At 38.0% G+C, this 138,678-nt stretch overlaps 2 protein-coding genes across 2 annotated transcripts; one reads left to right on the forward strand and one right to left on the reverse strand.

Moving 5' to 3' along the window:
• Window positions 1-1,276: 1,276 nt before the first annotated feature.
• On the forward strand, window positions 1,277-63,281 carry MYBPC3 (myosin binding protein C3; the record flags this gene model as incomplete). Its single annotated transcript, XM_082485070.1, has 31 exons — window positions 1,277-1,301; window positions 10,939-11,205; window positions 13,783-13,878; window positions 14,131-14,217; window positions 14,368-14,516; window positions 15,508-15,625; window positions 16,977-17,025; window positions 18,280-18,324; window positions 20,682-20,738; window positions 25,596-25,619; window positions 26,365-26,531; window positions 27,379-27,511; window positions 28,191-28,315; window positions 28,931-29,036; window positions 33,353-33,519; window positions 33,908-34,073; window positions 35,009-35,115; window positions 35,456-35,485; window positions 35,655-35,791; window positions 37,340-37,417; window positions 38,679-38,838; window positions 39,927-40,031; window positions 43,503-43,691; window positions 45,719-45,853; window positions 46,684-46,851; window positions 48,206-48,294; window positions 53,324-53,519; window positions 58,753-58,892; window positions 59,641-59,800; window positions 60,358-60,494; window positions 63,039-63,281. The coding sequence occupies 31 exons, from the start codon at window positions 1,277-1,279 to the stop codon at window positions 63,279-63,281; spliced, it is 3,855 nt and encodes a 1,284-aa protein (XP_082341196.1).
• A 12,045-nt stretch (window positions 63,282-75,326) lies between these two features.
• On the reverse strand, window positions 75,327-136,846 carry MADD (MAP kinase activating death domain; the record flags this gene model as incomplete). The annotated part of the gene is made up of 35 exons (XM_082485071.1): window positions 75,327-76,911; window positions 78,623-78,669; window positions 83,531-83,600; window positions 89,105-89,211; window positions 91,109-91,181; window positions 92,434-92,598; window positions 92,686-92,793; window positions 93,716-93,826; window positions 96,024-96,129; window positions 97,286-97,406; window positions 97,788-97,850; window positions 98,392-98,500; window positions 99,298-99,456; window positions 102,416-102,499; window positions 102,848-102,945; window positions 106,030-106,083; window positions 111,008-111,214; window positions 114,382-114,532; window positions 114,707-114,893; window positions 115,926-116,028; window positions 116,488-116,547; window positions 118,469-118,570; window positions 119,803-119,942; window positions 120,586-120,917; window positions 121,526-121,719; window positions 122,584-122,687; window positions 123,669-123,825; window positions 124,195-124,430; window positions 125,027-125,205; window positions 127,803-127,883; window positions 128,570-128,683; window positions 129,926-130,057; window positions 130,394-130,697; window positions 133,366-133,980; window positions 136,785-136,846. 35 exons carry the CDS (start codon window positions 136,844-136,846, stop codon window positions 76,804-76,806), a joined length of 5,043 nt encoding a protein of 1,680 aa, XP_082341197.1. The 3' UTR covers window positions 75,327-76,803.
• Window positions 136,847-138,678: the final 1,832 nt, after the last annotated feature.

Consider the following 138,678-nt stretch of genomic DNA (forward strand, 5'->3'; position numbering starts at 1 on the left):
GCATTTGTCCTATCAGTCTACCCAGGGAGTTAGATGTGAAAGACAGACACAAAGTACAGTGACTGATGGGTTTCATGCGCACTCGTCTGTTCTAAGCTCCCTGCCAAAAGCAGAAATCCTTTAGACTGAGGTTTTTACGGGCTATTAGAACTGAAAAACAGAAAACCACTTTTTTTCTTTTTTTTTTTTTTTTCCCAGTATTAGTGCTAGCTCAAACATGTTAAATGCTTGGCCTATAGAGTTTCTCTGATAAAGCTGAAAACTCAAAATGAGAGATAAAAGTGACAGGAAATGGACACACCACCAAGTTAATATAGGGATGATTGTCCATCGTTACTATTTTGACATATGCTAAATGTATGAATAAATAAGCAGCAATGACTAGAGCATGAAATGGCAATACCAGAGTAATTTTCCAGTGAGGTCTCCCCCAAATCTTTTCTATATAATTATGCAAAATTAAAACTTCTGGAGGTATCAAATACAACCTTGGAACTATTTTTTTTAATGGCAATTAAAAGAAAAAAAAAAAGACTTCCCACTTTTCAAGAAATGTGAGCTGCGGATCAAATGGGTGGATGGGGAGGGAGGACTGAAACTATTTAAGTAGTGTCATTCTTTCTAGTTGTGACAGCGGATGTCAGTAATGTATAAGCATCTCTGTATAAGAAAGTTTTTTCCTGAAGGTTCACATTTAGTTGTACAAGCACAGTCTTTCGTAGAAGAGAAAAAAAATGAAACAAGAAAAAAGCTCTCTGAAGGGCTGTTCAGTTCTGACCCAATTACAACAGTAACAAAGACTGAAATAGGTAGCAAGAATGCAAGAAGAGACATACTTAGAGTAAGTACAGAACCAGCATACAGGAGATGTAACTATCAGATCTCATTTGCTGAACATGCTATAAACATGGCAGTGTTGGAATTCTTAATGCAATACATACATGAAGCTAGAAAATGTACTGTACACATGTGCCACATCAGACTGTGCTATGGTTTGTACCAACAGATCAGTGGTAGCCAGTCTTGGGTGGTTTGAGCTCTCTGGCTCCTGGAACTTGGCTATATTTATCCCAGCTGATGTAGCCTGTCAAGTGTGTTCTGCTGTTGATAAGGTGCCGTAGATGACAACAGTGGGGGATCAAGGGGGAGGAGCAGGATGGGGGCTTCCACCAAGTGTTTCTTTAGGGGGTCTCAAAAGCCCTGAAGTCTCATTCCTGTTTAGCTCGGACCCTGCTTTCTAGATACAACTGGGAGCTTCATCAGAAACAAAGTGAAGATGCCAGAGCCTGTAAAGAAAACAGGTAAGGATCATAACTGACAGACAAAACCTAAGAACAGCTTGATAGAGAAAAATGCGAGTAGCTTTTGTATGCTAGAGAAATGAGATGCCTTAGTGGAAAAAAAAATAGAGGGGGGAAAGAGAGACCATATTTTATGAAGTTATAAGAGATGTTGAGTGATCTTGCAGAGAAATCAGTAACCAGTTTGGCAACCCGCAGCCACAGAATTTTCTCAAGAGCCTTTGCATGAGAAAAGAATAGAGGTGAAACACATTTAATTCTCAGATGCTTTTCGTTTCTAATTTCCTTTCCCAGTCACCTCTAGGACTCTGAAAAAACCCTTGTAGTGTCTCTCTTGGGCAGTTAGGCACTATAAACCTCTCCTGGTTTGGTTTTGGTTTTATGTAAGCAGCAAACTTTGATAGTATTTCTTGTTAGTGAAATCTTTGTGAAAATGAAGCAAATGGCAGCTGGTTCAGAGCTTACTCATTCTAGTTCTTCCAGCCAGTGACAGTAGAGCTCTAGGAAAAAAAGAAAACATTGTACTGTAAAGAATGTATGTGTAGTTCTTTTCACTCACCCCCATCCATCCTTTCCCCTTTAGCCAGAAGATTACTAGCCGTTTCCAGAAAGCCGAGGTCACAAAGCCCCATGGCAAGTCCTGCCCCACTAGAAGAACATCAGGAAAATATTTCAAATTTATGAAAGTTCTAATTTAAAATTGAGAAATAAGGAATCACTCAGAGGCTGCCCAAATAGGAAAGAAGGGGAGGCCATGGATGGGGTGTAAGGTGCAATGAATCTGTCTGAGAAGGAGGAAGGGAACCTGGGACGCAGAGGTAGGGAGAGTTTAGCTTCAGAACCCCTGTGCGTAGGTAGAGGAAGATATCTCAGGAGCACTATGCATCCACAATTAAGTTTGGAAAAAAAGTTGTCAAAGTTGAAGTTATGATTATTTTAAAAGTGTGCACATATACAATAAACAGGGCTGGAGAAAATTGTACTAAACCTGGGATTCTTCACTTCTAGAGCTCTCACTTCACTGATGCCAGTGTATACCCAGAATGACTACTACCTGATTGTACAGTACCGGGTGCATGCTTTTTTTAAACACATGCAGTTTCCAGAGTTAGTCAATAATAGCTGTTGATACTTATTAATGTAGGTCTGTGTGCTTTGCAAAGGACTGAACAGGCATCAGTCTCCTGTTAGGCTGGTCAATGGGAAAGTCTCCTGTGGTCACCACAACAACAGAAGAACTTGGCAAGAAGAACTTTCCTTTTGGCCAAAATATTTTTAATCAGACACTACTAGAGGCAGAGCAAAACACAGCCCATGTCTCCCATTAAGAACTGCAAAGCACTAAAGCATGACTAACTCCAACAAGATTCAGGTTCCCCCTGTATTATAACTCTAAAGCAACAGTGGTGTCACCAATCCTTCAATTTTCTCACAACTATAATATCATTTGATGTTCTTAAAGCTGAAGTTTCTGAAATAAGATGGAAGTAGAATCATATATAAAAAAGAAGTATATATCAGACTTCGTAATTGTTGAGAAACCCTTGAAAATATAAGTTGTAAAGGTTCACCAATCACCCCCAAAATAGGACATTCATAATCATATTCTGTTTTTAAAGTCACATGATTTTTTAGATTTATTGAAATGCCTAATGCTTGTGGTTGACACTGGTGGCAAAAAGAAATAGGACAAAGTAGGCAAAATTTGACAGTGTGATCACCTAGGCATTATGACTTTTGATTTCTAATGGTTTTGCTGCCTTTAAATTAACATTTTCAGTCTCTGTAGATGAGAGGCAACTTCTCTGTTTGTGAACATGCCCACCTTTGCTAGCTAATGGTGAAGAGAAATTCTATTCTGTCTTACTTCTCCAGAGAAATCTAACAGGTGTCTAACATCACTAATCCTACACAATTCTTATGGACAAACCAGCCCAAACACTCTGATTATCACAGCAGGGGGAGGAAAAGCTCTTGTTACCTACTCTGACTGAGACAGAACTAGTCACATGCCCCATGACTTCTAGAGGGGATCTTCTCATTCTCCCAAGAGACATTAATCCCTTTGGCTTTCTATTTAATGTTGTTTATGTAGTTCAATCCATTTCAAGATGGGATAATGTTGTGCATAATCTCAGAAAGGTTGAATAATCATCTAGCAATTCACACAAAGGAAAATGCTTCATGTCAGAGAATGGTCAGAGATATTCTGCCTATATCTGCTGTTGTAACAAACCTTTTAACATGTCATAAAACAAACACAACAAATAAAAAAAAAACAACAGAAAACCTAAAACAGTGAAGTAGATTTTCCAACAGACATTCTTTTACTTTAAACTGTCCAACTAAAATACTTCAGGATAGGGCACTGCCCTATTTATTAGCAGAATACCAATAGAACTGTCATAGCTTTCCATAAAAATCTATACACTCCCTGAGAGCTACAGGATTTAGAAGACCTGTAGCAATTTAGTGTCAGAACAAACAATTAAACAAGCAATTAAAGCATCACTTTTTGCAGGGTTCTGTTGCAGAAACTTTATGTTCTTCTCCCTTTGATTTAAACATTTCATAGTTAATCTGTGTTCAAAGGCTCACTTTTTGGAAAGTTTTGATCACTTTTTTTGTTGTGAAAATTCAGAAAGGTTAAAAAAACTCCAACCATTTCCCTAACAATATGTTGTGACATTAAGAGGAAACAGCTGACCTTTTAAACACCAAATTTAGTAGATAAATGGGACTCAATGGGAAACGTGTGCATTACTATATCTGGAAAAGGAGAAGTCTGGTATTAACTTCTCTGAAAATCAGTCAATTTTTATTCATGTATTTTATAGATTGAGGAGTCTATATTTTGCAGTTCAGATTAGGAAATTTTATCAAGGGTTTATAAATAACCTGGCTTGTAAGTACACAGAGGCTTTTGGCATTAATAGTAATAATCTATGTTGCATAATGAAGAGTGGATTGCAGAATTTTAGTTTGAATATAAACTCATTGTTCTACATTTGCAGGTACCTAGCACAGTAAAGTACTCCTCCACAGTAATGAACTTCTGTGCACTACAGTAATAAAAAAAAAAATAATTCATATAGATATATTTTCTGCTTTTGTAAGTTAAGATTTAAAGCAAGCTAAACATTATTACCCCCATTTTATAGAAAGTATGATGAACGCATAGAGAGAGAAGTGACTCTGCTTAGTGAAACTATTCCTCGCCTCTTGCTCATGTTACAGGAATTTACAATCTCAGCTGCTGAAGTAGGCAAGGAATGATAAGATTGAGTAGTTCAATAGCTTTTGGATCACGGAACGATTAAGCTTGTAATTGCAAGAAGCCACTTAGGTCCTGACTGAGGAATGCGTAGCATCTTTATATAGTTCCTCAGCAAGGAATTTACAAGCTCTGCTGCTGAAGTCTGCTTATCCACAGTTTGGCTTTTAACTCAATGGAAGAGCAAATGGTATAAAAGGAAAGCCAGATGCCAAGTGGCTAAAGCAAAGATAAATTTTCAACATGCAGCCTTAACAAATTAAGGAATTCAAAAGCTAATTCTGCTTTTCTAATATTAATTCAATACATTGGCCAGATACATATTTTAATACCAACTACACAGAATGTGCAGCAAGATAACTCAGCTTTGTGGGAAAAAAACTGTGACTATTTTTTTTATTTACACTCATCACAGATTTCTGCTGAAGTTTGTAGCATGTGCATTCAACCAGATACATTAGATTCTCCTAAAACATTTATGCCTCTAACAGTTTTTATTTCAGAAATGCAGAAATATAATTTGAAAGCATTATCTAACACACATTCTCCTTAAGAGCTTATCTCCCTCTCCTCCATGTACATATCAAGAATAATGAATGAAGAAGAGCTGAGATCAAAGCCACCACTCTGAAAAGCAGGATGAAAAATAAAATCCAACCAAAACTCCAAAACCAAAACAACAAGAGAATGGCTCTCCTCTATCACTCTATCTAGTTAAAATCAGTCTTGTGGAATCCACACTTCTTCATCACTTTCATTTCTCATAATCTACACATACTTTGAAATTCAGTGATTTTAGGAAAAGGTTTTCACCTAATACTTGTGATTCTTAACAAGCCAAATTATTTACAGAATGTGGCTAGGAACTGAAATTATTCCAGTTATTTAAACATTATTTTAATACACATCTCATCTCCATTTTTTCTGACAATAATCAATTTTCCTGGCAGAAAAGGACCTGGGGGTGTTGGTGGAGAGCCGGCTGAGTATGAGCCAGCAGTGTGCCCAGGCAGCCAAGAAGGCCAACACCATCCTGGCCTGCATCAGGAATAGTGTGGTGAGCCGGACTAGGGAAGTAATCATCCCCCTGTACTCGGCACTGGTGAGGCCTCACCTCGAGTACTGTGTTCAGTTTTGGGCCCCTCACTACAAGAAGGACATTGAGGTGTTGGAGCGTGTCCAGAGAAGGGCTACAAAGCTGGTGAAGGGTCTGGAGGACAAACCTTATGAGGAACGACTGAGGGATCTGAGGTTGTTTAGCCTGGAGAAGAGGAGGCTGAGGGGAGACCTTATCACCCTCTACAACTACCTGAAAGGAGGTTTTAGAGACATGGGAGCTGACCTCTTCTCCCTGGTGACAAGTGATAGGACAAGAGGAAACAGGTTCAAGTTATGTCAGGGCAGGTTTAGATTGGATATTAGGAAGCATTTTTTCACTGAAAGGGTTATTAAATATTGGAATAGGCTGCCCAGAGAGGTGGTGGATTCACCATCCCTGGAGGTGTTTAAGAAAAGGGTAGATGAGGTGCTTAGGGACATGGTTTAGAAGTGGTGGTGTTTTTATCAGGGTAGGTTAACGGTTGGACTTGATGATCTTAAAGGTCCCTTCCAACCTCACTAATTCTATGATTCTATGATTCTAAATAGGAATGTCTCATCCAGCTTCTAATACTAACTTTTATTCTTATTAGGGATACAACAGTATTTAGTAGCTAATTACTAACAATTTGAAGCTGTACAAAGACAACAGAAAAACAGTCTGCCTTAAAACACTTAAAAATAAAAGCCCGGTAAATAGATAGATAGTTCAACAAGAGCACAAAAGAAACAATGATTAATAAAATAGTGACCTGGGTAGCAGCTTAGCTGTTTTTTAGGTTTTTCAATAGGAGAGTATGAAAAAGTTTTGAAGCATAATAGTAAATTAAGTTGATGGTGGATGTTAGAAGGAGATTGGTTCAAAGCAGGTCAGAAAGTAAGGGAGAAAGCTTGAAGGTGCTAGTATGAAGACTTAATAAATGGCAGCAGTAGGAAGGCAGAACACTAGTTTTACTATTTTACTTAGGTGGGTGAAAAGTGAAGGAAATTAGGTTTGAAACTTAAATTATTTCATTCCAGTTTAATTTGTCCAAAATCAAATGTATTTTATATTTCTTCAGCCTCTGATTGAAAGACTTATTAATAAATTATTATCAACATGCAATCTGATCATGGACCTCCAAATAGAGCTTTTCATTACTAATTAATGAAGCTGTAACTCATGTAACATATGTTACTGTATGGCTGATGTGTACGTATTCAGGTGTTACGAGACTTTTAAAGGATGGGTGCTGCATGCAAGTTCCGGTAGCAGCATTAGTCACCGAAAAATTTTCTGCAACACTATTGCAGACCACACGCAACCTGCTTCCTCTTCTGACTGGGGTAGAAATCGGCTGTTTTACGTTACTCAGAAGTTACATTAAGTTCTTTGCATTATGGAAGTTAGAAGTGATTAGGAAGGTCTGGGATATGAGAAGTGAAGTGCTAAAAAATGGGTTAGTGCAAAGTGGCTCTAGCCTCATTTTCTTCATTCTCCACTTCCCTCTTCTCTCCCCATCTAAACTCTCCACAGAAATTCCAGTTCCATCCCCACAAAACACACACACACACACACACACACACACAGAGCACCTATCACTCTCCTACTATTGAGGACTGGTAACTCACATGTGTCTGCCCAGAATTGCTATAGTATGTTAGTACTAATGTCGCCTTTCTCTCCCTTTGTGCAGGGTGGGTTAGAATTTACTGGGAAGCAGAGAGTTAACAAAGTGGGCAGCAGAGGACATGGGCTACTTGGTCATCAGCTGCCCCAGCCCAATGGCTCCTGAGTCCATGTTTTTGACTGGAGTCTGGATAAACATGCAATAATGCCAGAGATCTGTCAGTGCCTGACAGGCACAAGACCTTTAAGACATTCCACAACATCACGAGAGGTGTCACAGTTGTTGGGATTTCCACAGCCTGATGGTGGTGGTTGTATCCAAGATTGTTTTGAGTATGGGATGCATATATGGAACTCAGAGGGGCCTACCTGAGTAGAAGCCGAATGTTGAAGTGAGAGAGATTGCCAAATGGGGAATGTGTTTCTGATGAAAGCAGGCAAAAGTCAAGTTCTCAGGACAGACAAGAAGTTTTGAATGTGGTGTTTAGGAACGCTTCTAATGAGGAAATAGTTGGATTAGATTGGTATAACTGTATGAGAAGAAAAACCTGCTGGTGAATTTGGATCTACATGTTACCTAAAGTAGCAGCCACAATGAAGGATACTGGGAATACCTGATCTCTCACATCTCTTCCTTCTGTTAAGAGGCCCATTTTTCCCCCCAGAAGAAAAAATGATGGCATTCTTTTTACATGCTGGTTCAGCAATCTCTCTTCTGCAACAAAGTAATTTCATGTAAAATCTCCAGCTGTACATTGCTACTTTTCCTTTGCAAATATGAACAGTGAAAGATGAAAGGGAATACAGATGGATACAGAGAGACACTACTTTGGACACAGTCACCCACTGACTCTGAATCTCAAGTGCAGGAAAATGACTCTTAGAGTCTCCTTTACCTGTGAAAAAGTGTGTTCTCAAAAACTGTGCTTGCAGGCCTTTATTCACATGGGAAATTTTGGGCTTTTCCAATTTTATGCTTTAGTGGAAGTATTCACAATCATTTTAAGTCAGAACTGAAATGAGCCTTTTGGCAGGAAAGGGAGAGAGAGGGGGAAAAAAAGACAAGAACACTTACTTGTAAACTTCTACATATGTATTTAGATTTCCCAAAAGTCAGAAATATTATGTGGTGGTGGAGATTTCTCACTGTGCATGTAGTTCTGGCCAACAATCTGTTTTTGTTGAGTCATCTAAAGTAAATGTAAGAAACTTAATCACTTTGCAGGGCGTGCAGCAGATCAGAGAGTTAGTTCCAAGTATGCGTGTCTTGAAACCCTGCCATTTGTAGGCTGGAACCTTTACGGGCCACATTGCTGTTAAGTAATTAGTATATTTATAGATTCTTTTGTGCTTAAATAGAAGAGCAATGATGATAGCATTCAGAGACAAAAAACATGCCCCTTTGCTGCTTTATCTCTAGCGTCATAGGGAAAGGAGACAGCTAGTAGGTATTTCAGGAGTGGGTTCCAGAACTGACGTGGCTCCCCACTGTGCAGTAACCTGGCCACCTTTACATTTCTTTTGAATTCTGTACATCAAACCTGATGTCTACAATAACTCTTTACAATTACTTGTGATACACTGCATCAAAGTATACCCCGCTATGTTATTTACTGAAGTACAATACTATATCAAAAGATGCGCAGCTGATAATAGGCATTTGAGTATTACACTGTAGTATAGAGCCCTATATTTTATACAGTACTATATTCTGTTTAAGAACAGTTACACCACTTGCAGTCCTGAGGCTAGAAAAACTCAAATAAAAGCATGCCGGGACATTCCACTCCCAGAGGAAATTTCATGCACTCATATCTTAACATGGATAAAAAGCATAAGGTGCGGAAGAATACAATAGGAGCTCAGTCAAGGCTACTATAGGCTCAGTGCAAACCAAAATTGTTTTTTTATTAGATATATAAAATGTGGGGGAAAAAAGAAAGAGAAAAAATGTAATTCAGTTTTTTTTTATATAACAAAGAGAGATAAAATACAATACATACTAAATTCTAAAAGTATTTGTAATTGATACTTTAATTGATGTTTAAGCAGCTTTGAATCCTTTTCAAAATGTGAATTGTATTATGACTAAAGTCCAAAGACCATCAGATGAAATCTTTGCAGATGTAACTCCACTGAGGTCAATTAATTTACTCAGTGTGAGGACATGCTACAGGAATAGGGATTTTGTGCAATGAACAGATGGTATTCCTAATAATATACCATTTATACTACTAAACTAAACTAAAGCACCTGCTTGAACATGAGTTTAAACTATTTCTTTTAAAATATTTCCATGCCATGTTCCCTTCATCTTTATAAAGCAGAATCAAAAGTTTAAAGCTAATTATAACCAGTGTTGTGGTGTTTGGAAGAGTTATTGTTGCTGCACAAGTAGAAAAGCCATAGACAATTTGCCACAGAGGTGACAGATATAATTAAATGTGATGAAATTACTAATATTTTATAAAAGTGTCGTTATGAAGGGGTAAGTCAATGAAAAAATTATATAATGATGTACAAAAAACATTCACTGTATGAATCAGAATGTAAGTTACTGGTATTTTTATACATGAACATAGCTCATGGCAATTAGCAAAAAGATAACAGATATCATTAAGACTAAAGCATGAGCATCAAATGAAAAACTTGATTCAAAATAAAGTTGAAGAAATCTAAATAAGTAAATCAGGGTAAAGAAATTAGTAAAATAAATTACCATATTAAAATCTAATCTTGAGAGATATTAGGATACTTATGGACCAAAATCACAATACATTGCTTGCTTTCCAAATTCCTATCTGTTGTGCTACTTTGATTACATATGAACTAAAATATCATTTGGTTTATGCTTGTTCACCCCATATATTAATAATTTCATTAGATCTCATTATAAGCATGATAAGTGCTTCTTGACACACTGATGAAATATTTTTGAGCCACCTTGTAAATAATTAGAAAACTAGTTGTTGTAGAGTGCTACGTAGGCAAGTACTTTAACTTTTAATGCTGAACTAAACATTTGAATGCAAACAACAATTGATATTATTTTAGCTGGGATAAAATTACAAAGGCCATCATAAGAACGTCCATCCCTTTCCGCTAAAGCCTTGATCAGTCAAAACAGAAGCACTAAAGTAGAAGCATTAATTTATTGTGGTATATTAGGACATAGGTTACTGCACAAACTGCAGTTTTGTTGGAGGAACAGATCCTGATCCTGTTTAACTACTGTATTGAGCGACTGTGGGGACAGAATTAATATTTCTAAATAAAAATGCATGGCAAATTAATGTAGTGAGCTTGATATGTAAGAATATGTATCAGGCCATCTCGTCATTGATCAAAACATTCACGTATGAAAAATCAGAGGTCATTATGGGGGAAGAAAGAGGAAGATGGACACTGAGATGAGTTTGCTATCCATTCCATTTTGTTGCATGACAATATAGAGAAGATATGACATCTCAGTCAGAGACAGAACTCGATAAACACATGGACAATTCCACAACTTCTCTGTGGAAAGTGTTGTAATTTATATCTTGCATGGGCAGAGAGGAGAGAAAGGAGACAGCTGTTGCAGCCACAACAGCTGACTACACCAGATATGCCACAACTGCAAAACAGATTTTAGTGAGCCCTCTCTCTTTTTTTAGTTTCTGCATTTACCAAGAAGCCGAAGACAACAGAGGTGACAGCCGGAAGCACAGCTGTGTTTGAAGCAGAGACAGAAAAAGCCGGCATCAAGGTGAAGTGGCAGCGAGCTGGCACAGAAATTACTGAAAGTGAGAAATATGTCATCAAGGCAGAAGGAAACAAACATTCACTGACAATCAATAATGTAGGAAAAGAAGATGATGTGACATATGCTGTAATAGCTGGAAGTTCCAAGGTCAAATTTGAACTCAAGGTCAAGCAACCAGGTACAGAATTCCCTATGCAATTCTAATTTCATCAGTATTTCCAGTCCCACATGCAAACTTTATGAATGAGGTCCATGGAAATTAACCTAATTTAATACTGTAAAATTTCTCTACTAGCAATACATCTGTTTTGCTGAGTTATTTGAAGCTACTCGTTAATATTAAGCTGAGGAATACACTTCCTGTGGTTAAGACACCCATTTCCAGATGTCAGAAGTCCACACAATGGAGGCCACAGAGGGAATCTCAATGTAAACCTTTAGAATTGTCTGTCAAGCTTTTCAGTTAACTATTAAAAAGCAAATTAAATCAAAGCTAGTCTAGCCTAACCTGACCTAAACGAAAATGCCTGCATCTTAGGCCTGATATGTTTGGGTTTTTTTATTGTTTAAATACAAAATTTTAACAACTGACAAAAAATTTACAAGTTATACTCTAACATTTTTAGGAGCTCATACATTCCCAAAATCTGTCTCAAAATCACCTGCTAATAAAAATACATATTTCAAGAGGGACTTGAATACAAAGAGTAAACTTTATATTATTTGCATATCACCTATCATTACTACCTCTGTATGCATTAAAGAATCAGTTAGACGGAAAACTGAAAAACTTCCCTGGACTTTTCCTGGAAAAAAATATAAAGAGGCAAATTCTCTGGAATTTTCTCACGCAAAATGTCTGAAGATGCTGAGGGTAGAGGAAATAAGTCATTTTTTGAAACATTTTGACTTTCCGAATGCCTTTTTCCCCCTCCAAAATGGTCCCCATTTACCATTTGTGGTATTTTAATTTTCCCTTTTTATTTTGGTGAAAAGTTTTAAACTCAGATTGTTTATATCACCTCCTCTTCTTTGCTATCATTGTTTACTCTAGCAACATGATGGTAGTGAGATCTTCTGTTCAGCTGAAAAGATACTACTAAATATTTAACAGGAGACAGGACATCCTGTTCCAGATGAAAAGACGTTGCATGACAGGTTATGAGGAAGAGGAAATTCTAGTATGGATTAGGACAATTTAACAACTACCAGAGCATATAAAAGTATGATCCTTCTGACTACCTCATCTTGAAAGTAAACAGGTACATATTATACTAGCTATATCTTCCTCATTGTCTTTCAGGTTAGTTGCAGGTAGAGCCTGCTACAGGCAGAGAGCATACAAGTAACAGAGTTACTGAATTTGGAGGTGTAATCATTACCTAAAAGCAACACATCTCTGACAAGCACACATTGGTGATGGAGATATCAGGATGCCAAAGGATACCTGTATACATTATATGTTGATGTCTGAAAATACGCCTTTTCTAAACAGCTACACAAACTATGGGACCATATACACTTCATTAGTTGAATAACGTTTAGTTCTTTCCAGTAAAAATTGAGTTGAAATTTAGTTGGACAAGATCCAATGGGATACCTTCTAACAATAAAAGTGGTAGAATTTGATATTTAAGTATTAAAATAATACCAATTGAAAATCACACTGCTTTCTTCCAAGACACAAATACGGTTTAGGATAAAAGGCATAAATTTTCTGACAGCAGGGCTGACTCATGTTCATATGTTCACAAATACCATGTTGTTTTTCAGACCTTACTCATATTAGACTGTTAAAGAGTAACTGGATTACCCATTATTATTTTCACAAACAATAATAATTTCAGCTCTTCATTATAAAAAAAAAAATGGAAACTGCCCCCTAACCTGCTCAGACACTCCCACCTCCCTTTGTGACAGAGGAGCCACTCAAATTTGTCATCACGTGGCACAACAGGGCCAGAAATGCCTGGTGGACAAAACGTTGCAAATAGCTGGGAAATTGCATGTGAGACTTGTGTGAAAGGTAAGTGAGGCCCTTTGGAAGTGGCTCCTCTACCTATGGGGAAAAAAAACACAAGCAACTTGCTGCAACTGATCTGTTTCAAGAAATTCTACCTGCCTTCATCTGCCCCAGTTGCTCACTCCTACTCCCTTTTCATACATTTCTATCTTCTCCATTGTGCCAAATGCATTTGCCTGAATTTGTCTGTGAGGTCATGGTTTAATTGAGAGGCTATAAACTTCCATAAGCCAGGGGAAGAAATGATAGACATTCTTAAAATACTTTCTCCATATTGATTACTAGCAGTGTCTAAAGCTTTTCTCAAGCCCCACACAGCTATAGCATTTGGAACATTGCATTCCAACAGCAGGGTTAAACAAAGTCTCATGAAGAAGCAAATGGTTTACAAAAATAATAATTGCATCATTTTTCATTACCTCTTCTATTTAGACCACTGAAATTAACATCAAATAATAGTGTTATTCATCAGCTGACAAGTTGCTACACATCAAGACTATAGAATTTAAAAATCCAGGCATCAGTTCTTTTCAAGCTCAGCAAACGAGCAAGCCTCATCATCCAGCTTCAGTAGGCCCCTTCTCCTTCCAGCGCATCCTCTAAGTTCTACAAAAACACAGCTAATTTCTCTGCATTTCCTAGCATATATTAAAAGCTGTTCTTTTGCAAAATTTCTTCAGAAAGGAAGTAGAAACATGACTTTTTCTAATCTTGGCTTACATTCATTTCCAGAAAAGAGTGAGACAGTCACTCCTGCTGAAGCTGCTCCAGCCCCAGCTGCCCCAGAGTCGTCTGCTCCACCAGTTGAAAGCTGCCAAAACACAGAAGGTAATAGAGAACTAACACTGCTATCAAGTCTGGTTCATTAACGGAAGTGAAGAACAGGAACAGGGAATCCTTTGAGTCAGTGAGGTAGAGATAGTAGCTGAAAGCAGACCACTAGTGATGAATGACAGACAATAAAGAATAAGGAATCTCAGAGACAGAAGTATCTTTAAATCGCTTAACAAATTCACTACATAGGCTGTAACGGAAGCTGATGCAGAAAGTTCTAACTACTAATTCTGATGTTTATTTCAGCTGCATCTTCCAGCACTCAACCAGAAGAGCCTGTGGACCCTATTGGGCTCTTTCTGACACGACCCCAGGATGGAGAAGTTACTGTTGGTGAGTAAAAAATGTGAATCAAGTGATGTTTGTAAATTGTACCTGTTGTTTGACTATTTAGCTCTTCAGGATGTACAGGATGACAGCAGTGATATAACAGATAAATTATACACTATTCATAATCTTATTTTAACCTACTTCACTTACAAGGTGGAAACATCACATTCACTGCCAAAGTGGCAGGTGAGAGCCTGCTGAAGAAACCATCAGTGAAATGGTTCAAAGGGAAGTGGATGGACCTGGGAAGCAAAGTGGGGCAACATCTCCAGCTACATGAAAATTATGATCGAAATAACAAGGTATGATTGGCAGTCAGGTTCTCAGACTTCTATGTACTACTAATCTTTAATCTGGGGAAAATATAAGATAATATAAGATAAAAATTTTGATATTAAGGTACCCAAAGCTACTCACAATGCTAAACTTATGCACAGAAGTCTATGTTTTGACCACGCAGACAAGAGACAAGCACTACATACAGACTCTTGCATACCTTATCTATAATGAAAAGAGAAAATGTCTGGAGGACTTGGGGAGCAGTTTTGCACTATCTACTGCAGGATTTCCTCCATCTTCCTCTAAAGTAATAGATACTTGTTATATTCAAGAGAAAACAATAAAACAAACAGATATTTAAGTATAGTCTACCTTGGTTTTAATAGATCAAGCATTCAGCTATTAGTGTTGGAATTTGTTCTCTTGTATTGTCTAAACTACTTTAAACTGCTGAGTAGGATCAGTTTTTACCACAAATGCATTCAAAGATACACAAACAAGAATACAAGAGAGTTTGCACCCTGACTTCTCATCCTGTGTGCTATACGAAACGCTACCACCCTCTCCTGGATGGAACAGAACAGACTCACTCACATTACCCACTCCTTTTGCTGAATTTTTAAATGTACTGTACACATTCTGGGTAGAGGCTGTACTTGTTTAATGAAAGCTCTATTCCTGTTTCCGATGTACATGCAATTAATGTCTGTGATGACTGCACACACCAGTACACCAGCATAGGTTGCTTATATAACATTGTATCCTCTGGAAGACCTGTACTGATAATACTCTTTAGCTGTTCCTACTGAATTGGGAGAGGTATATGTAATTTTTATGACAGTAATGAGTTACACACTCAGCAGGTTCTTAATTCTAAAAGCACACAGAGGCATATTTCATCCCTTGTCGACTTCTCTCCATGCCTTAATATGCTGTATTCTCTCTCTCCACCTTCCTCCCCCTTCACCATTTAATTTTCTAACTTATGAATTGTATCATTGGTGTCTTTTCTAGGTGTACACCTTTGAAATGGAAATCATAGAAGCAAACATGACTTTTGCAGGAGGGTACAGATGTGAGGTGTCTACCAAGGACAAGTTTGATAGTTCTAATTTCAACCTGACAGTCAATGGTAAGATGAATTCCCGCCACCTTGTTTCTTCCTTTTATTATTTTTTTTTCTTCCTGTATGCCCACGAACGATTCTTTCTGGTACATAGTGGCAACTAGACAAGCATAGGTACAGCTACAATTACAGAGGTCCACAGGTGAGGATTGGAATGGGTTGGCAGAGATATAGAGCATTAGAAGTAACACTTGGATGTCACTCAAGTCAGAACTGTGGTGCTCTTAAAGAAACCCCACAGAAAGATGCAAATCAGCCCAACTTTTCTCTGGCTTTATTCTGATTTTAAATACATTCTTTCAAGATACTTAATTCCACTAGAATAAAAGAGAGGTCTTTGACAAAAGTTCAGTACTAAAAATGGATACTTGAAAAGAAATAAAAAAGGAAGAAATGGAAAGATTTACACAAGTGACACTATTATCAATTCCTTTCTTCCTGATAAATTCAAGCCATACAGAAACACCTTGTGATATAAAATTGCTTAGATTAGATGAATCATTTTACATAATATAGGGTGCCATTCTCACAACTGCTATACATTAATCAGCAATTGAAAAAAAAGTACATTTTAATATCAATTTTCCCTAGTGTGGAAGAGTTTAGGTAAAACAGTATAAGCATGGACCACCTGAAAGAGTTCAACGTTTGGACCATTTCCTGTTTCAGTGGTGCTGTTGAAGGGATTGCAACATTAATTTGTGTCCAGCAACCAATGAGCCTAATATGCAAAGACAAAAATTTATTGAAGGTACTCAGTCAGCAGTGTTCATTTTTGAAGTTTCACTAGTTCACTGCAGGACTCATAAGACTTAGGAGCTGTGACTGAGAACAGTTTTTCTGTCAGTAGCAGCAGTACACCTATTCATACCAACAGAAGCTTAGAACAGAGTGATAAAATTCTCTCTATGCAACATCCTCAATGGAGTTTCTGTACATCTCTACATATTTCCAGGAATTTACCTTTGCCTTCAGAAGATGGATTACAATTTATTATTAGTAATAATATTCAGTTGATATCCAGTGGTTTTCTCATTACCTGTGAAGCCAGTATCGAAACTAAAATTTACGAGAATTGACAAACAAGTCATAAGATGGTTTGTCATGCTGCAGCTTATTATGAAGCATGAGACAGAATTAAGTTACACAAGAAACACTGGATGTTGAAAGCTAATTAGTGAAGGCCCCATGTTTAAAGATGATGCTTCAATCTTTTGATGTCTAATTGATCACAATTTACAATATAAGAACTTCAGAAAAAAATGTCTGCAAAGGAAAAGCTTTAGAACTAGCACTGTATTTTTGCATTATTTTGACCTGCTTTCCCATTCTTGTTTGTCACCTTTTGTCACATCAGAAGCACCCATAACTGGAGACTTGGACATTCGTGCTGCCTTCCGACGCACGTGAGTATGTACAGTAGAAACTGACGTAGATCAGATTATACTTTCATGCAGAATTCATTACTTTCCAAGACAAAACTAACTAAAAGCAAAGCTGTTGTACAAACAAGCACAAAGATAAGGATGTCTACTAAGAAAATATTTCTATAAAGAAATTATTTTTAATGTTAAAATGCTATACAACTCCTAGAAAACACCTGAGTTTAGACTTTGTACTAGCATAACAATCATGCTTATCTTCAATTATGCAATTGATAATATGTATAAATCTACCAAGAACTGCGGCACTTTTTTTCCAGACCTGTAAAAAGCACTCCAGATGCAGAATAATAGAAAAGATTCTGTGTAGTGCCTACTCTGGATTTGGTCTGGCTTAAGGAGCTACACGTACCTTTGCTAAACAAAGAAGTGGAGTTTGATGTGAGCTCTGTAAGCGCATATGACTGATAACATTAATACAAGCATTTTGATTGTATTTGTTTTCATGTTCTATAATTATATTAATTGAATGAAGACCATGATACTGTGTCTGTGTAAAATCTCAGATCTCTGTAGGTCATATATTAAAGATTGCAAAGTATTGCACTGGTCTTAAAAAGGCTATTCTCCCCACATCTGTAATACTGTCTGAAGCGATATATGACTTAGTGGAATAATGTTCCCTTCTATTAGTAAAATTTGCAAAATTGGATATTTTTTTTTTTATTTAGACATTAACAACATGTTTTTTCACTGTTGAGTATTTCATCTCCCTTTGTGTAATTCTGGTTTTGTTTTAGTTTTTTATATATTTTTGTAAAGTTAGTAGACCAAGAATATTCCAACAGACATCTATTTCTCTAACACAGAACACAAACCATCTGTGGCAACTCCTTGAGTTTTTCCCTAAAAGTGTTATTTTTATATAGGGGGGGAGGTGTCTGTGTTAACATTCTGTCAGAAAGAACTAAAAAAGGCTTGCAGAATTTATCTACAGTCAAATCCATCTATAGGTAGCTGACCAGCCTGGCTGTGATGCCTATTAAATAGAGGACACTCAGTACATAGCTGCATTGTGTTATTTCACTGCAGTGAAATTAAGCTTAAAAAGGTTCTTTTTTTGCTAGCATAATTTAAAAAGTTTAGAATCAGTTCACAGTGAGTGCAGTGTGAACAGCTTCAGGCTGTTCAGATTTTCAGTTTCTTCTGTAAAAATGGAGCCAAATTTTGAACTGAACTGTTTAAATCTGAAGCTTTGTCTTTGATACCCTCACTCAGGAGCCTGGCAGGAGGGGGGAGACGGATGACTTCAGCCTTTCTCAGGTAGCCACTGTCTGTGTCAGCAGACAAATTCAAGTCTAACAATGAATTGTCTCTCTCTGCTTAGGAAAAGGAAAAAAAAAAGAAAAAAATCCCACAGAACTAGCTGCAGCTTAAATTCCAAATATGTCACCGTTTATAGTATGTAGTGCTTATACGAGACGAACACATACATGTAAGTAGCAAAGTAAGATGAGTACGAATAATGAAAAGAGTAGTTTGATAGTTCAGCGAGAGGCAGATTCATCTACGTGAAAGGCACATGTTTGGCAAGTGGCATCTTCTCACCATTGTTAGATGAAAAACGTAACTTCAAATTATATGCATGTCTGCCCCCCCTGTTTTACATGTTTTCCTCTCTACTGAGCACATGCTGACTAAAATTGCCACTGCTCACAGAAATGTACCAACACACACATATAAGAAAATATGTTGTTTCCTGGCACACTCTTTATCCGAGTATCATTAAATTTCCCTCCCTATCCCTTTTGGTCCCAATATCTTCTACCATAACAAAAATAGGAACTCTGAAATTAGACTTAACTCTATGCATGTTAAAGCAATTATTAGGGTCTAATTCTTCAGAAAAGCTAAACACCGATTGCTGGACTTTCCTGAAAAGCTGATTTAAGTACCACCTCAGAAGCAATAAGGTGACTAGTTATTCTCCCAGCTGTAGATTCTGATCTCCTGAGTATTTGATCACAAGAAGCCCTTTTCAAATTTGGGATTACACTAGTGATTTTTATGTACATTTTATGCCTGCAAACATTGAAAATCTTCTGAAAGTTGGGAACAAAGTGGCCAAAAATGCACTTTTTTGTTTGAGCATTATACCCAGAAAATTCTTTTCCACTACTGTACTACCTTGAAAGTAATCACAGACGTAAAAATGGTACTTTCTTAAAAAAAAAAATCTCACAATATATTCAAAATTACAGGGATTCAAAATTGTTACTTATTCTCACTAACCTTGCTTTGTCATGCAGCACAACAAGTTTGGCTCTCATTTCTTTTCCATTTTATTAACGGTATCATTAAAATGCACATCATTTTTCTGCTGAGGCTGTTTTCTTACTTTTTAAAATATTTGTTCCCACAATATTGAGTTTTCCTGACATTCTGGTTTATGCTTCTACAGACAGACTGATCTTGTCTGAAGCAACTAGTACTGTGTATTGACAGAGACAGCATTATGGGCTACCACTACCACCCGTACAGGTGAAGAGAATAATTTCTGGTTATAAAACAGTAACTAAATAGAAGGAGTTGCTGCTGGAAAAATCTGAATGCTGTGAGGAGGCATCACCAGACGCTTATACTCAAGACAAAAGAGATATCAAGGAGCAGCTGAACATTGATGATGGGAGACTGACTGAGATGAAGAAAATCCATTTTGACTTGCCAAACACTGTCTGAATGCAAAAAATACTTTTATTTTGCTAAGTTGAATAACCAGTAGTCATGAAATCCAGTGTAACTCCCAATACTTTAATATCAAATCTCTGAAGTGATTTTTTAAACCCAAAGAAGTGATTTCAGTGACTTTACACTAAGTTTTCAGAGTAGATTTGTACTTCAAATGTTCAGAAGCACAGCTAAACCACATTTGACTCAGAGCACCAAAAATAACATTATGCATTCCATCTGAGTTCACCATATGTAACAGACAGAATTACGCATTAAATAACTCCTGCTTGTTGCTTCTTGTTCTCACGAATCAATTCATCACCACATTACTTGCCATGACATTCGTTGAACAACTGCATATTGAACCTCATCTCAGAATCAAAGTCAGATCACAGAATTCCTCCTTAAACTCTCCCAAGCACCAATGATGTGACACTTTTTTCAGTATAATGAATTCTGGAATCACAAAGAGCCTTAAGAAACAATTACAGCGGGGATAATACTAGAAAAAAATAAAGTTATTTTAGATTGTAAAAAGTCCCACAAAAAGGTTGGTTAAATACTGCCCCACACGGTAAACAATATCCATGTTCCTGAAATTACAGCTTTCCAAAAGCACTAATGATTCTAAACAAAAGCTTCTGCAGTATCTTTATGGTAATTAATACATTCCAGACCAATATGACCACCAAGTTAATAACCCTGTACAACTTTATCCATAATCAGTACAGAAAAAATACAAGTTCATTAAATGTATTTCTTAAACCTATATGAAGGCAAATATAGACAAAGAGCCTAATTAAGTCACCTTCCATGTCAGTGCACATTCTAAGTCATTCTAAAACCATCTACTACTCCCCTACAAAATATATCATCTACATAATGATATAGTCTCACAAGCTATTCCCATTTCCTTCTGAAACTAATTATGGTTTTCTGTCACTATACAGTACCGAGGGACATGAAGAAGGTGGAGAGTTTAATTTTAGTGCCCTACTGAAAAAGAGGTGAGTAAAAATCCATAGACTTAGAGAAATAAAGTAACCAGCTTCTGTTGAACAACTCTGAAAACACTAAAGTGAGAATAAGTGAAAGTTTCATAAATTCAGAATCCTTGTAGTTTCCCAAAAGCAGCTCTAATTGGAAAAAGGATGACAGGTAATTATGGCAACTTCCTCAAAAACTCAGCATTTGCTGCATTTTTGCAAGGTTTATATTGGAGACAAAAGAAAAAAAAAGAAAAAAGAAAAAAAAAAAGGACTGATCTTTCCCAAGATAGAAAAGGCTGGGACTAGGTTAATTACATGCTTCCACCAGCACTTTTAATTAAAAAAAAAAGCAAACAAAACACACAGCAACAATTTACAGTACCTGTGTATAACGCTGCCTTATTAAGAATTTTCTGCCCTGAGTTTTCACAACACTTCGCATCAGAGAGCTGGGAGGACAAGTCTTTTTATTAGATATCTAAATGTTACTATTACACTATACAACTATATATTATATAGCTGTTTATCATTTATATAAAAAGATATTCTATGTTGTATATATATTATGTAATTTTTTTTTACTTCTCTGATTTTAATTCTTATTTCTTGCTTTTACTTTCACTTTTTGTGGTGGAATTTCATCTCCCATTCTCATCCTTCCTTGCCACATCTATTTTCATAACCTGTCTACTTAATGTTTTTCTCTCTTTACCACCGTCTTAATCTGGATGTTTTGGATTCCACTGTTGCCAACAGAGAGTAAGATTTCTATTAAATTTTATTATAAATGCATGGGTCATACTGGATATAAGAACCACTTGGTTTGAAATAATGCATGCATTTTTATCTTTCTTACATGTAGAGAATGACAAAAAATACATAGTATGAAAGAAAATTATCAGCCGCCAATTTCTGAGACAGAAATGCTTTTAAACAATTAGTAGAAGTTCTGGATGGACCATTCAATAGAAATCAATCTATTTCTCTGAATGTCCTTTGGTTTCCACCAAAACTTTCTCTTATAAGCAGTTTTAAATTGTCCTTGAATTTCCAGACTTTCTCAATAACCCACTGCGTATGGTCACAGAAATTAAAATCAGAAAAATAATTTGCATAATGTGCCTGCTGGTGCCTATCAACTATGTGCTGAGGTTTTGTTACATCCATCCTTAAACATGTTAAGTAAATATATTATGGGAAGTCACTTATTCCATAAATGTACAGGCTTCTCTGTTACAAAATGTTTCTTTGTATTCCAAGTAAAGTTTCCATTGCTCATTATCATCCCATTATTCCAAGCATGCTTCTTTCTGTTTACTGCCCCTGGCCGCTCACTCTGTCCTTCCAGATCCTGAAGTTAGTACAAAAGCTTTTCATTAGGCTCATGTTTTGCAAATCTAAACTTAATCAGTTGAAGTTTCCATGATCAACTACTTGGGTGAATGCTGTTGTGAATCTGTGTTCAGCCTCTGCCCAGGTACTGGTATTACTATTTATAAAAGTGTTTTATCTTCACAAAGAGTACAGTATCATGTAGACATCTGAAGTAGCTTGGTTGAGGAAGGTAATAAAGCCAAAATAGCCTCATGTTTCACTCAGGTTAACTCACCCAAATTTCAGTGGGGCAAACAAGGTCACATAGGTATACTAAGCCCTGTATTATGCAATATGCAACGTATCTAACTAGAAGTGAATTCTGGCTTTGCAGTAACACTACAACCAGATTTTTTTTTTTGTAATTTTAAATTAGGGAAAATATGCTTTTTGAATAATGGCATTAATCAAAACTGCACAGGTTTGAGAGCTCAAATAGAGCTGTTGTACACACATTCTAATTTCTATAGAAAACGTAAGGCAAAAAAGAATTGTTGATCTCTTTTTAAAAATTTCAAATAAATGGAGGCCAACATGAAAATATTTGCATAATTTCATACAGTGACCCCAGCTTGATTTAAGTGCTAAGTACTGTGAGCCCCCTCCTGGTGCCTTTCCCTTCTGCTTTCATAATTAGTTTCAAGCAGTGATAGAACTCTAAAAAGTAGGAAAAAACTCCAGTGTTTCCAGAAACGTTCTATTTGTGGATTTAACTATTCATTATTTGTTACACTAGAAATATAATTCATTAAAAGAATTTTATAGATTTCACTGCATTTTATCAGTGGTTTTGACCTTTCTTGACTTACAAATTTCTGTTTCGTGAATTTAAGCATACTGATGTATTCACTGCTCCTAGTTGTTTTTCAAAGTCACTTTAGAAGCAATTTGTAGATCTTTCAGGCTTCGCACACCACAGGTTGAAGACCACTCCTACATTATTGAGAACAGAGAGGCATAAAAACTCATCATGGAATGAAAATATTCTTCATTAAAATAGAATATAAAAAGGGACCTCATGCTGAGGAACTCTCAAGAGCTATGCAGATTCAAACAGAATTGAAGATTATCTTTTTGCTACTTCTGCTTTGTCCCACCTAATTTACAAGTGCCTCTCAATCCAGAGGTAATAAACATTCCCACTATAATAAAGAGAGCTTCATTTAATACTGTATCTCCTATCACTGTAATTTAATTAAATAGTGTTGACATACAGATGTCATGGGCCAAGGAGAGGTCATTGGGAAGAGGAAGAGAACAGTTGTCATAGAACTATTAAATGGGATAGTGAGCAGAGACCTTCAAGGAGGTGACAGCTGACAGGGTCCAATCAGTTGACAGTAATGGGATAGGAAGAAACCATCTCTGGGATGTACAAAACTATTTTTAACCCCTCCACATATGTTTAAAACATATCAGCTGCATATTCCATTTACAGCAGATCCACTAAGCTGCATCTTAATGCCCCCAAGTGCATAGTTAACCTATGAGGTGATCACGCTGCATAAGGATCCCCAACATCAGGGAGAGTAACGTAAAGGTGGGAGAAACTTCAGGAGTCCAAGTGCTCTATTACTTTTTGTACACTGCTTAGTTCCTGTTGGTAGTGGATGAGTACAGCCTAATTGTGGAAACTCTGTGTCTTCATGGGATCAAAGAGAAAGTTTTAACAAATACAAAATGGTGAAAAGGAGTACTGGGATGGGGAAACCTTTGCTCAGAGGCAAAGACATTTTTTTCTTTTCTTTGTTAAAAACTATTTTTAAACTCAATTAAACACTATAGAGATTACAACCTTTAGCTTTTAGTTCCATTTTACATGCAACTTACAAGCCTTTCCCTGTAATTAGAAAATATTAGTATTTCCAAGGAAGAGACTATACTCTTGCTTATGATCAAACTTCTTGTATTTCAGTTTGCATATACCAAAACAGTATTGCCAGATATAACAATGGGATGACACTGAGTAATGGAAAAGCTAAAGCAAAAATTAAGGAAGTAGTCTCAATAGTAACACATACTAGACTGTAGAATTGCTTCCAAATTGGAAGATTTTTCTAATTATGTATTTAAAAATAACTCACACAAAATATTTTTGAAAACTCCATGAATAATCCTACCTGCAAATTTTCAGATAAAAGGCATACACAGATGAGCATATAAGTAGGCAGACAGACAGAGAGATCACCAATATTTATATAATGCCTGAGGGAAAATAATGATATTTGAATCTGTTAAGTCTTTCTTATGATTTGATATTTCCTTTTGACATACACAAAACATTAATTGTACTAATACAAAAAATTCAGCACATATTAGAAATATGTATTCCTAGTTCTAAGTACTTACGTATCTATTCCAATTTACATGCATTCAGAAATATTTTAGAGTTGCTCGTCTTGGTCTATTTGGCAAATCAATTCAATTCTCCTGCCTTCTGATAGGCAAAACTACAAACTATTTGTAGCTGCCCCAAATTAAATGATAGATATATAGAGACAGGAATCCTGATTAAATTTGTGGGTGATGTTGATGCAGTGTTATGACAAAGCAAATACCCAGTACGCTGCAGTTATTGCAAAAAGTCCTTAGTGGGTGCTAAACCACTCCAAAGATATAAGATATTGCATGCCATATTTCAGTTCAAACTCACTGAGCTGAAAACCTCTTCTCTTGCTTCTTTTCTGCTCAAGACCTACAAGAGTGCTGGAAATCCTGAGCCTGGACTGCAGTACTTTAGTAAATGTAGCACACTCATTACAAGCAAGCCCTTTTTGGGCAATAAAAGGAAGACCAGAAATGTTTGGTTATACCTGCTATCTGGACTGACTACAATCATGCTTTTTCAAGTAGCAATATTTCTCACAGTCTAATGGGGGACTGTTCTTTTCCTGAAAAAAAAATGAAAATATGCCCAATAATCCTCCCCTTTTCCTGCATTACCTGCTACATAATTTGTGTGCATGTTGGGGTTTAGCACTGAACATGACTTTATTATATGGGTGTGTTCTGCTGCACTGGAATCTGCTTGGTCCTGGTGATATCAGAAACAGCCATAGGAAGTCTCTTTTCCTAAAGAAATTTTTAAGAAAACGTTACTTCTTTCATCCTTTCTCTGTTTACCAAAATGCAAACTATGACAGGCAACTCCATGATGACAGGGCAAAGTAGAGCTATTTGTTTCCCTGTAAGGTGATCATCCATAATTAGGAATAAGCAGAGGTGCTCACACTTATCATATAAATTGCAGAGTGGAACTGTACAAAGCGTGGGCGTGAGCTTGGTTTCAATAGGGAACAGCATTTTTCTTAAGAAGCCTATTTCAGAGCTTTTGCATGAGCTCCTTCATCTCCCTGCTACTGAAGCACAGGCTTGTTCTGCTAAAGGTGAAGATGACATTCATGGCTCTTTTGTATTAACTAACACATGATGCTCTCTTTCTTGCCCATCGGGATGCTACATGTTTTTCCAAATGGTTCTCTACATCATTCTGGAGTACAGCAGCTTCTTGCGTTCAGTAAATCGGTAAGGTTACGCCAATTTCTTTTTCTATTTATGATCTTTTAAATAAAAAATATGATGACAGAAAAAGAATGCCTTTCCCAAAGCCAGACAACCAAATTTTCACTTGGTTTTGCTAAACCAAACATTAATTATTCTATATCACTTGTTCTTTGGTTAAACTATAAAATAAGTAGTCCATTGTAAATATTGTATTATTTGCCACTACTCACCAATCTATGTGTCTTTGTGTTTTATAGATTACTATAGCCAACAATTGTCTTTACAATAGGGATAAATATTTCAATAATCTGTGATTCATTTTAGTGAAGAGAAAAAATGTCCTGAGTAGAAAAGGACTTGTTTCTTGTTAACATAAACCAACTACCTTATTTCTAAAGCATTCTCAGAATATCATTTCAGTTCCTTGCTTTGCCACGCGTTTTGTGTATGACCATGACAGGAAAATAAGTCTCCTTGTGTTTCCATTACCCATCGTTAAAGCGAAGTTAATATTTATTTGCTTTGGCTATTAGAATGTAAACCCTTTAGGACAGTGATTGGGTTTTAATCATTGTATTTATAAACATAAGTAAAAATAGTCACCGGTTTTATTTCATTATTTTAGGCAATAACATAGCAAAAATTAGACTGCTAAATTTTTTATTAAGAAATGGCTTAATCTAGCCAATATGTAGCTCTCCAAGCCTATGGCTATTCTTAAATCCTCTCAATAGTGGCATTCAGATACTCTAATCCCTTTCTGCAGAGGTGAAGCAAAATGTGAATCACAATCAGATGTTGATGTCTGGGAAATCCTGAGGAAAGCTCCTCCTTCCGAATATGAGAAAATTGCTTTTCAATATGGTATCACAGATCTGCGTGGGATGTTGAAACGCCTCAAACGCATAAAGAAGGAAGAGAAAAAAAGCACAGGTTGGTGAGCTAGATTTATTCTAAGTATATGTATTCATGTCTTCTTTGGGAGTTCTTCAAATATTAACATCAGCTGGACAGCAGCCAGATACAAGAGCATGAGAAATAGGAGTTTCCTATTCCAATTGTTACACAGTCTTTACATGTGAAATGCTGATTACCAAAGAATAAAGCTAGGCCCAAAACTCTGAGCTACCTTGCTCAGAAACTCTGGATATTCTGAACCTGTATTTTACTAGTTTCTTCTATTGTGCCCCTTATCATTCCCTGAATATAAAACAGCAACTGTCCCCCACCCCCAGAACTGGTCAGTATGTCAGCCATCAGTGATACAATTAAAGAATTCCATTTCCATTGGGATGATACATTTGGAATTCTTGAGGCTTTTCCAGTTTTGTGAAGCATTAATTACCTAATTTTAACTAATTTGTTTTAAAAGTCTGAAACAGAGAAGGCAAGCTGCCATTCATTAGTACTGAGATCAGTATCATTTTCCTACATCGGCAGATGTTGCTGTAACTTTATTTAGGATATGCTGAAGTACATATTCACAACTGATTTAGAATATACTACTTTGCTTATTTTAGTTTACATCACATGCTTTTCATCCTATGTTAAGGAAAACCAGAAAACAGAACAGGATGAAGAAAATGGTAAAGGAGGACAGAAATGGGAAATGGTAAAAATGCAAACAGGAATGCAGAAAGTAGGGAGGGTTTAAGATGATGGTAAACAACAGGAAAGGAAATAAAGATTTACTTTCTTGTCAGAGAACATTAAAAAAAAAGTTAAGTATAAAAATGATTAAGATATTTATGTTTTTTAAAAAAATCATTCTTCATCATAGCATTCCTCAAGAAACTGGATCCAGCTTACCAAGTGGACAAAGGCCAAAAGATTAAATTAATGGTCGAAGTTGCCAATCCAGATGCTGATGTGAAATGGCTGAAGAATGGACAGGAGATCCAAGTGAGCGGCAGGTAAACTAGAAATATGGGAAATCCAAAAATGAATGAGCTAGAGCTTGGACAAAGTGGAAAAACTAGCTCTTCTTAGAAAGAAAGCAATAAAATAGGGAGAAACAGGAACTGAGAAAGAATCTACATAGTGCTTTGGCTCAGGGTCAGTTTGCTGTTTTCATGACTTTTTCTTTTTCTTCCCTCTGCTCTATATATCTACACGTGGAACTGGATGCTTACATCTACCTACTTAGCAAGTAAGTCCTCAGATTATATTCTGATCTTTATGTGTATATCCAGGGCTTAAAATTACTTTCTTGTGATATGGGATATACTTTAGCGTAGGTTGTTTGTAAAGCCGATTTCCAGTGATTTTGTGCAGAAGACATGACAAATCATTTTTAATGGCAGCCAGGTTTATTGTATGGCTAGATGTTAGAAAAGCATCCAGCACCATTCACAGGATTTTGTATGTCTCACATGTGTATGAAGATTTCTCCATAATTTGCTGTGCTAGTTTTTCAAACACTACTGCTGTCCACTGCACCAGGACAGGAATATAGAGCTTGAGTCTTAACAAATCTTGGCACTGATGTCAGGAAAAAAAAGTAGGAACCTTTTTCTCCGCTAGACAGGGGGAGACAGTGGCTGGGTCCAAAAGCGTTGCTCTCTGATAATTACAATTAGATTCTCTTTTCAGATACATTTTTGAGGCTGTTGGGAATAAGAGAATACTGACCATAAACCACTGCTCTCTGGCCGACGATGCAGCATATGAATGTGTGGTAGGGGAGGAGAAGAGCTTCACAGAATTATTTGTAAAAGGTGAGCAACGGTAGCAAAAGGAAAGAGATCTTCCCTAACATTTAGAATTACTGTCACTACCTCTATTCTCAGGTTAGTTAAATTTATGGGAAAGGAAATTCTCAAACGCATGAACAAATTCTGATATCTATTGTACATATTTTTCTTATGGTTAAATGAAGGAAAATTTTCCCTATAGCTGCAACTAAGAAAGCACAGGAAAACAGTACGGTAATAGTTACCATTAATTCTCATTTGGAAAGTGATTTACATCTTCCAACAATAGGGCTAGAAAATTACTTTAAAAATTTGATTTTGCTCAAAATAAACATGTGCCTCAAGCTCTACAAGCAGATCAAGTAGTCCAGAAAACTAATGCCTCTAGTTTAGAATTTCAGAATATATATTAAAACTGATTAATCCTGTGTTTGTATCCTGTCTCATGAAGCAAAAACCAAAAGGTCATTTGATAATATTGATAACGTGATCCAGCACAGTAAATTTTAAGTTCCAACACAGAGACCATCACCATGTATTTAGCCAGGGGTTCTTCCTGTCGAGTGCAGAGTGGTGAAATCTACTTCTGGTCTTCAGTCTTTCAGAATACTCTTTTAATAAAAGTCTCTTTGTTTCCAGAACCTCCAATCCTGATCACTCACCCACTGGAGGACCAGATGGTGATGGTTGGAGAGAGAGTGGAGTTTGAGTGTGAAGTGTCTGAGGAAGGAGCTACTGTGAAATGGTAAAGCAAAAAAAAAAAAATAGACAACACGAAACCACATCCCTCCATGGGACTCTCTAGGACCAGTTTTTGTGGACAAGAGTTGTGGAATAAAAAGGAAGAAGGCATCCTACATAATTGTTTTGAGGCAAAGATTGATCCTCCTCCTATATGTCAAACATTGAGGAAGAACTCAGAGGCCAGAATATGGTAGAAAAATTAAGTATAGATATTTCATCGTGTCTCTAGAATGTCTCATTCAGTGTTTACAGGATGCTACTGACTGCAGAGATGTTAGCTTTAAAGTTTTCTAAACACTTGACAGTAATATCTAACTATTGCCCAGACTAATCAGATCTGTATTGTGATGAGTTTGCTGTATTTTATGGAATCTTCTGGTCTTCTCAACTGCAGTGAGGTAGTTCTTTTAAAAGTATTTTTTCCTAGGTAAAAAGTTAGTGTCTCTTGAGGGACAGGAGACACCCGAGGGAGAGGGAAGGTCATTGACTTATTTTAACATATCTGTTGTGGTGATCCTGAAAAGCCAGTAATTATGCATATGCAGCAAGCAGGATTAAGATGACAAACATTTAGACCATAGAGTCCATTTTGTTGGGCATTCCAGCTAAGCGGAAGCTGGAAGGTTCACACTGCCTGGGCAGGCACAGCAGGCAGTGCTCACATACCAAGTCTTACGCACACTGTTCTCACTTCATTTCTCTACCAGATGAAATTCTCTTGTGCTTGTTAACAGCTTCAGGCACATGGTTATCAACTGTTCCCACAATGCCCATTACATTCCTGGAAAGTGCCAACCACTCATCTGCTCTCCCAAAGGAAGTAACTGGGAATTTAAATAGAGCCCAAGTGCTAGTACAGCATATGCATTACACTATTAAAGCCACATGCACAGGCACATGCATGCTATTGTTCAGGAACTGCTTACAGATGCCTGGTCACAAGAGATGGGGACAACCAGATCTGTCCCTCTCAGAGCACAGTGCAGCTGCCACACTTTGATCCTATGCCTTTGAACAACTCCCATACATCTTGCAGAGCTGGTATCTGTGGGATGGGCATTTGGTGTGACAAGGGCAAACCAGCAGCTGTCTCAGCCTGAAATGCAGCAAGTGATCAGAGAAACTCTTCAAATCATAGCAACAGAAAACTGAGCAGTTAGACATTTACACTGTATTTTACTGGTTTTAAGTGAGACACGGTCAATGATCTCTGGCAACAAAGGGAACATTTTGGACAATGGAGAGAAGTGTCCATGGAAAACATGAAACACAGTATGGAGAAAGAGTTCCAGTTTTATGGCTCATTAGGGAAATGCTCAACAGTTTAAGCCAAGTAACAGGCACTAATTCAGGGCACCTGTTATAGCTCTTGCACCCTTTAAACCTGGGATATGTAATGGTGACATCAGTTGGTCTTCCCTTGTCCACTGCCGCTGTAACCCCTTCAAAGAAGGCCACCAAATTTGTCAGGCATGATGTCGATGATCCGAGGGCTGAAGCACCTCTCCTATGAGAAGAAGCTGAAAGAGTTGGGGCTGTTCAGCCTTGAGAAGAGAGTATCCAGTATTCCAGTATCTAAAGGGGGCCTACAGGAGAGCTGGGAAAGGACTTTTTACAAGGTCATGTAGTGATAGTACGAGGGAAGAGGGCAGGTTCAGATTAAACATTAGGAAGAAGTTTTTCACTTCGAGGGTGGTAAGGCACAGGAACAGGTTGCCCAGAGAGGTTGTTGAGGCCCCATTCCTGGAGGTGTTCAAGGCCAGGCTGGATGTGGCCTTGGGCAACCTGGTTTAGTGGGAGGTGTCCCTGCCTATGGCAGGGGTGTTGGAACTTGATGATTTTCAAGGTCCTTTCCAAACTAAACCATTCTATAATTCTATGATTCTGTGTAATAAAATACATAGTTTTGACCTGATTTTTCCATCTCTGAATGCCAGATGTATCATCTTATTAGTTGAAAAGATCGATATGTTTTCACCTTATCCCAATGAAAACAAACTATAGTAATGTAATAATAACAACTAATCTGTGCGTCCTTGTTATCACATAGTACCTGCATCAGTGATATCTCAGAAGACATTAACCAATTTATCCTTAGAATCTAAACAGGAAATACAAAAGCATTTCCAGACAGAGAAAAGAGGCATGAAATGAAAGTTGAGAACAGATACTTGATCTTGCAAATGTTCAGGACTTGGATAGACTAAAACATGGCTGACCTACTTATTAGTGCACTAGTTCTGCTTGAAGTGTGAGAGCGGACCAGATGACACATGGTGGTCTTTAAATGAAGACTTCTATGTTCTATAAAATCCTCCACTGACACTTTAATATCAACTGATTCTTCTACCTCATTGCTTTAGTTACCAAAGGAAAGCCTGTAATATTACCTTATATGAGGTTTTTCTCTTTTCACTGCACCAGTGTATTATTTTAAGCCAAATGATATCTGGGAGTTCTTTTTTGAGTTCTACAGTTTTGTCACTCCACTATCAGTCAGTACACCCCTCTGCAAACACTCTACTCATATACAGCATCAGCAACATGCTAGCCAGCAAAACTAACACAACTTAAATATACTATTCTCTTCCCAGGGTTTTAAGGCACTAGCCATTGCAAATAGTCTTTTTTCATTATTCAGACAATATTAAAGAGATCTCTTTCTTATCAATGACTGAATAGAACATTCAGATATTTTTCATGAGCCACGTGTCAAAATATATCACCAAAAAATAAATTCAAAAGTTCAGCTTTGGAAAACTAGTCACAGTGCATGTGCCTGGTTTTGCCACAGGAGCATGTTGAACTTCTGGATTACAGTCCATTCTCAGAAGTTTATCAAAGGTTTATGCATTGCATTGTAGCACTTGTTTCAGTACTAATCTGTGTGAATAAGAATATCAGCCTTAGGAGAGCATCTTGCATGTGGCCTCAGACTCTTGCCACTCAGCGAGCAGAGGAAAGATTATCCTGACATAACACCAAGCACTGTGTTTCATGTGGTTGTTATAGGCATCCTCTGTTTCCTTCCTTCCTAGTGCTGTGGTCCTGTGATCTGGAAGGGAGAACAGTGTTCTTCTAAACCAACTAGAAATTCCACTAAGCTGTGCTGTAAAGAACAGTTAGGAGGGAGTAACCTGTAGTTATTTTGAAATACGGTTGCAGCAAGTACATATATCTAAGTCACAAGTTGTAGGATTCCTGTCCCTGCTTAAAGTTTTGATCTTGTGATTTACTTCAGCAGGCTCTAACTGAGGCAAAAGGTTTTTTTGCATATATCTACCTAGAAATTAGAGCTATAGTATTTTAATGAGTCCCTAAGTAGAATTTCAACTTGCTATCCTGTAAGCTCATTTGTTAAGCTGAATAGTCCAAGGGAAATAACACAAGATAGAAAGAAAATTCTTACTCTATTAAAAGCAAAACATCTTTTCTATTTCTTTTTCCACATGGGTAAGTGTCAAAGAGAAAAACTTTTCCATTTACAAATTGCAGCAGTATTCAAGTAACATAACATAAATATATTAAAATAATAATTAAAAATATAAAACGTTACAAAAGAAATAAGTTGAAAATATTACAAGTTATTTTCTTGTGGCCTATCTATGTTACTTAGGATTAGGAACGGGAAATCTTTAAAATGTCTTATGCATTTTGGTGTGACCTTGACTAAACAACACGAATCCTCTCTGCTTGTTTCCCTTCATGATGATTGGAAATTACAATAATTAAATTTCCTCCCAGGCTGGATGGTGAAGCTTAATTTAGTAATGTCTTAAATATACTGTGGCATCCTTGAGTGGAAAGGGCTACAAAATCCAAAATACATCTTCATTTGAATCCATCCTAAAATTTTCTTTGTTTACTGATGCCCACAAACCATGAATTTATAACAATTATAATTCACATCAGGAAAATTAAGACTTTTAAGTCATTTCCCAGAAAGTCCCATTTCCCTTATGGCAGCTTTTAAGATAGTCAATTCCCTTCTGGTGAACTATGTCTTCATCCCTGTATCTTCTACAGCATTTAATGTATTTTCATGTTTATCTATAGTGTATAAATAGTAACAATCAAGTAAGTCCTTGTCAGTGAACTCTCTTAAATCAGAAGTCAAATACCTAGTAAAAATTAATAGTCAAGCTAGAAGCATTCTGGTTCCACCAAGATTTGTGCAACAGTCTCTTTTTTTGCTAACTTGAAATGCTAGAAAGATTGGATTTATCTTGTGTCTTCCAATCTCTAGTAACATTGACCTGACTCTTACTCTCCTCTTCCAACCATAGAAAAATGACTCAACACTATTTGGCATTGCAGGGAAAAGGACGGAATTGAGCTGACCCGGGAAGAAACTTTCAAATACCGATTCAAGAAAGATGGAAAAAAGCAGTATCTAATTATTAATGAGTCAACCAAGGAGGACAGCGGACACTACACCGTGAAGACCAATGGTGGGGTATCAGTCGCTGAACTAATTGTGCAAGGTAGGCACAGGTAATATTACAGAACCAGAGAAGCTGAAAAATGAAAACAGGCTGAAGGTAACCTTCTCCAGGATGGTACATAGGGGTAGCATAATCCTCATGCCAGGAAAAAAGAAGAATTAATAAGGGGCATAAGGTTTGATAATAAAGGCCTCAAGGAGAACTCAGACCTGTGTGGCGGATGTAACAGATACCCTGATAATAACAGGTGCTTAGCTCTCAGTCCTGTTAAAGCCCTGCGTGCTGTGGATTTCCCTTCATATTTCACCCTTCCACAAACAGCTTGCTCAGCCTGAGCCTTTTCTACTCAGTAAATCCACACTAACTGTTTACTGACAGAGCTATTCTGATTTGTTGATGTATGTATCGATTATTCTCACAATATCAGAGAAAAAGCTGGAAGTTTATCAGAGCATTGCGGACCTGACAGTCAAGGCACGTGACCAGGCAGTCTTCAAGTGTGAAGTTTCTGATGAAAATGTGAAAGGAATCTGGTTGAAAAATGGAAAGGAGGTGGTCCCAGATGAAAGGATAAAGATCTCCCATATTGGCAGGTTAGTCTCATTTCAGAAAGCGCTTACAGGCTTGGGTATTGCATTGTAATCCACAGGAACAATTTCAGGGGACAGGAATATAAAACAAGACTTTTTCCTGGCTCCAGCTAAAAGGAAAAAAGTTAAAAACCTTCTTGTATGCAATCATCACATAGTGACAGACTTGCTTTGGTATATGCACAGTCTTTCTGTGTTAGTACATTTTGCATGTATGGCATCAGTGGGGTAGCAGCAGAATTCATTCTCCATTTTCACTAGGATTTCACATTTTCATGGTATTCAAACAATCTAGACAACATATTTCTGATAACTTTCAAATCAGCAGTAGTGTTTAGACAGATTAAGATAGAACTTGTGTATGAACCCCTTCAGAAAAGTTAATGGTTATATTAACACATACAGTTGCACAATTCTGTGCTCAAGTTTCTTAGAAGTCTAACTACTACTGGAAATGGAGACGAAGAAGATTCAGAAGATACATAAGAGTTACATGTTAGGTAAATCTTCCTTGGTACTCCCTTTCTGTATTCCATTTTGAATTTACAATAATACAGGGATGGAGCATCGATTTTTAGCTTGTTTTTCCAGAATTTATTGTAATCACAACCTCATCAAATTAAACCAGTCAGCAGTGTTACAACTGCCCTAGTAAAGGTAAAGGACTTGACAAAAGCAGAGGAACTGCTTCCTCTATTCAGACTAGACTATGCATCTACCTTGACAATTCATACACAACATGCTGACATGGGTTTGCTTGAATATTGAAAGTAAAGCAGTCTACAGCCCTGATAGTGGTTGATTGATGTTAGGGCAAGTGGAGAAGAAATAGTAATGTCTGTAAATATCCTATAACCTACAGTTTGTCTCTTGAAATAGCCCTGTTTCTCCTGAAGAGATAAGGTAAGGGACTGGAATATATTTTTTCATGTTTCCAGAATCCATAAGCTAACTATTGAGGACGTAACACCAGATGACGAGGCTGATTATTCCTTCATCCCTCAGGGATTTGCCTACAACCTTTCTGCCAAGCTTCAGTTTTTGGGTAAGTTACCTTAGAATATGTAATGGGATTTCCAGGGGGATAAAATGATGGCATTAATTACAGTTATATCAGGAAAGAATATGCAGAATCTCTTTCCTGATACCTTAATATAGGCACATTGCTTTTTTTTTTTTTGCACATGGTATTTTGTGTTACCATTATCACGTTGTTTTACAGACCCTGTTTTCCAGTTTATTGCATTGATCTGTTGATGTATATGCCTTATTAGGTTTTAATGATTAATAGTTTTAAAATTACTTTATGGGTGCAGATGCTATGTAAATTCTTTTTTCTGATCTATTTCTCCTACCCCCTCCCCCGCTTTTTTTTTTCCCCCCAGAGGTCAAGATTGATTTTGTACCAAGAGAAGGTAAGAACAGCAGTTGTTATTTATATGCAAGTAAACATGTTTTCAATAGCAAAGGAAGCAGTGTTTTTTCATTTTTAATTTAATGCATGAATATTCACTTTTTTTTTTTCCTCTCTATGCAGAACACTCAAACTATATTTAAAACTTATTTTCTCTGTCCTTGCTGTAGAACCTCCCAAAATCCACCTTGACTGTCTCGGCCAATCACCTGACACTATTGTCGTGGTGGCTGGGAACAAATTGAGATTGGATGTTCCCATATCAGGAGATCCAACACCCACTGTCATCTGGCAGAAAGTAAACAAGGTAATGTGTAACTTGACACAATGTCTGAGGCAAGGCAGTTTATTTTCTTTCTCACATCTTACTTTGATTTACAATTCTTAGTTACAAGTATTTTCATCTTCCTTTTTTTTTTTTTTAAACTTCAAGGAAAAAAGACTAAATAGCTGCAATGCAGCTGTTTGGGATTTAGCTGTTTTTGTGAGAGTCATCCTGAACGATTCTTTTTCTGAACTGTTGCCTGTTTTTCTATTCTAAAAGAAGAGACTGAGTATATATGAGTAGACATATGTACATGCATACAGTAGGATACCATACAGGTTTATTCTCTTCCTACCCCAGAGAAAAAGAAATAAATGATCATTCATCCCCATCACTTTCACCTGTTAGGATAGACATGTTCTGGAGATAGCAGCTTCCTTTTTTTAAAAAAATAAATCTTTCTCAAGAATTCTATAGTCTGTGAAGAAAATGTTGTCTCAGCAGACCACCGGGGAAAAAATGCATTTGGTATAATAAAAATAGAGGATGCTTGCTATTTGCGTTATCAAAGCAATTACAAAACATCAAAGAAAGAATTTAGAAGCTAGAAACAAAATGTTAAGAGAGCTTCCTTTCTGGCTATCTCAGAACATCCCCACCCCTCACCATCTGTGGGCTCTTGAGCTATAACTAGCACAAAACACAGAAATACTTTGCATAATATTATACAGCATCATTACACTTCCCATAGCGGTAAATAGAGACAAAATAATATTGCCAGTTGTATTAATTTCCCCAGGCTCATTTAATCATGATTCTGCCACATTCTCTCTTCAGGTTAGCATATTTAATAACATTTATTACTTTTTTCTACAATGAAGAATTAGTGTGGAAACAAACAAAAAAGCCATTTGTCTTTCATCTGGGAACTAAGAGAAACTGACTCTCTCATACATAAGTTTCTCCGATAAAATGATGACTGGGTATCAGACCACCCCTGTACAGTATTATTTCTAAGATATGAGGTCTCAACATATAAGTAAAAGAAGCCAGTCTTGTTTTGAAGGATGTGTAGTATATACTTACTAATGAAATCCTAAACAACCAGCAGCACAGCTTCAGGATACATTCTTTAATGCGTGTTAGATGTGACTGTATTTCTGAGTGTTAAAACATCTACATTGACCTACTATCCAATTGTTACAGAAAGAAGTAATCTTTTTTTTTTTCTTTGTAGTTACACAAGGTGAGTAACTGGTACCACAGGACGCAGATGGATTCACAATTGCTTACAATTCTACTGCAGGAATGTCATGCATCTTTGTTAAGCTGTAAATTTAGTTTTGCTGACTTATCCTTCTCTTAATTCACTTCAGTCTAATATATCCATTTCCCTTTCTGCTTTTTACTTTCATATCAGTTGATGTCCTTCCCAGGTCTGCTTGCTGCCTCACTTTGCTCTTCACTTTCCTCACACCTCTATATTCAAGCCCTCTAACAAACCTATGGACTCTTCTCCATCTTGCAGAAACAACTTTGCTGTGTTCAGAAAGACTTAGCTGACTTTCTGTGGTTTCTTTGCTTATCTAGAAAAGTGACCTTGTTCAAAGCAATGATGATTCCATGACTCCCTCAGAAAACAGCAGTGATTTAAATACTGATAGTAAGGTGAGTTCCTTATTATTTATGCAGACACATAAATACACTTAGTGTTTTCCAGATAAAAGGTCTTATTCAGAAGGAAATAAAATTAAAGTCAGTAGATATTAAAACCGGTGAAGCAAATAGCATATCAGGCACAACACTGCCTCACAGTGATGAGCACCAAACACTGAATGGGCACAAAAGATTTAGTGAGTAATTTAGTAAGATGCTGATCGAGGAAATCTGTTTCTAATCACTATCACATGGTGTCTAGATTACAAGGAATCAAAGCAGTTATTTGAAAACTATTTTTAATATATTTGTGAATGTTTATCACTTTTCCCCCCCCCACTAACCTTTAAGCCTCAGTAATAACTACATGAAAAAACCTAGGACAAGATCTTAAAGGACACAGGGAAAGATGACAATGGGTCAAGAGAGTTGACTATGTATGTACAGAACAGTGAAAGAGGATTCATTTTCCAACAAGTTTCCTTCTTGTCATAAATAACTTTTTTATTTTGATAGAGTAAAAATATTTTACATTTATTATGCAAAAATAAGCCTTTCTCAGGGTTAGGGTTCTGCTGTACTAGTCACTATTCAGGCACATATGCTTTCTAATGGTTCCTGTTCTAAGTAAAAAGATACATGGGCACATAAAGAGGAAAGGAGTGTGTTATAAATGCACAGCAAAGTTGTGGTCATTATGTTTAGACCTCAACTCAGAGACAAGTAGAAAGTTGCCCCATATGACATTCTTGAGTGACAGAAATCACACTGATGCCATTAATAGTTACAAGGAACATGGTCACTTTTTTAGAGGGAAATTGTTCAAATCCATGTTTTCTCATGTCAAATGTATATACAGTTGACCAGGAGTGTTTGCTCAACCATTTGAATTTGCAAACCCTCTTCAATTTACACAGTGCCCAACTGTTATCCATAAAACTCTTTCAATTGATGCTAGTAGTTATCCCAAGTAGGAATCTGAGGAAGTACTTAGTAACTTCTTTGAAATGTAACTGGGTATGTGTAACTAGCAATGAATTAACAACCTGCAGACATTCAGAACCAATTTTCCCAAATGTTATTTATGGGAACCACTTCGTCTATATTATCTCCTTCTACATACGAATAGAACTTGAAATACTTCATAGCTTTTCAATAATTTTGATAATATTCAATGATTTGAAGATTTTAATCAGCTTACATACAGGCTCATCAGGCTGTTCCTGGCACAACTTACAATGACTTTATTTTTTTTTACTTTCACCGCCCACAGCTTCTGTTTGAATCTGAAGGCAGAGTTCGTGTGGAGATGCATGAAGACCACTGTGTCTTCATCATAGAAGGAGCAGAAAAGGACGACGAGGGAGTATACAGAGTTATAGTTAAGAATCCAGTGGGAGAAGATAAGGCTGATATCACAGTCAAAGTTATTGGTAAGTGAAGGAAGGAAACAACCAGAACATGAAAGCATCTCAAGTTCACTGAAACCCATGCTTCTCTAAAACTGAGGCAAGTTCTGACTTTAGGCTTAGAAAAACAGAAAAGGATCATAAAGGCAGGAATACTATCAATCACAAAATTTGGCAGAAGTATTTTTCACAGGTAGTTACCTTCTGTGTGAAAAGGTAAGAGAACAACTCCCAGCAAAAATCTGTGTATTTCCTTTTTATATACTTCCAGTTTCAGGTGATCCTATCATTTTACAAATGACATTCCCTTCTGAAGTATATGCTTCATGCTTGTCTGAGATAAGAAAATCTTCTTGTCATTTTGTTGTGGTTTATGTTTTTAAGCAAAAATTACTTCATTCTATAAGCAGTAAATGGTTAATGGAATAAAGATACGTAATGTATCTGACATAAGATAAATAGATTGCCACTGTGAGTCACAGAAGAGCTGGTGGTAACATGATTTTGAGTCAGTAATTTTTATAAAATTTTTCATAGTATTTAACTTGTTCATACCCTGCCACACATATGACAAAAGATCAGGTTATAAGCAAAAGGAAATAATAAAAGAAAATTATTTCCACCTACAGCATTAAAATTTAGAATTCACTAGGTGAATTATTCATTAGGCAAATACTGTCTCTTTTCATCTTTTATTAATCTTAAGTTAGGATATTTACTATAAATATCTCCAAAATAACAAAATATGTGAGACATGCAGCCATTATGTTCTATATAAAGTTTATTACAGAGAAAATAGGAAACCCTGGAGCAAGCCTCTTCTTCCAGAACAGAACTGTAACCTTACATTTTTTCAAAAAGTTGATTATGTCTGGTAAGAACAAGGGAGCTGAATAATCAAATGGTATTTAAAGGAAAACCAACCTAACATAGAAGCATCAAAGAACAGGATTCACTGTAGACTAAGATAATACATTCTCGATTGTACCTATTGTTGCTATCTGACAAAGCTGTATCAATATGATATAGAAAAAATGTTAAAGAAAATTATTTCGTTGACTTGTACACAGAAATTGAAACAGTAACAACTCTTATTCTCACACTTTCTTCAGATGTTCCTGATCCTCCAGAAGCTCCTAAGATCAGCAATATCGGGGAAGATTATTGTACTGTGCAGTGGCAACCTCCTAAATATGATGGTGGGCAACCAGTACTTGGTAAGAAGTGCTAAAATATAAAGTCCCCAGCAGCCTTGCCTATATTTTTCACTGCTCCTTTAAGATTACAAGGAAGGATTCTCTACATTTATTCACTCTAGGAAGGCTGAACCTCAGAAACTAGTCTGTCAAACCTTCAAACTGCTCTAGATTCTGGACCTTCAATTTTAGGGAGAGAGTGCCCCCTACCCGTGCTATTTGAATCAGAGAAACATTTCAGCAAACAAATTATCAAAGCACAAGAAGGTGATACCAAAAATAGTTAAAGCTAAATATTCTTATTCAACACTGAATTTTTAGGTCAGCATACAGGCCTTTGGACTTGCCTAGGAATCCCAAAACAGATCTGTGGCCACCCCAGTCATCAACTCCAGTCATCTGTAATCTCAAGCACTCATGCAACACATGTTTCTTTTGAAAACTACTTCATAATTCTACTTCATATACAACCACGTACCACGGGTTACAAAACACTTTTCAATCATTTTAAGTACCTTAAAATCTGTACCAAAAACTAGAGGCCAAAGTTATCATACAATGCAGGAAATGAGCAGAAGCAATCAAGAATATCACCAATACCATTTTAAGTTCTCTGCAGAGCATGATGTTTTTTAGATAAAACTCCCTATGATCCCAAAAGGAAAAGAAAATAATGCAGGTTCTTGGCCAATTTTAGGGAAAAATTCCTCATGACTCCAAATCTAGCAATTTGTTTAATAAAGATCTCTGGAGTTTGAGTTTCTTTTCAAAAAATACACTGAAAACTATATGGACTCCCATGGGGATGCCAGGGCTAAATTAGCCAGGGCTAATGTTCTAAAATTATTTTAACCCCCTGCATAGTATCTGGAATAGAGGAGTTTGTATTTGCTTTTGGATATTTGGATTTCATTCACTTCCACAAGAATAGAGTAACCTCATTTAATTCAACAGAAGTCATCTGTGCAGGAATAAACAAGATACTACTGGGCCAGTCCTTTGTGGTTCCATCTGTTCTGACAGGAAGCAAGCAAGAAGTTAACAATTTAAACTATTATGTGCAAAGATAAATACCAATAGCTGTCCCATTACCACAGCCGCACAGCCCACACCCCTTGACTATGCAAAGCCTGTGATTTGGTTTTGTAGAGTTTTCAGGACGCATATTTTGGAAAGTTCTTTATTTTGTTTTCACTGTCAAAGGAATTATTTTGTTAATGTTCCACTACGAACCCTTTGCACTACATGAAGAGGCTTCTTCGGTTAGCTCAGGACTGTACTACTAATAGAGCTAGAATAAAACACCCAGGGAAGGGGGGGACACACACAGACTTTTTTAGCCAACAGATATAGAAAAGGAATTCACACCCCATCTTCACTGTTACTCAAAGCTTTCATGGGGTGTTGTGTACTTTTTATACTACCAAAACAGTATCTTTATCTATCATACACGTGTTCATTTAGGGAAATAATCTGCTTTACCAAACATCACCAATACTACCAGTATTGTCTTTTCATCTCCTTCTTACTTTTTTTTTTTTTTATTTTTTTTAAATTGAAGTTGTGGTATGCCACAGTGAAGAAGCATCTTGGTTCTGACAGGAAACTGTGCATATCTAAAATGGCAGAAAAACAGAAACTGAGTTGCTGAAACTTCTTAGCCTCACAGACCCTGATGAAGAGAGAAAAAAGCAGCAACATGTCAAAGGAACCATAGGTTCTTTGCTTACAGCATTTAACCCTGTTTAAAATCTGCTGAAAACAAGCATGCCAGAAGGAACTTTATACAGTAGAAGCAATGATACAACCTGTCAGCTCAAGGTACTTCCACCACTCATTTCCCAAAACGTTCTGTAGACTCCCAAGCTCTTGCAATTCGGTGTAGACAGGAAAGATTACTGATGCATGATGTCTGTGCCTGTAACATGTCAACAAACGTGCCTGTTGCTCTCCATCTCCATTTAGACGCTGTAAGCATGAATCATACTTCCCAGGTATACCAAAGGGACATCTGCAAGTATGATAGCCTTGTGAGCAGCAGGCACTCAATCACTGACCTACACAGCTCAATTCACAAGTCTTTACAATGTGTTTGCTATAGACTTATCCTATTGTAGCTAACCGCTGTTACAGATATATCCTCTGTAGACTATGGGTAGAAACAGACATACAATACATACAAATGCATAGTATGTGTAAATCACTATTCAGTGTATTTTCCAATTACTCACTCCGTAGTTAAAAGATGAATAGCTTTCAAAACAACATCTGTTTCAAAGAAGTCTACATGCATCACATCCATGCATACCATCTGCAGCACAGAGAAGCAGCAGAAATTTAATATAGCTAGATGGAAAGAAACAGCTGACAACTCCTTTGTAGCAGGTCACTGGAAAATAATTTATACAAACATTTCCAATGTGATATACAACCATCCTCCATATTAAGGATCAAGAATCATAGATTCCATTCCCAGTTTTGGGAAATTAGAAGTTTACCTTTTAAACTGATAGCCCAGCCTGACTTAGTCATTCTGAAAAACAGCATGGTAGTGTGGGAAAGGTCGTGGATATTGAGGGGGCAAGGCAGATGCACTGAAGACCTGGATTGCGGACGTACAGACTACACCTAAACTATACCAGACATTTTTCCTGCAGTGCATCTAGCTCTCTTGGTTCTCTGTAATCATACAGGTTCACTTTCTTTCCCAAGGGAATTAGAGAAAAAAAAAATGGTGCATGGCCAGGACTCACTCCACTACAGGGCTGAAGCAGAGCTGGGATCTGCACTGTCTGGGAACCACTCTGCAATTCCACTTAGCAATGGACCCAGAGATCTAACCTAAGTTCTTTGATAAATCATTAAAAAAGAAAAAACAAACACAAATAACCAACCAACCAACCAACCAACAACAAAGGGAAGTGTTAAACTGTTCTTCCAACTAATTTTTTGCTTTGGAATTTATGCTGTTAGTCAAGATCAGTGAACTTCAGCGGAATATAAGAAATAAATTAATTTTTTAACTCTATGTCTCATCTTACACATTTCAAGTCAATTTTTCCTTCACTGAAAGGGCTTTCTGTTGAACTACTGTGTCTCATGCATTTCTCTGCCATTAGAAGTGAATGACCACATTCTGACCAGAAAGGATTTACCATTTAAACCAGCTCTGCTAGTATCTCTAGTTTGCATACATCTAAATACCTTTATAATAGTGTATAGCATGCAAAATATGCTTAAAGCCTAATACAGACACAGACAATTCTAAATAATTTCTACTCTGAAAAGTATAATTGTTCAGGTAAGAACGTCAGATAGAAGGAAAGTAATACAAAAAGAAACTGCAGGAAAATATCAAAGCTTCACACAATTCAGTTATATGCAATAATTCTGAATCACATTTGGCTCTTTTCTGCCATTGGAAAAAAAAAATTTAAAAAAGTGAGATAATAATTTGCAGTTCTTTTACATCATAAGAGCTATCCTTTCCAGGCTATATTCTAGAGAGAAAGAAGAAGAAGAGCTATCGATGGATGAGACTGAACTTTGACCTTTTAAAAGAGCTAACCTATGAAGCCAAGCGAATGATTGAAGGAGTAGTTTATGAGATGCGGATTTATGCTGTGAATTCTATTGGCATGTCCCGGCCAAGCCCTGCCTCACAACCCTTCATGCCAATTGGTGAGTTTTACCACACTCTATATGGTTTCTAGGACATAACCAAGACAGGACAATTTTCACCTCTTCTCTTGAACTGCCTTTACACCTAAAAAGAATGTGGTAGGAAAGACCATCAACCATATATTCTATAATCAACCTTTTCCTTTGTAATCTTCCTCTTCTGTATCTCTCATTCCCCTTCCTGAGAAGCACAGAGGTTCCAGTTTCATGAAATTGCTGATGAATTTTTAGTCGTTATAATTAGAAGTGTGAGAGTCAAGCTGGATCTGGAAAGGAGGAGAACTAATTGACAGAAATTTCCCTGTCCCTCTCAGCTTCCCCCATTCCCTTATGAGTGCAAATATCACAGTATCCCACCCAGTACTCCCTTAATCCTGGCCCTCTCCACAGCTAAAAGGATAGCTGATTAAGAAAATATTTGAGGAATGATTTTCTATAAATAATCCTTCCCAACACAGCAGTGTCTCCTGCAGTCCCTGAGGAAAGAGCAAACTAAAGGAGTCCTCAGGAAGCCTGCCTGCTAAGAGCTTTAGAAAGAAGACCCACAAAAATACTAATAGCTGGAGATTAAAATGACTAGAGTTGCTAAATCTACAAATATCAGCGAAGGGGGACAGCCTACTGAAGGAGATAATGTAAAAGCAGATGATGCAGTGAAGGGGTCAGAAGGAAAGGATGAGCTGCAAGAAGGGTCTCTTAATTCTGGATTTCAAACACCCAACGGCTGGTCTGCAACAAAAGAGGGCAAAAGAAAACCATCAAGCGGAGCTACTGAAAAAAAAGGTCCAAAGTTTTCATGCGATAGGCAGAGTTTTACTTGATTAAGGATAAAGTTCACACATACTGCTTCAGAGAAGAGGTTTGGGGTTTTGATCATGTACGGTGTGGTTGTGTATGCTCCCACCTGCCTTTGCCTCCTGGGTGCTGTTCACAGTCCTTGCTGCTATTTGAATATGAAAAATTTTGACACAGCTACGGAAAGGAAACTGGGTGATTTATTATTTTTTTTTTTACAATTACTTTGGGGACTAAGATCAATTTCAATCTATTGCAGAATTTATAAACTTATGTTTAACTTGCTTTCTATATGAAATATTTCTAATATGTAAAATCTTATGTATATTCAAAAGATGTTCAGTTTATAATATATACACACAGAGTATGCTAAACATACATTTCTTTAACATGATTGCTTTTATGCCATGTATACTAAATTTTATGTTCCAGCACTCCAAATGTTACTTTGAACAAGTTATCTGTTTACTTTTTGGAATCAGTGATTTCACATTAGCAGTTGTGTGTATTTGGGATTCTTCAGTAAGGGCTTTTATTGACTGTTTTTTAATTAGTAGACTGCAGTCATGCTTAAAAAGACTGAATTTAGCTAGTGGTCTTTCTGAAATGTGGATTTAAAGAGCCATGACGCTCCTGTTCTGAAAAGATACGAAATAGCTATATCTAACTGAAGTGAAAATTTTTCAGCCCCAAAATATTTTTCTCAGGCATGTCTCTATTACAAATGTACAAATCAGAACTATTGTTTCTGTAAAAATGTATTCAAAACTTTTGGTCATTTTCTCCACTGTTAGAGGAAAATGAGTGAAGTGAAATTTAGCCACTGATGAATTTTGTCTTCTGACAATGTGAATTTTGTCTAATTACTATCAGGGTGTAAGTACAGCATACAAATCATATGCATTTTTATTTCTAAACTTTTCTGCAGACCTGCTGAAAATTTGACTGCCTTCTATAACTTTGCTTTTTTCATTGGCTTTTACTCATAAGGGATCATATGTGAATAGGAACTACTATCTTAACCTCTTGTTCCCCTCCCTATTATAGGACTCTCATGCTGTTCTTCAATTAAATGAAGTATTAGGTTTTACATTTTAGAACTGAACTTCAGTTAAATTTATTTTATTAAAATAGATAATGGTATATAATTCAGCTGCTAACCACTCCTTCTACAGCCTTCGAAATCTCCTAGTTATATTGCTCAGAATTTACTTCTGTGTATTTCCTTATAGCTCCTCCAAGTGAACCAACCCATTTTACAGTGGAAGATGTTTCTGACAACACTGTTTCCTTGAAATGGAGACCTCCTGAGAGGATTGGAGCCGGGGGATTAGACGGTTATATTGTGGAATACTGCAAAGATGGATGTAAGTAAGCACTAGTACTAGGCAGCAGCAACTGAACATTATTTAAAAAACTACAATTGCAATAGCTTCACTGCAATATCCCAATAAATTAACCATATCCAGTATCATTAGATTTGAACTCTAATCTATGACAAACATCATTGCCAACCATCACCAGACTTACCATGACATGACTGTAAAGTCACATCAACCATTCATGACTGAAAGTCACATCAACCATAACGTCATCTTCACAATCATCATAAACTTGAATATAGAAAAGTACTACAAAAATACCAGTGCTGTTCTATAGTCACTACTAAGCTTTTGTAGTATTCACAAATTGCATATTCTGTTCTACAATGTCAATTGAGAAGTTTATTATAATTAATTCCAACAGTTATGTGCTCTATTATTGTTTTCAGCTTATGTGGCTCTCACCAATCCATTTGGACACCCACAGGATATATACTTATTAAAAAAAAAAATATTAAGCCTTCACTTTCTTGCTAAGAATACTTCCAAATTCTATTACCTCTCCTATTGCTAATGAAAATAAATGTAGAGAAACCCCACAGATATAAGCTCTAGAAAACAGAATGCCAAATGAACCACCCAAAGATGATTCTCTTACCCTTAGCTATTTTGAATAAGCAAAGTGTATACATTCCACGTGTAAACACATCGTCTAGATCCCGAGTTCTTTTTCCAGCTTAGTTTATTCCCTTTTAAGTGTGGTTTTCCATGTTAAATTCATTTTATCATAATAAAAAATTATTTTCAATTGTAGACAAGGCATCAGTTTGGAAAAAATAATACATTATTACAATATGCATATCCTGTACTTACAGCTACAGAATGGATTCCAGCTCTTCCTGGCCTAACTGAACGCACATCTGCATTGATTAAAGACCTCGTCACAGGGGACAAACTTCATTTCCGTATAAAGGCTATAAACTTGGCTGGTGAGAGCGGAGCAGCAATAATCAAAGAGCCGGTTACTGTTCAAGAGATCCTGCGTGAGTATCTAGACTGAATAAATCTTATTCATCTATTTCTTCTGGTCAAAATTCTAATCATGCACACATGCAGAAAAACCTCTGGGACTGAGAAGCCTGTGCTGTCTTCTGAGAATAATAGCAAACATCTTTCACTTTGACTAGGCACCCAATATCTTCTGAGAACACTACTACACCGTCCAGGTCTTGTGTTTCTAAACCATAGCTCTTAAAACAAAATTCTACTTCTTACTTTCAAAATATGGACATTTCACCTCTTGTAATGGCACTGTCAGCATTTGAGAGACGCCTCTTTTAATATTTAGCTCTCTGCTGTAAAAGCTATTATACTATTGGAAAATGACCACATTGGCTGCAGCAAGACATCCATTTAAGTAAAAGCAGTTATTGTACTCAATTGTCCTAGGTTATTAGTTAACACCGTGTGTATCACCCAACAGCAGTAGATTATAATTCATTTGACTGGAGTCCAAAAGATATCGAGAGCTGCTAACAGTGGATTCCTCAACTTCGACTCACACAAAGTGTCTGCCAGAGTCTCACTGACAGTACAATGACTCAGTGTAAATGAAACAAAGTTGTAATGCATTTCAAAATCAAATGGACGTGAAGACAGATACTCCAACTGTACGTTAATAAATTCTTTCTGTAAATGACTAGGAAAAGAATAAGGAACACAGGGAGAACATAGAAAGCTTTCCAATGAGGTAGAGGAAAGCAGGGACTAGATGAAAGAACATGCACTAAAGTCCTCTTTTTGTTAGTGAAAAGTAAGCTGCTACAATGTGACTCCACTCCTTCCACCTCAAAGAAAGAACTGAATGACTGTAGAAAGGTAAAGGAAATCCATCGATTGTTCTACTTTCTGAGTAAGTCCATAAGTATCTCCAAATGGCAATTTACAAGGAGTTGTAGTATCAATATAGTAATAGATTAATCATAGTCTATAATCACTCTTTTACTCCAATACACCCTTTATCCCATTCGTTCTACTGAACTGATAAAGTTCTCCAAAGAAACAAAGTCCACATAGAAGACTCACATCCAAAGGAAGTTACCCAAATCTGGCATTTCAGATGCGACAGTTTCACAAGTCCTGCTGTCATTGTAACCTGCTCAGTTGTAAATATAAACCTGAGGTTTACCAATAAATTTGTATCCAGTAGCCAAATACATTCGAAAGTACTTAGAGAATTAACTACTCCCTAACTATATAAGCAATGTTTGCACAATTTTCTTAAGCTCACACAAGTATCCAAGCCTCTCCTCTTTGGTGTTTTGTCTTGTCTGTGCTGTAAGTAATATTTAAAATTATCAAAAGCTGTGTATTTAATGTACTAACGCTTAACTGCAGAGCGTCCCAAAATCTGGTTGCCACGCCATCTCAGACAGACTCTGGTGAAGAAAGTGGGTGAGACAATCAATATTGTGATCCCTTTTCAGGTATGTATGACCTTCTATTTTGTCATGGTTATTTATCATCACTTACCTAAAGCAGTTTCCCTTAGGCAAGTTCACATTGCTTCACTGCTTAAGCAATATTACATAAATTGTGGCTGATGATGTAAAAAACCCTCTCAAACATTAAAGAAAAAGAAAAAAATCACTTATTCCAGTCACATTTTTTTCTTTTTTTACTGTCAATTTCTTCCATAATCCCTCCTTTGGGGAAGAAGGAAAAGTAAGTGCTGTAAGTAAGTGCAAGCACATTCTTGCTTATTGACTGTAGGATACATCTTAAAGAGAGAAGTATACAAAAGCATAAGAATTCAACCAACTACTCTTCTGGAGCCAAGGTACATGATGTTAATGGGCAACTTCTTTGCCAAAAGTGGGTATGTTCATTTCTGAAAGGCTGACTACAAAAATTAGAGTTTGTACATAAACAGAATATCACAATTGGCCTATATAGAAACTATGTGTATATAAAGAATGCTTCGGTATTACTGTACATGAGCTCAAGGCGTAAAAAACACAGCATGCCAAGGATTATCAAGAGTGCATGCATGTAACTAGGTGTGCCATTATGGCATGCACAAAATTGCTAATATATACACACAGACTGACCTAACTGGTTACCCTGTCTTTGCATTTTCTACAGCTCTATAAGCAACTATAATAACTATTCATAAAACACCACATGCATTTTTTTCAGATACAAGACTATAATATTAATACAGTGAAAGAATTAGTCTGTGAAAGGAATAGGTTTTCTGAGTAAGACATAGGAAAAGAAATTGGAGATTCTGGCTCTGACAGAGATGTGCTCAGTAATAATAGAGATATAATTTAAACTAGTAATAATTTAATCATTTATAATTTGAAGAAACTAAAATTTCTTTGCTGTCCCCAGTTGACACTTATAAAAATGTAATCACTGTTATTAGTGAAGAGTTTAGAAATTCTAATGTAAAAGATGCTGGAGATATGCAAAACTTTTTTTCAGCAAGGGAGACATATATGCACACATTACCTATATACTTTTGTTTGGGCAGTACTGCGGCGGGGGGGGAGGGGTATCTCTATGAGAGCAAAATCTACGTAAAACAACATATACATGTCTTTTGCCCTGTGGTTTCTGGGTTACATGAAAAGTTGCTTTTTCACAAAGATATATCTAATCAGTAAACAGTTGCAAACCAATACATGGAGTAACTGCCTTGAATTGCATGCTTGCACTATTTTGATATAATCATATGCTCATTTTTTTTTCTTTCACATTTCTTATCTCTAAAATTGCTAAAATGGCCCCTTCACTGCGGTCTAGCCACATGCAGAATTCAAGATTTTGCATCTGATATTTTTGAGTTATGTAAGTCTTGAAAAAAAAAAAATTAAATAAACAAGGTATTTTTGCTGCTTTGATGTCTGAGTTGAAGAAAATTTGCATAAAATTGACAAGCTGTCCCATAAGAAGAGGAACTGATAAAGGCTGGAATTTTATAGATTTGTGTCTTATGTCCCCTATATGACCATCTTCACAGCATAACCACCCACCTCTTTTGCTTAGAGCAGCCTCACTGCAATATTCCCAGCGATTTGCCAGTTCTTTACCCTGCTTCCCTAGGTAGTCCTAGCTGACGTGTCCTCAGTTCCCCAGGCCAGAGAAGTACATGTAGCAACTAATCCAGAGCTCCACTTATCCTGCCTGATCATTCAGCTGCTGCCAAACAAAACGGATACAGAGCAAGTCTTCCCTGACTTTTCTGCAGTGGGGATACTAACTGAGGTTTCAGTATTTCACCCTGTCATCAGTTTTCACAAAACTGTACTAGGCTAATCTTAGAGATTTCCAGTGTGCTGTCAAATTTAGCTGAAAAGAACCAACTAATTCAGTTGTTTTAGTAGCTGACTGACAAAAAAAAAAATCATGTGTTGGTATAAACTCTTGTCTCCTAAAGGCTAAGAAAAAATGCTAAAAATCTATCCATCAACACTGCAAAAAAACCCAGAGGATTTTAATTCAAGAGGTATTTTTTGAGTGAATTAAATTTATAATAGTGCTGAATTGCAGCTATAGCTACAATTCTTAATACCACAAAAGCTATTTAGAATTTTCAAAACTGAGGATCTTTCAAGAAAAGCAAAGCAAAAAGAACATTTCACTTTATGTTTTGAAAAAGTTTAAAACTCTGACCATTTCTATTGAAGAAAAAGATTCTAAATAGATATAATTGTCATCTTCAAATTACAAAAAGGATATAGGAGAAAATACATAAATGCTGCGATTACTCTGAACCCTAAGCTAAGGAACACAAGCAGGTAGAATATTATCTAACTAAAGCATAAGTCAGTGTCTTCTACTATTTATGGTTTCTGTGCAACTCTGCCAGTGACCTCTGTGGTCACTACTTTGTCATTTAACACTGAAATTCTATTAAATACCTCATCAGTGTATCCTGGGCTAAATGCTATGTGCAAATCTATTCAAATCTTTAGATTAAAACGTACCAAAAAGAACAAGTACAAGATTATTACTAACCCTTTTTCTGTCGAGTGCATTAACCTGGTGGGACAACCTGCTGAAAGGAGGGGAATCAACACATTCTTGTTTCAAAATTAACTACGTGAGCCCATGATTGAAGGGATATTATGTGTTATTACTGGAGAAGAGTCACAGTATTACTGAGCAGTCTTCTTGCTCGTTGTATATGTGGGAATATAAATATCCAAAAGCATTTAAATTGGTTCTTTGCTTGCAGCAAATTCCCTGAAGTTTCTCTGGTGTGTTATTTACCCACTCTGTCACTCACTGTTCTCTCTCAAATTACCTATCACACATTGCAGAAATCCAATCCTCTGAGACATGTATTAGGAACATGCTTTCTATCTGTTTATGCTTTTCACAGTCTATAAATATAAGAGTATATGAAAACCAACACTTTGAATATTTGCAGTCTTTCACTGGCACTCATTGCACCTCAAAAAAGGAGGTGCTGTGAGTGAATATATCTGATCAAGCACACTAGAACACCAGCAGTAGCAAAGCTTGATTTATAGCCAAGATATTTCTTATGATAAAGATAATGCTATGGTTTCACATGCCCATTTTTGCCACGATATTTAGGGCCAGATCCTCGATTTGCCTCATTACTCAGTCCATCAAGAACTATTAATTCTTGTAATCAGTCTGAGAACCTAGCCAAGTATTTGCCTTCACAAATTAGAAATGTAAATAAAATTTCCATATATAATTGAATCATATTAAGTAGACTGGTTTTATTTTGAAAGCATTCTCCTAGCCAAAGTTTTCAAGCAGAATCTTCATATAATTTTAAAATAAACGCATATGTGGAAAGTAAAATAGAGTCACTTATCAGACATGGATATGGAAAAAAAAAACACCATATCCTTTTACTTGTTCAAGAATTTCTACTATACCTTCCTTCTAACAGTTTTTTTCTAAGGGTTCTGAGAAGTAAGACCAGGATGAAGGTACACTAGAAGAGGACAAAGTAATCTTGTATCTAATATTTCAGAGCTACAGGCCTTAGGTGACATACTCATTGGCAGAAAGTAGTAAGAAAATCAGTTAGCAGATAGGGAAAATGGAAGATCTAAAAACATTGCTCATTCAAGGGTTATTATCAGCCCTGATGTAAAGTCAATTACAGTACATCTGATTATTTAGATGCCAGAGAAAAGAACATCTACTACAGAACAGCAATTTCAGGTGTTTTAGAAGTCCTTTAAGTGTAATTTTGGACAGATCTTGGCCTGACTCTTATGTAAGTTATATAAGAATGTTTTGTTCTAATACCACAGAAAAATAAAATGATGCTGCACAGACTTTCTGAGCACATACCAGACAAACCTGAAAAAAAAAGGTGCAGCAAAGCACAAAGATTTCTTTTTATTCTGGTTACCTTTAGGCACCTAAACCAAGATTCTGAGTAGCCTAATCTCCCTCTGTAGCCCAAGGAAAAAGATACAGTCTTACAGAGCATGTTCCAGACACCGAGTGAATTGAGTAGCCTTCTAGAGGTGCTTTCTCTGCTGTTTACTGGAGGCGTGTCCTAATTTCAGTGCCTTAGACTTCAGTTCCAGGGCAGCCCAAGCAGACCTGACTGCTGGCTTGGATAGTCTCAGTTTCCCTCCCCACCCATTTGAGCTACTCCTAGCATTTTTCTAGCCTTGTGCTGCACTGTTTCACCATGTTAGTCTGACAGAAACTTAAAAAAACCCACCAAGTTATTTTCTGCTAGAGTGACTATAAATACAGTTAATAAACATGTCATGGCCCTTTTCTGTTTTCTTGGGAATCTCGGTTTGAAGCTGTACTGTGGAAGTAGTACTCAAACAAATTTTGAAGAAGTAAATATTATCTACCGATTTTCCTTGAAATGGCTGAGTGACAGTAATGTAAACCACAGATATCTTACTGATTCCACGTCGTCATCTTCCATGGGTGTAGCAACACTGACTGCTTAGGTTGGCAGTCACCAAAACAATTTTTGCAATGAATTACACAGTAAGTTTCACATCCCAAGACTTCAAGATTATAACAATTTTTTGAAAGATCTTAAAAATGCCTGGGAATAGAGAATCAAATGTTTTAAGAAAGGGAGGAGAAGGGGGGGGGGGGGGGGGAAGCTAATGAACTCCTCAGATATTAAAGACTTCTATTACTTAATCAGAACAAGCCAGATCAACAGTTTGCTTCACAGATGCCTGGGAAAGGTACCAGTCCAGCAGAAGTGTGGTTTTTTTCTGGATTTGTTCTCAATATAATTTCAGCCTCTTCTCTAACTATAACTAAATGGCATCCTTGGGTACTAAAGCACACAGACGGGAGCAAATATTTGTCTGCAAGAAAAAAGAAATTGTAAAGTGTTTAGAGCTTACTGTCTCAAGTCTGCATATTAGTCTGCTTTCTACATTTATAGATCACTAAAAAAAACCAGAAAAATTAAAAGTCAAAATCTATTATAGCCTAAAAAAAAAACTATCCTTTTTTTTTTTTTCTTTTCAGGGTAAACCAAGACCCAAAATCATTTGGATGAAAGATGGTCAGACTCTAGACTCCAAAGATGTGGGAATTCGAAACAGCAACACGGACACAATCCTTTTCATCAGAAAGGCAGAGCTTCATCACTCAGGAGCATATGAAGTCACTCTTCAAATAGAAAACATGACTGATAAAGTTGCAATAACAATGCAAATCATAGGTAAGAGCCTGACAACATCAAAATTAAGCATATCATACAAAAGAAAATAGTGGCCATACTGAAGCAATCTGAAGATCCAAGTACCTCAGAATTTCTTCTCTGACAACGGTTGATAGATAACTAGGACAAAGCTCAGAGCAGGGCTCCTATTCCACCTTATTTTCGTAGTATATTTTCCCATCTTGAAATTATCTGTGTCCTAGAGACTTTCTAAGGGAGTGGAATTATCTGTGTGTCCCATAGTTCTTGACAGGTTTTTTTTCTTACAGGATTTTATCCAGTCAGTTTCATAATCCAGGTCTAGTTTCAGAATCCAAATACCTTTTTGTAAGGATTTTCAGTTTAAGTGCTTGTACCACTACCTCTTTGGTTTGTTTTGCGTCTCTCTCATTTGATGTCCATACAGTTTTGTGTCAGAAAAAAAAAATAGGAATAATAATTTATTCACCTTTTCCATGTTACTTATGATCTTATAGCTTTCAGTCACACTGTCCTCCGTTAATTTTCTCAAGTTTTAGACTCTTTGGTTAGTTTCAAAAAGACGCCATTTGATCATCTTTATCACCCCTTCTATCATTTTGAGAGTGATAGAAAGAATTTGAGAGTTCTAGTGTTCTTGGGAATAGCCATATTGTTCTCAAGGTAGGAAATAGGAACCTGGAATGGATATACTCGTATTAGGTTTTTTCAGCAGATAAGGACAGTGAAGATAAAATCATTGCACTACTACACCTCTACTGTTCTGAGAATTAGAAATTACAAGAAGACACAGTCCTATGAATTTGGAAAATTCACATTTAATGCCTTACTCTGTTAAGAATGTCTAGTTAGCTTGAGGCTTAGTGAAGGCTTATTCTCTATTACCCAATTTCTGGTCTCTTTTCTAGTATAATTTTAAAGGAATGCACGGCAAAAGTTTCAGTAACTTCCCTTGGGCTTTTGTAAGATATATTCTGAGATCTTGCCTGCTCAGATTTCATTAATGTTCAGCCAGAACTTTTCTATTTCCCCTCATTACAGCTCTATGTAACATTCTTAATAATTGTTTTTAGTTCTCTTTCCCCACCCTTTCACACTGTCATCCCAAATTTTCTCCAATGTATCAATACATTTTTAGAATATGTATTCTGGCACAAAAAGAGTATTTAAACATAACTCCGAATGCTTTGGAATTAAAGATGTAATGCTGACTGTATTCTCCTTAAAGTTTTATAATATAATGTTGGCAGAATGGGTACACAGTTGTGCCAACAGTAAAGAAGAAAGGCATAACAAATTGGAGCAAATATGTCTTAATACCACTGGCTGCTTCTGCTCAAGAAGATGGCTGCAGTTCTGCAACAGCAAAATAAGTTAATGGCAGCTAAAACATAGTAATCCCAAGGGACTTGGATAAAGCAGAGTAGTGCACCCTACACACCAAAATTTGTTTCTAAAACTGGTTAGTTACTCCAGATTCTAGCACATTGCTCTTACAGCATAGTACCGAGTATCTTCCACCCATTGTTTGGTACTGTAGAAAGGCATACAAACACTTACATGTACTATTCTCAAAGAGTTATTTCGTACAGAAAATGAGTGGCTGAAAAAAGCAACTAATCTTATCCCACAGATTAATACATGTCAGAGTTGGAGGACAGGTATTCAACTTTTTACTTCTTGGGCAGCTTGCTCAGCTGAGAGGGAATACACAGATTTCATTTAATTCCTGGCCAAGAAGGGAAAGAGCTTGTAACATATGCAGACACTTCTGCAACCAAGGCATCTACTCCAATTCTTGATTCTGTCACCCTTTCATGAGAACTACCTCTTTTCAGTTCTGTCTATGGAACTTTCTGCTGTCCAAATTTTATATTCTCTTGACAGGAGAGAAATACAGGTGATTCAGGCACTCTTTTCTATACTACTAGTAATGCTTTAGGTCCTGTAGAATGGCATGTGGAAAAGTCAACTTAGCTTTCAGAGATATAATAAATCAATCAGTGATCTTTTGAGGTGTCTGTTCATCAGCTAACTTCCCTTGGTAAATGTCTACTTGATGAAGGAGCAAGGCTTGCAGCATCAGCCCTTATCTTTTTTGGAGTAAGGCGAGAATGCAGGTAACCAAAAGCTATGCTGCTGTGATGAGTCACCTGTCAGTTCCAAACAGGAGGAGACATTCTGTTACTGCCATCATCTGCCCTTATGGCCAAAACAATTGCTGTGGTTCACTCCAGAGATCTACCAAGTATGGAGTCTTACTATGGGAATACAGTATATTTCAAATACTTACAGATAATGAAGATAATGAAATTATCTCCAGTCTTTGAAAAATACAGGACCCTCAACTTGCTGTCCCGTCCCCCCCCCCCCCCCCCCATCAATAACTGGCAGCTTCCACTATGCCTTCTACTGACCAAAGCAAAACTCAGTTTTATATTTTGGTTGTTTTGGGTTTTGGCTTTTTTTTTAACTAGAGTTATTTATTGTTCTCATTATTTGTTATTTGAAAATGTAAATTGTAATTTCTTTTTAAAAGACAATTCACACTTTATCTCTTCTTCCCATTCTATAAAAGTCAGTAATATGCAAAAATCCTCAGAGAAGTTTGTGCTGAGGGTAGCAGAGCAATTCCCCAGAATATAAATCACCACTGTAACAGTGTCCTACAGAGGAAAATAATTTGCTACAGATGCATCACTAGGATTAACTTTTCCCATCCTCTGTTCAAATTACCAGCTAGAGATGTACCTGTCAGTACTAAGAAAGGAAAATTCTACAATTCTACAAAGGAATTTTGAATAGATATTCTTGCAGAATGCATTATCCCATCAAACCACAAAGACCAGGAATATAAAAATCCATTTAGCAAATTTATCCATCTCTACCTTTTGTAAGATTGTCCTTTACAAAGCCTTACAAATATTGAGGCTTTCAGTACACTCTTTTTCTTTATTCCACTTATACCACCATGAGTAGATGAAACAATTTATTAAAAAGTATTATTTAATGCATCATTGAGTTGTTATCAAATTAAGCTGATAGCAGATTAAGACTTAAACTGTTTTTCTGTTCTTAATAAAGTCATACTCTGAAATTGTTCCCCCCCAATCATATCTATAGCTATGTACATAAACACATACACAAGAATACACACACATTCCTGAAGTCTAACTCTTCCAATAGATTACTGAATTAACAAATGACTTGCCATCCCATTGTTTTTAGTTTTGAAGGAAGGTCCCCAGGTAATTGCTTTTCGGACCGATAAGGCACAGGCTTCAAAAATCTATCTGTCCAGTGAGGCTTCCCCAAAAAGCATAGTTTTTCCTTTCATTGCACCTAAGACTGTGTGTTTCTTCCACTTATCAATCTCTTCCTGTAGGATATAAACCAACTACCATCACCAAGGTGTCCACAGTTTTTGAGGAAGCATTGTGTAAGCTTCCCTTTAAAACAAAAAGCAACTCTTGTGTAAATACATCTGTAGGTAAGCTCACAGGAAAAATACTTGTAGAATTAGGCAGATACTGTGGAGGGTTATAACAGTAGGTAGACCTGAAAATAATTAACAAATTGCTAAATATCACAACATCTGTCTACTATTAGATCATAATACACTTATTTACGGCTTGTAGAGCTTTGCCCACTGAGACTGTTGCAGTTTTCATATCCATGCAGGTATTCATATGTAGTATCCAAAATCCTTATCTTCAAATCAGAATAGATTAATTAATTTCTGTATAATGAAGATACACATCTAGAAATATAGCTAGATTTCCTTTTTCAGTTTGTGGTTCAAGATTACAACAAATACATTTCCACGTCTTCGTAAGTAATGCTGTTCATTTGACAACACATTACCATTCCCTACTTCAGAAACAGGGAAGAAGAAAGCAAGCTTTACCTGAAGTTGGTAGCTGTTGAGAAACACAAAAGATGGCAGCTTTTTCTCTGAAATGGTAGTGTAAGAGAAGGAGGAAGAGGACAATTAATGGAATGAGAGCAATGCACTCCATATTCCTTATTAAACTTCATGCTGTGTTCTAGTTGGCTCCAGTGTTCAGCAATTTGAAGGAGGACAAAAAGGGCTAAAGCTAATTATAAAGCAGCCTTTGATTCCAAAGTATGCCAGTGAAAAGAGAATTAGCACGTTACGCTTTTACATAGAAAGTCACAGTTCCCCTAATAACAGTCAAAGGCTGGTTTATTGCTGGTTTGCATATCCTTCTTTAAGGAATTACATTACAAGCAATCTATAATTGTATTCCTTTGTGCTTTGCTCGTCTCAAACCTACATCTATCAGATTCCTACTGTTTTCTTCATTTTTCCAGCTTAGCTACAAAAAGAAGAGACAGTTTCCATTCAGCTATCTAGTACGACCTCAAACTATCCTTCACTAAATCACTAGACCATCTACTCAGGCCTAATGGTCACCTCCCGAACAGGCCCTGTAACTGTGAGCAACAATCTAACATATCAAAAAGGAGAAGTAGCACCTTCAAGTTGAAACAAAGAGGAATATTACTTAATAAATCTAATTTAAATATTACAACATTTGACTAAACAACATTGGTATAAATATGAATGATCCTTAAGAGAAAGAAAAAAGGAAATTTTATAATCATAATTTTATCATTTTATCATTTTATAATACATAATTCTATATATTTCCAAGTATTTTAAAATGAACATAGACTTCTGTACCTCTTTGAGAGCTTGTTCTTTTCCTAGATATTACAGAGAAATGTCACTAGTGGGCAAGCTAACAAGCACTGAGGCAACAGGAGAAAGTATCAGGTACGGTCCCAAATGGCCGGTCTTCCTTAGCTGAGAGGAATACATACCCAGTTGCCTTTGTTGTTTATATGACTCTCAGTGTACATAAATGGCTGAGAAATTGCACTCAGGTAACAAAGAAAGTAAGAGAGTTAATCGCACGTCCAAACAACACAAATTTCTTATTCCATTTTAAGGAAGAGTTTGTCTGGTTCCTATGTTACTAATTCTACTGTGTTGTCTATTTCTCAGTAGGTTCCAGGCCTCCAGAAGAGTATTAAGAGGGTATTCGAGAATTTCCCAACTTTCCTGTTTACAGTTTCAACTTCACATAAATGAAGTGTATTGCTATGGAACAATTATAGATTGCTATTTTTTCCCTGCATGGGAGGAAATGGCAAAGCTCTTAGATGGTGACCCAGAAGCTAATGGTTGTTGGGTTTTGGTTGTTTGTTTTCCATGTCTCCTCTGCAGACAAACCTGGTCCTCCTCAGAGTATAAAACTTGTAGATGTCTGGGGATTTAATGCAGCCCTGGAGTGGACACCTCCACAAGATGATGGCAATGCACAGATCTTGGGCTACACAGTCCAGAAAGCTGACAAAAAGACAATGGTAAGAAATTGCACAGTGACTTTGTATGGAGTTTAAACTATTACCTGCTCTGGCTTGCAGAAAACAGCTAAATTCATGACCCTCAGTTGTGTATCCAAGGCATCCTATGGCATACTGGAGGAAATTAAGCATTGAAGAATAGAATCTAAAAGGAATCAAAATGCTAAGTGTAGTGTTGTATAAAATGCCCAGTAGAAAATGTAAAAAGTGTGACCTAGCCTGTCCCATCTCTGGTGGGGACTGAACAGACAGCTCTACTCAGAAAGTGGAATTATATTTTTTATTTGAAATTATATTATTCACAACTGCAGGGAAAAACTGAAGGGGAGGGAGGAAGGAAGAGTTAGACTTGAACTCAGATGCTGGGCATATTAAGGTACATACTGGGAGAGGTACGTATGCCAGTCAAACTGGAAAAAGTCTTTCTCATGGAGTCCCCATCAAGTAGTCATGTTTTGAGGACACATCCTGTATCAGGTTCCCCAGATATGACTAGGGCTAAAATGTAAAGAGGGTTGGGGTTTTTTTCCTTAAAATGCAAGTATTCATACAACTACCACGCCATGCCACCGCACTTGAAAGTAAAACAGATCAGCTGATCTTCATGGGAAGTAACATAATATTCATTTTGCAGGTTACTCTGAAATACCTGTCTTTTCCTTGTAGCAAGAAGGATCTCTCTATACTAAAACTAGCACCATGTCTGACCTCTCATACCATCTTTCTAAACAGTATAGTCTTGTTACAGGAATGGTATACTGTTTTTGATCACTATCGTCGCACAAACTGTGTAGTGTCAGACCTGATTATGGGAAATGAGTATTTTTTTCGAATCTTCAGTGAAAATTTGTGTGGATTGAGTGAAACTGCTGCAACCACCAAAAATCCTGCCTATATCCAAAAAACAGGTAACATTCTTCAAAAGAAAGATCACAAAAGCCACTAAGTAGCAGAATTAATACACTAGTAAAAGGAAAATACAGTATTAGTTAGATGCACCGCTATAGATATTTTCATTACTTACTAACTAGCATTTATGAAGTATTTTAGCATCAGGAGGCCTTATCTAGGCAGATGTCCTGTACTAACACAAACATCTGTTCAAAAATATTTAATCACACAGTCTTCCTAAACTATATTATTTTAAGAAAGTAATACAACTGGGGGGTTATATTTACATTCTGGGGTTAAAAGTTTAAGATGTCTGTGGTAAAGACTTCCCCTGCAGACATATGGGTTTCATATTTTTAACAGAAGCCAAAAACCTATGATTGCCAGGACCTTTAACTAAAGCATTCAACACGAGATATATTTTAGAGTGAAGTGAATTTAAAGATTTGTTATACCATAAATGCCATAGCTTTGAAGCTTCTCTAAAGCATACAGGAAAATTAAATGACAAATTGTACAAAAGTCAACAGAATAGAAAACACAGTTCTTCCTATTTCATTTCTTTGAATTGCAGGCACCACTTATAAGCCACCTAGTTACAAAGAACACGACTTCTCCGAACCTCCTAAATTCACTCACCCTTTAGTAAACCGGTCTGTGATTGCAGGATACAACACCACACTCAGCTGTGCTGTAAGAGGAATCCCCAAGGTACGGATTACATTAACTGTCATTGATACTGTTGCAACACACCAAGATGCTGCCTTAGAATTCATGCCAGTTCAATGTGATTGGAGTGTAACATGACTATATTAAGTAAAGGTCACACAATTATCTCCCACTCACTCATAACTGATGCTTAACCAGAATGCATGGCACAAGCATTGGTATGGTTGTGCACAGAACCAGTGGGATTATACAGTAAGAGAGACAGGACAGTCATTGCTTATACTAACACCATGCCATTGAAAATGCACCATATGCACATAAAGTCTACTCACTGAGGAAGGTAAACAACAACAACAAAGGTATCTTCTCACAATGCACATTTTATTCTCTTCAGTCGTTCAAGAAAACAGCAGCTAATGTAATATTCCATTAACCTCAATGATACATAGGAACACTAGTTTTTCCTGTTATGTCCACATAACTCTTTTAGAGTCTGACTTACTTTGCAAAATTAACTAGAATAAGACCTGTTGTCACGTGTGAAGTTCTGGGAATTGTTTTATTTTTTAATTTCACAGGAATATTTTCTCAGTCTAAATGTATTTGTTTAGTCTCTTCAAAGAGTACAAAAAAATGTAGTTTTTTGTCAGGGTCAGGAACAAGCAGTAAAAACTGTATCAGCTAGGAGCTAAATTTAGGTTTCTCAAAAAAGGGAAATAGGCTTTTTGTCTGCAGTGGAAGAATTTACCATATTATGACATAATCTTGTCATAAATTTAAATTAGTACAATCACAAAAAACGCAGTACCCTTTCCCTTCCCCTTCTTGGCTGCTTATTTCCAGCTCCTCTCCCTTCCACATCCCTGCACAAGGATCTGACAGCTACACAGCAAAATACGTAAGATAATTTCTCAAAGTTCAAATTAACTCAAAAAAAAAAAAAAAAACCCAAGGAAAAAAAAGGGATAATCTTAATGTACTCATTTGCTGCCATTCATTGGATGAAGAAGGAACTCCAGACAAAAGTCAAATATGAAAATGAAGCATACCCACATAATAACAAGAACATTAAAGAAGTAATTCCAGCAACTGTAGGCAAAAATCATCCTCCAGTAGCTGCTGCAGCTGAGATTGATCATGAAATAACAGTGTTAGTAATGATATTCCCTCTTGGTTAACTGACCTTTTTGTGCATTTATATCCACTTCATTCAGTTTCCATGGTTTTAAGAAGACTCTAAGGAAAACTTCATATTTTACAGTTGTTAAATACAGTAGCCACAGGCTTTTGAATGTGAGCACGATAGCTCTTCCTTCCACATTAGCCTGAAGGACACAAATAGTCCTCATCCTTCAGTACACCTAATAACCTTAAAGCAACTTTTCCAGATACATTTCTGTATTTGCATTGCCCAACTTAACATTAACAAAAAGTTTCTATACCTACTGCAGAACTCCGCAAAAGGTCTTTTTCACAGAGAGTAGCTTATGTTAATAGAGCCTTCCAATTCTGAATAACTATAGAATACCAAGTATACCTCAGATATGATCTGTATGGCAATAAAAAGTTACCACTTCAAACAGAGTCAATATTCATGCCCTGGTAGCAGCGTTGAAATAAAAGATATATACCCAGAAAGATAAAGAGGCTACAGAAAAAGAAGCAAAAAATTTTGAGTCAGGAAAAAATCCAGCTGATATCTTTAAAGAAAATTAAGCACGGCAACTTGGATGCACTGAATTGTATATCATACATCAAAGACACAAGTGATTCAGTAGATTTGAACACGCTTTACAAAACGCCATAGTAGTTTTATTTTTTTTATGGGTGAAGAAACAGAAAATGTTAATTCTGAAAGTAAAACAGATGAATGCAGAGCTTGGTCTTCCACTCTTTAAAGCCTATTTCTTCACTATATGTACTAACGAGCTTGAAATAAACAAAAGCAGTTTGCTTTATGTTGGATTTTTCATTTTCAAAATTTCATTTATAAAAATTAAAGGCACATTTTCAGGTACTGGAAAAAACCCACAATGGCTTGAATTGGTACAGAGCCAACCACTTTTTTGCTCAGCTGAAGCCAACAGGAACTTTTTTAAATTCCTGAAGTTGCTAAAGATATGTTAAATGGTTTGGAAAATCCCTTCCCAGCCCAAACCTTGACATCCCAAGTTGACCACCCAACAGACCTTTATGACACTCCTGCTCTAATAACCTGTACAGTTTAATTCCCCTTCTGTATGATACTTGAAGCATTCAATTATATTTTAATGAGCACAATTAAATAACTCCTGAAGGAATGAATTTGTAGCTGGTTTGTAAGCTTTTTTAAAAATTGCAATAAAATAGGGTACAGACCAACATTCTCTATGTGTTATTTGAGAGTTAAAAAAATACTGAACATTTGAATTATTAGTTTCACGAGTTTATACTGAATGAGAAGAGGTTCCTTGTATTAACACTGCTGTGTAATATATAGGCCTCATAATGCATAACCCTTTGATGGCTAAATTAAAGTTCTAAGATCAGCCATAAGTCTTCCATTTTCTACCTTCTATTTTAAAAGTCTTCTTTTGTGTTCTTCAGCCAAAGATATTCTGGTACAAAAACAAAATGGATCTCTCTGGGGATGCCAAATACCGCATGTTCAGTAAACAGGGTGTGTTGACCCTCGAGATTCGGAAACCCACTCCATTTGACAGTGGCTGTTATACCTGTAAAGCTGTTAATGAGTGTGGTGAAGCTGAAATAGAGTGCAGACTGGACGTCAGAGGTAATCAGATGAATCTTATGGATAACACTTCTACTGAAATGAAGAGTAATGGATGAGTAACAGCTAAAAAAAAATATTAAAAACATAAATCATAGTTCCCCTTTATCTAACCCTGACTTCTTTGGTGGTATACAAAAAGGTTGTTGATTAAAAACACCAAAAAGGTTGTGTTTTTCATTCTGAGCTGTTATGACAGAATTAGGTTACTTGGTTACTTCCTAGGTAATATAGGTCTGAAGGTGGACAATTACTACCCTTCTGACAATATTTCTAGAGAAGATACTTAGGACTGGAATAGAGGTCTATTTACAAACACTGCATTGTAGATAATTTGATTATCCTTTGTGCCATACTCTGTAATTGAAAGTTTTACATTAAGTCATTAGCCCTTAAACATATGTAAAAGGTAGTGCATGCTATATCACAAACATTTTTCAGACATTTATAATTTATTTTGTTTGTCAAAAGAGCCAGCAAAAAAAGTCACATGTTTATAGCACAGTAAGAAATATTGACTAAATATTTTTGGTAAAGCCACTACTAATGTATCTATTTGTCAGTACAAACCTATATAGCACCACTTTAAATGCTCATCAAAACCAGAAAAATCCATGAAAGTGACAGATCCATTTTCAGGACAGCAAGCCTGAAGGTATTTCTACAGAGCACAGATTTCAATATTTTACTCAGTGCTAAGTCAGGAATGTGTATGCAGTACACCTTGCAGTGCTGGGCACCGACACTCTCACTGTGGTCTTGGCAGCAAGCAATTTAGCTCCATTAATACAGTGGTGAACTCAGATTAAGAACTTCGAAATGTCTAGCTAATCTATGCAGCAGCTTAATAAGACATATACTTTCAGTTCAATGGCTAGCTAAAGTAAGTATTTCTGTTCAGTGCTATACCGTACAGCATAGACATAGCTCAAAGCTTGATATTAATCATCTTCTTAAGCTTGCTTTAGGAACAATAAATCTCCTTGGAATCATCAGATAAAAACAACTACTATAAAGCTTTCAAATTTCACCTTCAGGACCCAGTCTCAATTTAAAATTAGCATCTTATAATGTCCAATAATATCTTTATTTTTTTTTATTCTGCAGCACCTCAGTAAAACTCTGAATCTCGACTCATCTGCAAGTCAAGGTATGAATCAAAATAATTCAGCTGGATAAAGGAGCAATGGCTGTTTGGTTAGATATAAGATTAAACAGTCATTAGATATTCATGTTAGAGACTTCATGGAATTTTTATAATGGGGGTGTGTGTATGTGCTTGTTTTGATTTCTGTTGGGTTTGGGGGTTGGTTTGTTTGTTTGTTTGTTTTCCAAAAATCATACTAAGATTACATTCCTGCAAGGTAATTTATTTGGTTTATTTTAAAGTCAGGATTTCATGGGTCTCAACCTTTAATATGCTGTGCCAGTGTAAAAATCTAAGAATAACATAATACTTTGTTGCCTTTTTTCCTTAATTCACTACAAGCACTCCCTCTAGGAGACTTACTTGTTAATATAGAGCTAACTAGCATCAATAATCCGCGTGCATTACTTTAACTAAGGAAACAGAGTTAAAATTACAATGCATCTAGAAGTGTAATGTACATTTTAGACTTTAAGAAATTGAAACAGATGTAATAAACAATCAGGTAATGTATTTGACAATAAATTCTTCTCCCCGTTCTCTGTCTCAGCATTGGAACACAACTTGAAAAGAAGAAAATTGAACAAGTTAATGAAGGAAAATTTCAGCTACATTTAGGAGTCCTGCTCATCTTAAAAGTCATTTAATATATGTGTACTAGGAGGCAGCAGTGTCTTTAGTGTTGTGCTTACTTAGCATATTTTCAGACAATATTTCCTCTTTTCATGCATCTGTTTTAGTTACATTGCCCTCATCTCCATGTGAGGAAATTCAGGGAAATCGAGATAAAACTTGCTGCCCCCCACCCCAACATAAATAAGATATGTCTGAAAAAAAAAAAACAAAAACAAGTATTACAGTTACAGGCAAATCCAGTCCATTCCTAATGTCTGAAACAAACATAAGTTTCCCCACTTCTACAGTTCTCCCCATTTTCTCTTCTCAGAATTCTGACATTCTTCATAAGAAAAAGTACCTCAGAATAATGAAATACTAAAAATTATTTGTAATATTTAATCACCTTTCTTTATACTAATCTGTGCACAATAGAAAGTAATTTTCATTCCTACTGCTTTTACTGTCAGTGCTCAAAATATCCACTTCTGTGCTTTTGAGCAGGTCTTTGCTGACACACATCCGAAATACACCATTTTGGAATCTCTGGCTGAAGCCACTGTTCTACTTTATATAGAAAATAGTTTATTTGATAATTACTTGCTACTGATTTTCCAGCTTTTGAAAGACACCAGCACAGACTTCCAGTTATTAGATGCTTCTGCAACCAATCATAGACACCATACTAATCTACAGAGACAATCTTTTACATCAGACAAAAGTGAAAGATGTAACCAGGAAAATTATTCGCACGTAAATAAAAAATTTCAAAACAAAAAGCTTGTGATGAATGCAATAAACTTACTGTCATCCAATATTACTGAAGGCTTTTGAAAGTCTATGAATGGTATGTATATATTTTTGCAGATAATTTTGTCTAATCAAATGACACAATAGCATTTCTGGCTTCTCACCTACTAGTTTGAATAGTATTTGGGGTGGGGTTTTTTTTGACCTGCAGTAGTTGTTAGTAGTTTCTGGCTAGACAGTACTTTTTCATGATCACAGTACAAAAGAAGGTGAGAGGATGAAATTAATCCAGGAAGCATTGGCTTTTGGAAGAATCAACACGAAGGAACTGAAATAATACTACTCCCCTGCCTCCAACATACCAGTTGCGATGGGAAAGCATGTCTCATACAGCATGTTAGTTGTACTAAACAAGCAATTATGTCCTCATAATAAAAACACTGATGATAATGAGATATGTATTTTGATTATTTTATTATGGTAGCAGCAAAAAGAGGGTACTCCTCTAAAACCCAAGTCAATTTATCCAAGGTTAATATTTTTCTGTTGCACATTGTTATTATTTCACAAATAAATAAAAAAGATGGAAAAATGCGCAAACAAGTTTACATTGTTTTGTACTTTCATTTTCTGAGCAACAATATTGTTTAAAAAAATAAAGCACATCTCACAGATACAAGTCAGAGACATTCTATATTATAAAGAGCCTATGACCAGAATGCAGTGGATCAAGAGCATCATCTCAGCATCTGTGCATATTGAAAAGCAGGGACTGAATTGTGAGCTCTTAGATTACAAAGGCAGCTTACCCTATGGAACGCTAGGTGCTACGCCAAATAAATTCTATTATCAGAAAGGTGTTTCATGAAGAGAATAGACTGTCATCTGGTAATAGAGTACAACACTGTAAGAGTACAAAAATAAAACAAGAGTCACTAAGAAAATGGAATTTTCTGCTCAATTCTCAAGCTCAACATACAATGTTTTTGGGAAGAGCAGTGCTTTCTCAAGTGAACATTTCTTTCACCTCTCAGCTGCGAAAAGCAGTATACTGCAAACTGATCTTTCACTAGATGTCAGTCAGTCATTTTTTAATGAAATTTCATTGTTCAAATTGTCTTCAAGCATGAGATTCTACCATATATATATATGAAAAAATAAATTTCCAGTGCTCACAAATTTAGTTTCTACTTTTTGGAAGTCCTCATACTAATGACAATCAAAAAAAATGCCTCCTCAAAAATATTGGCTGAGAGTACTTCTGGAAGTACTTCATGCAGGGTAGCACCAAATAGTTAGAAGCTAATTCTATAGGACCCTCTAAGATAATGCTGTGCTTCTACATGAAAAACACAAATTAGTTTTTAATTCCAAAACTTTCAATGACATGGAGTGAACCAAATGCAAATCTGAATATTTACAAAAAGCAGCACACTCTAGTTAGGTTTCTAAAAGTTATTTCTAAAAACACGAATTCTGAAAATTCAAAATGCTAACCACTCCTCACACACTGAAAAGAGGAAAAGGGGGAAGGTGCACCCGCAAGATCTGGACTTTCTGTGATTGGTTCTAGAAGGGTCTTTAGAAAGCTGTAGGTGTTTATTGATGTTTTGCAAGATATAGTTTTGCCATTTATCTGTTCCACAGCTGATATTGATCCTGAATGCATAGTTCACTAATTGCCCATTAATCCCGTGTTGTTCAGAAATAAATATATTACTTCCATCCCAATCTGTTTAAAACTACATAAACTCAGAAGTTTCTCCCAAAGCTAGCAGGCTAAGAATAACAGAGTATCTTACAATTTTTCCCCATCACACCTGAGAGACTACTTGACAAAAAATGGTTTAACTATTTTTTCCTGTGTGGGATCTCCTCTGATGCAAAAAATCAGATGGACTTATCTCTAAATGTCAAGGCAGTTGTTAAGTATTGTTCGAAAGAAGTGTGCAAGGTAAGATCAATAGTAAGAAAGTTATTAACGTAGGTCATAAAGTTAAAAATTTTTTATCTATTAGCATTCTCTTTTAGCATGCTTTTAGCATATTAAGTGCCTTTCACAGCTGACAGCAACTACTATAAAAAACAGCAGCCCTGTTAAAGCCCTTTCAGTAGTTTCCCCGAGACAAAAAACTCTGTTATTGCTCAAGTAAAAGATCCTTCCATGTGACAAGTATATGTAACTTAAACAAACATAACTTCTTCAGACCTATTATTTCTACCCAGTTGGAGGTGAAATTGACTTTAACTTTTGATACTACTACAATTTCAATTTAAAACCTATCAATTCAGCCTGCTTACTGCCCGTTCAGTGTACATGCCTTTCCTTCAAAGAAGTTGCTACTAACTGTATATCAGGAAAGGAGATACCTGGATGCTTCAAATTAGCATACCCAAGACTTAGCTAAAGCACAGGGATGTTGTGGAGCATTACTAAGGGCACAGTATCACGTAGCACAGAAATAGTCAAGCTAACCCAATGCTTCACTTGAACTAAGATACCATTACAAGAAACATCAACTAACCCTACAAAATTAAGACAATAAATAATATTTCCAGTACTCCTACCAGCTCAGTTCTCGTAGTGTGGCATTGCCTGCTAGCCAGATAAACCCTCAGCTGACGCTTTAGCCCAGGATAACACACATTTCACACCACAGCATCAATTCTTTTGTGTTTCATCCTGTATTTCAGCACTGTTGTGTAAATATTATAAGTAAGCAATATATACTTGCTCCTAGCAATGGGAAGCTTCACTTAATACTCTTTATAAAAACCACAAGATGGAATTAAACTGTCCAAACAAGCCTTACCAGAACTCCTCACTTCCTTTAGTTACTTGAGATTGCCTTCATGCTCAAATCCTGACCGTTACTCTGTGAGCAAAAAATAATAGCAAAAGGATTTAACAGTTGACCAACACTTCATAAAATAACAATAAAAGAAAAAAACAGTGTATGAAACCTGGGGGTGGGGCAGGGGGGTGGGTGGAGGTTTCAAAACCCAAAACAAAACGCACATTAAGAAAATAATCTTTTTCTTCAAGTGTAATTCTAAAATTGAATAAACGTCTCAAAGATTGGCTCCTTCAGGCCTGTATCAACTATTTTCTTACTTACTAATCTGATTTTGAAGCATTATCCAAATTGTACTTAAAAGGCACAAAATAGAGCTTCTCTTCAGGGTCCTCACAGAGTGAACTTCAGAGCAGGGGGTGGGTGGGGGGTGGGCAGGTGTGCCTTAAATGCCAACACCTGAATTTTGGGTAATGCCTGTAGCAGGAGTTAAAATCCACCCCCAACCTCCCCAGGGCCGCAGGTGGAAGCTGGTGACGATACCTCAGTACCACTGTCCAGCTGGCACCGCTCCCGGGGCTGCCTGGCTTTGCCCCCATCAGGGCCTAGGGACGCGTACGGGGGGAGGTGTAACGGGGGGGAGCCCCAGGAGCCTGTTACCGCCGGGGCCGTACCCTGAGGTGAGGGCGCAGCCGGCGGCGCGCGATGGCAGCGCCCCGTCACGGGGCTTCCCGCCCGAGGGGGACGCGGCTGCCGCGCGCCGGCCCGGCGGCCGTTGGGGCGTCCCAAACGGCCGTCTGGCGCCGCGAGCCCCACCTGCCCTGCCCTTCCCTCCCCTCAGCGCCGGGAGCGCCTCCAGCCGCTCCTCCGCTCTTGGTCTGAGGGGTCGTTGCCCAGGTCTGTAAAACCTGGACAAAATCACTTCGGATTGTGGTGTGAGCACAGAGGATTAAGGTAAAGCGCGCTGGGTTTCGCCCCATCCCTCTTCCAGTTTTAACTCGGCGGGCTTACACAGAAGCTGTCAAAGGCTGTGTGTGAATTTGCTGGTGGTCGCCCAGGGAGATAATTAATTCCTCCTATTAGCTAATGAGAAGTGGATCAGCTGGAGCTAAACAAGGAAATAACGCAAGGCTCTTCAATGCAGGGCAAGACAGATATTTAAGATAGCTTCAGCACACCTCTCTTGAAGGTTTCATTCCTTCTAAGAAAGGATTATTGTGCTAGCTATTCCAAGGAACATCTACAATGAGTAAAATGAGTAAACACATGAAAATACTAGTTGATAGCATTTTTTCCTTAATTTAACCATTCAAATGAGAACAGCAAGGCAAAAGACATTTCTGGAAATCAGAAAAAGCATTTATGTTGCTTTTATCACAGATTTTCTTTGAAATATATCCTTGTATGTGTTTAGGACGAGGGTTTGTCACTAACATATAATCTCAGAGCAGGTTTGGAAATATAAGCCATTCCTGTCTCCTTACGAATGAATTTTGTAAGAACAGTCTGCTGAGATTAAAAATAGCCCCACTGATACCTTTCAAGTGCTTCCCAATCTCAGAACTCTATTTTAGGGAAACAAAAGCTGTCAGTGAGATATCCTTTACTTGTCTTTGGGCAGTCCCCACCGCAATCTGCATAAGCAACACATCACATCATGAAACAGGTTGAACTGGTGAAAGTTTAAAAGAAATAGATAAGAACAGCTTCAGTTATTAGGTCCTGATATGGAAAAAATAGTCTAGCATCTGCTTTCAGTGCCAGACAGAAACGTTGACAATAAGCAGCCCTAAAACCATAGATAACTGTCATAGCTGTGAACATATTCCAGTCATAATTCTGTATAACGATAGCTTTACAGAAGACAAATAGTCCAAAACAGTGACTAATCCAATATATATAAAATATAAGAGGATATGAAAACATATGGAGATTGGTTAAAGGTGGAAAAAAATAAGTGGTAAGTGTGCCCCCTTTTTCTTCTTCACCATGGATAATCATCTGAATTTCATTTTATATTCATTATGGTTTATTTAACAAACAAAGAATATCATACATAGTTCTCGTTGTTTTGCTTGGAAGTATCAATTGCGGGACCCAAATACATGAACCCAGGTTGTGGATTAAAGTAAGTTAACCTTCAGTAAGGCTGCCTTTGCTTGGTATCTGTCATAATGCTAATAATTGCCCCAGTAACGCAGATCTACTCCAGAAAAGTATGATCACAAAAAGACTAATTACTAATACAACTCTCAAATAAAGTTTTGTTGTTTACTGCTGGTTTTCATATACCACACCCAGAAGAAAAATGGCCAAAATTCCAGGTTTTTCTTCTGCTTTGTAGGTCAGTTCATGTATATGTTGCCTTAAAAACCCAAGTACAGTCGATTCTGGTCATTGGAAAGTCCTCAAAAATTTCTACCTGGAAACAGGACTTGTTCTTCCTCACTGGTATAAAGGGGAGCTCACAGTACTACATATTTACAAAGCATGATATTTCCTCTTACGCTTTTTTGTTTCCTGCAGCACTGAAAAACTTTAACAATTTAGACAATTTGTTAGGTTACAAGTCTGGTTTAGACAAATTTATTTTTAATAGCAGATAAATTAAGTATCAAATTAGTATCAGCAGGGAAGAACTGCTGCTAGGAGCTATCACAGAACAGCAGAACTAAGACTTTTCTATTCCCTCTATAAGCAGTCTTCGGCACTCCACCAAAAATAATTCGATTTAAATGCAAAGGGAGTAAGAGTGGAATGAGGCTGAGGGAAGAAAGAAGATGACAGAGAGCTTGGTAAGAACAGGAGAGAGAAAGATGACTATGACTGGAAGCTGGAAAGGGGCAGAGAGTGGTTGGGCAGGAGACGGCAGAAAAGCATAGGTCTGAACTGTTTGGGCAAAGAGGCTGGAAGAGATGATGATGGTCAGAGAAGTGAGAAGAACATATGAAAAAACACTAAGGGAAACAGATGGATACATCTGGTGAGAAACTGAGGTGCAGAATGGAGCCTGACTGGCTGAAGAGAGTATAGGCCAAGAAATTGTGAGGAAACGGTGAGGAATCCAAGCAGGGAGACAGGTAAAAGAGGAAGAAAAGTGCACTTGGATACCCAGAGCAGCATGGATAGACTGGCATTCACTGGAGTTAATAAGAGAAACTGAAAAGGCAAAAAAGAGAGGAAGGAATGGAAATATAGAACTAGTTTTCATACACTTGAAGGAAGCAACTGTTTAGAGTTTTACTGGTGTTTTTCCTGCCACCGTTTGTTCCTTTTTATGTATAGCTATTTTGGGAGAAGGGGATTTCTATTTCTATGTAGGTTCCTAAACCACGTTTATCACTATAGTAACTGTTGCAAATAGAAGCAGGACTGTTTGCCCTTGGCTGTTTTATATATGATTCTCTGTTGGACTGATGCTTTAAACCAAAATTAGTCAATGCTAGAACTACTATGCCACAGAATTTTCAAAACATTGTATACATGTAAACAGAAAATTAATTACAACTTACAATTACACTAATCACATGTAAACAGACTAACCTTGTTAGAAACATTGAGCTGATTTTTATTGTATCTGAGCACAGGATCTGCCTAAAAGAGGTCCTCTTTAGGTCTGGTTTGTACTTGACTGCACTCAAACCTCATTTGTCACCAACAACAAGCTTTTAAACCAGCAGATACAGTGGTGGAAAGAGGAGTCACATACCCACTATTATTTAAAGCACCATCACATTTCTACTGTTTTAGTGAAATAGCCATGCTGGGAATGGCTGTAGGAACTCAAAGCTGTTGCTCACACTGAACGTCCTATGAGAGCGTTACAGGGTAGGACTGTACGTGAAGCCATTGCTGCTAGCAGAAGCAAAGTAATATTACTCAGCTGTTTGGAAATGTCTTTCCCTTATAAGCAGCAGATGCCTCTGGCTGAATTGTGACTTTTGGAAGAGCAAGAAGCTCTTTGGCATTGCCTTTTGTCTGGCAAGGTCCTTTGCACAAAGCTGCTGCTTCTTGGTCCTAATTCCCACTTCCTTAGGAGCTAGGAGATGTCTTTCACCAAAACCTGGCTTGTCTAAGAGCAGTGACTTGGAGTTCCTCAGTACCACTGGAGTCAGAGTTGAGCAGGAGCCATTTTTCTCACAGAAAGATCTCACCTCAGAGGCAACAGCTTCTGACTTACACCCATTTGGCAAAGGGAACTGGGAGGTAAATACTGCTCTTTGTGAGCTTAGCTTCTATTTTCTGTTTAGTTCTGAATTCAGTGATAACAGGAGCCTATGTGCGGCACAGGGGCAAGCAACAGGTTTGTTCCCATTCTAGGCAACTGCTTCCTTCTTAACAATACACTCAGTGGGAATCAAAAGCCTTCCTCTTGCATAAGCAGCATGATTCTAGAAATATCTTCAATATCTTTACAACATAAAGGTTCCTGAGGAAGGCATAGAATCACAGCCACATTTTTCCATCCACTTTGACCAGTAAGATAGAACTTTAGTTGGAATTAAAATTCTTCATGATTTACATTTACTAGCTGTTTAGCTTTTGAATGCCCAGAAAAACATTTTATCTTACAAACTATGCTGTCCTGAAATTGTCAAAGTAGGAAGGTGCAACTTATCTAAAGCTAGGAATCAGGGTTTAAGAATTTTTTTCAATTGTTTTCTTAATGAACTTTTTCCTTCAACAGACACACCTTCAAGCTTTTTTCCAGAGATATCTTTAATAAATAACACCTAATAAGTACTATCTTTGTAACACTTGTTGATGTTAAAACCTTTAACCTTTAAGACCATAGAATACCAGGTTGGAAGAGACCTAAAGGATCATCTGGTCCAAACCTTCCTGGCAAAAGCACAGTCTAGACAAGATGGCCCAGCACCCTGTCCACCTGACTCTTAAAAGCGTCCAATGTTGGGGAACCCACCACTTTGGTGGGGAGATGTTGACTCATTCATATTAAAAACTAACACTGCATCCACAAACAAAACAAGGGCATTTTTTCTGGAACATCACAATGAAGATCTGTGATCCAGAAGACAGATAAATTACTAACCTTGGTTCCAACTTTGAATACTGCCATGAAGACTAGTCACAAACCACAGTGTTTGCAGGGAACACTCAATGGTCATTTTGAAAACCAACTTCCACAAGCAAGGAATTGTAGCAGAAAAAAAAACTTGTTCAGGATAAGCAAATACCTTAAGTTTTGAGGCAAGTTCATGAATCTTTGTCACATTTGTGTAAGTGCCTTGGAAATACCACGAGGGTTAAAATAAAAAGGTTGTCATCTTGAAATACTTAAAAACTAAGACACAGGCTCCTCCTAGTGGTAAAAACGGAAGGATTATTCATTTTGTTCCAAGAATCTTCAAGCACTATTTATTATTACTAGTTATTCTCAGTTAGTCTTCCATTTGGTTCTTGAAGGTTTAGAAGCCTCCCAGTTCTTGCTGCTGCTAAGGAATTCTTACCTGAAGATCAAAATAAGTGGGACGTGACAAAACACATGCAAATCACTGTAATTATTTTTTTCCTCCAATGTAAAGTTTATGTACCTCTCAATGCTTAGGAGTGATGAAGTGAAGGTAGAAAGGAATGAAGACTGCATTCCAAAAAGACTTCTGCGTTTACACCAATTTTAAATCCAACCTTCAGATCTACATTTGATATCCAGAGAACAGCACTGTGTATTTAGTAGTGCAAACACTGCATGGTATGCCTTTGTCTCAGATGAATATGCTACATTCCCACAGTTAGCAGAACACCTGCCAACTCACCATTATCAAGTACAAGAAAGATTTTGTACATTTCAAAAGTTTCTTCAATCTTGAAGCTAATTAAGTTACTCTCACCTAAAGAGCAGAAGCCTAGTGTCCATCCACTTGCTGAAGTTCTCACTGATTCCTCCTTGCCACTGAACAGCAAGTGTTAAAACTATTTAGCCACATCTGTTCTTAAAAAAAAAAAAAAAATCTGTCAAAATGGACAGAGGGCCATTTTTATTATCAGACCCTTTAAGAGTCTTACTCTCAACTGAAGTTTCTCAGCAGTCTAGGGTATACAGCACTTTATGTAATTTATGATTTTAAGTCACAGAAAAATATACTTGCAAAAACACAGCTTCTACAGGGAAAGAAAGAGCTGTATATATTAACTGATACTGTATCTTTAATTATTTTAAAATCTAATCTTCCCCTTGTCATTTTAAGCTAACTGGTTTGAATACATTAATAGGTCTGCTAACATAATATTTACAGCTTAAAAATTAATATTGTATACCTAAGTGGGACCTAGTATTGCAGTAAACAGAACATCTATTGTAGAGCAAAGTGATTTCATTCTTAACTGTACTGTAATATAGTAGTGTCAAGAACACTACAATTGCTAAAAATCCAGCTGTAAGAAAATTTGCAGTCTCAGAAAAATAAAATAAATACAAAACAGCCTAATTTCAGGGTTTGCCAATTTCAGTTTTGCCTTTATATTAGGAAAGAATGAGGAATCCTTTACATGTTGCTTCTATCTGCATGTGTGCAAAAAAAAAAAAAAAATTCTGTATTTCAGATATGTCTGTTTTCCTTATTCATCTTCTTCGGACACTTTTTTCTAAAAAAAAAAAAAAAAACAAAAAACAAAAAACCACACAACCAACTTAATTACATGGATGTTATGAAAGAAGAAAAAAAACCCCAAAACTACTTTCCTGCTTATATGGAAAGAAATATAGATTCTCCATTTATAGTCTTCTCTTCTTCATTATTTCATAGAAATATGATGTATTTTGTTATGTAATTACATTAATTTCAGAATAAGCTGCATCAATAGAAAAGCACAGGAGGATGAAAAACAGTTGCTGGTTGAATGACATTTTATTTTCACATTCAGACAGCTGTACAGTTTCTATAAATAGATGTGGTACTATAATATTTACATCATTTCCTCACCCATTACTTGTGTATTCCATTCAAAACGGTAGATACCCCGACCAAGCCAAAACAGGGTTATTTCTGGGTGCATTTACTCAGAATTCTATGTCAAACCATACAATACATCAGTTTGCATCAGAGCATTTTTTCCAGATATTTTACATGTAACATGATTTTCTCTAGACAGTCTCTCCTCCCAGCATCCTAAGAGCTTTCCAGATAAGTGCAGTACAGTTCAAGAACAAAAACAGGATGCAAAAAACATTCATATTCGGCCTGCTTAAAATAAGGAATGCGATGGATAGTTTTAACTGCAGAAGTTTCATTGTACATTAACAGTATTTTCAAGATTCTTTGATATACAGATTGAAAAAAAAAAAAAGCAATAGCTTAAAAAAATTGGAGACATCATAATCCTTTGGGCTTCTGAACGTGTTCTGCAGATTGCTATAGAAATTCGTTGTGTATAGTTACAGACCCCAAAAGACATGGGTCTTCCATGTGCTTCTACCAATAATGTCTCCAAGTTTTACATTTCCTTACTCATTTTCTAATCCCTGTGATTAACTGCTTTAGGTAGTGCTCATATGCATCTGTTAACTCTACTGCTTAGTTACCTACAAATGTTGCCTGAACTTCCATTTGCAAATCCACACAATCCATGAGGTGTCAGGGTTTTTCACAATACACTGCCTTCCAAGTTTCTCTCTCCACTTCTCTTCTCACTTGAGAAGCAGTCATCTCCACAGATGGACCAATTTAATAGCCAAATTTCAATTGTCACCTGATATTTTAAGACTATGGTAGCTATATTGTTCATCTCTACCAAAAGGGTCTGAAGAACTATGTGACAAGAACTCCATGTTGGTGGGTAAAAATGAACAACACAAAAGGAAAACAATAAAAACACTACATTTAAACAACGTGCAGGACCAGACTGCTTCCACTGTGCACATACCAGAGAATCTGAAAGCAGAAGCCTGCAGTTGTAAAGTGATTAATCTGTAACAAGTACCACTAGAAACAAAAAAACCCAACCGAACTCAAGCTGTTAGTCATCTTAAGAAAAAAGGAATTCCAAGGAATGGCCAGAGTAGGTCACTCATACCTGGATGCTGATGCTCAAAACTGTCTGATTAACAGCTCATATAAAAACTCCATTAAGGTTGAATTCAGAAGGAGACTGAGCAGTGAAGTCTTAGGTTTTTCTATGGGGAAAGACTTACAGGGTCATACATAAGTACTCAAGTTCTCATAGAAGACAGTAAAGTGTGCTCCAGGAACTGCAATAAAAATGGGAGTACTGCACGTCAACGTGCCAAAGGGTAGGTATTTCCCGGTATGGTGATCAACTGGAAACTGGTCGAGGTGGTTTGCTTTTGTTTTCTGCCTCTTTTCCACGAATAGCAGCCACATAAGAGAAGAGACACAGCACGGAGTAACAGATCTCATGAGCCTACAAGAATTTAGAAAAAGAGATAATGAAATTCAGATGATTTAGTGTTTTATAAGATCCACTTCACATTTTGTATTTTGCTACATGTCTTCCTCCATGGGACAACTACTCTGGCTACAGACAACATCAGGAAAAAGTGTCCCCTACTACCTTCTAACCGAGATGAATAGATATGAAAAGTCTTATAACAAATAAAAATCTCCTTTGAGGTAAAAACATTAGTTGCTTGATATATGATTATAATAATTTTTAAGAACAGTATGCTAAGCTAATAAGTTGGTCAGGGTTTATAAAATACATCCTCCATATTCGCTTTTGGTCTGTTGTATGAAGCTACAAGAAATTTTCTGGGAGGGGTTGAAAGAGCTAACTAAAAAGGCTAAAACTAAACATCCAATACTGTACCTTGACTCATGAGATGGTGGTATTCTTCCTTATTCACAACTATATTTTTATGCGCAAAAGTACAAGGACTAATAATACTTGTAATTTTTAACCAATGCTACAATAATAATACAAGATTTAAAAAAAAAAAAAAAAAACACCACAACCCAACATTGCATGTTTCATATGAATACCAAGCAATTTTGCCACTACCTTAAAGCACAGGGTTTCACATAGCATTAGCAAGATTTACAATTATTGCTTTCAACTGATTAAGTGTGCTATTATTTAACAGAAAATCTTTTAGCATGCGACTGGCAGCACAATTCAGTGAAGGTAAGACTTAGACTTAGTTTATATCCTAGTTCTAATACTGGCTATTCTGGTGATCTTAAAAGTTCTTGTTCTGTAAATTGACATCTGTAATTTTTGTAAAGGTAATAAGCACAAAAACATGTTTTGTTGTATTATAGTAGAAGCCAAAACACTTGTGCAAAATATAACTAATTTTCATTAAACGGGTTTTTCTTATTAAAAGATTATTTTTCTTATTAAAAGACCTGCTTCTTAAATTACATCTATTTTAAGCATTTTGTTTCAAAACCATTCCTAGCTTCTTCAAGTAATTTTTCACTCTCTCATCTTGAGGGACTGTGAGTTTCCATGCAATCACCAAATGTACACACTGCACTTCAGACATAAAATAACTGAAGAAATTTCAGGTCTGATGATAGTCATTGGCTTCTATTTCTTCCTCATAAGGCTGATCATTGAACTATTATGTGTAAATGTGCTGGCGTCCAAAAAAATGTTATAAAACTAAACACTAAACCACAGCAATAACTCACCTATATAGCAGGAATCAATACATTATACTGTTCTCCTGTATCTCACTGCTAACTTTCATGAGGAAATGGGATTTTTTCATAAACTCAGTTAGTAATCATTTTATGCCCAGTAACTAGTCTGCCTTTCCCTCTGTCCTGTGGATTAAGGATTGTGTTCTGCACTGTCCTAAATTTAACAGTTTCACTAGCTCTTATTCTGCTAAAGTCCATACCAAAACAGCTACCTTGCATCTTTACGTACCTTAACAAAAGAGACTACGCCTTCTGCACTACCTGTGAGTTCCTGTAGTTTTGTAAAAACAACAATCACCAAGTTTTGTTGTCTTAGTTTAATGAAAACTATCATAAAAGCGCAGCTGATATTTCAGTGCATTATTAGCATTGCAAATCCTGCAGTCTCAATGTAATGCTTTTTGCCACATGAAAATGTAAAGATACATCCTCTAAAGAACTACCAGAAAGCATCACAGTTGACTCACCATTGGCGTCTTGTACTTGTGGCTCACCACTTCTTTAGTTTCAGGAACTAAAACCGGACGGGCAAGAGACAAAACAAAAAGTTCAAAAAACGAGAGGAAAAGGGGAAAGAAATAGCACAATGTCCCCATGGGAAAGGGAAGGGATGCACACAGACAGCAGGTGCAGGTACAGGGCATCTCACTATCCCTCACTTCTAGATAGTCTTCCTTCTCTTTATTGACATTACATATGTCCTTGAAGATACTGGTAATGTAATAATAAATTACTCAGGTTGGCAAAAATATTTCACTGCTTCTGTTTGGAAAACCATAGTAGATATTTGATGGTTCTTAGAGACTCTGGCTTTTCTCATACTCCTTATTCATGCTAGACAGCAAAATTAATGACAAAATATGCCTACTGTCTCCTATGATAAAACAAACCAACAATTCCATAGGAATTTGTCAGTACGTGATTCCCAAAGATTTTATCCTTTAGATGCGTGAATCTTTCTCTGCTGAATAACAGATCTCAAAAGAACTGTTGGACACTGTAGTAGCTTAGCAAAATCCATTAAAAAAAAGGAGCTGAGGAAGAAAATTTTCTAAACTGGAAAACTCTTTCCCAGTTCTAATTCAAGAGGTTCTCAAGACATTCCTTCTCCTGTCTCGGATGCGTGTGATGGTATTTACTTGACATACTCACTGAAAACGTTCATTGCTTTTGAGCAAGTTGCCTTGAAATAAAATACTGATTTCAGTCACAAGTATTCTTAAAATACCAGGCTTGTTGATTTCTAGAAGACTTTATAATATAAAGAGGATTAGGGCACTGATGGAAAAAAAATAAAATCCATTATTTAGAAAATTTCATCTTGCTCCCTTGCACTGCCTCAAACTAACAGAAAGGAAACAAGCATAATATAGCTAAAGAAAATTTGCCTTTTGTTCTCATTGTGGAATGTATAAAAAAGCAAGCTGTAACCATCCCATTAGTGTGAACTGCATCTGAACTGTGCCTTTGACCTACACTTGGTCTACAAATATTGTTGTGAACAGATACCGTGGGAAATCACCAGGAGAGAACAAAGACCACACTAAGAACATACAAATAGCAAATTTAAAATGTTAAGATCAGTGGAATACCAAGACCAACTTTGAATACTTCCCTTCCAGAATAGCTGAAATTTGCCATGGAATTTCTGTGTCACAACAAAAAAATTTAGAAGAAGCAATACAGAAATTAAGCAAAACCAAATCATACCAGGTTCATAGAGGAAGGGTAAGTGTTTTATTACACATAGTACTAGTGAAAAGAAAAGAAACAGAGGCAGATGAGTTCAGTATGAATAGCTAGGAAAAGTCCACAACAAAACCTATCCATGCAGATGTTGTCTTTTCAACTATGATATGACATGGCTAAACGCTGGAGAGAGAGACGGATCACACTCTAAGGGGCCAAAATGAGGCAGTGCAGGCTGGGTTTGAGAAAGCACTCTAAATATAAACTAGTGTCTACTAATTCTTGTATGTCATGGTATTATTATTGGAAAAAACACTAGTGAAAAGTACAGAATATGACTGTAATAAGTAATATAATATTTTTGTTTAATTTTTCAATTCTCTCTTTTATTGGAGTTGGCAGTTACATTAAGGACTGAGAAACAAAGGAAGTGCACACCCAGGCTGCACTGCCCCACTGATACCAGTGACTAGAGTTGGGGAGATAAGGAGGTGCACATCCAAGCTACCTTACCCGTTGGCACCAGATGTTCCAAATTAACTCCATGTCACCAGGGAATAAAGGTGGGAGTGAGGCTGGTGCACAGCCAAATAGGATAGGACTTTTACAGCTGTGTAAGTCCCACTGCCCACTGGATAACATACAAATGTTCATATACTCTTCAAAAAGCAGGAAGGGAAAGCTGTAAGGACCTTGTGCCATGAGGGAGGGAGAGAAGGGAAGCTGTAAAGTCCTGTATCGTAATTGAGAATAGGAAGAGAAGGAACAGGAGAGCACCTAGGCAAGGTACTGTCTCCCCACTTCACAGTCAGTAAATTGCCTTAGGTAAAGTACTCCTTCACAGTCCTTCCAATAGGGAAAATTCTCCTGAGAGGACTGAGTTAAGAAGAGTAAAAAGAGTGAGTTTGGATTTAAACTCAGAGAAATCAAAGCACTACCACTGCAGAATACAAAGACAAGAGAAAAAAAAAAAGAAAGAAAAAAGAAAAAAAGACGGAGGTCTCAAATTAAGAGATTAGCAGAAGCACTTTTCTTCTAACTTTAAAAGTTATTCCTGATGCTGTTGAACTAAGTGGATGAAGGGAGTAAATTATTAAGCACCATCCTGCAGCCTTTGGTCCTGTAAATGAAAATATGGCGCTAGCATACAATGAGTTTAGGGGACATCACTTTACCTGCTGGAGAATGAAGGTTTTCATAGCAGCGGCGGTGAAGGGGCCACAAGAAAGTAAAGCACAAATACACAGCAGTAACTCAAATTTCAGAGGGAAGAGCCTTACATTTCCTCACTTATTTAAATCACTTCCATTTGTGGGCAACAATTCCTGAACTTCTGCTTTCATCCTGCTCTGAAATCACAATTCCAACTTTCATGCTGCCATCTAACCCTGGCATTAACACAAACAAACCTTTAATTTCCTGCTGTGATATCACTAAACTTTGAGTACTCATGCCTGGCAAAATCAAATAAACAAATCTTGCATTGAAGTATTTCCCACCAGACTGGAGTATGAATGCTTATCACTCTCTACCTTTCTAAGAGTACTTCAGTACACTCCCACTATAATGAATCTGATTGCAGTTTACAATGTTTAACATGGCTAAATAACTTCATTCTTAAGAAGTCCATGCAAGTTTTTGCTGAATGCTGTTAATTTGCTAATAGTAAACTAACATGTTAGTTTCTCTTGGAACAGGACAGATTGGCATACCTTCTCATCTTTATAACAATTTTAAAAAAGCAGCTCATATCTGCACAAGAAGAAAGGTTAGCTCCCCTGCAATGTTTTTCTTTCTTTCTTCTTTCTCTTTATTAGGTGGATGGGCAAACTGTAAATCTCATTTGGTACATTTAACTTGGTTCTTGTCTGTGACATCTATTTTGGGAGAAGGGTAATTTAATTTAATTGGTTTGATTTCTCAGTTTTTGCTTGTAGTGTTTAACTCCCAGCGTATTTTTAATTAATTCTTAAAATTACCCCTTCATAAGTTCCATATCACAATTCTAGCTTTTGCAAAAGGCCCTTGATTACAACATTTTCTGTACAAAATAAATTATTTTTCTTACAGTTACTACAGTCTTTATTTAGGGGCTAAACACTGTATTACAGAGTCATCAATAGAAGCTGACTGGAAATAACCTAGTCAAACACTATCTTTCTTCTTGTGCAATATAAACAAACCATTCAAAGAAATACTTGGAGTTAAAACGTCTCAAAAATGATTGAAAATTCATTTCTGATCCAAGTAATTTCTTTTAAGTTAAAGACTTCAGAAGCTGAAGCCATTCTTTAAGCTAATTTATGGCTTCTGAACTCTCATCTTTGTAAAACTCATCAATAATTTTTTACAGCCTTAAGCAATTTCTGTAAGTAGAAAAATTAATCATGCCCATCAGGGTGAAAACATGGTTTGAAAGGAATGTGCAACCATAAAGCACAGACAACTTCTGAACATCTGAACTATTAGAAAATTTTCAGGTTTTAAATACACTGATCTGATCATTTGAATCATGAACAACATTTTCAGAAAATAGGAAAAAATTGTTCACAAATTCAAATCCCAAACTTCTGGGAGATTAATTTGTGGCAAACAACAAGCAAAGTGCAATAGTCAGAAAGGCTTTATCATTTTAATACCTTATAACTTTGTATCACCGAAAGGAGACAACACATTAACAGGGTCAAAGACAACAATTTCAGCAATCTCCTATTAATTGTCTTTTACATTCTAAGAGAGAATCTCTCAGCCAGAACATTCTGTTCACAGCACCAAAGAACAATGACAGTCTTGGTAAAGAGAGGTGCTGATTTTGATTTTGATAAGAGCCAAAGTATGGATGCTGATCTACTATGAAAAGAATGTTGTAAATTTTATCTTCTTTTTAAGTGTTTCATACATACACTTAAGACCTAGAAAAATATCTCACAGTTGGGTGAACGAATACACCAATACAGTTCTGGGGACTATTTCAAGAGAAGTATGTGGATCACTCTTCCGGAGGGCTGCATCTGAAGTCACTCTTTTTTTTTCAGACACTACTTAAGTATAGTGTGACTGACACTAACGCTGAATAGTAACCCAGAATTTTCCCCAAACTAGACCAATTATATATAATAGCAATAACTGACCAAAATAGCACAAAATCTCTATTTTCCTTAACCTTCACTTTTCCACTCTTTACCAGTCATGCTCTGAAACAAAAACCACAGGATAAATAAAGCGCAACCTGACAAAATGTCTTCTGCTCCAAACAAGAATGAAATTCCACATAGAGCAAAGAGGAAACTTTGCAATTAACCGTAATTCTTTGTAATGAAAGCACAGTGTGTTGAGAAAGATACACTGTAAGTCCTGCTTAAAAACATGGTTTCTCAGATGAAAAAGGAACATACCAAAGAAAATTCCTACACACATCCAAGTTTAACTTGTTTTGTTTGCTTCAAAAGACTCAGATCATCATCTTTATCTCTTAACAAAAGCACCTAGGCCACAAATCTTAATATGATGAAAACAAATGTGTAAATTTTTATGTTAAATCAACCATCTTTCAGTTAGGCAACCTCTCATGTGCAATCTAATTTCTCTCCCATCTTTGAAATTGCAGTGCAACTCTGAGTCTGAAGACTGGAAATTTGAGTTACTGCCATGTGAGTACAGACCTAATATCAAAATAATGTAATTACCAAATTCCTCCAGGACAAAGACTCCTCGCACAGTATTGCACTTTTTAATGTGATTCAGCTCTATGAAAACCTACAAAAACAGGAGGAAAAAGTAACATAAAATTAGTCAGGTTTGTTGGGGTTTTTTAAATAAAAAACAAAATTAAACAAAAACATCATCACAGCAGATACAACCTGAAGTGTTGTAGCATACACTACCAGTTCATTTAAAATTTAATATATAAATAAAGGGTGAAATAAATATTCAAACGACAAACTTGCCACAATGCTAGAAATCAACAAATAACTTAAAAGTGCTAAGAAGCGAAGACAGCAGAAGATGAAGTACCTTCCGCTCCTTGCAGGAGGAGAAAGCATGGAAGAGAAACGAAGGAGTTAGTAACTCTGACATATCCAACATTGCTACCCCTTCAGGCACTCAAATGAGTTATTGCAAAAAGAATACCAACACACCTGAAATACAACAGAAAAGGGGGACGAGAAAAAAGCTGGCTCCCAAATTTGCCACAATTTGTAGCCTCTGATCCATCCCAGTTAGTTTCTGCCCCTCCATGCATCCTCCTCCAGCACAGAGGGCAGGTAAGGGGCACTATACTTCCCACCCTGACACCGATCCTCCTAATCTATCTAGTAGTCAATTTTAATCCAATGAGAAACTACTGATCTTCCTTCTCCTGGACAGCCTTGATGTTTAAGATTTTACTACAGTTTATGATATATAATCTGCATACACACTCTTGGAACTGTTTCCTTTAACAGTCAGTACCAGTCTTCTGCTTTAAGTAGGATGGGAGAGTTTGGACCCTTCTCTTATTGTTTGCTCACTTCACATATGGCTGCTGCCAGCTGAGCAGTCACTTAGAAAACAAACCTGCTTTAAACTTATGCTTTACATACGTGAACCCCAAAAGACAAAATAGCTGAACTACATGACTAGCTTTTTCTGTCCAGAACCTAGATGCCAAGATTGCATGAATAAACAAGTTCTTCTGAGCATAATGAGTGCGTTCAATATCCAATCTATTTCAAGACACAAACCAGTCCCTTCTTACATGCACATCTCCAAAAGGGTCAGAGTCAGTACACAGATATAAGAAGCTGTAGAAAGTACTATAAGGAATCAATTCCATATTCCAGTTTCTAATATACTTGCTTTTTCAAGGCAAGAGAAACGCAAGAGAAACACTAAGAGTAACATTGCCCTAACATTCAGAGTAAGTCTGTGTCCAATACCTTAGAGAGACTCTTGCAAGACTATATTACAATAGTCTGGATTGATACTTTCAGTATCAGTATACACTTACGACACCATGATCTCCAGACCTTTCGAAAAAAAAAAAATGTTACTAGAGAAACTTCATTGTCTTGGAAAGAAGAAAAACTCTGCAGCCCTCTTGAATATAGTATTAGCAACAATCACGTAACCATAGATGATATGCTACCCAAGAAAGGCAAAAGAAGACAACACCCGAAATTGTTGTCATTTTTTTAAAGAAACATGCTTATCTGTATCAATAGAGATCAGTAAATGCATCATACATCTGAGAGAAGTCAGGTTGATGTTCAAGTCAAAGGGGTTTTATTATTATTTTTATTAGCAGAGAACTAACAAACAGACCAAGGATATTTTTTGCTCAATGTAAAAAAATAAACTTCCACTTACTTAATCAGAAAATCTGAAGCTTGCTTTCTGCTTACATTCAAGCACTCAAGGGAAAGGAGACTCAATACCATCTTTTTTGTTTGCCTGTTTTCACCCATGTTCTGTATCAGTTTAGTTAGTCAAAAACATTTTATTCTTTGAGGAATAGTTACAGAGTAAACATGTCAATAACAGAACACTTTATTGCACTTAGTTTCCTTTTCCTGTAATACTTTCTGTGAAAAGTTTTTGCTAGTAGTCTAAAGTATAAAATTAAGAAACTCAAATGTGAAGGTGAAACATTGATCGTTTTATCTGGTAACAGTAAAGCTGCCTAAAAGATTTGACTGCCCCACGTGCTCGTGATTGTGAGTATAATGTTAAGGAGTGCTGCATTTCCACAAGAATTATGAGCAAGATGAGGATTTATCGAGTTTGTCACTGTTACAGTAAGTTATCCATTTTCAGAAGACATACGAGTTGATGGGCAATTTCTTGCTATATTGTTTAAGGAACAGAGATGGTCTCCTCTCACTCAATCAGAAAACAAGCGTAAAGGAAATAACAGTTACTTACCCTAGGGAAACTGTGGTTCTTCAAGACAGAGCATTCAGTGTGGATCCTACTGTAGATGGGCATGTGCCTGCTGCATGTTATTAAACTTCCATCTATTTTTGACACAGATGAATTCATACTGGGGACAGAGTTACTGAGTCCCAATATTATAACATAATTTGTAGATGTAAACTCAGAATAATCTGCCAATGCCACAGACATACTTGATTCCTCCCTATTCCAAAGGGCTTCCTCTAGGCAGAGATAGACTTGAACATATTTTCCTTCTTAAACTTATGTGCGCTGCTGGCATGATGAGATAATTTGTGAACACTAAAGACAACTATCGTGTCAACAACAGGTTGGCCCACCATGCATCTAAGACATTTCCTGAGGAATTCACAAGGTGGTAAGAAAGTATACACACTGCCAATCAAGAGCCTTCAAAAACAGTTTCATGAAAGCAAGCACCATTCTAACACTGAAGCAGTATGCTCAGTCTTCTCAGGTAGGACAGATTAGACTCCATTTATCTTTTTAAAAAAAAAAAAAAAAAGTGGAAATCCCTCTTCCTATGTTCTAAATGAATTATTGCTATGGTGCCCTGCTTGGTTGGACAACAGAAATCCCTTCGGTTGCTGCATTGCTGAAAAGAGGACTCGGAAAGAGGGCCAAGAACAGGGCCTGTATGTGGAGTAAGGAAAGGAAGATGAAGAGAGAGCTGTGCCTGATGAGGTCTTGTAGACATTTGCTGGTCAGTAGTCCCACCCAAACTCAACAGAAAAAGCCATTTTCAACACAGAGATATGGCTGTAGGATCCTGGTTTTAATCATGCTCATATTCATATTCTGAAATCAACTGCCTTAGGGAGCAATTCATACGACAATTGGAAAGGACAATTCATCTAGAATAGAAGCCCTTTTATCAAGGATGCAGACTGGTGGATGAGTGTTAGAATAAGAATGCAAATATCCTTTAGCTCCACAGATTATGAAATAGGAAGGGATTTTTTGTATGGTTCAACTAGTAGGCATCCTTTACATCACTGCTACAGTTGTCCATTCTATACAGACCCTCAAATGGCAGACTTTTGATATCTGTCTAGACACTTTGTTTTGAGAAGGAAAACAAGGATATGTCTTTGGTCCACTAAATGGTATGGAGTGCCCTTGCCAGCTGGCAATGGAAATCTAATAGACCGAGAATTAAATATATTGAATAAATTAAGTGTATTTTCCAGAACTGTACTTGTTTCAATATCCATCTTAAGTCATAGAAACTCATCTGGCTACAGCCTCATTGGAGGCGTGATGAAGAGGAGGAATAATCTTTCAGGTGGCGAAGAGAGCTGGCATACTTCCTGGGTCTGACCTGCACAGACTATCTTCCAGAAAAGATGTAGTAATTTTCATCACAGACAGCAAATTAGAACACCACTCTCTGTAAGGAAAGATACGATAAAGCTAGTACTCTAGGAGTGCTTGGTGGTAGCACAGGACTGCGCTACACCTGTGGTACAAAATTCAACTGCTAATAGTCCTGACAGTTGTATAACAACAATCAGTGCTAGGTTTCCCTATGGTTTCTTTCAGAACGTCATTCCAGTCTTTCAGGGGGAAAAAAGGGCTTTGAATTTAAGAACAAGGGTATGTTTGAGGATTTGGAGTTTTTCTTTTGGACAGATGCATGTGTGCTCACTATGTGTTTAACACTTAAGAAACCATCATGATGATGATGATGTGGCAATGTCCTGGTTTAAGGTAAAATAGAACCAATTTTCTTTTCAGTAATTTTACTTTTCAGTTGTTTGTTCTAACTGAACCATACTCTCTGAAATTAATGGCCTATTTTTCAGACAGTGTGTGCTTCTAACAGATAATGCCTAATGTTCATAGTTAATATTCTCCTGATTGCAAATGCATATATGACTTATTTTATAAATGAACAGCCAGGCATCTCCACAGACTCATCAAGAAACAAGCATTTTGAACTCAACATTGTTTTTGACTTCTGGCAGAAGAAGAAAAAGGAGAAGCAAACAGAACATTCCCTATGGTGTGTCCTTACCTTAGGACAAAGTAATTTCTACTACATCCATCTCTAATATCAAACTGTTGCCAGGACTTAATTCTCAAAGGCTTTAGACCTGCCATTTCTAATAACTACAAAAATTCATTCTGTACTACTGATGAGCTCTTCTTGTAGTTCTCTGTATTTCAGCTAGCCAACAAAAAGTTAAAATTTATAACTAAGTCAGGTAGACTGTTCCATCACAGAGCAGGTTTCAAATACTACAGCAGGTCAGCTATAGTCCAGGTTCTACCCTGGTAATAGACAGGAAGAAAACTGAAGGAGGTTCACAACTGTCCACTGCTTATACTGGCACATACGAACTCGAAGAGGCACATGGTGCTGCTGTGACCTTGGGAGAAGCATTAAAGATTCTGAGCATGTGTGTTTGAGATGCACATGCACTTCCAGTGGATCTACACTGATGTATCCTCAAAGAAGAACAAAGCTTGTGGGAAAAAAGTCTAGTCAGGAGGAAAGGAAAAAACACTCCACAGAGGACTGACAGAAGCTTTTCTTTCTCTCTTTCTCTCTCTCTCACGCACACGCTCTCTCTCTCCCCCCTAAAAATTGATTCTACTGTCTAGCACAGCATGCGTTTAATATCATACGCAAAACAAAAAACACAAAGCAAAATAAAAAACAAGGATCAAAGGAAGCAACAGAAACAACATCCAGAGAAGGGAAGAAATGACAATTCTAGTTGTGTTTCCTCTATGCCCACAAGATCTGCTATTTGGAAGGAAAAAAGAATCAGTAATTTTTTCGTATTTTTGTGAATTATAGCAAGAGCCACTTTCCCATTTTATTTTCATACTAAATTCCACAGATAATTTCCCAAATTTTAAAACAAGACAGATTAAATATGATGCAAAGGGTTGCACTCTGTACCTGCAATATTCAATATCTTTAGGTTAACTGTTTATGCCATCAGGATATGTTAAGTGTGATGCATTATGGCAGTTTAGATTACTATTGATCACTTTTTCTGTCCCTTAATACACTGCCTACCATTTGTTTTGTGCTTAGACAATTCAGACTGCCAGAAACAAGAAGCTGAAACCTGTATAAACATTTTTCTTCAGCTGATCATAGTTTTCCTGAGGATATTTAATTTCAGTGTATTTTTACATACATATATATATTTATATATGCACGTTATGTTTGTGTGTAAATATACGTATGCTTTTTTACCCCCATCATGCTATCCCTTGTCTTTATTGATACTCTGGGAAGAGGAAACACATATACAGGCGTGCTGCAAAAAGCTTCATGCTCACAGTCTTCTCACAGATTTCCCTCATACCTGACTGTGCATAAATTTCAGGTTAATTCCTTCCAGTGTGACCTGAAGAAGACCTCCTTCACCAGTTTTCATATCCTGCACAGGGAACTCGCCACCTAACTCAGGGCCTGTGATATGTTAACAAAAAAAAAAAGAAAAACAAAAACAAGCAAACAAAAATATCCAGATAGAGAGAGAAAGAAAGAACAGAAAGCAGTCAGCCAAATCATGATATGTGCAAGGGAAATATAAAACAATCAGAACATAATTTCCATTTGATGTGCATAATGAGAGGACATTACTAAGAATACTAGGGAGCAGCATTTCAGTAGAGTCCACACACTAACGACAGCCTTCTGAGAACCACCAGACTTTTAAGTATTGTAATAAATTTCATCCTGTTTACACAAAGACATCGATGTCAGCTCAGTCTGTATTTATTGTGGTTCATATTGGTTTTTTTGTTTGTTTGTTTTAAATGCCATGATTCGTTTCTGCATGGTAAGACACAGCAATTGCGTAATACCACTGGCAGCACAGTCTTAAGTTCAAACACATAAGCAAGCACAAACAAGGCTTGCATTTGTGAGCTTGATGATTTTGTATGGCATTGTCTTATGCTTTCGGCAATGAAAAAGTCAACATGGTTACAACAATGACGATTTAATAGAGGGCATTAATAGATGACAATCTAGGCATTTTCATCTACTTTCTTTTGCATCATGCAGTTCAGCAAGAAAACGCTTTCTTATAATGATTTTTAAAAATATATCATTTGTGCAGAATGACTGAACTCTGGAGAATGGCTTTCAAATACATTTTTAATACTACATTATTGCCCAATTCTTAAAATAACTTTCAAAGACACTTTTGTCTCCTGTATCCTCAGGTAAAGTCCAGTCCTTCCTCCCCCTCCTCAAATTAAACTGAACTGATGGTAGGGGGAAGAAAATAGCGGCTCTTCCAAGCTCCAACAGCTAGCTAAGGGCTGAACACTTAGGATGCTAGATTTAAACACAAGTGATTTTCTCAGTCATGCTGATGACAGTTATGAGTACAAAACGTAGATCCCTCAGATTTGACATTAGGACACACCTAAAACAGGCTTGTACCTCAAAGTATGGCTCCCAAAGTTCTAGAATCCACTTGAAAAAAAAAAGAAATAGTTGCAACAAAAATAAAACTTGAAAACACAAAACCACAGTTATGTTACCCTGAACCTGCAAACAGACTCCAGCAAGGGAGAAACAACCATCTTATGACGGTATAAAGTAAGCCACCTTCGTGTTTGTTACACAGGTACATGCAGCACCTGCTAAGAAAAATGAAAAATTGCCTTCCCAAGAACTCAATCTCCCAAAACTGCAAATCCACTTTTCTAGGTTTTTTTGACTCGATAGGAAAACAAAAGGGGTGTTTGCCAAGCAAAGTTTCACCAGTATAATTATATATCCTGTCCAAGATGATGATGCAAAACTAAGAAGAGTATCTACACTGCAGAAGTTATACTGATATATGGACATCGGGTTAACTGCACCTTTTACTTGCAGTATTTTCCAATATAGAAAAGGTTTGTGCACTGAAAGTCTACAGAAAGCTGCAGATTCATCACTGTAGATTCACTAACCCAAACGAGCATATTTATTAGCCTCCACTTTCAACACAAAGTAGACAAAATAGTTCTATGTCTCAATCAGAAATATAAGGAGTAGCTAGCCAACCATGAAGAGAAAGTGAAGCTGAAGTTTCATAGTCTTTTCTAGTTATCATTTTACTGGCAGCTAGTCCTCCTTGCACATAACTCTTCTTTATACACGTTTTGGTTTTGCTTGTATTTACAGTGAGGTATATGGGGGCAAGCTAATGATATCACTAAGTCTGCTATTGTACATACGGATGTACAAAGTTACCCTAAGATTTCCAAGTAAAAGGAGATTCTGTTCAAAGAAGTTATTGATTAAAAAAAAAAAATATTGTTTATTGCAGATTAAACAACAAATGTTCCCAACAAGCAAAATCTTGTACCTGGTTTAATGCTTTGCTGTCTTGCTGCTGCTCGCTCCATACTGTCTTTTACACAGTAGTATAATTCCCGACACTAACATATAAAAGAGTAATGCAATGTTATTTTTCAAAATTATTAAGGGAAAAGAACAGCAAGATTCTAAGATTCTACAAATAGAACAAGCCCCATGTGGTGCATAACAACATCAAGCCTACAAAAGTTCAACCACAGCTAATTACTAGGTAGCATTTATATTTATTTTTCAAGTTGACAGCGAAACTAGCACAGGCTAGTGAAGAGTTCATGGCTTGGCATGTGCTCATGAGCAATCTAACCAAGTTTACTCCGTTTCCTAGAGTAGAAAAAGCCTCAAAACAATATCACAATCTCTCTCTTGCTTTTGGGTTCCAGTAATCAATGTTACTGGTCACGCTTATACGACCTATGAATTTCCTTATGCTATATTCTATTCATCTTCCTCCAACTCCCACCTCTAGTATCAAATAATAGTTAAGCCATAATCTCAGAGTGCAATTTAAGAAAATTTTCTATCAGAAGCCCAGCATATACGTAATTAATTTTCCAAGTACCTTCTGTAGCATACTGCTTTTGTCCTCCTCCTGTTTGTATTCACATCTGCGTTTTTATGACCTGGTCTGTGTAAAATTAATTTTTTGAAGTAGAAATCCAATCCTTTTATATATCTCAAAGATAACCTTTCAATATATTGCTTGCATTCACAAGTCTTTACTGCTTTTTTGCTGTTCATTGTGTAGGAATTACTGGAGTTCTAAGAGTTACCACAGTTTTCCTAGTAGGTTTAAGCTATTTCTTTATATTTGCAATTAATCATAATGAGAAAAGGGCTTTCATACTAGTGGAGAACGTATGCGTAGATGAAATAAAAATCAAACATGGAACCATGGAGAAAATATTTGTATCTATTCGATCAGTTTGGGTTTGTCATTAAAAATGACACAGCTTAATTATTAAAACATCGTTTTATTTAATTTTTTCCCCATGAATCTACCACAATATTTTTACTACCTTTATAAGCCTGCAAGCTCACACAATATTTAGTTACGCTGATGCTTTCCTTCTTCTAATTGAAAAAAGAAGTAAATGCAACACATTTAATTTCTTAAGTTACATCCTGCTGTACTACTATCTTCAGGCATAATGCCAGCTTCAGTTGTCAGTGCTGTTAAACAGCCGGTGCAGTTTGGTATCCAGTGCTGGAGAGAAAATGCTATTTTTTGATTAAACATGGAATATGATACACCAAGGATTTGCTTGTTCTATGCAATTTTCCCTCAGTATTGTGTGTATTAAACAATGTGTGTACCTTCTTTGTGTAGAACTTGTTCAGTTGTGTCTCCTGACCATTCCTCCGCCAGAGGCACAGCACTTTTGTTTTGGGACAGTAAGTCATGTTGATGAGTTTCTCATACCACCAACGTTCATACACAGTTCCAATGTTGCTCCTCAGCACAATGCAATCATCACATACCTGGAAGCACACAATATTACGTAAGATTTCTAATATTATTTATTGAATTTTACTAGTTGCATTAATCTTAATTATTCTTGTCTCTACCTCCATGAAAAATATGTCTCCTGTTGTGTCTGTTCCAGCATGTACTACAAAAGTCTGCTTCTTGATGTGGCGGCTGCCACTGGGTCTCACAGGGAGTTCCCGTCCATTCTAGAGAAAAAAAAAAAAAAAATTCAATCGTTAATGAGCTTTGAAAGCAATTGCTCCTGATCTGTGGAAAAAAGTCCATTAGGTGACACTAGAAGCATTTTCAATAAATGAAAGAAAAAAGAAGTATTTTTAACACAGCTGACTGGAGGCAATTTTGGACAAAGCCTCAAGCAAGACACTCTATTAAGTTTAGTTTCAACAAGTGTGATTATAAGTTATCACAGCATGCAACAACATTCATGCTAGTACAAGATAGTCACGGGTCAGGGTTCTGGCAACATTGCAGTAAACTGGTTTGCTTTTTTCCAATTAATTATAAGATAATTTTGTGTCCTTTCTGTGCATAAAACTAAGTTCCAAATGTAAAAATGCTTCAAAAAATTAGCTTCAAAAGGGCCTAACTTGCATCCAACCTGGTGATGGGTGTGTTAAAAATCTGGCTAGTTTTATTAAGTGTTAACCTATATTTTAACGAGCGTTACAGGATGTAAGGTTTATTATGCATGGCAGCTGATAGTGGAAACAGTTTGTATAGAAACTGCTTGTTGCAAGTCTTACAATGACCTGGAAACCCATAGAAAACTAAACATTTGTTACTGTCACAGGAAGAATAAAGGTTCCCACCCACAAAAGTGATACTAAGAAAACACTTGGGGTGCACAGAACCGTGGTACTGAAGTGTCACGTTTATATATATTCGTATTGCAGTTCTAATTGATAATGGCATAACATTATAATATTATAAATAGGGCCATACAATCACAGTCTTTATTCTATATATATGAAGGCAGTATTTAATAATTCAATTTAATTATTTTTAGTATTTTAAAATTAGTGTTGCAGAGCACTTATAGAAGAATTTCCAGATAGTTTTTTTCCTTCTCTGTAGCTCCCACAGATCACTCATCACTGCTTTACTTACCAGATTGGCAAGCTTATCTAGAATGTCATTTATTTGCTGGCTGTGCACCAATCCAATATGTGATTTTCCCATTAGACGACGCACCTTTTTCCTAATATCATTCTTGTTCACCTAGAAAGCAGATATCAAGACAGTTACTTACATCATCTTTATTCACAGGCAGTAACTCCTGTCTCCCAAAATCAATGTATCTTGGTTTTCATTGCTAAGAGAGCAAAACAACTGATCTCCAGCTCAGTCATGCTAGGGCCTCTTTAGCCCAGCAGTAGAAGTTGCACATACACCGCCTTTTCCCAGCTACTTGGCAAGTGATAACTGTGCACAACAATTTCCTGCCTAGTCCTGCACAACAGAGCAGCAATTCTGCTACCCTCCACTTCCAACTACTGACATCAAAAGCCTCAGTTCTCCATGTTGCAACTTATGTGATGGGTCTCATCTGCCAGGCTGGCTTCTGCACCTCTTCCACTGCAAGGAGTTGATTTAATCAACTGTGGAGCCCTCAACACAAGAAATACTAACACAAAGGCATGATATCTTTCAGAATTCTCACTCTTTCACAATCTGTTTCCTGATCACTAGGCCAGGGCTCTAACAAACATTTCCAAGTAGTCCTCAAATACCAGCAGGTTCCTCCCAAAGATGAGCTGCAGGGAAGCTCAGAAGCAAAACATTTCTGCCCCAGGTGCCATTTCAAAAGGCTATCATGAATGCCAGCCACTGATGCCACAGCTTCAAGACAGTACACTCAAGCTTGAGTGCTGACTTCTAGCTAGATTGGATATTCTTTTACCTTAATGCCATGGAGCACACAAAACAAACTCAACCTGCTTCCTTCCTTTGGCAAGAATTCTTTGCACTTGAAAGAAAGCATTTTTCAAGATTTTTTTAAGGTAAAAACTACTTGGCTCTGCTATCCCAAAACAAAAAAATAAATTAAAATACCAAGGTGTTGGGTTTGGAGGATTACGCTTCCCTTGATAGCTCAGAAGAATTCACCTCTCTAGTAAAAGAAGGCCTTCCAACTTAGCAGTTTCTATTAGAAGTTGCCCTGAGATACGTTGGTACAGTCTTTAGTCTCTTAAAGCCTTCACTTTAACTGCTTGGAAAAAATCCTACACGCAAATAATATACACCAAATTCTAGATCCACCACCTTTTATCCCAAAACTCATAATCAGGGGAAAAAAAAAAAAGCAACCACAACAATAACAAAAAAAAAAAAATCCAACACCCCACAACCCTTCTTTTGCTCAGTTCTTCATACCATCCTCACTCTTGAGCATCTCTGAAGATGCACTGAAAGAAATAGTATTTTTATCACAACTCTCGGATCGCCTGTATTCCCTTTTCACCTATAACCCATAGGGCCAGAGTGATACCATTTCCAAAGGCATAATATCTTGTTCGCCTCCTTATCCCTTTCCACCAGAAAACTGTTTTCTTGGGGATCTGGTGATTTCCAGTATTGCAGGGATGCAAATCCTAACAGCTAAATCCCAGAGTCTTCTTCTGAAATGAACTCACTCCAAATATACTCAAATTCCATCTTAAAACTTACCCTCACATTTCATTTATATTAGGAAAAATCAATACCTTCTTTTGGTCTCCCCACTCCCTTACTGTCAAGCGTTTACCCTGGACAGCATAGTGCATCAAATCTGTTACAGGCAAAACCATGGACCTAAGCTGGTTCTAAACATGACAAAAATTTTAGAAGATTGATTTTCCAGTGACTTTGAGGGAGGATTTGGATTATCTAAGAAATTATTCAGACTAAAAGAAAGCCATTGCTAGTAGCCACCTGCAGCATTAAGGTGGATACGTGCAGCTGACTGAATGAGATAAAAAGAGTTGCTTGCTAGTCACAGCAAATTTCATCTTGAGTTATTGATACACATATTCACAATCTGCCCATGTTCTCCTTTTACCTCTGACTTCTCCAAGAAAACTTGAAATTTGCAGCTGTGAGGAAATCAGATTAAAAGATGGTCTCTACCTAATTTATAACCCACACTTTTGATAATAAGAATGTACTCTAAAGGTACCAGTAGCGCTAAAACCCCTTATATTTTAAATGGTAATGTATATGCATACCCATGGCCTAGAATGGCGTAAACTCCGACAACATATCTTAAAGTTAATTTCTAGGCACTGAAACAATTTTTTTCATTAAGATCAGGAAATGTTCTACAACATTCTTTTATACTTCACTGTTCTGAGCACTGTGAACAGAGATGTATGGTTTCAACACAAACAAAATATACTGCTTAAATCTGAGTGGTGATCTATTTAAAAGAAAAAGTCACCTTGATCATAAGCATATAAGCAATCATATTATGCAGCAGTGTAGCCAGCAAGCGGTCTTCATCATCCTCCAAACGCTTTCGATCATGTTCTCCCAGGGAAAGATACCTGCAAGAAGAGCTAAATCTGAAGCAGACTCACAGGCGTTCTTCATCCAATTCACTAGAGCACTGGCAGAGGACAGAGCACTATTTGTAAAGAGTATGGCAAATAAAACCTCCAAAAACATTAAGCCAAATGAGCATTTTCCAGTAAAACACTGTGATCACTAATTAAACATTTCCATTAATTATTAACTAGCTGAAATAAATAACATCTGCTCAATGGGAAAGTTCTCAGTGGTCTGCTGGGCTTATCCATTTCCTCTTTTCTGCAGCCACAGCTCCATGACCATTACAGCTGCCAGAAGAAGAAAATACAACTCCATACAGGAGCTACCTGCCTTTACAGCTTAAATGCACCTGCAAGGCAGAAGTAAACTGATGAAGGAAGAGCACAGGCACTCTCTTTTTCCAGTAAGGTAGGTAGTTTGCGGAAAAAGAAACAGTTTTCAAACTAGCACCCACAAACAACTTCTTATTTTGGCTAAAAGATCCCATGTTACATGACAGCATGGGTGTAGGTGGTACAGCTGAGGGTGGCAAACAGAGCAGAGAATAACCAGATATTAACAGAGCTGAGAAAAAAAAAAGAAAAAACACAAGCAGGTAGTGAAGATTCACATCTTGGAAGTAGTCTAGTTTTAAGCAACCACACAGATATTTCTAGAGAGTGGTTCCCTCATGGTTTTTTTGTTTGTTTCTTTCAACTAAAAACTGTAAAGTAAAAACACCTATAAGCAACTCTGCATTTTTAGAAGGTTCACAATGCAGCTTCTGAAGACATTTAATTCTTTCACATTATGTCAACACACTGATATCTTCCTTTATTCCAGAACATAGTCATCTTGCCACAGAAATCTCCTGCTTTACTACTGATCTAGTCTATTCCATCTATTCATACTGTGATTACATTACCCATTTCTCTGGAAATACCACCTCTCTACAAGAGTTAAAAAAATATATGTCACAAATGAAGATAGTATTTCAGTATCAGGAGATACTGGTCAGCACAGAGACAAAAGGCCCACTTTGGAACAGTCAGATATAGTAATAAGGTGTACAAAGTGACTATAGCATGTTCAGCAGAAATAATTATATTTTTTTTACTATTTCAGCCCCAGGTGACACAATGAGGAGGAAAGAGTGCTACTTAAGAACTTTACCTGTCAATCATCTCCTGAGGTCCCTGGTCCATCCCCATTCCTTCTCTCTCTAACATCACAGCATCCAAAAAAGCATCTTCCCAGAACTGCATCTGGTCCCACAAAGTTGAACGCTCTTTGCCTATGCAATGTATACAAAAATTGAGCATTTATTGCATTTACTCCGGTCAAATACAGGATTAATTCCTGTTCCTTCCCACTCCTTGAAAATACCATAAGCCAACACACAATTAATCCATATTAAAAAAAAAAAGGTTACTTTTAAACCACAAGCAGTATCACAAGTGAAGAAAAGTCTAAAAGAGATGACAAGATGTATCTCACACTCTAATTCATGGCATCATCTTTTCAAACCCTTACACAAAAGTACCTCTCATCTCTATTCTTTAAGGAGTACATCTTCTTCCACATACTGTTAACACTGCCCAAAAGAGACAGGAATCTCTCACACAAACACAGATCACGGCAAACACACAGAGAAGTGGAAAGGTAAGATTATTACTCATAGAGAAGGTTTCCATTGCAGCATCCTCTAACTGGTCCCAGACAGATCCTTTATCCCTACCTGCTCCATTCCAAGCAGGTAGGAATGATAAATGGAAAGGATGAAAAACACAGGAAAAAAGAGCTCTTGATTAACAGCAAGTCCAGATGAAATACATTTCAAAAAAGCCAATATACTCCTAATTCAAGGACACACTCAAAGGCCTTTAGTAGTGAGTTTAGTAGCCCTCTGTTCAATGACTTAAGCTGAAGGATCTTTTTTCAAGGTGAGTGATACATTTTAGCCTTCCATGCACAGCTAAGTTAATTTTCCCCTTTCTCCAACAGTTTAAAGGGTTCATATTCAAGAACAGCAATAGACTTGGACAAACTACATTTTATACAAACTACACCCTATCTTCTCTTACTCGTATTCAATCACCCCAGCAAATCTTTGGCTCTACTCCGAATGGCCTGATGCACCCTCCTATTCTACGAGTATGGACAACAGTGAGCGGTTAAAAACAGTCTCTGGGAATGTAAAAATTGTATTCTGCCCCAGATACAACTCCACCTGAACTTCACCCTAAAAGATGCCCTCCCCGCAACAAAAAATAGTTTACCCAGAAGTCCTTCATAGAGATAGACACGCTGGTTCCCATCCTCTGGACCTCTCCCTGGAGTACTGCCTTTACTATCCTTCACAGTCTGCTTCAGGTTGTGAGGCTTCGCCTGAAAGCAATACAAGAGGTGTCAGACAATTTAACTCTGTGCCCTGCAGGGCTGTTTCTTGCAGTCCACCAGTGTGCTTAACAGATGCAGTTTGCAAGCTATACTTCATAGATGCTTCTCCTACAAATGTTCATAAAACAAATAAATTACTCTGTTCAGAGAGCAAGGTAATACACTTAAAAAGTCCAGAGTCAGACAAAGGAAAAACAAAGAGAGACAGATAGAGAAATCAAAACACAGAGAAAGCAAAATGCTTCCCTGAAGGAAAACTGAGACAAAACAAAAAATGCAAATCCCAGACTAAAGCAAAGAACAGTCAAACCTTTTCTGTCATCTACCATATTTCATGCTTATGCATAAAGTTTGCCCAAAGTCTTATAGTAAATCTTTCACACTGTTAAGGAAATAGCTGAATAGCACAGTCATTGTACGGCTTGTGAGGAATGGAGGAAGAAATACACAGCCTTCTAAGGACTACACAGAAAATGAATATTCACAAGCAGAATAAGATTACCTGAGCTCACTCTCACATTCAGACTTTATAGGTTTTTTCTTTCATTTACCATGCAAGATGTTAATTACTATTCTCAAAGAACAATGCATAGCACAGGAAGTGAAGAAAGGTAAGTGGATCCATATAAAATTACATCTTTAATATTTTAATATTGTAAGTCATTGCTGATTAACCCTTAGAACAGAATCAGAGATCCTCTTCCACACATGCAGGAATGATTACTGTACAAGATTTAATTAAAAAAAAAAAGAAAAAGAAAAAAGGAAGTCTGCAATGCCCTTACAAAGATAGAGCTAGTAGCAGAGTTTGTCTCAATTTCACTGTCTGACACAGTGCCTCTGGATCCTGTCAAATTGCCACCATTTTCCACACTTGGGCCATCACCAGCATTGCTACTCAAATCACTGTCTGCTCCTAATGTCTCTCCGGAACTGTTACTAACCTGTGGAGAAAAATAAAGCAGTTACCTTCAATAGACAAAGACACCGTGAAGAGAAAAGTTGGGAAATGTTTCTTCTTAAGGCACAAAATAAGAAACAGTACAACTGAAGGCTACATTTGCCTTCTTTCCTTACAGTTACGCAGAAAAAGATGGGAGAGACTCAAAGAGCCCTTCAGAAAAATCACAGAACTGTTCAGGTTGGAAGGGATCTGTTAAGATCCTCTATAGATAAGCCCCCCTGCTCAAGCAGGGTTAGCTAGAATATGTTGCTGAGGACCACATCCAGTCAGGTTTTTAAAATCTCCACAGACGGAGAATCCACCACCTCCCTGAGCAAACTGCTCCAGTGTTTGACCACCCTCAAACTAAGAAAGTATTTTCTTGTGTTCAGATGGAATTTCCTGTGCTTTAATTTTTGTATTGACTGCCTCTTGTCCTACCAGTGAGTAGCAGAGAAGAGCCTGGCTCCCTTACCTTCATTCCCTCCCATCAGGTATTTATACCCATTGATAAGATATCCCCCCTGAGCCTTCTCTTCTCCAGGCTGAAGAGTCCCCACTCTCTCAGTCTCTCCTCTCACAAAAGACGCTCCAGTCCCTTAATAGTCTTTGTGGCCCTGAGCTGGACTCACTGCAGTAAGTCCTTATCCTTCTTGTACTGCAGAGCCCAGAACTGGACATAATACTCCAGATTCAGCCTCACCGGTGCTGGATAAAACTGAAAGATCACTTCCCTTGACTCTCTGACAATGCTCTTCCTCATACAGCCCAGAATACTGTTGGTCTTTTCTGCCACGAGGGTGCATTGCTGGCTCATGGTCAGATTGTCCACCAGGATCCCAAGGTCCTTCCCAACAAAGCTGCTTTCCAGCCAGTCAGCCCCCAGCGTGTACTGGTGCCTGGGGTTATTCCTCCCCAGATGTAGGACGTGGCATTTTCCCCTTGTTGGACTTGATAGATTTCTCTCTGCCCAGTTCTCCAGCCTATTGAAGTCCCTCTGAATGGTAGCGCAACCATCTTGTGCATCAGTCACTTCTGCATGTCAGTACAGAGCAAGTTCACAGATGGTATAAAAACTGTGAGGTCATCAAGTGAAGATATTGAACAGTATCAGCCCCAGTATTGACCCCTGGTGTACATCACTAGTGACTTGTCTCCAGCTGGACTTTGTGCCACTCACCACAACCCTCTGGGCCCAGTCATTCAGCCAGTTTTCAGTACACCTCAGCGTCCACTTACCTAATCCATATTTTGTCAGCTTGTCTATGTTACAGGAGACAGTGTCAAAAGCTTTACAGAAGTTGAGGCAAACGTCTGCTTCTTTCCTCTCACCCACCAAGCCAGTCATCTCATTGTAGAAGGCTATCAGGTTGGTTAAGCGTGCCTGCCCCTTTGTAAATCCATGATGACTAGTCCCATTCACCCTCTTGTCCTTCATATGCTTGGAAATGTTTTCCAGGAAGATTTTCTCCATCACCTTTCCCAAGGACTGAGGCTGGCCAGCCTGTAGCCCCCGAGATCTTCCTTCTTGCCCTTCTTGACGATAGGAGTAGTATTTGCTGTCTTCCAGTCTTCACCATGACTGTTCAGAGACAATTGAGAGAGGCTTCACAATGGCATCAGCCAGCTCCCTCAGCGCTTGTGGCTGCAACCCCTAAGGAACCATGGATTTACATATATCCAGTTTGTTGAAGTGCGCCCTAGCCTGGTCATCCTCAACCAAGGGTAAGTCTTTCTTGTTCCAGACTTTCCTCTTGTCTCAGGGGCCTGGGATTCCAGAAGGCCAGTTTTACTGGTGAAGTCCAAGGTAAAGAACGCCTCAAGTACCTCAGCCTTTTCCATCTGTCACCAGTTCTGCTGCCCCATTCAACAGCAGGCTCACATTTTCCTTAGTCCTTTCTCTTGCTGCTAATGTACTTGCAGAATCCTTTCCTGTTTCCATTCACATTCCTTGCCAGATTCAACTCCAGGTCCACATTGGCTTTCCTAACCCTATCTCTGCAAGATGAGACAGCAAATGTATACTCCTCTTGGGTCATCTACCCCTGTTTCCACCTCTTGTGTACTTCCTTATCATGTCTGAGTTCAGTTAGGAGCTCTTTGCTCATCCATGCAGGCCTCCTGCTGCCTTTGCTTGGTTTCCTACTTGTCGGGATGGACCTCTCTTGAGCTTGGAGGAGGACATACCTGAATATCAACCAGCTCGTCTAGACCCCTCTATCTGGGAGAGCATCCCATAGAATACAATTTCTGGGTCCATTAGAGAAAGACAGAGTATTATTCTTGTTACAGGCTGGGGAAAAAAATCATGGAAGGCTAGATATTTATACAGGTATGCAGCACTTTAGAGAGAAGAAAAAACAACAACAACAAAAAGGAAAGTTTCTTGGGTTTTATCGCTGGAATATGCCATATCAGATAACATGTGGTAGGGAGAAGGTACATTCTTTTTTTACTGAATGCATTCCTGCTACCTTTTCCCTCTAGGCTCTACAGTTGATCAGAAAGCAAACAGACATATTTTGATATGATTCAAGTGCTTTAAGCTAATACATCAGAAAGTTTGTTCTTGTTTTTAATGCATCAAATGATCTGCCTTTTTTGCTCTCGGGTTACATTTTTTAATTTCTGTTCTTTATAGATGGTTTAGACACAACTAAGGCATGCTTATAAAATTATTGCAATCCACCAGTTCCATATATACACACCAATATGTAGGAATACGTAACAGCAACAAGCACCATACATGAAGGAGACAATCTACTAATAAAGCACTATGTATATGTTCTGTCAGACACATGCTTGCCACCCACTCAGAGGCTCTAGAGAGAGAACTCAGACACACATTATGCATACATGATAGTATGCAGCCATACCACACAAAATATAAGCACAAAATACCCTCCCCCACTTTAGCAAGAAGTGAATCGCATCAAGATTTCACTTGTGGCATATCCTACCACTGTGCTAACTTCAGAATCCTGGCTTGTACTTCGGACCATAACTGCTGGTCCTCCGCTGGGAACAGAGTCAAAATCACTCTTCTGCAATCAAAACATATAAAGGACAGGAAGAAAAGTCACATTAGTTTTCATCATAAGGAGAGAACATCACTTCCTATTCCTCTGGGGTCTTGAATCACATGCCTTATGCTTCCTTGGTTTATTTACCCAGCCAAATAGAAACTACTGCCTGTGTGTCAAAAAGATCACGGGGTCACACAATTGAGGAGTTCACAAAGACCAGTCCCCTACTGGGGGGGGGGGGGGGGGAATTTTACTAAATGAACCTTTCAAGAATGCTCAAACCCTAGAAGTCTTCCCACAATTAGGTAGCAAATAGAAGAATCCTCTCTTTACCACACGAGTAAAGCAAGCATAGGAGCCACTGACCTGAGAACCTGAGGCCAAACTGAGGCCACTGTCTGCACTGATCTGGGATTTTTTCTCATCCGTTTCTCCCAAATCGAAGTGTTTCACACCTTCTGGCCCTGAACAAAGGAAAAAGTAAATCATTACTCTACCAAGAAAAAACAGTATGGATGAAAGCAGATGACAAACTGAAAGCAGGAACAGTACCAAGAAAATAAATTTGCTTTCTCATTCCCTTTTTTTTTCATTCCTTGGTACTGTAAACAACATGGCCAGCAGGACACATCTGCCATTCTTCAAACATGAGTTTGAATTTCAAATACTCCAAAGGTATAGTCCAGGAGTGTGTCCTGGTTTGAGGACTATCGCTAAACAGTACCTTTGTTAGCCATTCAAGAGAGAAAAGAGGACAGACAAAGGTCAAGTAGCTTCCAGTTACGGTAACACATGCAGAGCAGTTGCCATTAAACTCTAGGAAGCCACCTCCTTTATCCTTGGTAAAATAAAGGATACTTATTTACTTAAAGTCAGAATCCTTTTTTGAACAGCTAATTTGCTCAAAGTCTTGGACTGAGTTTGTTAGGTTGCCTACAGCAACTATCCAGGCAAAAATCAGGCAACACATGACAAGAACATAAACAGTGACTATTGGTGTTACACCAGTAAGAATTTTAAGGAAGAAGCTTGTATGATGCTGTACTTCACAACATTCCCCAATTACATTAACAAATGGCTCTCCAGAGTTGGCAATCACATAGGTCAGTAGTGAGAGAGGGAATCAGCAAGCCTTAAGTCATGCATTCATTAACCTGCCAATCCAAAAACAAAAAAAAAAAGGAGGGGAAAGGGATAAAGAACTTTATTTTCAATTTCCCATGCAGTTCTAGAATCGTATCATCTATTGTCCTCTGATGGGATGGCAGAAGAAAAAGAGAATGATGGAGAGGTAGAGCCTGAAAAGAATTTTGGATAAGCACTGAACGAGGTAAATAACAAGGCAAGAAAAAAATGTGTTATAGATTGTAAACAGAATGTCACTACTCTCAGAAAGGGGAAGAGACTGAATGCAACACTTCTGCCATATCCATATCTGCCAACTATTCAGTAACAGGAAGACATGATCAGCAGCTGGAATATTTGTATTATATACCCATGACTATACCCAGTATCTCTAAGCAAACAATGCCACTATGTCTTATAACCACTGACCACAACAACCTGGGAATTATGAACATGTTTGTATTATGTGTAATATTAGAGAGGGTAAGACAGCGAAAAGGAAAGAAAAAGGGAAGGGAGGAGAGAGAGAGAGAGAGAAGGATAATATACAAAGATTTGTGGGAGTGAGTTTGAGATGGTATGTAAACTCATGAATAGCAAAGCCATAAGCGGGCTGTGCAGAGCATACTAGCTTACTACTCAACCACCAATTTGCCATGTGAATTGTTCTACAGAAAACAGTCTTCATTTGTTACAGTATTCCACCTCTAAATCCATATGCTTTAGTTACTGTATATCAAATCAGAGTCTAACAAAGAGAAAGTATACGCAAAATTTACAAGAAAGAAAAATAACTGAAAATATCCTCTCTAAGAATTTGGAATCTTATTTTCCACTGAAATATACATTGCTCACTTCTAGAGGTCTATTTCCACTTCTTCAAACAGCCGCCATTTCTAGCTCTGAATAACGATGCAGCAAGTTTTATATCTTGTTACTACAGCAAGAATACTAAACTTCAGCTGTGTGTTTTAAACAATTTAAGAGTTTCCTGTCCCAACATACAATTGAGATACATTTGACTTTTGAAGTAATTTGACTGTTAAAGCAAGTGAAACTGAGGGAAGCAGTTCAGGTATTCGACAGCTGTGGGCAATACTGGTAACTGAGTTTAAGGAGCACAACAACCAAAATCACATTGTCATCACTACCAATTTACAGGCACTTACAAACCTCCTCTTGCCTTCTTTATGGAGTTGTATGTCTCATACACATAAACTACTAAACCCTCCGTTTATCCATCCCAGTTTAGGCACCTACCTGAAAGGCCCGGTTTGGGGGCAGGTGTGTGCATGTGCTATGTGTCTGTCTCATGCACACTCTCACCTCAGCAGAAAGCAATTCAGATCTTAAATGTGGTAAGCTGCGCTGCAGAGGCGCCCCACATGCCCTGTTCTCTCTGAACTCCAGATGCTTGCTTGTACTTAACTGAAGTATTTAACTGAGGAGCTTAAAACTAATGTAGCAAATCCAGGACCAATCAGAACGTCAGGAATTTTCACCCATTCATCTTAGCTATTAATCCTCTCCAACCCTCAGTCTGTAAAAGGGGCATCAGCTCTGCAAAGTACAAACTACAGTTATGGTTAGGAAGCGTCTACCACATCATGTTTATTATTAACTAGCTATTATCCTTATGCCATACGTACCTATTTATAACAGTGATAACCAAAAGAGCAAAATCTTGTACTACACCTTCAGATAATATATATTAAATATCATATTTCAATAGATGCTAAGATTTGTGTAGATTTAGCCTACTATTTAGACTCTGCAAACAGCCTCAAGACTATTTCACTCCTCCTTTAACATGGGATATAAAAACTAAAAATCAGGTTGATTCCTTATTATGAGGCTATTCTCTAACAGCCATCACTAAATACAATTCTTCACATACACCTTCTCTCTCCCCCTCAAATTTGTTTCTTGTTGCAGACTGACTGTGGTCGTAAACTGTTCATGGTGATGCCAGGTAACAAAATTTGCCATCCCACGCCTTGAAAGAACAGAATTCTTCATTCCAGTAACGTTCAATCAGTCAATCTAATCATGTCAAAGACTTGTTAAACAAAACTGTCTTTAACTTTTAAGAAAGCACATGGAATATCTTAAAATCCTTCCATGTATATGTGATACAGTGAGGATGCAGAATATCTGCTTCCCCTTCCTTGAAAAATGCAACATTCAGAGTAGGAAAAAAAGGAAAGAAAAAAAAAAAAAAAAGAAGAGACATTTGAACACAATTTCCCCAAGGCAAAGTGATCTGTTTGGTATCCTCTATAACGCAGGCTTTCTTGATAGACCTTTGTTTTTGTGGGCATAAAAACTGTGTGCCATAGATGCAAGCTCACCCTGCACCTGGGGAGTTGGCAGTTATGGGGAGGCTGGAGGAGTCAGTTTCTACATTTTTTTAATTTCCTTACTCGTTTTTTCCAAAGATTTTTGCTTTTTCACTTCCTGGTGCTTGTTCCACAATTCTACCCAAGATGCATTGAAAGCAGGAGAGAAAGAGAAAGAGTCAGCGGCTGGTCAGACAGGTGAAAATGGGGAAAAAAGTTTGAAACAAAAACCCCACCCCTTCCTCTTGGAAAAAAAAAAAAAAAAAGAAAAGAAAAAAGAAAGCAGAAATGTACGACAACTACTGAGTGAAGGGTTAATTAACACCATTTTACAAGAAATCAATATTAGGAATCGAGCACTGTATCATCTCTCATTTACAGAATACAAATGTTAGAGATGACTTCATACAGTGAACCAACTAAGGAAAAACAGCTATTATGAACAAATACAATGCAATTAATCACCTTTCTTGAGAAAGGCCTTTAAGATTATCAGATATCTGTTCCTCCAAAATATAGGCATCACAGAAGCTCTAATTAACTGAAACATTTTAATGTCTCTAGTTTATATCATTGAAAGGAAAAAAAAAAAGCAGCAGCAATTCCAAGAAAATTAAAACTGTAGGTTAACACAATATTTAACCAATATTGTATTTTAAAAATTATCACAAAGCTTACAAGTACAATGTTATTTTTGACCTGACAGCATTCTCGATAAATGCTTAGCTCTGCCTATCAATCAGTCCTACATGCAAAAAGCTGAACTTCTCTGCATCCACTTGTTCCTCTCAGGCTATAAAGAATGGAAAATAGGGAAGAAGAAAACTGAGCAAGATATCAGTCATGCTTAATGCCAACTTCCAAAATTCAAATTAGGTCATGGCAGTCCAGTCAAGTCAAGTAATTCCATAAGAGAATACAATGCAGAGAAAAGGAAAAATTTCCAAAGTCTGCATGTACTCTTTTCATTTGAAGCTTAGGCTTGAGACGAAATAGTGATGAGGCACTTGCACTTTTCTATCACTCCCATTCCTCAACCCTCTGAAATTCAGTCATCTTTTCTGCTTAGAAACATCAGATCCTTCCAGGTGCTGACCTGTTGGCCAAAGGAAACATTACATGCTGACCTGACTGAATGCTGGGCACCATCCTCTCTCACTAGCACAGTTAAAGCTAGGATTGCTACAGAGGAAGATACCCTTAGAAAAGCAGCAAAGGCAAAAGGAAGGAAAAGTAGTACAATGTTCTACTGCTCTTCAAGAAAACTTGCTGAGCAACTAAAAGGCCACTTGAAGTGTGTCAGAAACCCATTCCACCCTGCAAATGGCAGAAATTAGGGCAAGACAGGCTCTAAAAAAGCTCTATTTAGCAAAATGTCTACTGGAAAAAAAAAAATTAAAAAGGACAATGCTACAATTGTGGAGGAAGGCTCCAAAGTATTATCATTAAACATATCAGGAGCAAGGCAAATGTAGCAAGGGAGAAAAAGCTAGAAAGACAGCTGCTAGTCAACTGATTTCTATATCTGCTTCATGATTGATGGATGTTCCTTCAACTTTCAGAAGTACACAGATGGATAGGATAAAATTGCTTATGGATCCAAACAGCATCCTATAGGCTTATCTAGCTGAGCACACACTGACACAGATAATAATCTTTTTAAGATGTACTGAATTTGTTTGTTAAAGAGCTTTGAAAACATCTGGCCTCTTAAGTGCTCAGTCTACATGGCTTTACTTTAAAAACCATCAGGCTGAAAGCTATAATACCTGCCATTAAATCACTTTTAGCTGACTTACCTGTTAATTCAGAGTGGAGTATATCAAACACATTAAAAACAGCCTAGATTTTACTCTCAACTATTTTGTCAAAGAAGAAAAGGAAAACATCAAATAAACTCAAGGGGCATAAAATACTATGCCTATGACTTTGTTACATGAGCCTGAACTTAACAAGACAGCAGGTCCAGAAAGGATCTGATACAGGCAAAGTACGTAGCATAGTCTTTTCTGTTTCACAAAACCGTCAAAATAAAGTGATCTGCCAGCATTAAACAAATGTTTAAAAAGTAGTAATGGAAACTTCAGTAAGTACTGACATTGTCATTAACATTTACTGCAAGTATGCAATATAACCAAACTAACCACCAACATAAAGGAGGAAACTATTAACTATCAACTTTAAAGTCACCAGTGTCCTAACAAAAAGGCCAACACTACAGGTGATGGCTGTGGACCCAGGAAGGCAAGTAGTAAGCAAATAATTGGTGATCTTTTAGGAAACAAAGTATCAGAAGTATCGTCTTCACAATTAATTTACTAGCTAAGCAATTAGGCATTAAAGCACAGCAAAGATCAATCCTCAGCTGATAAAACCCTATCACTCTTCACCTCAGCAATAACAATTTTGAACACAAACAGCCTTCCCTGTTGCAAGGGAATATCCTACATACTTCAGAGGTACACAACAAGCCATAAGCTTTCTGAAAAGTGAACAAGAAAAGGGTGTCAAGCAGGAACACATCCACCCTGAACTTTGGAAAACTCTGCGAACCTCCGGACTGTTGTTCCTGTAGTACCGGAAAACTGCACGCATTCAGCCACCATAGCTCTAGATCTCAGAGATGCAGTTTAATCCCCACACTAACATACATTTTAAGCATGGCTATTGCAAAGTATCATTCATGACTTGACTCCATCATGTTGATGACTTACTTTTCATTCTAGTATTTCCTCTTGTAACTAGGTGAAAAGGTTAGCAACCCAATTTGTATTTTGTCCATACAATACCAACAGATTCATTGAGAGTTTTGTTTAGATATCTGCAACCTGACCTCCCAAACTTCACAGAATCAAGGGACTGCTGAGGTTCAAAGGGACCTCAGGAGATCATCTAGTCAAACGTCCCTGCTCAAAGCAGGGTCAACTAGACCAGGACCATGCATGTCCAGTCAGGTTTTCGCTATCTCCAGATGGAGAATCCACAGCCTTTCCAGGCAACCTGTTCCAGTGTCAGATCATCTTCACATCAAAACATTTTTTCTCGTATTTAAATGGAATTACTTACAAATACTTTGTTTGTTCAGCAACATGTAAGCGTTTACCAAATACTTCTTCCCTGAAGAAGTTAGTTTGAATGCGAAAGTCTGTTTCACTACAGAAGGAATTTCAGCCTAGCCACGACTAATTCCAGTCCTGTATATCCAAAGTATTGTCTTATACTGATGCTTTCATAACAAAACATGAAGGAGCTACAATAGCTAAGCAGCTTTAAATTATCTTCCTGCAACACAAGAGAAATTCCCATTACTTGTAGATCTTAAAGAGTCAGATGATCGTGGACACTACATTGTTTTTAGAGCAATTTCTTGAAGAATGACTAGCATACTAGTCTATGGTTCTTGGTAACAGACAAAACCAGTTAGAAAAAAAGGATTCAGAAAAAGCATTAAAGTCTTTTGAACTTTGATGACTTTTGGTGAAACCACGTACTTCTGTAACTTAGTTCCATAGAAGACAAGTGGAAATCACTAGAGCATCAGAAGCACTAATAAGAATTTACCTGTTGCCTGTCCTTGAAGATTATGAATTGTTTAAGGCAACAATAGTTAACGTAACTGTAAGCAGCACTTCTTTGAAAAGCACTTCTTATGATGCTTCACAAACATGGACGGTCTGATCTTTAGGATTTCCATTTCTATGAGGCTTCAATTTCACCTGAGGGAAAGGAGCAGTCTCAGGATTCCAGTCAAAAGATCTCTCTTCATTCTTTAGAAGAACGCTGGCCTAGCGTCTGTTTTATTCTTACTTGTGTCAGAAGCACAGCTTCTGTAATTTCTTTTCCGCAGAAAAGCTTCTAAGTACCCAGAGCAAACCAAACCACCAAACTGAAATACTGTAAATCTGAATCTCTTAGAGCTCCCAGATAGATTTTCAAATAGAGTGCAAGACCAGTTTCTGAGCAACTGCCTCTGTACATTACCTTTTGGAACCAGAAAGCAAATCAAGTCAGAGGGGTTAAGTATCCAGTTCAGAAGGTCTCAACACCATTCAGCCTGCAGCTATTATAGGGGTATAAGAATGAACGTCTGCACTCCTGCCACATAACTGACCAACACACACGTTCTCTTGTCTTATGCCACATACTGCAGGTACAGCCTCACAGTAGTGTGCAGCTTTCAGAAGATTAATCTCTCATACAATGATTCCATTAAAAAATTATTTTAAACGGGCTACAAGAAAGAATGGCTAAAATTTAACATGACATTTTCAGAGTTGACAAAGGATTTATCTCCCATGCTGATGGTACTTTTCTCCTGTTTACAATCCACAGCAGTTTGGATCCAACGAAATTTTTTCTTTTTCTGCCCCCACTTCCCCCCCACCAAATCTGTAAAGCCCTTTTCAGATAAAACAGTTTAAAGTCTACCTCTAACTTTTTCCCAGACATAGGGAAAAGCTGTACCAGCTGAGAAATTAGATTGTGAAAATTTCCAGTGACCAGCCTAGCAGATGCTGTTTAGAAGGACACGCATTCTATTTGCTATTGCATAGAAGGAATATCCATCAGTCCTGCTCACTGAAACTGTAACACTACACCTGAAATCTTTTTGGCAGTTTTTATTATTAATAATCATCAGATCCTGGGTCCCACTTCTATCAGGATGCAATCTAGATAACCCACAGGTAGTCAGCAATGATTATAAAACTTTTGTTTCACGTGGTCCTTTCCACAGTTGCCCTTTCCAAAGTCCTGCTGGCCCTGTTTCCCTTTTGCCATTTCCTGTTGCTTCAAAACATCAGTCACCGAGCAAAAAATAAAGTTGTCTAAAGTGTAATGCAACTCAGAAACAATTAAGATTGGAAAGCTTCTGGGAGAAAACTGCCCTGGATAGTTTACCCAAGAGTAGAATGAAAACACATATGATTGTTCCTTGTGGTCCAAGGTGTAAATGAAGCATGTTACAGCAGCAATGTAGTGCGTTAAAATGGAGAGAATGTAAATAGAACCTAATGCCAAAATAGAAGTCCCTCCTGCACTTCACATGCAGCACAATACACACCAATGGAAGCAATAAAATTTTCCTCCTTTAGACTCCTCGTGTCAAACTCCCTTTGCCCTTTGCCTGCAGGGCTTGGTGCCTTTGGCATCAGGTGAGGTACCGGCAGCTGCATCGCAGGTTTTGGCTCCACTCTTGGGGATGATGCAGGATCCTTGCCAACTGGAGTGACAGATCCATCCGTTGGACTTCGTTTTCTCTTTTCTGGTTCTTTAAAGAAGAAAAAAAAAAAAAAAAATCAAAACACAAAGCATTGGGAAAAAAAAAGAAAAAAGAAAAAAGGAAAAAGGAAAAAGGACATGAGAGCAGGAAAAAAGATGAGACAGATGGTCTCACCTAAATCATTAAGCCTGGCACTGAAACAGCTCAGTCCCACATTTGTTCCCATAGGTCACCATGGCTTGCAGATAGTCTGATACACTGGTGGAAACAGTCGAGGAGAAAGCCAGTGCTGGTTTTGGGATACTGAAATTATCTCCTTCCTGTATACTTGCAAACCTAGGAATCTTCTTTGACTGTAGTATCTCCTCTACTGAGTTGTGCAAAATTAAACAACTCCGCCTAAATTACCAAGAATATCACTTCTAGAATATAAGCAAGCTTCTCTCGTAGTGAAAAGATGACAAATACAATAAGCTTTGATGGGTAACACTAAATGAAGTTTCAGTTAGGGAAAAAAAAAATTCGAAAAACTATCAGCTATAGCTCTTCCATCATTCTCTGAGATTTCCTATAATCATATGTCCCCAAAGGCAGTTTGGATTATTTCTCTGTATCAAACTCCACAGTTTGAATTACAGCAAAACTTTCAGAATAGAATAATTAAAATTAGGTTTTCTGTAAAGAACCTCCTGCAGTCCCGCACAAACTGTTCCAGTAGCTGATGAGGCTAATAGTCACAATTTCATATCCTAATATCCAAATTTGTCATACCACTAGACCTTGTGATACCTTTGTCCAGCAGATTAAAGATTCTGCTATCAGCAACACCTTTCTATTTAAATAATAATTGAAAACAATCAACACCTAACATTCAACAGACTGAACACTTCCATCTTTCAGAACAACAGTGTTTTCCCAATTCTTTATAGGTCTTTTCAGAAACCTCAGTTTTTCAAGATGTGATGATCGGAACTGGAAGCACTGCCTCAGCTGTTGGTCTTGTTAGTGACATATCCAGAAACAACACAATAGCTGCAAGCTAAATGCATATTCCCAGGTTTACAACGCAGTGCCCCCCTCTTCAGTTTTCACAGACAAGGTAAACAGTGGGAAGTTCACACATAGCTGCCGTTTTCAGAGACACTGCTTCCTATGACATAGTTCCCAATCCTGCTATTATTGCCAACTGTCCTTGTACCTAAGCAAAAGTCCTAAGTTTAGCCGTATTAAAATCAATTAATCACAACCATGCTTTATTAAGATTCAGCTTCTTCTAGACAAATAACCAATATCCAACACGTCCTGTTCAAACACTATGCATCACATGCAAACTGAACAATTTTAGGATTACTAGATTACTGCTTTGTGTTAAATAACATAAGGATAAGCCCTAATCTCTAGAAAACATTTCTAGAAATACCTAGATCAACCCATTGAAAACAGGTAAAACATACCAAACAGCTATAATTTGACTATAAATCAAGATGTCATGCAATAATGACAGAAGTCCTTCAAAGATTTATCAAGGCTTTATAAGTTTATATCAAATGTTGTCTATTGTGACCACAACTAATTTACTACGTAACATCTACTGACCATAAAATAATGATATCTGGCGTTATATCACAGAACCACAGAATAGTAGGGGTTGGAAGGGACCTCTGGAGATCATCTAGTCCAACCCCCCTGCCAGAGCAGGGTCACCTACTGCAGGTTGCACAGGATGGCATCCAGGCAGGTTTTGAATGTCTCCAGACTGGGAGACTCCACCACCTCTCTGGGCAGCCTGTTCCAGTGTTCTGCCACCCTCAAAGCAAAGTCGTCCCTCCTCATGTTTAGATGGAACTTCCTATGTTCAAGTTTGTGCCCATTACCTCTTGTCCTGTCACTGGGCACCACTGAAAAAGACTGGTCCCATCCTCCTGGCACCCTCCCTTTAAGTAGTTATAAGCATTGATAAGATACCCCCTCAGTCTTCTCTTGTCCAGGCCAAAAAGACCCAAGTCCCTCAGCCTTTCCTCATAATGATGCTCCAACCCCCTAATCATTTTTGCAGCCCATCGCTGGACCCTCTCCAGCAGTTCCCTGTCCTTCTTGAACTGGGAAGCCCAGAACTGGACACAATACTCCAGATGCAGCCTCACCAGGGCAGAGTGGAGGGAGAGGATAACCTCCCTTGACTTGCTGGCCAAACTCTTCTTAATGCACCCCAGGATGCCATTGGCCTTCTTGGCCACAAGGCCACATTGCTGGTTCAGTCATCCTGTTGTCCACCAGGACTCCCAGCTCGCTTTCCACAGAGCTGCTAAGCATGACTTCACTCTAAAACCATTGAGTTTTAGATCAGCCACAGTGTAATTTTGCTTAGGATCAGTGTCAGACTAAAAGGCTTACAGTTACCGCGATCAGCCTATTCTCCACATTCAGGACTGTTACACTAGCACAGCCTTCCGTATCTTCCTCAGCATTCTAGCAACGACTGGAAATGAACACACAGGACACCTAAGACAGCTCATAAAATCCCTGATCCAACCCACCCAGAACACCAACTATAAAGTGTTTAGTAGATGTTACTCCTCTGCTACAGTGAAATAAATATCTGTAGTCTCAAATTATGAAAAGCTGAGTCAGATAGTAAGCAGAGAGGTAGCTTTTTGTCATCTTTTTCTATTTTTCTTTACAAATGCATTTTCTTATTTTACATTAAGAATAGATTTTAAGAAAAAGCTGAAAAATAAAGAGGTATTTTCAGACTTTCCTCTCCAAGTGTACTTAGTGATATAAGAATCATTGTGTAATGCAAGGTGGTTGGTAAGACATAAGTCTCATATGGTTCGACATCAGAAATATCTCCCTCCCTATTCAGGTTGTCTACAATAACTTTCCAAGACTGTGGTTGGGGCAGTACTAGCTGAAGGTCCACACACTCAGAATTTCCACTTCATCTTCAAAAGTCCCAGGTTTTGTATCTTGCTGCATAGGTTCCGTTTTCAAACAAATATTAGTATGGCCATTATTTTGCTTTGGTCTGGTTACACGTGCGCAAGGAGAATGGTTTCAAGCTTTGTAAGGTTCCAGTAACGATGGTACAGCTGTCACCTATTTTGAAAGTGTTGTAAAACAACTGAAATATCAGAAGCCACAAAACAGCAACTTTCACAATAACGATCTTGTATAGTTCATAAACACTGTATTCCCATAAACGCTTTTCTTACCTTTGTTGTAATAGTGAGTATGTGCTATCTCTAGCAGGCCGAAAACACTGGCCATGCCTCCCAGGCCAGCATTTGCATATGACTGCTCCAGGCTCAACACTGTGCACTTCAGCAAGTCCAGCATGCCTTTATAAACCTTGCGGCTGATCTCCTGCAATGAAAATCCCGTTGGTGTCACTATTTCACAAGTGAGAAAGTAATTCAAGAACATAAGTTCCAAAACTGCTGTAGCATCAGCTTTTAGGAGGCAATTTAACAAAAACTTTATATGAATTGAGCCTCAGGAGACAGTAGGTATAAGGATCCTCCTGAGTTCCGCACTGACCACATCCTGTATGACATCCTGTCGAGCATCTTCTTCTGACTGGATCGTGCGATTCAGCTTGCTTAGTACAAAGACGCGGAGCTGCTCACTCTCCAGCAGACGTCGGACTCTCTTCATGTTCAGCCAGCCAACACCTTGCCCATCAAGAACATTGTGTACCACCTCCTTCAGGAACTGCTGGTTCTCACTGACGGATTTAAGAGAAAGCAGGCAAAAGTCAGCCCTCTGCTAACCTTGGCTTGCACAGGAAGAGAGATATGGCCAGGGCACACAGAAATGCATTTCCTGTGAAAGCTAAGTTTACAAGAAAAGAAGTTCAAATCTAGCTATGTCTGCTGCTAGCATAACTGCACACAGCCCAAGCTCTGTTCTACAGGTATAGTATCCAATATTTTATTTTGTCCGTTATTTCCTATCATAAGCAGCAATCAGATTTTCCTCTAGTGCCTCTAGCTACCGCTCTACTCCCCACCTTCACACCATTCCTCAGAATCCATAGGAATCCTCTATGCCTCAACCTTCTCTCACAGCCACCTTGTCTGACCTGTAGGCTTTTCTTGAAAGAGGAATCGCAGCACTACTAATAGCACTACTGCAGCAACCTTGGCACACGTACTGCTTCAGTATGTTTTGCCACAGAGGAGGGAACGGTAAGAAGGGAACTCCTGTGCAACCTGCTGCATTCCCCAGTCCAAACCACAGTTATTGTTCTTGCTTCTCTCCCAATCCCAGTAGCTCAAAGTAAATGTCAATCTATCTGTGACTGCTACATAAGAAAGGGAGGAGAAAGCACAGGCACAGGTCAGGAAATGTTTACTTGTACCATTCTCAGTCCCTTCCCAATGCTGAAAAATGCATTTCACGTTAATTCATGGAATCAAACAGCTTCATATGACTCAGCTGATCCCCTACATGATGCATTAAAACTCCTCTGGCTAGACTACCTTGTTCAGAACAGATTCAATTACAAAGAATAAACACTAAGTTAAAGTAGGGACCTAAAATCTTTTGGATCTCAGACACAGAAAAATACATGTGTGCGTTATTAACTGTAAGACCATCTATATCAAATCTTCTCAGACAAAAATACATGCAAGCTTAGTGCCATAAAATAGTACAACATTTAGTTTTCAACAGCTAGACTTCTGAGGAAACATTGGCCAAGTATGAGACCACTCTAACACCACTTTATACTCATAAAGCAATGAAAAAATATTACCTGGAATTGCTCGTTCGTCCCTGAGGCGATGGAGATTCTCTCTTCACTGTTGGGCTGTGCTTAATGACCGAAGACTTTTGATCCACAAGGGCTCGTCTGTTTCCTAAACACGAGAGGACACAGGATGAGAGGAAGGAGTGGGAGAAAAAGTGTCTTATCCCAGGACAGTAACAAGCAACGCTAAGGTTGGCTAACACGCCTATTCGGATTACAGGTAACAGACTTCAAACAAAATGGAAACTCCAAAAAAGCAGCAGCATATATCATATTCTAGCATCACACATCGGCAGAAAACAGTAATGGGAGTAATGCAGAGAGAAAAAGAGAAGATGGTAATGGGAGCAGGAGGTGAAAGGCAGGTAAAGTTTGGCTGCTCTGCATGCAGTTCCACAACATGAACCATCTTCAAATTAGTCACTGTATGTAAAAGCATAATGCATTGGGGGTGACTAGTATAGATCATGTGGTACTGGTTACCCAGTGAGAAAGGTAGCCCAAAGTCAGGCATAGGGAATGCTGGAAATTGTTATATCATGCACAGCTCATGCTGTAGGGAACCCACCTTCATTGCTTACTGGGCCAGCTTCAGTAATAATCTCCATTATAGTATTTAACCCAAATACTGGGACACAAAATATACAATTAGTAGTGTACTACAATATCTACACTCCCCACCATCAGCATCAAAAGAATCCAACTACCAGCTTCTTCCCAGCCCTCCCTCAAAACAAAACCCAAATGACGCTAGAGCAGGAAGGATGCTTGAAAGCCCAAGACAACAAGGGCCAGCGAAATTAATCTTAGAGATAGTGCTTGACTTGAAATTTGGCATCGTGGAACCAATGTATTGCATCTTCAAGGACATTATTGCACATACTGTATTTCAAGGGCACTATCAAAAACATCTGCATCACTGAGGAAAAAATATCAATGGATGTGCATGAAATAAAAATTAAAAAGGAAGATGGAAAGTGGTCAAACAGCAGCAATGAGATGGAGTCCCAGCATTATTTCCCATTACAGTTATAAACACAGGGTACCACACACACTTGTAAAAACAAGTTAATGCAGCAATTTTATACCTGTACAACAGAGACAAACACATCTAAAAACTAATGAAGTGCCCAGTGGGAATCCCAGTGAGCCAGCATGCACACATAATGAACATGAACACACACACACTTGCACATGCATAAAACAGACTGAACTACTCCATGGAAATCCCATCCTCACATCTGCATAGTAACATTAAAAGCCCTACAGGATTACAATAGTCAAGAACAGAACACCAAAGTGCAGAAGATGAGGCGCAAAGCTTGAACGTGGAATGGTAAACCCCATCACTGTTTTCTTCCAATGCATGGAATCAGTCATTAAGTTTACCCATGGAAATAACCCTGACATGAATCATGTTTCTTATCCAGTACAATTAGACATGAAAATGTAACCAACTGGTAAAAGGTTGTCAAAAACTACTGTACAGTAGAGTCTGCTAATGTTTTCACCATACCAGTCCTGTTCCTCCTCATTTTACACACAGGGAATGATTACTTGTCTCAAAAACAAAGTCCAAAGCAGAAACACAAAAACCAGCTTTTGGCCTTTGTTTCTACGAGGTCAAAGGTCAGCAAAACATCATACCAACCTTCATCCACATCCCTTCCCACTTCCAGATTAAAGTAATCTTTACCGATGAAAATGATGAGGAGGAAAAAATAAATGAAAAAAATCAACACATTAAAACAAAAGCAGTAAGTTCTAATCAGACAGAATAACTCAAAAGGTAAAATAAAACCTTTACCCAATTCAGCAACTGAAAAGGTATCAACACTAGAACACCAGCACGTGCTCAGTCACCCTTCTGTTACTACATCTGGTACAAGGACGACCAGATTGACTAATGCCCCACAGTAAGACGATCATTTCTCTAGTGCCCATTGAGACATGTTATCTAACGATACTGCAGACAAAGAGATGTTCCCATGAAAAGATTGTGCACATAAGTTAGCGATTGATCTTCACTCTGAATGAGCTGAAGTATGGTTAGAATCTGATTTTGATCAGCATTTTTTTATTTAGTGAACTGAAAAGACTACAAACACTTTTGAAACCCACGTAAACTGCAATCTCCACAGGAGGCTGGCATTATCCCCACTTACAAATGCAGCTTTGTTGCTCTACCAAGTTACCTAAGGTTAATCGTGAAGACAGTGACAGTACAAAAGTAGGACCTACCTCTTGGTTCCCATTCTTTACACTAAGTATTTAAAAATAAAACAAAAAATACACTCTGAACGTTGGTTTTGGTTTGTATCCACTAAGAGAGGCTAGACTAGCCAGTCGCCCATCCCAACATAGCCCAATTGTTGGGAAGAAGCCTGACTGAGAAATACCAAGACAATTTACTGTCTTGATACTTAAGACAGGTACTACCCAAACTACCAAAATGCGTCATCCCCAGGATTCCTGTTAGGTGTAAGACCTGAGACTGCCAAGTCACAAGAACTGTAAAGGCTGTAAAAGACAAAGGGAAAAACAGTTACCTTTCAGGCTGGGAAAGGGAGTATTCTTGTCCCTCCCAACTTTGGTTGGTAGGGTTAAGTTGGACAGACTGAAACTTGTGCTGTGGTTTCTGTACAGGCTGCCTATGATGGAAGAAGAAAACAATTAAATGCCTAACGCTTACTGCGCACACCTGAACTTCCTAACCTGCCTGTAATTCACATTCTTATTCCAGATCCTTAATGATGAAGTTCTTTATTACCCCAAAGTCTCACAAGCATAACATCGTCTCATTTACATTGCAACCACATCTGTAATCAGATTATTCTAAAATTGTACAAACCCGTAATTCTTAGCTTTCATGTTACAATCATTGCTGTTGTACCTTTGAGTCTCAAATGTAAGAGCAATAGCCACCTGTCTTCCCACACTTAAACAGGTAATCTCATGTGTCTTCAAGTTTGATCATCATTTTAGGAGCAAATGAATGGTAGGGGCTGCATGAGAAAACAGGATGACAGAAGATCTCCAAAATATGTAATACCGAAGTGAGGATTGTGCACTGTGCTTGTGAAACACAGTATATCTGCCACAGAAGTGTGCTTTAAAATAGAAGCTTCCCATTTATTAGGATAAAACAGAAGTTCTTCCTAGTACAGACAGATCTTAATAACACAATAATGCATCATCATCTGGTTAAGCCTGTAGATCAACGAGCTGATTAACACTTCAAGATGTTAATTTAAAATGTCAGCATACTATTTCCATTTGCTTTGGTTCTTTTTTTGCAGCCCTATTTTAGTAACAATCATTTTACCAGAAACATCCAATATACTTCCTGCACTGCTGCAAACTTCTTGCACTGATCCCCACCTATAGCGCAACAGTCAACTGGACGTATCTTCTTTCACGCATTAAAAAACCCTCTAGATTAGTTTTCCACACCTGTGGATTTTACTATTAAAATATAATTGAAAGTAGGTGAGCACAGTCAAGAAATTGAATTTAGCACCTAAACACACAAAACAGTAGCGTGGAAGGTATACTACTGGTAAGATTTTTGTATCAACTTCATGGAATTGCACAATTTTTTGTTTAAATGGAATCAAAAAAATTTCTGATCTGTGCCCTCAAGTGCCATATAACTCAAGGGCCTAAACACGTAACTCAAGTCTTTCTTACTGAAAAATACATAAAGCAGTAGTTATCAGCAGTGTAAGTATAATAGGTTCTTTGGTTCCCAACATGATTTCAGGAGAGGTGGTAAAAATTTGCCAACCAAGACATTCTCTTGACTCCCCATCCCTCTGTTCCATCTCCCTGTAAACTCTAATATAATAAATAAAATCAACTTAATGAATGCATTAGTACATACTTGCAAAAGACATGATGCCCCCAAAACCTTCACTGCTGTTGTTGGAGACAGTAGAATTTGGCGAGCTGGCCCTGGAATCTGAATCTGCATCAGAATCATTGGCCAGTTTTAAACTGTTTGGACGAAGTAACTTCTGAGACCTTTAAAGAAATTAAGTACAGCTGTTATTAGCTTTCTACCTTCCCACCCCAAATCAGCACGCTGTATGATTGTGGAAGATCGATGCTGGTCTCATTCCTCATCAGTTTTCACTACGCTACCCTTACTGTGTGGGAAAGAAAAAAAAGAAAAAGAAAAAAACGAGAGAATTGAAGCATCTTTGCATTCAGGGGTTTATTACCCTTCAGGGTGTGCTGAAAACTTGCTTGCAAAAGAGCATTGGTGGATTTGGGGGTGAAAGATTTCTGCTTTGAGAGCAGTAACAAGAAAACCTAATGTCATCAATCACTATAGTATCTTTCCCACAAAAGACAAAGCTTCACCAAAAAAAGAAAAAAATCAATCATTTAAATGTTTCCAGAAATCAGTAGGTGATATACTAGAGTGTTTCTAGGATAACTGACAATTCTGTTAGCTCCCACTGGCCACATAAAGGCAAGGAACTGAGGGAACTGAGCCTTTACTAAAGCCAGAAGGGTCTACAGAATTTCAATATTAAATGGAAGTGAACAACAATACATTTCAGGTCCTAAAGACATTTGAATGAACGAACATTAAACTACATGAAGCAGATGGAAGTCCTAAAAGTGCTGTACAGAAGGGCAGGAGACAAGGAAGACTCACCTGCTTCCATTGAGATTCTGGTTAAATCTTGGGGTGTAGCTCTCTTCCTGCTCATCATCTTCATCCTCCATAGGAAAACCATACTGCGGTTCGAAGTATGGATTGTCATACTCCCGCTTCCTCACCACCCCTTCTGAGGAGCTCATGCTGCCAGCTGCACTGTCACTCTCACGACAATCCAAGCTTATCTTGGGAAAGTTTGGTTGCAGTGGCAAGGAAGGAAGGTGGTTTGAAAACCCAGCAACCAACTTCTCTTCCATTTCTGCTGAATCTGCTGACTCCTGTGGACCAGTCAAATCATTGATCTGTTCGCTAATTTGCGTTACATACAACTGAAGGGCAGGACAAGAACAATTATTTCAAACTGGGAAGTTTACAGGGTTCTTGCTGTTTGCTACTTGCCCCCCACCCCATCCGCACTATCTGTGGCTCTAATCTAGGATTTTATATACACTACAGTACTCCTGCATTGTTCTAGGGACTTAGTCCCCTGTAAATCAGATCTTACTGCTAAGTGTTAGCTCAGGGTAACAGCTCTCCATTACCCTGTTTTGTGGCTATGGAAGCAACTCCCATTCTTCCTAAATGACCACAAACCCATGAGTTTCCCCACCCCACTCCTTATTCCTCTAACACATCAGGTCTTTTCGTACTCTGTAAAAGCAATTCCTGCAGTCATAACCAGGACCATTGCTCTCTGTTAATGCTGCATTTTTCAATGCATGGCAGCTTTTATGTACAGGAATGCTCTGTCCCAGCATAAGAGGGTACCAGTAAACTCCATCTTGCTCAGAAAGTCCAGAAAGAACATGCAATTTAATCTGTGCATGGTTTCACAGTCCTATTAGCCTCTGCCCTTCTCAGAAAGAACCACGTGCATTCTCCCATTCTTTATATCCTAATATGCTGATCTTGGGGCTGAACTCATCTCAGTACACACATGATTCACTCCATGGATGACAGTGCTGGGGCTGCTACTGGCTGTAGTACTGGAACTTGAACGAGGCTGGTTGTTCTCTTGGGAGTTTTCACTGTCCATGGCCTGTTCATCCAGATCCCCTGAATATTCTTGAAAATCATCAAATTCCACTTCACTAGCATCACCAAGGGCTGCGTGAGTCAGGGGGTCAACATCTGCAAACACATCATTTTGCATTAAAGAACACTGCCTTCCTCAGCCTTCTTCCCATCTAACTAAAGATCCCTAGCAGATGAAGACTGCTCAGTAGAATAAACTTGCATAAAAACTTAGGTTGTAAAGGGCTTTCGGAGGTCACCTATTCCAACTCTCTGCTCAAAGCAGGGGTAACTTCAGAGTTAAAGTAGGGACCTGTCCCACTGAGTTTTAAAAGTCTCCAAGGCTTGACATTCTGCTGTGATCCTGGGACCCAGTTTAACTACACTAACCATGAAGATCTTTTCCTTATCTCTAAGCAGAGTTACTTTTGTTGCAACTTATGATTATTACCTCTTGCCCTTGGGACACAGGAAATGCGTTGGCATTCCTAGTTTACGGAAGAAAGTAAGACTTTCCCACTCTCACAAAAGAGGCTATTGGTGCAGCCTCCATATAAGCCACAGACAATGCATTTTCCTGACCCCACTAGGATAGAGTGACTCATTAAAGCCAGCTCTGAGAACCAATATGTGTGGGCAGGAGAAAGCTCATACTCTGTTGCCCATATTGCACAGTATCTACCAGCAGCAGCAGGTTGTTTCCAGATCTAGTGAGCCAGTTTTGTTCAGCAGCACCTATTTCTGTTCTTCCTCCTCCCAGTGTCCTTTGGAGGGCATTGTTTGTAAGCAAGAGAAATGTCTTTTTTCAGGCTACTAAAGCATAGCGAAGGAGGAGTATAGAAGACACTTTTACCTCAGAGCAAGACCACAATAGTTTGCTCTGATTCAGGGACTTAGGGGAGGCGTTCTTCCCACAGTGCAGATGAACGGGGAAGAGGAACCTATGTGTACCTTGCGAAAGTAAAGCTCAAAGTTACTCACTTGGGGTATCACCATTAATGTCACACTTCATCATCTCACTGACAAAGTCACCGAGGGAGGAGTAGGAGGAACTCGAGTCGTCATAGTCGACACTGTCACTGCCACTGCCACAACAGGTCAGAAAGAAAGATGAGTGGCAGCATAACAGCAACGGCAGGGCCCAATGTTTCAAAGATGTGAATCAGCACTGTTTTTACAGGCCTCTTAAAAACCTCATATTACAGTCTATACAAACAAATTTCTGGCAAGAGTCAGAAGCCAGCTTCATGAGAGGTCAGAGCAAGTGAAATAACTTTGAAGTATATGAAGAAACAATATGGGAAGACATTTAAAGGCTCTCAGCAAAGTTAATGAGGTCAAGCATAAGTGGGCAGGGAATAGTGTATTAATTCTCAGTGTACGCATGTGGGACATGACTTCAAGGGAACTGGAAATCACAAGTAAAATAATTCCTTTTTTATACTAATGATAAATCTCACTTTGTCAGGACCCCTGGTGCTGTGTAGAACATAGAAGATGTGGCCTGAAAGATCTCACAGGCCAGCAGAGAATGAATGATAATAAAACTAGACACAAAACTGTGGGAAATATGGCCAAAAATACCATAACAAAAAAGTTTACTCTCACTTTACTGCACACACAAGAAGGTCTCAAACAGTAGGCAGTACTAACAAGCTTCACATAACTATGTGCACTGAGATTTGAAAGAGTGGTAGGAGGGGTGTGAGTACTTGTAGTACTGCAATAGAAATAACCAGAGAAAGAACAGGATGGAAGAAAAAAGCATTAGGGCAGGAGAAAATAGCAAAAGTCAAGTGGCATACAGGTAGCAAAAGAAAACAGGAAAATACAAATGGAGAATCACATTAAATGAAAGCTTGAGAAGACACTAGCAAAGGGTTAAGAGGTTGCTGTGATGACAGAGCAGCGAGACAATTTACTTCAGTGTCAGCATTCTGCCCAGACAGAAGAAATGAAACAGCAACCTGGCAGGATACAGGAACGGGCTGCAAACAACAAGCAGGAGGAGAGGCCCAGCAATCTGAAGTAACTACCATGTGACTAGGGTCATGCTCCCCACTAACCTGTCATCAGTGGGATCAGAATCTGTTTCTTTCTCTACTGGGACATTCAGTGCTTCAGCCAGCTGTGAGTTACTGTCATAGACACGATAGTGGATGGGCTGCAGCTGATGAGCATACCACTTCGGTTTGTCACCAATCAGTGCTGGATCAAACATGTCTGCACAAAAGACAAGAAGAGAGTTAACTCATGCATTGGTGTCAAAGGCTTCATTCACAGCGAGGCTACCCCCTACCAAGTCTTGCACAAAGGAAGGGACAATTTCTACTCTAAGAAGGCTACAAGACTTCTCTGTAAGCAAACAAGACAAGACTTAAAACTAATTGGAGTGAGTGGCTAATAGCAGGGCTAACTTGGTAGAAACACATAAGAACACACATACATAAAAATAGAAAAATGTTCCTCAAACTGGATTTCCCTCCCCAGCAGAAACAATATGGTGTTAAAGTAAGTCCTTTCCTAGAATCTCTCAGCTTTTAAAGTTCCTACATTACATGGCAGTGCAGGAAAGGCAAGACCAAAACTTACTGTTATGAATTCTTTGGAAAGCATAGTTAGTAGGGTTGAGTGACCATTCTCCAAAGTATTCTACTGCCTGTGTCCTGGAAAGTTTATCTGCAAAAGGGGTTTGCTTCGGCCTAGAGGCAAGAAAAGAATTTGCCTGGAAGGCCACCACTGGTCGTGGGAAGAGACGAAGAGTGCGAGTATGCATCTGGAAACCTTGCAAAACATTTGGCGAGTTGAAGAATCTCACCATAGCAACCCTAAAAAGAAACAGAGGACGATATATCAGATAAAAGCACAGACCACAACAGAAAAGAAGACGGAGAGCCTTTAAAAGATATGCAGTAGGCAATGTTTCAAACCTTTGAAGAATGGTAACCCAGTGCAAAAAAAAACCCAAGTCTTCTTAGAAAACAGCTGTCTTTAAAAAAAAGGAAAAAAAATAAACACCAAAACCAAGAAACCGCTTTGTTTTAATTCAACACCAAGACCAACCCAATGAGGGACAACGTTCTCATATCCACTAGCTGAGGTGACAACTGTCTCCAGCTTTTTTTGTAGTTCAAGGCTTGTGATTTAAGCTAAGGATACAATATCAGACTAAGTCCAGGTAAAGTGGATGATCTATAGGAAAATGCAAGAAACAACACACCCCCTTAAGACACAGTTATACTTGTGCAGTTAACAGATCTGAGGTAAACACTGTAATTTCTGTGCTTTTTTTCTCCATGATGCAATGTAGAACCAGCAGTAGAACTGGATGATGCTGCTTCCACCACAGGACCCATAGAAGTGTCTGTGCTGCCTTCAAGTGCAAACTTTAAAGACTCAACACCACCTTTCTGTTCAGCCTCACCTGGTAGCCACATCCACAGAGTCAACATCGTTTCCATAGATCAGAGGGTTGAATTCTGTGGAGGGAGTAGACTGCAAATCATTCTGAGGTCTTCCCAACAGCAGCGGCACCTCTTGCCCCTCGTGGAACTTCTCCAGATTAAGAATGGGCTGAGTATTCAGACTCATGCTGGCCAGGGCCTAAGAAAGGACAACATTATGCACATATTCAAGCAAGAAAAGCTATTCAAGGAACAAGAGAGAGAGATCAGAGCTACCCTGCCTTCTAGGCAATTGCAATTGTGCATGCTCCATTAGTTTGTCTTAAACCACCTCCTACCCTGAATCAACAAGCCTCCAGGCCCTCCTTTATGTGGATTGTCAAAAACAGTATCCTCAATGCTGAAACAGTCCTGGAGACAGCCAAGGGGTAGCACAGATGTCCGCTTCACTAGACTGTTCACGACATGGAAACAGATAGTCCAAATTGGACCACTAGTAGTATGGCACTGCATACAACTTACTGGAGAGTTATTCCCATGTGTAATTTGAATTCATCTTGGGACCTAGAGGCCTTGAAACTTGCCTTGCAACTTGGCCATTCAACCAGCAAGTTTGATATCCCAGGACAATGTGAAGACACCTTTACATAGGCATCTGCCTGTATGTCTGCAAACCTCTACTTCCCATCTGAATGAGGTCTTCATCTGTCCATAAAGCTACCATCCTCTTCAACCCTCATAACACCTTCGGGGAAATGCACTGGAGCAGCACGAGTGGTATATCAGTCCTGGACACCCAGACCAATCCTAAATCTTCCTCATTTCTCCCATTTGCCCACTGAGTCTTCATCTTTTATTTCAAAATAAATAAATACATAAAACAAAACAAAAACCAAAACTCCAAAGGAAAAGGGTAAAATGGAAAATTGAGGGGAAAAGAATAAAATAAAGAACCTTGTTGCCAGAAGTGAGCAGCTGTTTCTGAGTGATTGCAGTCATGCTAACCAGACACTGGAGGCAAGATGGAAGATCATATGATAACACCAGCAGCCCATCAGAGCCAAGACGAACACATGACCACAGAGAAACAGATGGAAGAAAAAAATATCTATTACTACCAAATATCACAAATGAGAGGAAATAAAAGGGACCACAAAATAGGCAGATCTTGGGAGAGAGGTCTAACTGCCCCACCCCCAAACATTCACACCTGGCCACTCTGGAAAGCGGAAAGGCTGCTGTCCTTATTGATGCAGCTAAGACTTTCTACTGCAGTTTAAAAGCAGATATCCTGAATTTTATTCATTGACACTAAGACCCAAAGGCACACAAGGCTGTTGACCTTAGTGACACGGGCCACAATTTAGTCTTCTCTATATTGTACAGCAACCAGTAGCATTATTTCTCCTTTGCCAATGGTGAACTCTTAATGATAACGCCTATAGGAATACATAGGTATGTAACCTGAATTTGGGTGAACACTGAGAATTTTAAATACCTCTTCAAGGAAATTGCAATGTTTTCTTCTGATATTCAACTTTGCCCTAGTAAGACAGTTTTGCTGAATAGTGCCTGAAAGTGCAAGGGGGTGAGGCAGAAGTGGGGGGAAGGTGTATCTAACAAAACTTCAAGCAACATATTGCTTCCATCTGTGCTGACAGCAGGTACTGGGGTATCATAGAGGTTACATATTTCTCTCTCCTCGTAGATCAGGAGAGCAAAGAGCAGACCTCATCACATTAGTAACACACTTTACCTTTAGATACTGCATGCAGCGTGCATAAGGAAAACAGAAATAAAGAGATAAAACCTGCTTGACACGATCAGCCAGGATGACCCAAGCTGATTAATGGCTTAGCAGGACCTGAGAGGAGAGACTGAGACCTCACACACAGATCTGTGAATGGAGGGGAAACAAAGATGATCATAGCTTGATGGATCAGGTCAGAGTTTAAAGCCCACATGGCAAATGTAAGGAGAAATCTGGAACTTTCTGCACCAACTGGAAACAACTTAGCCCCAAACAACAGTACAAAACAGAAACCATCTGTTGCGTCCAGGAGCATTTCAAATTATCCCTCGCCTGGCTAAGAAATTAACTGCAGTTGTAAGCCTCAGTGACCGCTCACTTTTCCAAATTAACTCTCTCCATTAAGACAGAAAAGCAGCAGCTGGATACCTACCACTTAACAACTGTATCAACTGATGCTGCTTTTCAAGCTCAAAATGCTGTTGTATTCTAACATGGGGGATGTTCTAATTCTCCAACTATACAAAACAGGCATCTTAAACCGGTTGACAGAAAATTCCTAGTCCTGTGCTTCCTCTACAAATGACAAAGGTGGAAGCATCAGAGACAGCAAAAGATTAAACAGGTAACTAGAATTACAATTAAGTCCCTTGGAGAAATGACAGAGAGATCTGAAACAAGACGAAACTCTCAGATTTAGCTTAGTCAGGAGCAAACAATGTTAGAAAGTCACACAGCTCAGGGAGCTCAAAAGAAGACACTCCTATAACTTTGTTTACTCAGCCACCCTCTTGATTAGCCCATCTCCACATTCAGAGAAGTGGACCTCTCCATGACTGACCAAGGGACACTTTCTTGAACAAGAGTATTCTAGTAGTCTGATATGTTTTCACATCCATCTGATGTGCAGGAAACACACCTGCTTTTAAAACATTTTGCTTTACATTTGCTGACTTGCATTCTTGTCGAGTATAGCAGAGAGCTCTTCAAGATTACATCTGCTAAGTTCTACTGAATCTTAGTCCTTTCCCCAAAGTGCTTATTACCTGTTTCAGATGCTTTTTCAGCTCTGAAGCTTCTGGTTCTGGCAGTGCTGGCAAAGATTCTGCATTTGTGGGAACGATCACCTGGAATTAAGCACAGCAACAGACTAAAAATTCCCCACCTGTAGTCATTTCCAAAACAGAATCTCCTGAATCTCCACCACTCCAGAGGCCAAGGAATTAAAGCCATAAAGTAAAATAATTAATAAAAAAAACCCACCCCAATACAACACACACACACACAGACACCATCAATACTTTGATTTTCACTTCTTTGTGGTTGTTATTTTTTACAATATTACAAGCAATGGAGAAGTTACTTTATCATTTACGACAAAAAAGACCGGTTTGAATGAACCCACTCATCCTTTGGAATTTCTATCAAGTAGATGATGGTATACACATTTCCCTTGAAATACCCTTGCTCATGCCCCACTAGAAAGCAAGATACATGGTCCCATTTGAATCATAACTGCTGGAAGGCTCTTACCAGACTGGGCTGCTTAGGTAGGGGCTGTAAGAGCCAGGATCACAATTACTCAAAGAGACAGCTTTATCACTTGTTTGAGGATTTACCTTCTAATGATATAGCCAGATGGATTAACTGAAAAAGAATGCCTTATGAGCAAAACAAATGGAATCCTAAAGTTTAAGACAGGAGTGGCAAAGGCAGACTGAGGCCAGGCATTTTTAAATTCTCAGTGGGTACGTTGATGAAAGTGCACAGTTCCCTGGAAATAAAGCCACAAGTCCTTATGTGCATGACTTACCCTATTGGTATCCAGGTCAATAAGCCATACATCATCAGGCATTTTAAAATCCAGTTTGTAAAGGAAGAAACTTGCTGGAACACCAATGATATAAGGTGTAGGGGCTAGAAGCAACTGAGAGACAGAGAGAGACTCTAATAAGGACAACATCTGCATTTGACACCACCATGTTCTTCCCAAATATCTATTTATTAACTACAGTATGTTTATAGCAGAGGAGACAACACACAAGGCATTGATAAATAAGTAATTAATTCCATACAATAGAAACATTGTTAAAAAAAAAACAACAAACAAACAAAAAAAAAAAAAACAAAAGCTCCTGCTCAGAGAGCTTCAATTTTCATCTAGAAGAAAATAAATTTCAGCCTCCTGTGTTCCCCTCCCCCAGGTGATGTAATTTATATAGCACGGCTCTTTGGAAAAAAATTAGTTAATCTAAGAGCTTGCCAGGTCTATCACGGACCAAGAAAAAAGATGTTCAGAGTAAGAGCCTAACTAGAGAAGCAGCAAGTCACAGCTCAAACTGAGTCTGTGCCACTGTAAATTCGGCTTTGCCCTTACCCTTGTAAGGGTAATTTGGTTTCAAAAACAATAACACCTCTAGGAAGCAGGAGAAATAGACACATTTTTTTCAAATGTACATGGAAGGGGAAATTCAGGTTGTTTCTGATAAGGTAATCAGCAGAGGGAAAAGGTTTAAATCTGTAAGGCATGTAGCAGTGTTGAGAGGCTAGTTTACTCTTTAAATCTAGAACAGCTGGTCACCTCCAAGGGGCACTACTAGAACAAACCTGCAGCATAGCACTGAAGTAGTAAGGTGGCCTGAATTCTACGTTTCCAAGCAAAATAATGAGCTCCTGCAGAGAGTCGACTATTGGCAAAACCCAGTCCCAGCTGAAGTAACTCAACATTTCCTATTTCTGAGGAGAATAAATTGCAGGTAATAGTTTCTAAACCCTGAATCAGGAGCTCTCAAGCATCCTTAAATATTACTCTGGACTCTCCCCAACAAACCTTAACACTTAGTTGGCAGAGAGGGCAGTGGGTAAATAGGCATCACAATATCACGGATCTATGGCCTTTCAGTCCACTGCTTGTGAACTACTGCTTTGAATCATGCTATTCACTATGCACGCTTTGAAGATATCCTAAGTAAGTGGTGTTACCCATAGTTCAGTTATTGGTGCTCCCCACAGTTCAGTTATTGGTGCTCAAAGAACATTGTGTGCAAGGCAGACTTTTATACAATCCCCGAATAAAACAGCGGGGAAGGAAACAAGGACTACTTCTATATAAGTCTCAAACATCACAGAAACATCCTTTGCAAAAGACCAATAAAGGAAAAACATGTACCTGTTCTGCAGAGGCCATGCAGGTGGGAAGCAGAGGGATCACTGGGAACATGTACTCTAATGGGTAGATCATAGCCACAAAGGCCATCACAGACATTGAGAGGGCATTATAATCTCGGGACTGCAATACAACCTGCAACCAAATAAACTCTCATTAGTACTACAGCAAACATTCACTTCCAGTGCTCCCCCAGGGTATACAAAATCACAGCCTGCAGGCCTCTGATGTAATGCTTGTGAACTGGAGGCCCCTCCATTAATCTGTCTGAAAACAAGCTTTAGATGCTTTCTTGATTGAGAGCAAAACTTTTCAAAAGAGGAACCTCAGAAGGAGCTATTCCTTCTCCCTGCAGAAAAACTGATTCCGGACAGCGCAGGAGACAGCTGTTCTACAGATCCAGCCTACCCTGGTTTTGGAGAGGGCAGAGCTTCCTACATACCTGTCAAAGATCAACTCTTCCCTTCTCACCTTGTGCTCCAGAAGGATGCAGGTCAGCACCTGCAGGCAAGCATCCACTCCCAACAACTCCAAAGGCAGATGTAATGGAAAATCCACCAAGGTGAAGCGGGATGGATCAGGAAGAGCAAAGGTCAAAGCTGGCTGCAACTCATGCGGCAAGACTTCCACATCCACCCGCTTCTGACCAGCAACAGGCATAGGTGAACGGAGCAGCCGGTATATCCAGGCCTCAATCTCCCGCAAGTCATGTAGCAATGCACTAGACTTTTCTTCCACCAGGAGGGAGCCTGTGAAAATCCGCCACGTTGTATCCCTGTACAGGGAGAACAACAACATTAATACTCCAAGAGCTTCACCTGACAGCCATTCCACAAGGCTCTTCCAGGGAAAGGGAAGACCCACCGAGAATTAAAAGATACAGCTGACAAACATTTGGTCACACAGAGGAACGGAAGGTAGGGATTTAAGCTTACTGAAACAACCACTGCAGGGAAGTATAAATCTTTCTGTGGCAAGAATCAACACAAGTATGTCACTTCCATCTGAGAGTTCATTCATTCATTTAAAGGGTTCAATTAGGTCCAGACCTCTGAAGATCTCTCATCGCCCTGGTGCTAGAAATTCAGCATGCACATAAGATACTCTCATATCTCATCCAGAACTGCAGCAGCCTGACTATAGCATTCTGCTTCCAGCAGTCCTACAAACCTTTGCAAGAACAGGAACTAAACCTGAGATAATAAAAATATGCCACATCAAGATCTCCCAGATGTTTTGGCATCTTTTTCATCCTATACTAAATTGCATTGTGTCATTCTTAAGAGCTGAATAACCCATGGCAGAAGCGGATGCATTTCAGCTGAGAATATAAACTCCTGGAAGTTGTCTAGAAAGCACTTAGATACCTTAGCAAAATAAGCAGCAATTTTTCCATGCCCTAAGCTAGCAACCCACTACCTTGTAGCTCACAGACAGGCTGGCCAAAACACATGCACAGCATTGCTCAGGTCCTTGAGAGCTTCAAAACTTGAAACTGAGTCTGACAAAGGGAAGCAAAGTAGCTTGTCCTCTTCAGCCCTTAATGTTGTAGTACAGCGAGGGCTGCAAACCTGCTGTAGCCATTCTGCAAAAAAACTTCAGCCTGAAAAGTATCTACAGTTACTGTAACAGATCTCTTACAATGGTATGGGTTCTAACTAGAAGTTCTACCTTACAGTTTACAACTTTAAAAAAAAATAAAAATAAAAAAGACAACGACACTGGATGCTTCAGAAAGGAAGAAAAATTAGAGAAATTTGGAGGGATCAAAAGAAGGGCAATTTGAGATTATGCTAAGTGATACACCTCTCAGGAACTGTGACACTTCTCATCCTCCACTCTTCCTTCAGCCTCTTGCAATGCACAGGACATCAGGTTATTAGCAGGCACACTCAACCTTTAGCAAGCTGTAAGGATTCAGTTTCACCTTTCTTCTGCCACCACTTCAAAATTATTCTACTTTTCCAGGCAACGGCTTGCAAACCGCATGGTAATTCAAACCTACTGCTTTGCTTTTCCCAGAGATGTACGCTCAGCATTTCTTCTCTTGCTCTCCTCATCTGTCACTCGGTTCTTCTCTTTAAGAATTATGTCCAACAAGAGCAAATTTTTCAAATACCACATGCCATTCAAACACTGGAATAGTTTAGCACCCCTTTCAGAAATCAGATAAGCTCAGAGAGTTGAGGAAAATAATGAAATTTAGCTTTTTTTCTGCCTCAGTAACTATCAGACTAAACCAAGTGACAAAATAAGTTCCCTTAATATATACTTCCATTAAAAAATAATTTAAAAAAGTTTTGTTCTGGCAGAACCATTTTTTCCCCAAAAATCTGTTAATGCAGGAGTCAGTCATAGGCCCAGAACACTCCCCTAGAACTATTCCATGGCAGTAACCCAAGAAGTAGGCTACTGCTCTGTGAACAAGACAGATTTTCCCTTTCATGCAAAAAGTAAAGAGCTTATAAAGATGAAAATGACAGATGTCCTGTCATTTTTTGGTTTTGATGAGTTTAAGTAGCTTGGTACACTCTAAATTAGCTCACATTATGACTATCTTACAGCCCCATCCCTCTTACTGTTGAGATAATCCCTTCCTCCTCCAGAGATTCATTTTATATTTTCTCCTTTTAGTTAGCAGATTGGAAAGGAAAAGATCACCCTGGAATGCAGGTGTCAGGCATAACAGCACCGATACACATCCATGACATACATACATAAAAACATTGTCCCTCCTGTACCCTACAGCGCAACAGTTTTTGTAACATACCCAACATTATAATAACAGATATGCAAGATTACTATTTTACATTAAAAATACACTAAGTTCCTGTTAATTTGCTGTTACCAACCCCCATTCCCATATGCTTCCTAGACAAATCCTTTGTTTTCTCCCTCTCCTCCCTCTCCCCTTCAAATATTGTACTTTGATCTCTTTCAGCCGTTTCTGCTTCTCTCGTCTTTTCTCTCCCACGCTGAAGTTCAGATTGTTTCATAAGCTCATTAAGCACACTTTCGTCATTTCCCCTCTTGCCCCAAGTGGAAATTCTCTCTGTTATTTCTTGGCTGTTTCTAATTTGCCAGAAAATCAATCCTGACATACGCTGCCATGGAGCTTATATGCCAAAGCAACAATAACGGCATCAGTGCTCAGCTTCAGAAAATATCACGCTCAGTCAGTTGTTAGCAGGATAGTGCCTCCTTAGGCCTATCAAAAATGAAAATCATACCAGGTTACAGAATCAGACGGAAAAGTTTTAAAGAAATCATTACAAAAATTTCCTTTTCCTACTATGATCCCAGGTTAAAAAAGCAAAAAGGCCAAACATCAGTGTGTGGCTGCTTCTGCAACCGCACCTGTAGCCACAATTTGCCATGCAGACAATTGCAGCCCTGGACACAAACAGTGGGAGGAAAAAGTTCTTTCTTCCCCCTCAACATACCTCTGCACCCCACGAGGAATCCCCAACTTCTTGCCCAACAATCTCTCACTACAGCAGTCCACGAGTCTCTTGAGGGTGTACAGACACTCACGGAAGGTGGAAAAGAAGGGATAATGACTAAGGATGCACAGAGAAGTCAGAGTGCTGTTCCGAGAGCGATGGCTGCCTTTGGCCAGACGCTTACTGCGCGGTGATCGATTCACATCCGGGGTAGATTCTGTACTTGGAGCCTGCAGTGAAGAACCACTCTCTGAACTCTCGGTGCCCACTTCCTCTTGGGGTGCAGACGCATCCCCAGATTTGGGAATTTTCTGTCCCTCCCGAGCTCGATGCCCCCCTGTGCCTTCTCCCTTCTCCTTGGGTACTCGCTTCTGGAAGGAGCGGTAGAAGTTGACACAGATTCCATAGCGAATTACACCTGTATCCTTGTCTGTGAGTGTGAAGACAAATGAAGTGTCATCACGGAAGCTCATGCGTTTTTGCCGCACGCTCAGGCATCCTTCCGGCTGGCAGAAGAATACAACATCAGGTGGCAGAGGAAAGTCCACGTGGTCTTCTAGAGGGTAACGTCGCAGCAGCTCAGGAGTCTGAGCAACACTATCACTACTTGGCTGCCTACAAAAAAAAAAGCAAACAAAAACACCATACATAGTTAACTAATGCCAATAAAAATCTTTTGTATCTCCCTACTAACATGTCAGGAGCCTGTGGGCTCAGCTTCATCTTTGGTTCTTCTCTCCCCTACTATCCAGGGAAGCGCAGCTTCTCAGTCACTAGCCACAATGCTCACACACTAGCACAACGCCACAGTTGCAGAAAGGTTAAATAAAAAAAGTCTATACCATCATTATCAAGGCCCAACAAGAAGCCTGCTCAAATTTGACCGAGAAAAAGACTTTCAAGAGTATGTTGTTCCCAGGAGAACATTGTATTGTCATGTTTCCCTGACTTTGATTTCCAAAAATGAATTTTACCACACAGGTCTCTGGGCAACACTTGGGTATGAAATACACTGTGACTCTCCAAATATACAGTCAGACAAAAACCCCTTCTATTTCAGCCATTTATGAACACGATGAAAAATTAAATGGGAAAATCCAGTATCAGTTTGTAACTGGGAAAAAAAAAATTTACTAGGAAAGAATTCGGATAAATGGTGGAGTGACATGGACCTCATCATGTAAAATTTTCATTAAAAAGTTCTAGCAACCATAGATATATGTATTTCTGTGTTTGATTTTGAAGCTGGATTTGAAGTGTAAGTTACTATAAAAGCTGGGTAGTAATATGCAGACACACTTAACACTGTGGGTCACCAACCTTTGTACCACAGATCATGTAACACAGATGTAACACAAAGACAATACTGTATTACTGTAACAGCAATAATGTTTATTCCTAATTTTCCACCAGAAGAACAGACTCTTTCAAGGTATTAACTATCTTCCTACCACTAGTTTTCCATGAAAGTTGCCAAATAACTGCCAGAGGAATAGTATGAGATCCACATAGTGAAGGAAGAAAAACGAGTCCCCAGAACAACCTCTCTTTGGTTTGACCCCTTTGCTATAAAGTCTGATGTTTCACCTTTTTCTAAATTAATTAGCATTTAGTATCATGTTTACTAAATGGAATGTAGGACACCTGGCTCCACCATCGCTCTCCTATAGAATCTCATACAAGACATTTTCTCACCTTGATACTTTGGATTTGCCCATTTCAAAAAACAATGGCACTTGCTTTTCTCTCATCTTAGAGGTGAGAAAACCCAAACAAGTAGTAATAGAATGTCTGTAATTTACAAAAGAAAATCACTAGTGCAAATAGCCCTGCTGACTAATTCTCCCACACTATTACTTTATTAAAGAAAAAGTAAAAATGCTTAAGTAATAAAGCATAAATTAGTAACAAAATTTATACTGCCCTGTACAGTTAAGTACTGAAATACTGTATGAAAAGAAAAAATAAACCCTAAAACACTTTTATATATTAGTGGACACAACTAATGCATCATCTGCTTAAGAAATGTCAAATAATGCTGGTAGTGTTTGGAGAGTCTATTTGGCAGTAAACGATTAAAAAAAAAGTCATCAACAAAGTACCAGTAAATCATCAGTTCATGCCTTTGCAGTATTATTAGTTAGAAAGGCAGACTCTTCTCAGACATTTAGAACACTTGCATCTAATAAAAGGGAGTACTTCCAAAAGGCATGGCTATTTGTGCACAGTAGATAACAAGATGGAATGGTAAAGGCCACATGGAGCTCCTAAGGACTTTGCAGTAGAAGCTACTTCAGTCAGCTCCATCTCTTCTCATAGGCATTTGTTGAAGCGCCTAATGAGACAACAGACCTCTGAGCATTAGCAATCTAGCTACTGCTGCACAGCAAAAAGCAAGCGAACTGTAGGAGCCCAGAAGTGACGCTACCAAATTTTTAAGTGAGAACATCAGACAATATAAGCATCACTGGAGGAGGCGGTTAACATTTCTTCCTTCTTTTCCTAGTCAGTGACACACACATGGAAAACTTGACTATTTTTCTACAGACAATAATAAGTAATTAAACTATTACATTATTATGCCCCCAAAAAAATAATAATAAAAATAATCGTTACTTAGGATTATGTCGTTTCCTCCACTTAGCCTATTTAAATATTGCACTCTGAAAAGAAAGTGAAAGGTAAAGCAACATGCTGATGCACATAAACCACTGACACTTAGAAATGAAAGTAACGTAGACTTTGGAATACATCCATTAAAAAGACTGGCATAAGTTACTGCATAAACTTTGAATAAAGAAAAACAACGTTTACTAAGCACCTGCGTATTTGACAAACAGCATACATATCAACCCCAGATTTCATATATGCTTTAAGTAAATAAGCACAACATTTTATCTACTGAGAGTTAATAAGACTTTAAAAAAAGAAAGCATTCATGTCATTCCTATGAGGATAAATGAGTATCAGAGGGGAAAAAACAGCCAAGTGAGGCAAGTTCCAGATTATCTTTTTAACTGTCTACACTTCAAAAGCTAGAAAAGTAACCCCAAACTAGCATTTTACTAGCATGTGGCTTTCAGTATTTTCAATTTGTGAATCCCTCTCTCCTGATGGCAGTAGAAGCGAAGAAGTTCAGACACACAGACTACCACAGAGTCATATATTGGCTATTCTAAGTCACCCTTTGCAGACCGTTGAAAAGGAGCCTAAAGACCACAACTTAAAAACCTTCGGCTGCACCAGTATCTTTCAAAAAGTGCTCTGGCCCAAGTAGATGCTCCCATTATGGAAGCATTCTGCACACATTCCAGACAGCACTTCCTCAGCACCAAGCAAGGCTTCATCAACAGACGCCAGGCTATTCAGCCCCACTCTACTGCCCAAGTGAAAGCCGAGCTGAGATTCTTCGACATTACCTGGCTCCAATGATCACAAGGTAGTCCAGTAACCGAGGGCAGATTTTCTTTTTCTGCACCATTGTCCTTGACACTCCTTCCTATGTCATCTCAGTGAATTTCTGTTCATCGATCCAGTGGTCAGTTATCCAGTCAACTGTGATTGACTACCTTCGGGGAACAGGATCTGCTTACAACGGTCTGGCAAGTCCGACCTACAATCAAGAAAAGCAAGAGTGTCAAAGGCACAGTCAGGAATACCAAATATGTATAATCAATCTCATGACCTTAATTACATTTCCAAAAAGCCTCAGTGTTCTGTGCAGTCAGGGCCATCCACAAATCTCTCTTCATGAGTATAACACCACAACCACACAAATAGAGTGCGCTGAAAAACACACAAAAAAGTACAAGAGGATCTCAAGAAAGACCACAGACAAAGCAGCATATCACTGGCAAACAGCTATTCATAAAATGGTTTGGTGCAAAAGTATTGTTTAGGCAAATCCCTGGGATTCCTTCAGTGCTTGGGAAAGCAGCCTTAAGTGGCAATTCTGTACAGTTAAACACCACTGAAGAAAAAAATGCAACCTGAACTTTAGCTGTCTCATGAACAGAATAACTAAAGAAGGGGTAATATCAAAAGAAGCCCAGTTAGACCTCACCCTCCCAAACCAGGATGTGGACTAGAGCAAGAATGATCTCCACAGTCCCAAAAAACTGTGATACCTAACACTTTTTCTGTGAAGACAGAGAACTGCACACTGCAGTTTGCAATACCAAAAGCATTTCTTGTAAGTCATACCGTTCCTGTCACTTTATTAAATTTTGCTTCTTTTGTGTATCTTCACCATTTACTCCTGATACCCAATGCCTGCTAATACAGCTTTCTCTGCTCATTTTATAATACTAAAATCTTCTTGGCACAATTGTCATTTTACTGCAGCATTATTATTTGTCAATAACTATGCTTAACAGACAGACAGAATTCAGTAAGCACTGTAAAGTTGTTCTTTCCAATCCCACCATTCACACTCCATTGAATTCATGACAGGGGAAAAAAAAAAATCTTAAAAAGTAATCAAGTTCCATATTACAATATCCCCTACCTACATTTGAAAACAATCTGAAAACAGAAATTTTCTGAAATAGGAAGTTCTCTGAAACTCTAAAATCAGAGATGTTTGAACTGCATTACAAGTTTACTGAGCATCCCAATGAAGTTATTTTACATTAAAAATTTGAACTCATTGCTTTTTGGGGCATATTCAGAGTAAGATTTCTATTTCAGCTCATGTTTACCTCCTAAGGCTGTCACAGACAGAGAATCATAGAATGGTTAGAGTTGGAAGGGCCCTTAAAGATCATATAGTTCCAAACCCCCTGCCATGAGCAGGGACACCTTCCACTAGACGAGGTTGCTCAACAACCTGGCCTTGAACAATTCCAGGGATGGGACATTCACAACTTCCCTAGGCAACCTGTTCCAGTGTCTCACCACCCTCAGATTAAAGAAATTCTTCCTAATATCTAATCTTAATCTACCCTCTTTTAGTTTAAAACTGTTGCCCCTCTTCCTGTCACTACACTCCCTGATAGAGAGTCCCTCCCCATCTTTCCTGTAGGGCCCCTTTAGGTACTGGAAGGCAGCTACAAGGTCTCCCCAGAGCCTTCTCTTCTCCAGGCTGAACAACCTCAACTCTCTCAGCATGTCTTCATAGGAGAGGTGTTCCAGCCCTCTGATCACCATCAGAGAATTAATATTACTGTATTAAAATCATTCAGGTCTGCAGCATAAAGTTTAGATTTTATTTGCATAAAAGATTTACTAAAAACCTGTAAATCTCAACAAAATTAGCTAGTTTTCTTGATGTTTCTCTCATTACTTCACAACCAAAAGTTAGTTATAGGTACC

This window comes from Vanellus vanellus (genome assembly GCF_965231255.1).
Source record: "Vanellus vanellus genome assembly, chromosome: 6".
NCBI lineage: Eukaryota > Metazoa > Chordata > Aves > Charadriiformes > Charadriidae > Vanellus > Vanellus vanellus.